This window comes from Phoenix dactylifera, chromosome 10 (assembly GCF_051530095.1).
Source record: "Phoenix dactylifera cultivar Ajwa chromosome 10, Ajwa_hap1_PhDact_Kaust_v1.1, whole genome shotgun sequence".
Classification (NCBI taxonomy): domain Eukaryota; kingdom Viridiplantae; phylum Streptophyta; class Magnoliopsida; order Arecales; family Arecaceae; genus Phoenix; species Phoenix dactylifera.
Window position 1 is genome coordinate 19,871,077 of NC_143199.1, and position 144,179 is coordinate 20,015,255.

The 144,179-nt window shown below is 39.6% G+C and overlaps 5 protein-coding genes, 1 long non-coding RNA gene, 1 other non-coding gene and 1 pseudogene across 9 annotated transcripts; 4 read left to right on the forward strand and 4 right to left on the reverse strand.

Moving 5' to 3' along the window:
• Nucleotides 1-15,900: 15,900 nt before the first annotated feature.
• Nucleotides 15,901-16,009, reverse strand: LOC148702507 (small nucleolar RNA R71). Its single transcript, XR_015969208.2, has one exon. It is a non-coding gene; the product is annotated as a small nucleolar RNA R71 (small nucleolar RNA).
• Nucleotides 16,010-31,858: 15,849 nt separating this feature from the next.
• LOC149752725 (uncharacterized) lies at nt 31,859-33,983 on the reverse strand. Its single transcript, XM_089925704.1, has 3 exons — nt 32,894-33,983; nt 32,311-32,449; nt 31,859-32,213 (listed from the first exon to the last, which is right to left on the reverse strand). Exons 1-3 carry the CDS (start codon nt 33,981-33,983, stop codon nt 31,859-31,861), a joined length of 1,584 nt encoding a protein of 527 aa, XP_089781830.1.
• Nucleotides 33,984-42,500: 8,517 nt separating this feature from the next.
• On the forward strand, nt 42,501-43,435 carry LOC149752726 (ribosome-inactivating protein charybdin-like; annotated as a pseudogene).
• Nucleotides 43,436-43,573: 138 nt separating this feature from the next.
• Nucleotides 43,574-62,231, forward strand: LOC149752727 (ribosome-inactivating protein charybdin-like; the record flags this gene model as incomplete). Its single annotated transcript, XM_089925705.1, has 2 exons — nt 43,574-44,205; nt 61,870-62,231. Coding segments are annotated over exons 1-2 (483 nt in total), but the record flags the coding sequence as incomplete, so codon positions are not given.
• A 140-nt stretch (nt 62,232-62,371) lies between these two features.
• On the reverse strand, nt 62,372-70,237 carry LOC149752728 (uncharacterized). The gene is made up of 3 exons (XR_016396638.1): nt 69,930-70,237; nt 64,395-64,427; nt 62,372-64,268 (listed from the first exon to the last, which is right to left on the reverse strand). It is a non-coding gene; the product is annotated as an uncharacterized LOC149752728 (long non-coding RNA).
• A 3,126-nt stretch (nt 70,238-73,363) lies between these two features.
• Nucleotides 73,364-79,933, reverse strand: EMB3006 (embryo defective 3006). 2 transcript variants are annotated; one of them, XM_039118672.3, is made up of 9 exons: nt 79,835-79,933; nt 78,808-78,952; nt 77,925-77,993; nt 77,503-77,532; nt 76,235-76,267; nt 75,701-75,771; nt 75,308-75,389; nt 73,690-73,779; nt 73,364-73,597 (listed from the first exon to the last, which is right to left on the reverse strand). In XM_039118672.3, exons 1-9 carry the CDS (start codon nt 79,906-79,908, stop codon nt 73,553-73,555), a joined length of 639 nt encoding a protein of 212 aa, XP_038974600.2. In that variant the 5' UTR covers nt 79,909-79,933; the 3' UTR covers nt 73,364-73,552. The 2 variants fall into 2 exon arrangements, with proteins under 2 accessions (XP_038974600.2, XP_088561605.2); XM_088705479.2 differs by lacking the exon at nt 77,503-77,532.
• Nucleotides 79,934-84,005: 4,072 nt separating this feature from the next.
• Nucleotides 84,006-88,590, forward strand: LOC103696810 (E3 ubiquitin-protein ligase SINAT2-like). Of its 2 annotated transcripts, none has more exons than XM_039133807.3 (4): nt 84,006-84,285; nt 85,476-85,913; nt 87,322-87,708; nt 88,105-88,590. In XM_039133807.3, exons 2-4 carry the CDS (start codon nt 85,701-85,703, stop codon nt 88,423-88,425), a joined length of 921 nt encoding a protein of 306 aa, XP_038989735.3. In that variant the 5' UTR covers nt 84,006-84,285; nt 85,476-85,700; the 3' UTR covers nt 88,426-88,590. The 2 variants fall into 2 exon arrangements, with proteins under 2 accessions (XP_038989735.3, XP_088561603.2); XM_088705477.2 differs by having other exon boundaries at nt 84,080-84,446.
• A 50,798-nt stretch (nt 88,591-139,388) lies between these two features.
• Nucleotides 139,389-139,701, forward strand: LOC148702290 (uncharacterized). Its single transcript, XM_088705329.2, has 2 exons — nt 139,389-139,479; nt 139,556-139,701. The coding sequence occupies exons 1-2, from the start codon at nt 139,389-139,391 to the stop codon at nt 139,699-139,701; spliced, it is 237 nt and encodes a 78-aa protein (XP_088561455.1).
• The last annotated feature ends 4,478 nt before the right edge of the window (nt 139,702-144,179 follow it).

Genomic DNA, 144,179 nt, shown 5'->3' on the forward strand with positions numbered 1-144,179 from the left:
GATGTTGAAGGGAAGGGTAGCCACTGGGCAAAATACACGGACTTCATTAAGGGCCTGCGCGGTCGACTAGGAGTGAAATCTTCACACAATCGCCCCGTCCTTCCTCCTCAGGAGAATCCACCCAGGAGATGGTTCGACATCAAACTAAAATCCAGCTCCAGCAATCATGCGATCATGCTAAGGATCCGGCGGGACAACCCATACCTGGACGACTACTGTTGCTGGAAATTAGATCCGGAGGACCGCTCGGCTGAGAAGGAGGAGCTCCGGTGGGCGGCGTGTTGGCGGATGGCGTTCTTCAGGGACCTGCAAGAAGCCGGTGGCCGGGGTTTCCGGCGCCGGCCCTCCGAAACTTAAGTCAAAGGGGGCCTAGTTTGGAGAAGGCGATGAGTGTATCGCCAATAATAGAAATCCAGGGAGGGGATCCCTCTTCAAGAGGAAGGAGTTTCCCTTTTATAGGAAGGGTGCAGGATTACCTGAGACGTAACTGGACGAAGTAGGTGATAGTCAATTTTAAAGACCACGCAATAGCACGTATCTGGTAGGATAGTGATTACGGGTATCGATCCACAGGGATTGAGGTATAGTTGTTTTTCTTAAAAAAAAAATATTTAAAATGATGAATTTGTGAAGACTATTAAACTAAACAATTCAATTAAAAAAAAATGTAATTAAAGGGATATCAGTTTAGGAGAACCTAGGGCAAGGAATTCACCACTAACATCGGAACAAGGGTTATTTATATTTTAATTTATTCTTGGATTAACATGCAAATTGGCTACAAGCCTAATAAGCATTTGAATAAAAATTCACAAAAGTAATTTGGGCATAATCCATCTTCAGTAGGCATGAAATGTCTACCCTAATCTAAGGTGGCAGCACATCGCATCTTTCCTAAGCATGGACTATCTTATATTTACTTAGTGATCATAAAGAACAGTTGTACGAACATCATATTTAAAATCACAGAAATTAAATATGATTCAAAAGAAGATATCCATTAAAAACAATAAGTTCATACAACCCCAAGAATATAAAATAAAATATAAAACCCATATCCCTGTATTAGGGCTACATCCAGCCCTAGAGAGGAGATCAGTCTTCCATGGAGTTGGAGACGGCAGCAGCACAGCAGTGGGCTCCCATCTCTCCCTCTTTCTTTATTTTTTTTCTTTGGGAAATCATTCCCAGAATGACCAAAACTCCTCTCTCCCTTCTCTGTTTCTGTGGGAACTCCCTCTTCTTCTCCCGGTGGGACTTGCCTCCGAGAGGAGATGATGGGAGAAGCCTCCCCCCCCCCGGTGGGGGGAGAAGGAATGGGATCAGCCCCCTCCCCTCGTGGGGAAGAGGAGGAATGAGTCCCAGAGAAGAGAACTCCCTTCCTTTTATAGCCTCTGTTAGCATCCGGAGGATAAGCTTCCCGAGTGAAAAGATGAGGATGGAGGAACGGCTTCTGTTCCACGGCAGCGAGCGACGCGTAGAAGATTTAATCCGAGCGTTGGGATTATAGTCTGGGAACTGATTTCGTTGAAGTTAGCTTCATCCTTGAGTTGGTATGCTGTTGGGATTTGATTCCGAAGCAGAGGAAGGTGAGCTGGTAGTTGATCCAGAAGTCTGTTGCTTGATCTTCGGCTGCAGGGGGGTGACGAGGATGTTGAAGAAACAGGATGGGGGGAATCCAGAAGCAAGGAATCACGGAAAAGATGGGCGCAGGCGCGAGGGATTCGGAAGAGATGAAGCTGGGAGATGATGTGGAACAGGGGATGACACGCGGATGGATCTGTGATGAAGAAACGATGGGAAGACGACACGGATGCTAGGGGAAGTTTGGATGTGAGCGTGGGAAGGATGAGGATGGGTTTGTTAGAGATGTTATCCTGGCTGGCAGCAGGATATCCGGATGAAGAGGGTGGCTGGGAAGGACATGGAGGAGACGCAGCTCTATCGTGGAACAGGGGAGTTGGGATGTGATCTGGACTTGGTTCGGAAGAAGGATACGGCTGGGATTTGAGTTTATCCCACGGGCGTTCGGAAGAAATGGGGTGCTGATCCGAACGGGAGAAGATCACGGTTGGGAGAAAGATGCGGGATGAAGTTAGATCAACGTGGATGTGATTCCGAGGGAAGTTGCTTGATCTGCGGCCATGGGATGGACTACGTGGAAGAAGCTCGCGGATGGCTGAAACAAACCTAAAGAAGCAGAGACGTGGATGCTGGATTCAAGCTTACGACTGTGATGAAGATGCGTGAAACAGAGGAGCTGAAACATATGTGGAGAAAGCCCACAAAGTTGAGAGGATTTCGGCTGATAGCTAGGAGGTTTGGGATGCAACGTTGACTATGCTCACGGCTGCGGATGAATTCTGTTCATGGGATAAGGATGAACGTGATACAGGGGAGAGATTGGATTTAATTGGGAGGAGATCTTTGGATGGAACGAGAGGAAATCTAGTAGTTCGGAAGAACAATGACGTGGATGGGAATTTGGTCGTGGGGAGCATGGAGTTTGGATCATTTGAGTAGGGGGGAGATGCTGGGAAATAATCTGGAAGGGGCCTTGAATCACGGATAGTTGTTACCTTTGTTTCGGAACAGGGGAAGGCTAGCATGGGAGGTTTGTTGACGTGGATACGATGGGAAGAGGATAACCTTGTTCTCAGAGTTGATCTGATCCGCCGTTGGGAGTGATCCGGAAGAGGCCAACGCGGAGGCCATGCACACGTGAGCGTTGTCCGTGGAGCGGGATTTGAGACTTCACATGGGATCAACCGCGGATGCTGGAGAATGGGAAAATGTTGGAAATGATATTGTTTTGCTGGGAACGATGCAGAGCATTTTGGAAGGGATAAAGCTGAAATTCTTTAGGATCCGTGCAACTATAGATGGTATACTTTGAGATCTGAAAGACAAATAATTGAGGGGATTTTATCGTTTTTGAGATTAAAATAGGGGAATTGGATCATGTGGAAAAGAGTCGGGTGACTGAATCAGAGAGTCTTGATTTGCGGGGTGCATGTGGTTTAGGTCCAGGAATAATCCCTAATGAACTTGACTCAACCTGCATATATTAGACTCAATCAGTAGATAAGTAAAACTTGAATTACCTTTAATAATTTATTCAAATGCAATGATGAAGGTAACACATTTTTTAGTTAAATTCATAAAATATATGAATTAAAATAATGATAAGTGCTATGAATAAGATATTAATTTATGCATTATTTAGCACTTATCAGTAGGTTACCGTCATGATTGGTCGTGACCATGCGCATTAATGGGTTGCCGTGGATGACCGATCGGGACGGAGTGGCGCATTAATGGGTCGCCGTAGATGACTGAACGAGATAGAGCGAGTCAGCGAGTTGCCGTAGGTGGCCTGAGATTTGGAGTAAGCTGGCGGTCCATGGAGACCATGCGCATTTAATCGTTGTCAGTCATCCGAGCGGAGATTGCGGGATTAAGTCTCGGGTGAGGAGAGGAGGAACTTGATTCTCGGCGGGGTGGAGGAGTTTGCCTTGCCCTATGATCAGGCTCTTTTTGGACCGAGGGCCGATCGGATCTTGTTTGGCCGAGACCAGGGCCGTTGGGCCATATGCTCCGAGGTCAGGCGCCTCGAGGTCGGGCGCCCTGGAGGTCGGGCGCCTCGAGGTCGGGCGCCCTGGGGGGCGGGCGCCTTGAGGTCGGGCGCCTTGAGGGTGCTATCGCCGTTGAGAGTGCTGTCGCCGCGCCTTCTGTCACATGCCGGCAACGTACCCACGTGTTTTGGGCATTCCATTTTTCCCCCAACACTACCCCCGACTTCTGAGTTCGAGTCGCTAGTGAGCTCGGGTGAAGGAAGTAATTGTCTTAATCGGTTGGTGGGACCAAGTAGCCTTGAATTGTTTCGCCGCTCCGCATTCTCCGGGGAGGGCACGACGTGATGCCCTTTCGCTTTTCGAGTTTGCTCCGGGCCGCGGGCTCACGATAGGGCTTCTGGATCCGATGAGACGCCGCTTCGATTCTTCATTTAAAGCGTTGATTCGGGTTGATACGCTGCTTTGGTTCCCGAGGCCGACATGTGGCGTAATCCTGGAAAGCGGGATCCGGCTCTGTCAATCTGGGTCATCGGATGGGCCTATATAAACCCTTATTCTGGCCCTAAGGGCTCTCGTTTGGCCGCCACTGTTGTTGCTTCTTCTTCTGCTTTCTTCCCCCTTGTTCTTCGATCTTCATTTAGTTTCTTTCGACGGTGCTCCAAGGCGTTTTCCGGCGATCATCTTGACTTTCCACCTTTGGGTCGTCGGCACTTTCAGCGGAAATCTCAGTAGGTGCTTCCCCCTCGCTTGCTCGGAGGTTTTTGTCCTCTTTTCTTCTTTTTTTTGAGATGGGTCGTGGCCCGGACGAACTCAGATCCACTTTGGGCGAGGAGGAGTTGGAAATGATCGGCGAGTGGTTTTTCTCTCGGTGCGGGTTTCGTCTTGAACCCGCAGGGTCGGAGGATCGGGTGACGAGGCCTCCCCCAGGTCGGATCAGGGTGTACGTAGAGACACTCTGGGCCGGCCTGCGATTTTCCTTGCATGGGTTCGTGAACAAGCTCCTGGCGACATATCAGCTTGTCCTGGCGCAGCTCTTTCCGAACGCATGGAGGACCATCGTCGGTTTTCTGTCCCTCTGCTTCGCGCACGGGATACCGACCTCGATAATTGTCCTCCGTCGGTGCTTCTTGTTGAAGTCCAATCCGGCGGATGGGGAGTGGTTTTATCTTGCCCTTCGGGGCAGTAGGTCACTCTTTCGGGGTGCTCCTTCATCCATTCATAGGTGGAAGGAGAGGTTTTTCTTTCTTTCCTCCGAGCACACGTGGGGATTCGACCCCAGGTGGGGGCAGGCCCGGCTCAAGGCCGCCAACAAGCTCCCCAGACTTTCAGAGAGCGAGCAGAAGACCCTCGATGCTCTTTACGGCCTCGAGGAGAACATTCTTCTGAACGACCTCGTGAGCGAGGTGGCTTTTGTGAATGTTGGCTTGAGCTCGGTGCGCCCTCAGGGTAAGAGCGGTTATGTGGCTCTGTTCCGTCGTTTTTTGTCTTAATTGTTTTACTTTTTTTCTTTCTCTCTCTTTCTTTTATCCTTACATTCGGGCTCTTTCTTTCAGACCTTGCCAGAATGGTGACCAGTAATGCTGCCCTGCCTGCCCGCTACAGGAAGAGGGCAGCTGAGGCTGGCGGGGCTCCACCCGAGCCAAGGAAGAAGGCAAGGCCTGCTCCGACAGCTGCTCCCCCCGAAGTGAGGGCCCCTAGGGTTGGGACTTCCGACCTCGCCCGGAGGGAGGCTCCGCCCGCCGGGCACGCGGGCTCGAGCTCTGCGAGGGCTCCCGCAATTCCTACTTGCCCGGCCCCTATTTCTCAGTGGCCGAGTCGTCAAGTCGTCCACCTGCGGCGCTTGGGCACTGAGACTGGCAGCGGTCTCGGGGTTCCGAGCTCGGCGAGATCCATCCCTCCGAGCTCTTCGGGGGCCGAGACCTGCCAGGAGAGAAGGCCCTATTGCCCAGAGTGGGTCGTCTACGAGGGCGACTCGGCCCTCTACGATGGCCAGGTCGCGCGTCAGGTATTCCGCGTCACGCTGCTTCCGGCCTATCGGGCTGAGTTCGAGGCTGCATACTTCGGCAGCCTCGTCGATGGAACCTACTTGTGGAGTGATTGATTAAAATCCTATTTAATTTTGATGAGCTCAAAGCATTTGAGTATATCTTATGATTACTAATGAATTCAATCTAGTATTTCAGTGAAAATCTTATAAATTTATGGTTAAGTGCATCTGGTTTTGGTTCAAGATATTTTGGATAAGTTAAGAAGTCAAGATGAACCAAAGTCTGAGACTCGAGTCGACTCCGGGATATTACGAGTCGACTCCAAGCATATCAGAAGCACTGGCACAGGCTCGAGTCGACTTCAGAACATTACGAGTCGACTCCAACTGAGAACAGACAGACGAGCAGAAAGATACAACTCAAAACCTGTCAGCGAGTCGACTCCTGAAGAGCGCGAGTCGACTCCGATGCTAGCCGAGTCGACTCCAGAGCAGTATGAGTCGACTCCAGGGAGTTACAGACAAAAAGTCAGAGAGCAGTTTTCGGACCCTGAGAGCCGAGTCGACTCTTGAGGAACGCGAGTCGACTCCGATGGTTGGCAGGTCGACTCCAAAGAAAGCGAGAGTCGACTCTCAGTGTATACAAGGCAAAAGTCAGAGACCAACTTTCGGGCACTGAGAGGCGAGTCGACTCCCGCAAAGCCCGAGTCGACTCCGAGACAGCGCGACCCCAAAAAGACAGAAGACAGTATTGTTGTCTCTGAGATGCGAGTCGACTCCAAGACAGTTCGAGTCGACTCCAAGGCAGCGCTACTCCAAAAAGACAGAAGACTGTTTTTCGGATACTGAGAGCCGAGTCGACTCCGGAACAGTTCGAGTCGACTCCAAGACTGGACGAGCCAAAAGACAGAAGATCAGGAGTTCGGGCTCTGAGCGCCGAGTCGACTCCCAGAATTTCCGAGTCGACTCGAGTGAGCCAAGTTGAAGAATAGCTCTATGGATTCCATGGGATGAGCCGACTCCAAAAGTGCAAGGTCAGCTCCAGATTTTGGGGAGTCGACTCCGGGTTAAGTCGAGTCGACTCCCAGTCGAGAAGCTCACTTTAATTCAAATCCGGAATAGTTGCCGAGCCGACTCCAGAAAAGCATGAGTCGACTCCTACTACAGTCGAGTCGACTCCAGATCGCGCGAGTCGACTCCGACCCCAACGGACATATTGTCAGGATGTGCAGAATGTGCAGAACGGCTAGTAAAGTGTGTCTAACGGCTAGTTTCCATGGGGAATGGCTTAAATAGCCACAGAGGACTGTAGCAAAGTAGAGAAGTAACATTCCACTCAAAGAAAACAAGAATCCTTCATCTGCAAACTGATTTCAACGGAAAAGAAGGAAGAGGCCCATTAACTCTAGTCAACCAACTCTTCCCAGCATTAAAGAAGTCTCCTCCTGCCTTCAAGTCTTCCAGACATTCAAGAGGAGACCCAAAGTTCAAGAAGCCCTTCTCTACTTCATCTCAAACGTGTTTGAGGGCTCTTAACTTTTCTCTTATATATATCGCTGTATATCTGCTTTTTAGAAGCTCTATTTTTCTGTTTGTCTTTGTTCTTTCCATTTGGTTCTTACTTGATTCAATCAGGGGATTGAATCAAGGGTATATAGGTTTGTTGGTGAGCCTAGGTTGAAACCAACGGTGTAAGGGTTCGATTGTGATCCCGGAAAAACAATCGGGCGGTTCAAGTCGGTGAGCCTGGGAAAACCGACCGAGTTCGTTGTGACCTCGTAAAACAACAAGTTGGGTTGTGAGCTTGTAAAACAACCGGCTGTAATCCGAGGGGTCATAGTGAATTCCCAAGTGAGGCTTGGGGAGTGGACGTAGGAGTAAGGGTTAGCTCCGAACCACTATAAAATCATTGTGTTTGTGATTGCATTTGTCTCTCTCACTTTCATTTCGTTCACTGCACATAGCATCTAATTAATCAACTTGCAAAAAGGATTAATTAGTATCTCACAAACCATTTAATTGTAAAAATTATTTTAAAACCTAATTCACCCCCCTTCTTGGGTTGTCTATCTGGGCAACTAGTGGTATCAGAGCCTGAACTCTTTTTACCCAAAGAGTAAAGATCAAAATGACAACCCCATTTGGATCTTCCCACATTGAGGGCCAGTCTACCCAAAGACCCCCATTCTTTAATGGATCCGACTACTCATATTGGAAGGCTAGGATGAGAATATTTATCCAAGCCCAAGACTATGAGATGTGGACCATTATATTAAATGGACCATACATCCCATCCATCTATGTAGAGGGTGTCACTGTACCCAAACTTGAAAAAGATTGGGATGACAATGACTTTAGGAAGGCACAACTCAATGCCAAAGCAATGAATGTGCTTTACTGTGCATTAGATAGAAATAAATTCAATAGAGTCTCTACTTGCAATTCTGCAAAAGAGATTTGGGATAGACTTGAAGTGACCCATGAGGGCACGAATCAAGTCAAAGAATCCAAAATAAATATATTAGTTCATAAGTATGAGTTATTTAAGATGGATTCTAATGAAACAATCACTTGCATGTTCACTAGGTTTACTGACATTGTCAATGGCCTAAAAAGCCTTGGCAAAAATTATACTAACAGTGAACTTGTCAGGAAGATTCTTCGCTGTCTACCAAGGTCATGGGAAGCCAAGGTGACGGCAATCCAAGAAGCCAAAGACTTGAACAAGCTTCCACTTGAGGAACTTCTTGGATCCCTAATGACGCACGAGCTCACAATGAAACAACACAGCGAAGAAGAGTCTTCTCACAAGAAAAAGGTAATAGCATTAAAATCTGTTTCTACTAACAAAGACTTATCTTGCAGTAGTAGCAGTGAAGAAGAAGACAATGAGGGAGATGATGATGAGGCTCTCCTTGTAAGGAAATTCAGAAGACTCATCAACCGGAAGAAGTCCTCACATCAAAGAAGAGGCCCCTCAAGTTCCTATCACAAGGATAAAGGTAAGAAAAGAGAAAATGAGGGGATTGGATGTTATGAGTGTAAGAAGCCAGGGCACTTCAGAGCTGAGTGTCCTTTACTGAAGAAGGGGAGCAAGTACAAGAAGAAGAAAGTCCTCGTCTCCACCCTATCGGACTCCGACACATCATCATCATCATCGGATGAAGAACAAGAAGAAAAGGCCAATCTGTGTTTTATGGCTAACGACAATGAGGTAACATCCGCAACACATTTAGATTTTACTTTCGATGAACTATATGATGCCTTCAATGAATTAATGGACGAGTACAAGACAATAAACCTTAAAAACAAAGAATTAAAACTAACTAACCAAACTCACCTCCGGAAGTATGATACATTAGTTAAAGAAAAAGATATTATTATCAAAGAAAATTCAGAACTTAAGACAAGCAATCAAATCTTAATTCAAAAGAATAATACCTTAACTAAAGATAACGAAAGGCTGAACAAAGAAATAGTAGAACTTAAAAATAATAAACATATCTTAAAAGAGAGTCTCACAAAAGAATTAAATAATATGAAAATAGAAAAATAAAAATTGACACTCGAACTTGAAAAGTACAAGCCTATTGTAGAAAAATTTACATATAGCTTAGAAAAATTAGAGATGATACTTAATAGTCAACGAGCTGTATTCAATAGAGCAGGTTTAGGGTATAAACCTAAAAATAAGCAAAAACTCCTTAGTAACTTCTTTGTTAAAGCAAGGGAAAGTAAAACTAAGAAAATAACATGTTTTTGTTGTGGAACATTAGGACATAAAGCAAATGTATGTGATTATAGAAAAGGTAAAACTAAAAGAAAAATTAAAAGAATTTGGGTTCCAAAAGGAACCAACATTACTAACCATGAAGGACCCAAGAAAACTTGGGTACCTAAATGTATATGATTTGCTTGTGTAGGAGTGTCTTGCAGCCAAGGTCGACAAAAATTGTTGGTACTTGGATAGTGGCTGCTCAAGACACATGACGGGTGACAAGGATCAATTCTTCACCCTTGAAGCTAAGAAGGGAGGTGCTGTGACTTTTGGAGACAATAACCAAGGTCACATCATTGGTATAGGTAAAGTACAAATTATCCCTTCAACCTTTATTGATAATGTTCGATATGTTGATGGTCTTAAGCATAATCTACTAAGCATTAGTCAATTGTGTGATAGAGGTTATGATGTTATGTTCAAACCATCACTATGCATCATAACAAACTCAAATGACAATAGTTTAGTTTTTAAAGGAATAAGACGTGGGAATGTGTATGTTGTAGACTTTGAGGATCTTGCCAAACATAACCCATGTTTAGTTGTTAATGAAACTAAGGATAATGATGCTAGTTGGTTATGGCACCGTAAGTTAGGTCATGCAAGCATGGACACAATATCTAAACTAGTTAAAAGAGATTCCGTGATAGGTTTGCCAAAACTAAAGTTTGAAAAGAATAAAATATGTGAAGCTTGTCAATATGGCAAACAATCAAGGAACTCCTTTAAATCCATAAAGTGTGTCTCTACCTCTAGACCTCTAGAACTACTACACATGGATCTATTCGGACCAACTAGAACCACAAGTCTAGGTGGAAATAAATTTGGTCTAGTTATTGTAGATGATTTTTCTAGATACACTTGGGTCATGTTCTTAGCTCATAAAGATCAAGCATTTTCAGTTTTTAAGAAATTTCATAAGGAAGTAACCAATGCTAGAGATACTTCAGTCATAGCTATTAGAAGTGATCATGGAACCGAATTTGAAAATTATTTATTTGATGAGTTTTGTAGTAAAAAGGGGATAACTCATAATTTTTCTGCACCTAGGACACCACAACAAAATGGAGTTGTGGAAAGGAAAAATAGAACTCTAGAGAAAATGGCTAGAACCATGTTATGTGAAAGTAACCTCCCTAAGTACTTTTGGGGAGAAGCCATCAATACCTCATGTCATATATTAAATAGAGTTTTATTGAGACCCATTATAAAGAAAACACCTTATGAACTTTGGAAAAACAGAAAACCAAAGGTAAATTATTTTCATGTCTTTGGATGTAGGTGTTTTGTTCATAATAATGGAAAAGATAATCTAGAAAAATTTGACTCTAAATCTGATGAGGGTATATTCTTAGGGTACTCTACAACTAGTAAAGCCTATAGAGTCTTTAATAAAAGAACCCTAGTTATAGAAGAATCCATACATGTTGTTTTTGATGATTCTAGTGATACCTCTTCTAGTAAGAGAGTTAATCTTGATGATGATGCTGAAATTTTTGAAGAAAAGATAGATGAGATGACGTTACAAGATGATAATCAAAAATTAATTGGAGATGCATCATCAAGCCAAGAGACTATTGTGGATCATGGGCTGACTAAGGCATGGAGGTTTGCTCACGGGCATCCTAAGGAATTAATTTTAGATGATCCATCTCAACCTGTTAGGACTAGAGCATCTCTTAGGAACTTAAATAATCATCTAGCTTTTGTCTCACATTTTGAGCCCAAACACATAGAAAAAGCTGAAAAAGATGTAAATTGGATAAATGCAATGCAAGAAGAATTAAACCAATTTACTAGAAACAAGGTATGGAATCTAGTTGAACGACCTTCTGAATATTCAATTATAGGCACCAAATGGATATATAAAAACAAACTTGATGAAAATGGAATTGTAATAAGGAATAAGGCTAGACTAGTAGCAAAGGGGTATAATCAAGAAGAAGGTATAGATTTTGATGAAACCTTTGCTCCTGTAGCTAGACTAGAGGCAATTAGATTATTATTAGCATTTGCATGCTCCAAGGAATGGATGTAAAGAGTGCATTTTTGAATGGGTATATTCATGAGGAGGTGTATGTAGAACAACCTCCTGGTTTTGAAAATCATCAATACCCTAATCATGTGTATAAACTGAACAAAGCTCTTTATGGTTTGAAACAAGCACCTAGAGCATGGTATGAAAGGCTTAGCAAATTCTTACTAGAACATGAGTTCTCTAAGAAAAATGTAGATACAACATTGTTTCTAAAGAAGAAAAACAAAGATATGTTAGTAGTGCAGATTTATGTTGATGATATTATTTTCGGTGCTACTAACAATCGCCTCTGCGAAAAGTTTGCTGACTTGATGCAGGGTGAGTTTGAAATGAGCATGATGGGAGAGCTGAACTATTTCCTCGGGCTTCAAATCAAACAATCAAAAGAAGGGATCTTCATCAATCAAGCTAAATACATCAAGGAGATGCTTAAGAAGTTTGATATGGAGGGAAATAAGTCAATCAGCACACCCATGAGCTCATCATGCAAACTAGACCAAGATGAATCAGGTAAATCTGTAGATCAAAAGATGTATAGAGGTATGATAGGATCTTTATTGTATCTCACTGCAAGTAGACCTGATATCATGTTTAGTGTATGCATGTGTGCTAGATATCAGTCTAATCCTAAGGAATCTCATCTAATTGCAGTAAAAAGAATCTTTAAATACCTAATAGGAACAAAAAGTATAGGTTTATGGTATTCTAAAGAATCTAGTCTGAACTTAATAGGATACACAGATTCAGACTTTGCTGGTTGTAAACTTGATAGAAAAAGCACCAGCGGGTCATGTCAATTCCTAGGAGAAAACTTAATTTCATGGTTTAGCAAGAAACAAAACTCGGTTGCATTATCTACTGCTGAAGCTGAATATGTAGCTGCCGGGAGTTGTTGTGCTCAAATCATGTGGATTAAACAACAACTTGAAGACTATGGCATTAAGCAAGACAAAATTTCCATTAATTGTGATAATACAAGTGCAATTAATCTAACCAAAAATCCAATTCAGCATGCAAGAACTAAACATATTGAGATAAGACATCACTTCATAAGAGATCATGTTCTGAATGGTGATGTGACATGATGAGAGCACAAAAGTGCGATTTACACATCACTTAAATTAATATTATTGCTAATAAATAATGATAAAAGTGTTGCATTAATATTATATTTTTGTGGTGCACAGGTTATTGTAAATCAAGAGTTTAAATGCGCATTTTGTATAGTTTGGGATAAGGCATGGCTCCAAGCCTGATGATGTTAGGAGCATAATTGAACCTGGTCAAGCATACTTGCACCGGAGCTACACATGTCTACATACCACAGCTTCTAGAGCACATTGGGGATCAAAATAAAGAAAGATCACGTGTAGTTGGGGAAATATTCCAAGTATTGGTTGGCTATCCCACACAACTCCAGCGCCCCCCCTGCAGCCTTCCACGATCCTCTCGCAACGGATTTCCCAGCCGTCCATCTTCTCCACCGCGACCCCGTCCGCATCACCAGCTCCTCTCAGATCTCCACGATCAGTTCCTTCGTCCATCAGCGTCCCAGCCGTCCGCCTCCTCCGTTCTTCCGCGAAGCACGCGCGATTCTCCCGCACCCAAACGTCCGCCTGAGCCTGTGAAGCCGCCTCCTCCATCCCGCAGCCGGCTCTTCAGCCTTTCCGTTCGCATGCAAACCTCTGCCATCAGCTCTCATCTGCAAGCAATCTTCGGGATTCCCAGCATCCCGTGAAGCGATCAACTTCCGTGAGCACCATCTACGCCTCCCAGCTCTTCTTCCGGCCGTGATCAGTTCACGCGTCCCAGCATCCCGTGAATCTTCCCAGCGGACATCCGGAAGAGATCGTGAAGCTTCCCAGCACACTGCCTCCTCCACAGCGTCCGCGGCTTCATTTCTCCGCAATATCCCAGCCGAGATCAGCGTCCGCTCCTCCCACAGATCCCCGCGTCCACGCTCCTTCCTTCCAGGCATCTTCCAGATCTGTGACTCACCCGTCCGAGCTTCATTTCCAGCTCATCTTCGCCCGCGATCACCTCCCAGCCTCACGCGCCTAAGATTCAGCCTCCTCCAGCGCATTCCCAAGATCCATAGAGAGGGAGAGTTGAGTATAAGAGGAGTCGGCTGAGAAGGGAAAAAGGGGAGGCTGATTCGTGGGAAGAAGAAAAGAAAACAGGGGAAGCAGCCATTCAAAGAAAAAAAAGGAAAAAGAGAAACAGGGTATGCCCTGTTTCTGAAAAGAAAAGAAAAGAAAAACAAAAGGGGAGGTGATTTTTGTAATGGAAAGCTAATTTCTTTGGCAAAAGGGTGATGGATGAACCCTTGTCATGTTGCTTTCATCAAGTACATTCTAAACCTTTATTCTAATTGTTTTATATCCATTGGTATGTTTTGGATTCTTGCATATTTATTTATTAGATAGATCTTGTATGGTTTATATTTATTGATGCATGGATTGTTTCGATTTTTGATTTGTCGTAGACGTAACCGGCACGATAAATACTTAAATGTTGAATTTATGTTTTCAAAGTATATATCCCATGCTTAGAACTATTCTATCTAATTAATCCTTAATCAAGAATCGCAAAATTTAATTGTTGAAAGTAACATTGTCAAGAGGGAATCCAGATCCCTAGCCTTCTCTATATTCTTGAACGTTGTTTAATTATCTATTATTCTCTGCTTTTAATTTCTGAAGATCCACTAAAAATTACATCTAAAAATTACGCTAATAATCTATAGATCGTTCCCTGAGGAATCGACCTCGGACTTCCGAGTTATACTACTTGTGCGATTCTCCTGCACTTGGGAGAACAGTTTTACTTTTGCACCAAGTTTTTGGCGCCGTTGCCGGGGAACGGCTGAGTTATTAGTATAATTTTAGATTTAATTTTTACCTTAGTAGTTAGTATTTTTCTTTTGAAAAAAAAAATTACTACTATTTTTAATTCACTACACAGTCTGCATCAAACTCTGATATCATAGAAATTAGCCGTCTGATTGGACTCAAATTTGGTCAGCTGGTGCAAGACATATTTTTCAATAATCTGAACGGTCTGATTAATATTCTGAGACTTTTAAGACCATTAGATTAATACGAAACCTTGCTGCTTTCTGCTTTGAATTTTCTGCATCTAATTTTTTTTAGAATAAGAAATTTATTGTTATCATCTCTTATTAACCCTTGTTGATAATTGAAAATTGAAAAAAAAAAATAACTTTAAGAAAAGATCAAGTGTGATCATTCAAAATTAAAAAAAAGAAGGAAAACCTAAAATTTTAAATTTCAAATTTCAAATTTCAAATTTCAGACTTCAACTCATAAAATTTAAAAAAATAAATAAATAATTTGCTTGATCACCTATTCAATGAAATTTAATGCCATGTCATAAAACATTAAAAAAAAAAATCTCTTGATTGTTGCATATAGTATAAGGCATCAGCATAAAATATTCTAAGGGCTGAACCCATTTAAAAAGATAAGGTCGGGATTTCATCACTCGTCCTTAGCCCAAAAATCACCCCAGTGCATAAATATCCCAAGCTTAACTAAAATCAACTAGACGTTGGCCCCTAAGGACATTCGAGCTCAATAGGACGAAGACCACCGAAAGTTGCACCAATTTTGCTCTGTGGCTTAGTTGATGTCTAGGCAAGCTTTGTCCCTATAAGGGAGACAGTTCATCTGTTCGAGGCAAGTGGGTTTTAAGTGGGACCTTTGCGAACACATCGTGACCCCTCCACTTACCTGGGAGCTTACCTGGTCAACTAGGTTCATTAGACCGGATTGGAGGCTTAGGTGTCCTCTTCAAACCAGTTAGGAGCTGTCTAGAAATTTAAGAAAAATATTAGAAATTGAGGTGTAATGTTTTGTTGCATGTTTGATTGTGAATAGGATTTTTTGTTTTAGGATGTCGTTTTAGAGTATCTTTAGTTGGTACTTATATTTATTTATTTTTTTTAAAAAAAAAGAAAAAAAAAAGAGGGAAATATTTTGCATGCTAAAGTGGAATAGGGACGACACCGGTCGATTAAGTCGTACAACTTTAGATCATCCCTTAGGACATACTTCTGAAATTCCTTCGCAATATCTCACACCTTGTGAGATGGCTGATCTAAATGAAGATGCGGGGAGTCACCACAATCGAGAACGAGAACCCCATGTTATGACTCTAAGACAATACCTACAACCGGCTAGGACTAGTCAGCCTTCATGCATAATTTTTCCTGATAATGTAGGACATTTTGACATCAAACCAGGGATAATCCAATTGCTGCCCAAGTTTCACGGGTTAGAGTCCGAGAGTCCGTATCTTCATTTGAAAGATTTTGAAGAATTGAGCATTACATTTAGAGTGCCGAACGTCACCGAGGATGTCCTCAAGTTGACATTGTTCCCTTTCTCTCTAAAGGATAAGGCCAAAACATGGCTAAACTCGTTGCGACCTAGATCAATAAGAACTTGGCAAGATATGCAGAGAGAATTTTTAAAGAAGTTCTTTCCCACACAAAGGACCAACTTTTTAAAAAGACATATTAGCAATTTCCAACAAAAAGATAATGAAACATTTTATGAATGTTGGGAAAGATTTAAAGACCTTCTTCTCTCATGCCCTCATCACGGATTCGAAACTTGGAGAACCATTAGCTTCTTTTATGAAGGTTTATCTTCACAGTTAAAACAATTTGTAGAGACCATGTGCAATGGTAGATTTTTAGAAAAACACCCTGATGAGGCATGGGAGTATTTGGATTCCCTTGCTGAGACTGCCCAACTTTGGGATAACGGGGATAGAAACAACAAGTCTTTGCCTAAGCCTACTAGCTCTGTACAGGGAGGCCTTTACAACCTCAGAACTGAGGATGATCTTCATGCTAAAATGGCAGCCCTCACTAGGAAGGTAGAAGAAATTGAGCTTAGGAAGATTGAGCCTGTCAAGACTATAGAACTTAGAAATGAGTGTTGTGGTATCTGCGATATGTCGGGTCATACTACTACAGATTGTCCCACCATACCGGCATTCAAAGAAGTCTTGCACGATCAAGCAAATGCTATGAACTCCTACCAAAAGCCTTATAACGATCCATACTCGAATACCTATAACCCTGGTTGGAAGAATCATCCAAACTTTAGGTGGAGAAATGATCATCCTCAACAGTCACACCATTCAGCTCCTTCACCTGCACATCCTACTTTTGCATCACCACCCTCTCAAAAGCCAAATATCGAGGATACCTTGCAATCCATACAAACTTTTCTACAAGGTCAAGCTAATATCAATGCTCAAAATACTCGAAATTTTGAAGACATAAGGAACCAATTGTCAATGTTGACTACCGTCCTAAGTACCCAAGAGAAGGGTAAGCTTCCAGCTCAACCCCAACCTAACCCACAAATGCACGGTAGTAATAATACGGCTCCTTCTAGTTCGCATACAGAGCATGCAAAGAGCATCATGACTTTGCGTAATGGGAAAGTCATTGATCAAACCGTCCCATTGAGACCGCAGGTCACTTCTGATTCTGATGCTCCCAAAGTTGATGAAAGGGACAAAGAAGAAGTTGAGGTCCCAACTTCTACTAAGAAAGTTGAATGTCCTTTTCCTCCACCTTTTCCACAACGGTTAAAGCCGTTGCACAAGCTCGAACCTAATTCTGAAATTCTTGAGCTTTTTAAGCAAGTAAAAATCAACATACCTCTTCTTGATGCAATAAAACAAGTACCTTCATATGCCAAATTTTTGAAGGACTTGTGTACTGTCAAGCGTCGATTAAATGTTAAGAAGAAGGCATTTTTAACTGAAAATGTGAGTGCTATTTTGCAGCACAACATTCTCCCTAAATATAAAGATCCAAGTTGCCCAACCATCTCATGCATCATAGGCGACTTTAGGATAGAGCGAGCATTGTTAGATTTAGGGGCGAGTGTGAATTTGTTGCCATATTCTGTATATGAGCAACTTGGTTTAGGTGAGTTGAAGCCAACCTCCGTCACTTTGCAATTAGCTGACCGGTCAGTTAAAATTCCAAGGGGGATTGTCGAGGATGTATTAGTTCAAGTAAACAAGTTCTACTTTCCTGTCGATTTTATCGTATTGGACACACATCCGGCTTCGAACTCACAGTCTCAGATTCCGGTCATTTTAGGACGTCCATTCCTTGCGACTTCTAATGCATTAATTAATTGTAGGAATGGCGTCATGAAGCTTTCTTTTGGTAACATGACCTTAGAACTGAACATTTTTAATGTGTGCAAACAACCTAATGATCCCGAAGAGAGTAAGGAGGTTGATTGGGTTGAAACTATCGCGGAGGAATATTTGTTAGCTGAAGTATTTAACGATCTATCCGGCGATAGTTTAATTGATTGGTGTTCTAATGGCACCAATAAAGATGATTTGTTGGTCAAACCTAGTATGAATTTTTCGAACGCCATGATGATCAATGGGTGGAGACCAAAAGTAGAAAAATTTGAACAATTGTCGCCTCGAGAGGTGAAAATAGTACCATCCCATGAGCAAGCACCCAAGCTCGAATTGAAACCCTTACCAAAGGAACTTAAGTATACTTTTCTTGGACCCGAAGATACTTTTCCTGTAATCATCTCGTCTGGACTTGATCATACCCAAGAAAGAAAATTAATTGATGTTTTAAAGAATCATAAAGGAGCCTTAGGGTGGTCTATTGCCGATTTGAAGGGAATTAGCCCCTTAATTTGCACGCACCGGATATATTTGGAGGACAATGCCAAAACCACAAGGCAAATGCAACGAAGGTTAAATCCTACGATGAGAGATGTGGTTAAGGCAGAAGTCCTCAAGTTGCTTGATGTGGGTATTATTCACCCAATTTCCGATAGCAAGTGGGTAAGCCCTACTCAAGTTGTTCCTAAGAAGTCGGGTTTGACGGTAGTAGAAAATGAACAAGGTGAACTAGTTCCAACTCGTATCCTGACGAGTTGGCGTATGTGTGTTGACTACCGAAAGCTTAATTTGGTCACACGAAAGGATCACTTTCCTCTACCCTTCCTAGACCAAGTATTGGAGAGAGTTGCAGGACATGCTTTCTATTGTTTTCTTGATGGCTATTCGGGATATTATCAAATTGAAATTGCACCAGAAGATCAAGAGAAGACTACCTTCACTTGTCCTTTTGGCACATTTGCTTTCCGACGAATGCCATTCGGGTTGTGTAATGCACCTGCAACATTCCAAAGATGCATGCTCAGCATCTTTGAAGACATGAACGAGAATTTTTTGGAAGTGTTCATGGACGATTTCTCCATTTTTGGCGACTCATTTGATGATTGCCTGTCACATTTACAAGCAGTCTTAGCTCGATGTATAGAAAAGAATTTGATACTGAATTGGGAGAAATGTCACTTCATGGTGCCAAAGGGAATTGTCCTAGGATACATTGTTTCATCGAAAGGAATGGAAGTAGATAGAGCTAAGACTGATTTAATTGCTAAGCTACCTGCACCCAAGACGGTTAGAGATGTTAGATCATTTTTGGGTCACGCCGGATTTTATAGGAGATTCATCAAGGACTTTAGTGTCATATCTCGACCATTATGTAACCTCCTATCCCTTGATACACCGTTCAATTGGACTGAAACCTGTCAGGAGGCATTTGAAAAGTTGAAGTCTATGCTTAGCCCTGCACCCATCGTGCGACCACCCGATTGGTCATTACCGTTTGAGATTATGTGCGACGCTAGCGACTATGCGATAGGAGCTGTCCTAGGACAACGCAAGGATAATAAGCCATATGTTATTTACTATGCAAGCAAAACCTTAAACGATGCTCAAATGAATTACACCACCACCGAGAAGGAATTGCTTGCAGTAGTATTTGCCTTAGATAAATTTCGCTCTTATATCCTTGGTGCTCCTATTGTTATCTTCACGGACCATGCGGCACTAAAATATTTGTTGGATAAGAAAGAGGCCAAACCACGCTTAATACGATGGATACTTCTACTCCAAGAATTTGACATCACTATCAAAGATAAAAAAGGAGTAGAGAATGTGGTTGCTGACCATTTATCACGATTAGTTTTTCATGATTCAGTGCCACAGTTTTCCATCAAGGACTCATTCCCTGAAGAGCAGTTGTTTGCACTTTCTAGTATACCATGGTATGCAGATATTGTAAATTTTCTTGTTACAAGCCGGATGCCGGAGCATTGGGGGTCGACAGATAGAAAAATTTTCTTGCGCGAGGTAAAGAATTATTACTATGACGAACCCTATTTGTTTAAATATTGCAATGATCAAATCTTTAGACGATGCATACCGGATCATGATATACAAAGCGTACTTTCTTTCTGCCACACTGATGCTTGCGGTGGACACTTTGCCTCTAAGAAAACTGTTGCAAAGGTCTTGCAATGTGGTTTCTATTGGCCTACTATGTTCAAAGATGCCCATGAGTTCTGCAGAACATGTGATCCATGTCAACGTATTGGAAGTCTAACTCGTAGGCAAATGATGCCTCTTCAACCCATTACTATTATCGAAATTTTCGATTGTTGGGGCATCGATTTTATGGGCCCATTCTCACCATCTTTTGGATATGAGTATATTTTAGTCGGTGTCGAATATGTGTCCAAATGGGTAGAAGCTGTTGCTTGTAAGACCAATGATCACAAACCTGTCCTGAAGTTTTTAAAAGAAAATATTTTTTCACGATTTGGGATGCCTAAAATCATAATTAGTGACGGTGGAAAACACTTTTGTAATAAGCCTTTCGAAACCTTATTGAAAAAATATGGTGTCACCCATAGAATTGCTACCCCATATCATCCGCAAACCAGTGGCCAGGTAGAGTTAGCCAATCGAGAGATCAAGCGTATTTTAGAGAAAACGGTGAACCCATCACGAAAAGATTGGTCCTTGAAACTATCAGATGCATTATGGGCTTACCGTACTGCATACAAAACCATTCTTGGCATGTCTCCCTACCGGCTAGTCCACGGAAAAGCGTGTCATTTGCCCGTAGAAATAGAACATAAATCGTATTGGGCAATTAGAAAATTGAATTTTGATTTACAAGATGCCGGTCTAGCTAGAAAATTGCAATTGAACGAGCTTAATGAGATCCGCAGAGATGCTTATGACAATGCTAAAATTTGCAAAGAACGAATGAAGATCTTACATGATAAATCAATTTTAAAAAAATCTTTTGAACCTTTGCAAAAAGTTCTTTTATATGATTCCCGCTTACATCTGTTTCCTGGTAAGTTGCGATCGAGATGGACAGGTCCTTACATTATAAAAGCTGTTTTTCCACATGGGGCTGTTGAGATTGAGAATCCACGGGATGGTAGAATTTTTAAGGTAAATGGACACAGACTTAAACCTTTTCTTGAGAATTTTGCAGATGAAGAAGACTCCTTTTTCTTGGGGGAGCCTTCTTATGACTGAACATGAAGGCAAAGGTATGTGTATATTAGTTAGGATTATTTTTCTAGTTTTGTAAGTTTTATTTTCTGGATATCAACAGCTCAAGATATTCCTCTTCTCTCCAATATTATTTTCTCTACTGTCTTTCATTATAATTTTCTTGTATCTATTACATTGAGGACAATGCAATGTTTAAGTTGGGGGGAGGGAAGTATTTTGCAACAAAAAAAAAAAAAAAAATGTTTTTGCATTCTTTTCTAAGCAAATGCACATGTATTTTCATATTGAGTTTGTGCAACTATTAAGGCAAGGAATACATGCGTACTATGACTGATTAGAGACCTATTATTAGATCCCCGCACATGTATTTAATGATTATAGGAAGGCCTCAGGAGTTCACATTTGTTTAATACATTTTTATTAAGCCATATCTGAAAAAGAAGTACGAGTATCCTTGTCCGTACTATAAGGTTCTTGATTTGGTTTTCACATAAAGATAGAGGTTGAATACCCCGGCTAGATCATCTAAATGCCTTATGTTCCGATCTTGGTTGACCTATAGTCACGTTGCAGTCACATTATATTGTTCAGTTTACCTTCTCTATTTTGAAAAAAAAATTTAAAATAAATAAATAAATAAATAAATGAGGAGATGACAAGTCTAACCTCGTGGCGTAGTTTGGTTCGAGTAATTAAGCCCGAGGGGTGTTTTCACCTAATGCCTTGAGCCAACTGGATCAAGAGTCATTGGCCGAAAACTCGCTACATGGACCTTGCTAGAGCCTAAGGGGGTTGGACTATTGTAATCATCATATGTGTTAAAAAAAAAAAAAAGGGCATAAATAGGGTTGGTCGGGCTGAACCCAGTGACATGTGGTAATGGCTGGTTTGACTCCATTGTATTGGACCTTTGTGTACTTTGGATATTTAGTTGGGATTGATAGCTCTTTCTTTACATACGAACCATTCTTGACGAATGTAGACAACATGTGATATTCTGAAAATTTGATAGATCAGGTTCTAATAAACTGTAGTAAACACTTGCGAACTTGAGTAGTGCACCTAAAATTCAAGCGGTACCATGTTGTGGTGGAGGTATTAGTACTCTAAGAAAGTCATTCTGTTTATGCATACTACACTTTAGTATTCCCCTTGCTTTGATAGTTGCCAAGCTTGAGAAAAATATATATCACATATGTATTGACTTAGATTTCATTGTATATCATTTTATGAATGATGTTTGTGGGTAACATCTCTGCAAATCCTCACGAGACAACACTCGTCCACTAGGGTAACCTAGGGGTTTAACGGCTTGTTGCACGTGCTAAGTGCAATCGTGACGCCCTACGAAAGTGGGTACGTATCTTAGTTTTGTATCTTTAGCTTCAATAAAAAGTCATAGTTTAAACCACACCTTTTGCACTCTCATTTTTTTCATTTGTCCGTTAATTGCTAAGAGACTAACAATAAGCTAGTTGGGGGGTGTGATGAGAGCACAAAAGTGCGATTTACACATCACTTAAATTAATATTATTGCTAATAAATAATGATAAAAGTGTTGCATTAATATTATATTTTTGTGGTGCACAGGTTATTGTAAATCAAGAGTTTAAATGCGCATTTTGTATAGTTTGGGATAAGGCATGGCTCCAAGCCTGATGATGTTAGGAGCATAATTGAACCTGGTCAAGCATACTTGCACCGGAGCTACACATGTCTATATACCACAGCTTCTAGAGCACATTGGGGATCAAAATAAAGAAAGATCACGTGTAGTTGGGGAAATATTCCAAGTATTGGTTGGCTATCCCACACAACTCCAGCGCCCCCCCTGCAGCCTTCCACGATCCTCTCGCAACGGATTTCCCAGCCGTCCATCTTCTCCACCGCGACCCCGTCCGCATCACCAGCTCCTCTCAGATCTCCACGATCAGTTCCTTCGTCCATCAGCGTCCCAGCCGTCCGCCTCCTCCGTTCTTCCGCGAAGCACACGCGATTCTCCCGCACCCAAACGTCCGCCTGAGCCTGTGAAGCCGCCTCCTCCATCCCGCAGCCGGCTCTTCAGCCTTTCCGTTCGCATGCAAACCTCTGCCATCAGCTCTCATCTGCGAGCAATCTTCGGGATTCCCAGCATCCCGTGAAGCGATCAACTTCCGTGAGCACCATCTACGCCTCCCAGCTCTTCTTCCGGCCGTGATCAGTTCACGCGTCCCAGCATCCCGTGAATCTTCCCAGCGGACATCCGGAAGAGATCGTGAAGCTTCCCAGCACACTGCCTCCTCCACAGCGTCCGCGGCTTCATTTCTCCGCAATATCCCAGCCGAGATCAGCGTCCGCTCCTCCCACAGATCCCCGCGTCCACGCTCCTTCCTTCCAGGCATCTTCCAGATCTGTGACTCACCCGTCCGAGCTTCATTTCCAGCTCATCTTCGCCCGCGATCACCTCCCAGCCTCACGCGCCTAAGATTCAGCCTCCTCCAGCGCATTCCCAAGATCCATAGAGAGGGAGAGTTGAGTATAAGAGGAGTCGGCTGAGAAGGGAAAAAGGGGAGGCTGATTCGTGGGAAGAAGAAAAGAAAACAGGGGAAGCAGCCATTCAAAGAAAAAAAAGGAAAAAGAGAAACAGGGTATGCCCTGTTTCTGAAAAGAAAAGAAAAGAAAAACAAAAGGGGAGGTGATTTTTGTAATGGAAAGCTAATTTCTTTGGCAAAAGGGTGATGGATGAACCCTTGTCATGTTGCTTTCATCAAGTACATTCTAAACCTTTATTCTAATTGTTTTATATCCATTGGTATGTTTTGGATTCTTGCATATTTATTTATTAGATAGATCTTGTATGGTTTATATTTATTGATGCATGGATTGTTTCGATTTTTGATTTGTCGTAGACGTAACCGGCACGATAAATACTTAAATGTTGAATTTATGTTTTCAAAGTATATATCCCATGCTTAGAACTATTCTATCTAATTAATCCTTAATCAAGAATCGCAAAATTTAATTGTTGAAAGTAACATTGTCAAGAGGGAATCCAGATCCCTAGCCTTCTCTATATTCTTGAACGTTGTTTAATTATCTATTATTCTCTGCTTTTAATTTCTGAAGATCCACTAAAAATTACATCTAAAAATTACGCTAATAATCTATAGATCGTTCCCTGAGGAATCGACCTCGGACTTCCGAGTTATACTACTTGTGCGATTCTCCTGCACTTGGGAGAACAGTTTTACTTTTGCACCATGACACTCCAATTTGTTTGCACTAATGATCAATTAGCTGATATCTTCACAAAACCTTTGAGTGAAGAGAGATTTAGTGTGCTTAGGAGAGAATTAGGAGTGATTGATCCATCCTAGTGATGTTCTCCACTAGTCCATTGATTTTGATGATTAGGTGGTGTTGAATTTAGAGTCTCTCATCGATGATTATCAAGTCAGATCATAAACTTAGTGCTTATCCCTTGTTTGGCACCAAAGTAGCATGATTTTTAAGTGCGTGCCAGAGTTCGAGTCGACTCGGATACGTTTCAGAGTCGGCTCATAAGGAGGAGTCGACTCGCACATAGACGGGAGTCGACTCGAGGAAGATGAAGCATAAGGGGAGTCGACTCGCACATAGGCGAGAGTCGACTCGAGGTCGATGACAGCATTAGGGGAGTCGACTCGCGCATATTTTGGAGTCGACTCGAGGTCGAGTCGACTCGCGACTCAGTGGAGTCGACTCGAGGTCGGGATCCGGGTTTTTTAACCCTAATCCAAGCGTTTAATCAACACTTCTATTCACCGCCGCCACTATTCATAAACCCTAGAGCCGTCTCCTACGTCGTCTTCGACCGTCCTTAGGGCTTTTCCGTCGACCCTCTTCCGTCCCTTAGGGTTCATTCCTCTTCCCTAGGTCTAGAATGCCTCGAAAAACCGTTGTCCCAAGCCGGAAGAGGCCCCAACCCGCGACCGGTGCCGAGCGACGGTCCAAGGCTCAGAACGATCCCGTGAGGCCACAACCTCCGGCTCGTTCTCCGCCGAGGCCCGTTCCCTCACGTCCGTGCGCCGGGAAGGTGGTCTCCACCGGGAGATATGTCAACTTTGACTATCTCTCCCGGGAGGGCTTCACCATAGGAGAGAGGTTGCGGGCCCAGGGTTTAGAGTTCTTTTGTTCCTTAGATCTCCCCACATACCCTGGTCTAGTTAGGGAGTTTTATGGTACTGTGCATAGGGGCAATGGGGGTATAGAGGGAACCGTAGCGGGTGTCCCACTATTTATTTCGAAGGATATCATTGCTCAAATCCTCCATCTTCCCCAAGTAGGGGTATCACCTACTCATCCTGAGGATAGGACTGAGGCCCTTACGGCCATTTTAGGGAGTCCACCCCAATCCCCATTAGATGAGGTGTCCGCCAGCTCACTGTCAGTTGAGATGCGGCTCCTCCTGAGCATCATCTCTAGGACCCTTTTTTCTAAGACCGGCCGATTTGATTTTGTGTCTGAGAGGGACCTAACCCTCATGTACCACATTCTCCAGGACACCCCTATCAACTTCCCCAAGATGATCTATAGATACCTATGTGAGCCACTAGATAGACCTAGGCTCACCCTTCCTTATGGGATGCTGTACACCCTGATCTTTAGGGAGTCCGAGATCCCTATTCCTGAGAGGGAACCCTCTCGCGCATTGCGATGGACAGATCGCATGGGTGAGGGAACCCTACACAGGATGGGGTTTCATAAGGTAGAGGGAACATGGGTTAGGAAACCATCTTCCTCCACACCTACTACCAGACATTCCCCCAGTCCTGACCCAGATTCAGATTATCCTTCCTTTCCCTCCACCTCAGCTCCCACCACCTCAGCCGGACCCTCCTCCTCAGCTCCACCCACTCAGCAGATGGAGGTTCGGATTTCTCCTGAGCAGCTCCGGGAGTTGCGGCAGGAGATTGTCAGAGATCTTCGGGACGATCTTCTAAGGGAGCTCAGAGGTCCACCCACTGCCCCCTCTTCTGCGTTGGTTCCCTCCCTATCAGCCGTGACTAAGATGACGGCTCATCTGAGAGAGGAGATCTTCAACGTCGGGAGCCTGATCCAAGCCCAGTTCTCCAACATGAGCGATGTCACAAGCAACACACGGAAGATGCGAGATGACATCCGACATGATATGGGCACCACTAGTCAGGGGGCCGAGCGCTTGGCGAATGTCCTGATCGCCAAGCTGGACACACTTCAGGAGACTCTGACCGAGCTCTCCACGACACACAGCAGGGCCACCTCGGCCATTATCACACAGTTAGGGCACGTCACCGATGCGGTCACCGTACTCATGGAACATCAGTCCAGACTGCCCAAGGGAGCCGCATCCTCCTCGAGGAAGCCCTAGCTTATTTTGTTTACTTTGACATGTATTTACTGCTTTACTTATTATATTCACAAATGTACTTACATATACATCAATACAATGAGTAGACAAATTTCTTCAAAATTGTGCAAATTGATCTCCGCTTGCTTGTGTGTTCTGCTTACTTCCTTTTTGATGCAATGACAAAAAGGGGAAGAAATATATTTAATAGATATGTAAAAGGAAAAAGGAATCAATGAAAATCAATAAAAAGAAAAACTTTTAAAACACACAATAATTTGTTCTAAGTGGATTTGATACCTCGAGGCTCATTATCTCTCTGTTGGGGCTCCTAATGGAGTAATCTTCAGAATCTATTCAAGGGATATTCGGAGATTAGTTGAATCCTACTCAAGAACAAATTAACAGATTTTCCCTCTAAAAACCAAAAATTTAAGTTCAAAAGCTTCAATGCATTAAAAGAAAATTCAGAGAATCAAAACAAAGTTGAATGCATATGTTGAGGGGGAGAATCTGAATTTTTAAGAGAGCAAAATTATTAAAGACATATAAGCCAAACAATTGATTGCATGACATGAAGGCTTATATAATTCCAAATGAAAGGGGGAGCTTTAACTCCAAAATTTATTGTTTCACACCTTTCAAGTTTGGATAAATTAAATAACCAGACACTTGAATTCATTTATAGATTTTTTTTCCGTATTTGTTGTGCAATTCACTTTACATATACTCAATGTTTTGTCATCATCAAAAAGGGGGAGATTGTGGAGTGATTGATTAAAACCCTATTTGATTTTGATGAGCTCAAAGCATTTGAGTATATCTTATGATTACTAATGAATTCAATCTAGTGTTTTAGTGACAATCTAATAAATTTATGGTTAAGTGCATCTGGTTTTGGTTCAAGATATTTTGGATAAGTTAAGAAGTCAAGATGAACCAAAGTCTGAGACTCGAGTCGACTCCGGGATATTACGAGTCGACTCCAAGCGTATCAGAAGCACTGGCACAGGCTCGAGTCGACTCCGGAATATTACGAGTCGACTTCGACTGAGAACAGACAGACGAGCAGAAAGATACAACTCAAAACCTGTCAGCGAGTCGACTCCTGAAGAGCGCGAGTCGACTCCGATGCTAGCCGAGTCGACTCCAGAGCAGTATGAGTCGACTCCAGGGAGTTACAGACAAAAAGTCAGAGAGCAGTTTTCGGACCCTGAGAGCCGAGTCGACTCCTGAGGAACACGAGTCGACTCCGATGGTTGGCAGGTCGACTCCAAAGAAAGCGAGAGTCGACTCTCAGTGTTATACAAGGCAAAAGTCAGAGACCAACTTTCGGGCACTGAGAGGCGAGTCGACTCCCGCAAAGCCCGAGTCGACTCCGAGACAGCGCGACCCCAAAAAGACAGAAGACAGTATTGTTGTCTCTGAGACGCGAGTCGACTCCAAGACAGTTCGAGTCGACTCCAAGGCAGCGCTACTCCAAAAAGACAGAAGACTGTTTTTCGGATACTGAGAGCCGAGTCGACTCCGGAACAGTTCGAGTCGACTCCAAGACTGGACGAGCCAAAAGACAGAAGATCGGGAGTTCGGGCTCTGAGCGCCGAGTCGACTCCCAGAATTTCCGAGTCGACTCGAGTGAGCCAAGTTGAAGAATAGCTCTATGGATTCCATGGGATGAGCCGACTCCAAAAGTGCAAGGTCAGCTCCAGATTTTGGGGAGTCGACTCTGGGTTAAGTCGAGTCGACTCCCAGTCGAGAAGCTCACTTTAATTCAAATCCGGAACAGTTGCCGAGCCGACTCCAGAAAAGCATGAGTCGACTCCTGCTACAGCCGAGTCGACTCCAGATCGCGCGAGTCGACTCCGACCCCAACGGACATATTGTCAGGATGTGCAGAATGTGCAGAACGGCTAGTAAAGTGTGTCTAACGGCTAGTTTCCGTGGGAAATGGCTTAAATAGCCACAGAGGACTGTAGCAAAGTAGAGAAGTAACATTCCACTCAAAGAAAACAAGAATCCTTCATCTGCAAACTGATTTCAACGGAAAAGAAGGAAGAGGCCCATTAACTCCAGTCAACCAACTCTTTCCAGCATTAAAGAAGTCTCCTCCTGCCTTCAAGTCTTCCAGACATTCAAGAGGAGACCCAAAGTTCAAGAAGCCCTTCTCTACTTCATCTCAAACGTGTTTGAGGGCTCTTAACTTTTCTCTTATATATATCGCTGTATATCTGCTTTTTAGAAGCTCTATTTTTCTGTTTGTCTTTGTTCTTTCCATTTGGTTCTTACTTGATTCAATCAGGGGATTGAATCAAGGGTATATAGGTTTGTTGGTGAGCCTAGGTTGAAACCAACGGTGTAAGGGTTCGATTGTGATCCCGGAAAACAATCGGGCGGTTCTAGTCGGTGAGCCTGGAAAAACCGACCGAGTTCGTTGTGACCTCATAAAACAACAAGTTGGGTTGTGAGCTTGTAAAACAACCGGCTGTAATCCGAGGAGTTATAGTGAATTCTCAAGTGAGGCTTGGGGAGTGGACGTAGGAGCAAGGGTTAGCTCCGAACCACTATAAAATCATTGTGTTTGTGATTGCATTTGTCTCTCTCACTTTCATTTCGTTCACTGCACATAGCATCTAATTAATCAACTTGCAAAAAGGATTAATTAGTATCTCACAAACCATTTAATTGTAAAAATTATTTTAAAACCCAATTCACCCCCCCTCTTGGGTTGTCTATCTGAGCAACACTACTGCTTCGCTGTTCGGGTAAGTTAGCCTCTTACCGTAATTTCCATATCTTTTGGACTCCTATCCTTGGCTTACTCCTTTCTTCTCTGTTTGCAGCACCTTCATGAGATCGACATGTTGATCTCCGTGGCGGCTGATTATCAGGATAAGGCTCGAAGGAGCCAAAGGGCGCTGGAGGATGCTGAGAAAAGGGTTGGCGAGGCCGAGGCCTCGCATAGGGAGGCCATGCGCGGATGGAAGCTGCCGAAGCCGAGCGGCGGTTGGCAGTCGAGAAGCTCGAGGAGGAGAAGGCCGAGCATTCTCTGGCCAGGTCGGAGCTTCGCGCCTCTGAGGCGCGCCTCGTCGAAGCTCGTTCCGCGATCACCGGCTTTCGGCACGAGGCGGGGGCCTACCGCACGAGGATCGGGCAACTGGAGGCCCGAGAACAAAGGGCATTGGAGCAAGCCCAGAACGTGGTGCAACTCTTCCGAGAGTCGGAGGAGTTCCGCGACTTATTGGAAGAGGAGGCTGTGGACGGGCTCATCCGCGGCTTCGAGGAATTTCGGAGGTAGATGCAGCAGATCTGCCCTCAGTACGACCTCAGCGGTCTTCTGCCCGGGATGGGGATCATCGAGGAGGAGACGAGCCCGGGAGTTTGGAGGATGGCGGCGTGACCAGCGGTGCGCCTGCGAGTGCTGAGGTCGAGGAGGAAACTGTCGAGGCCGAGGCCGAAGCGGTCGAGTAAACCACTCAGGAGGTTCCCGCTCAGGAAGCTTCCCCTAGGGGACCATATGAAGCCGCTCCTGAGGTCGCGGGCGAGGCCCCGTCTGAGACAATCGCTGAGGCCCGTGGAGGCGGGGCGACTGAGGACCCCGTGGCAGCTCCTATTGATCTTGCTGTGTTCGTCGTGGGCGACCCGGAGGCCGATGCCGAGGCCATCGCTGCTCCCGGGATGCCCTAGGCCTTGGTTTTTCCTCCTTTTCTTTTTCATTTTGTAAATAAGGTCGGCCCTTGCTGCCACTGTTCGGCCAGATGGGTCGGCCTCAAGCTCAGATTTCGTACTTGGCCTTCGGGCTTTTATTCAATGAAAATTGTTTCCTTCAAATCTCATTTGTATTTGCTCTCATTTGCATAAGTCTTTGTCTTGTCTGCTTGGATTGAACTTCTGTTCGACGAACTTTCACCAAGTCTTCGGGCTCGGTTTTCAGAAAAATTTGCCAAGTCCCTGGGCTCGGGACCCGTCAGAGTCCGCCGGGTGCTTAGGCTTTAGATTCCCAGAAAATTTTGCTAAGTCCTTGGTCTCGGCCTCTAGAAGAATTTGTTCGGCCTTCGAACTCAGGCTTTGTAGGAACCCCGTTAATCCTTTAGTCTTGATTTCTGGAGAGATTTCACTGAGTCTTTGGGCTCGATCTCCAGAAGAACTTATCAAATCCCTGAGCTCGGACTCAATAGTGCAGACCGAGTTCGAGCTGTCGCCGGAGCTACATGCTCCTTAATCTCGGACTTTGCCGAGGTAGGGTCAGGCGGAACTTGAAGTTGAGTTCAGTACCAGTGCGATTAGGTATTTCCGAGCCTGGCCGGGACATCCTTAGGCAGAGTTCAAGGTCATCGTAACAAACCGCTCCGAACTAGGTTGAAGTGTCCAAACCGGGACTGGCCTCCGTGCCGAGGTGGAGGGTCATGCGCGAGGCCGGGAGAGCTCGGGCTCACGGCTGGCTGAGCGAGACATCGCGACCTTGGTCGGGGGATCCTGAGCTTAGTCGAGGCTTTGTCGGAGGTATACATAAGAAGGGGACCTTGTTTGATGACCGTTTTGTAATATAAACAGGTAAGCACCAAGACGTAAATGCCGAGTAGGGTATACCTTTCGCGCAGTTGGAGCTGAGCGTTCTCGGGTCGAACTAAGCGACTCCACTCTGAGGCCGACCGCAGCGGCGTTCTATGGTCGATCCGGCAAGGCGCCCTCATTCAGATCGGAGTGTGTTGCCGTAAAAGATGCCGAGCAGCACCGAGTAACGTCGGAGTGTCATGAAGATGTCGCGGGGATGTCGTCGCGAGGTCGAGGGAGACCTGGCTCGCGGTCAACTCGACGTTGTTCGGTGGTGCTTCCCGAGGTCGAGGGAGCTTAGGCTCGCTATCGACTTAACGGGGCATCCCGAGGTCGAGGGAGCTTGGGCTCGCTGTCGACTTAACGGGGCATTCCGACCTTAGTCGGAAGATCGTGCACGAGGCCTAGCGAGCTTGGGCTCGCTGTCGACCCTGCTACGCTTTTCGAGGTCGAGGAAGCTTGGGCTCGCTGTCGACACAGCGGGGCATCCCGATCATAGTCGGGGGATCGTGTACGAGTCCGAGGGAGCTTGGGCTTGCTGTCGACCCTGCTACGCTTTCCGAGGTCGAGGGAGCTTGGGCTCGCTGTCGACACAGCGGAGCATCCCGACCTTAGTCGGAGGATCGTGCACGAGACCGAGGGAGCTTGGGCTCGCTGTCGACCCCGCGACGCTTTCCGAGGTCGAGGGAGCTTGGGCTCGCTGTCGACACAACGGGGCATCCCGACCTTAGTCGGGGGATCGTGCACGAGGCCGAGAGAGCTTGGGCTCACTGTCGACCCCGCAATGCTTCCCGAGGCCAAGGGAGCTTGGGCTCGCTGTCGACTCAGCGGGGCATTCCGATCTTGATCGGAATTTTTGATGGAGATCGAGACCGAGCTCGACATCAACGTAGCAAGGCATCCCAGACTTGGCTGGGGCATCCAAGCTTGGTTCGGCATCCGAGCTTGGTCGGGCATCTTGAAGTTCACAAGCGTCCCAATATCAGGAAGAGTATGGAATAATTAAGGGAGAGCTTTGAATAAATTAACATAAGAAGGGAACGAGAATTGTGTTTCCAATTATCGAGGACCCCTGGGGGCTCTACTGATAGTACATCCGAAGGTTTTCAGAATTCCAGCTTCGTGGAATGAGGGTCCCTTCGAGAGACTCCAATTTGTACGCTCCGGGCCGCTAGACGCGAGCAATCCGATATGGCCCTTCCCAGTTCGGGGCGAGCTTCCCCTGCTTGGTAGGCTGGGAAGCTTCGGCTCTCCTGAGGATGAGATCTCCCACATTGAAAAGCTTGGCCTTTACTCTGAAGTTGTAGTACTGTGCCGCTTTTTGTTGATACCTCGCCATGCGAACTCGGGCGGTCTCCCTTGTCTCCTCAACGAGGTTCAAGTTGCCCTTGAGCTGAGATGATTTGGAGGCTGCGTTATAGTGCTCCACTCTTGGTGAGGGGAGTCCGACTTCCAGAGGGATGACAGCTTCCATTCCGTACGCCAGGTTGAAGGGGGTCTCACCGGTGGGAAGTCGAAATGTAGTCCTGTAAGCCCAGAGAACATTGTAGAGATCTTCGACACATTGCCCTTTGATCGGTCGAGCCTAGCCTTGAGCCCCTGAAGAATGGTGCGGTTCGTCACCTCGATTTTCCCATTTGTCTGCGGATGGGCGACCGAGGTGAAGCGGTGGTCGATGCGGAGCTCGAAGTAGAATTCTCTGAAACGGGCGTTGTCGAATTGACGGCCGTTATCAGATATAAATATGCGGGGGAGTCCAAATCTGCAAAAATTGACTTCCAGACAAAGTTCCGCATCTTCTGCTCGGAGATCTGGGCCACTGGTTCGGCTTCGACCCATTTGGTGAAGTAGTCGATGGAGACGACCAGAAATTTTCTCTGCCCGGTGGCCAGGAAAAATGACCCCAGGATGTCAATCCTCCATTGGGCGAATGGCCAGGAGGTACTGATCGAGGTCAGAGGGGCCGAGGGCCGACGATGAATGTTGGCGTTCTGCTGACACCGATCGCACCTTCGGACGAAGTCCGATGCATCCTTTTGAAGTGTGGGCTAGTAGTATCCTTGGCGCAGGATTTTGTGGGCCAGTGCTCGGCCTCCCAAGTGGTTCTCGCATATCCTTTCATGAACCTCTCGCATAGCATAATCCGCCTCTAACGGGCGGAGGCATCTGAGAAGGGGAGAGGTGAACGACCTGCGATAGAGCTTACCTTCATATAGTATATATCGGGAGGCTTGATGCCTGATTCGGCGGGCCTCGAGCTCATCATTGGGGAGGACTTCATTCTGCAGATAGCTGACGAGCTCATCCATCCAGCTCGGCTCGGTCTCGATGCAGAGGGTCGGCTCGGGCTCCTCTGTGCTGGGCATTTGGAGGTATTCGAGCACTGTCGTCTTAGGGAGCTCTCTCATGCGGGAAGTCGCCAACTTCGATAGTTGGTCGGCCCTTAGGTTCTCTATTCTGGAAATATGCTGGATGTTGAAGGAGCCCAAGATGGACATGAGGTCTCGCACCTTTTGGAGATATCTCTGCATCAACGGCTCTCTTACTTCAAAGTCTTCCAAAATCTGGCTCACGACCAGTTGGGAGTCACTGAAGACCTTCAGGTCCTCCACTTCCAGCTCCTTTGCCACTTTGAGCCCGGCAATGAGTGCCTCGTACTCTGCTTCATTGTTCGAGGCAGGGAACTCAAAGCGTAGAGCCTGCTCCGCAACTACACCATCTGGGCTAGTGAGAATGAGGCTTGCTCCGCTACCCCCCGAGGTTGAGGAGCCGTCCACATATAGAACCCATGGTTGCCTTGGGGTCTCCTCCACTGACATGAGTGGGAGCTCGGGATCGTCCGGCAAAGTGCACTCCACAATAAAGTCAGCGAGCACTTGGGCTTTGATCGCCAGCCTTAGATGGTATTCAAGGTCGAACTTTTCGAGCTCGACTGCCCACTTCGCAATCCTCCCGACGTGATCCGACCGTTGCAGAATTTGCTTCATAGGTTGGTCGGTCAGTATGGCCACAGTGTGGGCCTGAAAGTAGGGTTGGAGCCTCCGAGCCGAGATGACCAGGGCAAAGATTATTTTCTCCAGTTTGGAATATCGGGTCTCGGCATCGCTCAGCACCCGGCTGGTATAATACACCGATCTCTGAAGCTTGTTCTCTTCTCGGACCAGGACCGAGCTTACTGCGACCGGAGAGATGACCAGGTACAAATAGAGGAGCTCACCCTGCTGGGACTTTGTGAGTAATGGAGGGGAAGCAAGAAGGCGCCTGAGCTCTTCAAAAGCTTGCTGACATTCCTCCATCCATAGAAAGTTCTTCGGCTGCTTGAGGACTTTGAAGAATAGGAGGCACCGCTCGGCCGACCTGGAACAAATCTTTCTAGAGCTGCGACCCGCCTAGTGAGCCATTGTACCTCCTTGACTGTCTTTGGTGGCACCATCTCTTGTAGCGCTTAGATCTTCTCAGGGTTCGCTTTGATTCCACGCTGGGTTGCTACGAAGCCAAGAAATTTGCCCGAGGTGACCCCGAATGCGCACTTGGCAGGATTGAGCTTCATTTGGTACTTCCTAAGGGTGGAGAATGCCTCGTTGAGGTCAGCTACGTGGTGCTCTGCTGTTCGACTCTTCACCAGCATGTCGTCCACATAAACTTTCATGTTCCGACCTATTTGATTTTTAAAGATCTGGCTGACCAGCCTTTGATATGTTGCTCCGGCATTCTTCAACCCGAACAGCATCACTTTGTAGCAATAAAGACCCTTGTCTGTGATGAAGGTTGTCTTCTTCTCATCTTCTGGTGCCATTCGGATTTGATTATATCCTGAGAAGGCATCCATGAAGATCAATAACTGATGTCCCAAGATGGAGTCCACGAGCTGGTCGATGCTGGAGAGAGGAAAGCTATCCTTTGGGTAGGCTCTGTTCAAGTCGGTGTAGTCCACGCACATGCGCCACTTTCCGTTAGCTTTCTTCATGAGGACTACATTGGTGAGCCAATCTGGATAGGAGACCTCTCGGATGAAGCAGGCCTCGAGAAGTTTGTCCACTTTCTCGGCCGCTACTCGTTTTCGTTTCGGCGCGGAGCTCCGCTTCTTCTGTCTCACAGGTTTGCAGGTCGGTTTCACCTGGAGTCGGTGAACCATGACCTCGGGATCTATCCCCGGCATGTCTGCGGGAGACCAGGTGAAGACGTTCATATTGGACCGAAGGAACTCGATCAGGTAGCCTCTTTCACGAGAGCTCAGGCCGGAGCCGACCTGTACGGTTAGCTCTGGGCAATTTTCTTTTAAGGGGGTCTGGGTAAGAAACTCACCAGGTTCTACCCATTCTTTTCGAGGGGCGTCCTGCACTTCCAGGTTTTCAATGGGCAGCGTCTGATCTAACGTTTAGGTTGGCGCCTCGGCTGATTGTTCCGCTTGGCTCGGTGCTCCGGCCAGTCGCTTTGCTTTGTGAGTCGCCATATAGCATTGCTCAGCTATTGACTGGTCCCCACGAACCTCGCCTACTCCTCGGTCGGTGGGAAACCGCATGAGCAGGTGGTAGGTCGAGACCACAGCTCGGAGGGCGTTAAGCCCTGGTCATCCAAGAATGGCGTTGTAGGCCGAGGGAAGGCGGACCATAAGGAAATCCGTCCTCACGGTGCTTTCTCGAGGGACGAGCCCGACCGTGACAAGAAGGCTGATCTCACCCTCAACCGGGACTGAATCTCCAGTGAATCCAACCAGTGGGGCATTCATTCTTCGGAGCTGGCTTTCCGTCATCCCCATTTTTGGAAGGCATCGTAGTACAAAATATTTGCCGAGCTTCCATTATCAACTAAGACGCGCTTTACATCAAATTTATTTATAATCATGGAGATGACCACAACGTCATCATGAGGAGTCTCAACTCCTTCTAAGTCCTTGTCCAAAAATGAGATGGTTTCGGAGGTGCGCGGGCGCTTCGGAGGGGTTCTTCCTCCGGTCGGTTCTTCAGCCGAGCTTCCTTCGGCCGAACTTCCTCCGATGGTGTTGATGGTGCCGGCGATGGGCTTGTTGTCATTTGGATTCTTAGATGGTGCGGTATTTTCTACCAGCCTTCTTTCCTCGCGCCGGTTTGGCACAAACTGGTTGAGTACTCCACGGCGAATAAGCGCCTCGATCTCATCTCGGAACCAGAAGCACTCCTCCATGTCGTGGCCGTGGTCCTGGTGGAAGCGGCAATATTTTCTGGGGTTGCGCCGAGCTCCCGTCTCCCGCATCGGGGGTGGAGGTCGGAGGTAGTCTCGTCCTTCTATCTTCATGAGAATCTCTGCCCGGGGTGTATTGAGGAGAGTGTAATTTTCATACTTCCTCGGGGGCGCCCGAGGCCGAGGCAGGGACCTCGGCCGGGGTTGCGGCCGCTGTCGAGGCGGACTCCTCAGCCGAGGAAAGTTCTTGTCTCGGTGAGGAGACTGGCTTCTCAGACGGCCGCGTTCCTTCCGTTGCTTCTTCTGCTTCTTTGGGGCCTGCTCGGCCATACTCCGCCTAGAGGTGATGGCCTCCTCGGTCTTCGCGTACTTTCGAGCTCGGGCCAGCATCTTAGTGAAGTCGGCAGGGAAGTTCTTTTCGATAGAGAAGAAAAACCTATAGGACCGAGCTTCAGTCTTTAGTGCTGACATGGCTATCGACTGGTCGAGCTCGCGGACTTCCCAGGTTGTGGCGGTGAAGCCGTTTCCCGCCCTGGGGGATTGCCATAGTAGTCTGCTCCGATACGGATTGGTCCGGGGCTGACTCAGCTTCCGAGTGCTACGGCCTTTTGTCTAGGCTCTTCCCTAGTTGTTCTCTCCGGAGAGACGCTCGGGTTGAGCCTTGGTAGCAGCACCGTTCTTTATTGTTGGCTCTCGAGGAGCCATGAAAATTTTGACCTTGGGGTGCCGGTCCGTCTGGAGGAAGCACTGACTGGACCTGAACTTGTGGAGGCGGCATAGAGGGGGCCTCCACATGTTGCAGGCCTTGGACCACTGCGGCCAAGGCTTGAACTTGTTGCACCAGGATGTTGAACTGTTTCGGCTAGACTTGGGGGATTGAGTCCGCCGGAGGTCTCAGTGGTGAGTTCTGGACAGAGTGCCCAGGGCTTGGTGCGGGACGCCGGAAGGCATTGGAGGCTCCTTTGCTTCTTAGCTTCATGACCGCAACTCGGGCCCTTCCTCTAGCGCCAACTGTTGCTAGAAATTGGACCTAGGGGCGACCGCTTGGCTGAGAAGGAGGAGCACCGGTGCGCGGCGTGTTGGCGGGTGGCATTCTCCAGGGACCTGCAAGAAGCCGGTGGCCGGGGTTTCCGGTGCCGACCTTCCGAAGCTTAAGTCAAAGAGGGCCTAGTTTGGAAAAGGCGATGAGTGTATCGCCAATAATAGAAATCCAGGGAGGGGATCCCTCTTCAAGAGGAAGGAGTTTTCCTTTTATAGGAAGGGTACAGGATTACCTGAGATGTGACTGGACGAAGTAGGTTACCATCATGATTGGTCGTGACCATGCGCATTAATGGGTTACCGTGGATGACCGATCGGGATGGAGTGGCGCATTAAGGGGTCACCATAGGTGACCGAACGAGACAGAGCGAGTCAGCGATTAGCCGTAGGTGGTCTGAGATTTGGAGTAAGCTGGCGGTCCGTGGAGACCATGCGCATTTAATCGCTGTCAGTCATCCGAGCGGAGATTGCGGGATTAAGTCCTGGGTGAGGAGAGGAGGAACTTGATTCTCGGCGGGGTGGAGGAGTTTTCCTTGCCCTCTGATCAGGCTCTTTTTGGACCGAGGGCCGATCGGACCTTGTTTGGCCGAGACCAGGGCCGTTGGGCCACATGCTCTGAGGTCGGGCGCCCTGGGGGTCGAGCGCCTCGAGGTCGGGCGCCTCGAGGTCGGGCTCCCTAGGGGTCGGGAGCCTCGAGATCGGGCACCCCCTGAGGGTCGGCACCTCGAGGTCGGGCGCCTTGGGGGTCGGGCGTCTCGAGGTCGGGCGCCTTGAGGTCGAGCGCCTTAAAGTCGGGCGCTTTGAGGTCGAGCACCTTAAAGTCGGGCGCCTTGAGGTCGAGCACCTTTGAGGGTGCTGTCACTGTTGAGGGTGCTGTCGCCGGACCTTCTGTCATGTGCCGGCAACGTACCCACGTGTTTTGGGCATTCCATTTTTCCCCCAACAGCTACCAAATGGAGAATCCTAACCAGTGGTTAGAGTTCGGGGATTCTTCTCACGACATCTAATTCCCGGATCCGCCTTCCTGGGCTTCGATGGTGGCTACCCTGATTTGCAACGTCTTGCCACAGCGACAAGGAAGAACATATCCCTTGGATCGAAGGAACTCAAGAAAACTGTTGACAAGCTCGCTACCTCCACGAGTAGCAAGGAAAGGGCGCACCATTGACTGTGGTGATCCAGATGATGTGCGAATCGATTAGATTCGTTCGTATCTCCGAACACTTTGCCACCCAATTCCCCGAAAGTTCGGGACCCCCTGAATGGATGCTAGCATTAGAGAACGGCTGGGAAGACCTCTCTGCCGCGTTGCTGCGCGCCGATGCCCATCCCGAGAGTCCCTTCCGCCTTCCGCAACCCAACGCTATGGAAAGAGCGACGGTTGAGCAAGCGGCCGCGGCCCTTGGCATCTTGGAGGATCCCTCCCGCTTGCACTTAATGATTCAGTGCATGGCCGCCACCTCGAACGGGGATCAAGGCCGACCACTGGCGGACGTCTTCTGGGTGCGCGTCGACAACATCGGCGGAGCGGACCCGGCCACCTCTACGGCACGATCGTAGTTACCGACGAGCTGGGTTTGCAATACCTCTACAATCGCACAAGCGGCGAATCCGAATCCATCCGCCCGGGCGAGCTTGCTCTGCTCATCGGCCGGCCCATCTCGAGCCATCTCGGCCTATGGGAGCTTCACCATCGATGTGGCTCTCATGGATCGGGATGCTGCCTTACTAGAAACCCGGTTTAATATGTATACAGAGGTCTTAAGGACTTCCATCCACAACGATATGGGTAACAAAGAATTACTCAACATACTCCTAACCATATCCATAAGTGTACGATTACGCCTTTCAGCTACTTCATTCTGCTATGGCGTTTCTGGCATAGTGTATTGAGCACATATGCCATGCTTTTCTAAGACTTTAGCAAATGGGCCAGGATGTTTTCCTGTTTCATCATAGCTATCATAATATTCACCACCTTTATCAGACCTGATAATTTTCACCTTTCTATCTAATTGTCTTTTAACCTCAGTAATGTATACCTCTAGGACATCCACTATCTGAGATTTTTCATGCAACAGATAGACATAACCATAACGTGAAAAATCATCAATAAAGGTGATAAAATACTTCTCTCCACCAAATGATGGGGAGTCAAAAGGCCCACAAATGTCTATATGGATAATTTCAAGAAGTTCTTCACTTCTTGTGGCAATTTTCTTTGTGTGTGTAGTTTGCTTTTTTTTAATACAATCCACACACATATCGAGATCAGTAAAGTCTAAGTTTGACAAAATCTCATCCTTCACTAATCTCTCTAACCTTTCTTTGGATATATGACCCAATCTTTTATGCCACAAGTTAGAAGATCTTTCATTTATTAGGTTTCATTTAATTCCAATATTACGATGCAAGGTCAAAAGAGTTTTAGCAAAATGGTTATCAAGATTTATTTTATATAAGCCATCACACAAGACACCAGAATCAAGAAAAACATTGTCTTTGAAAAGACGCAAACTACCATTCCCAATTTTAAAGAAATATCCTTCAACATCAAGTTTAGAAACAGAAATTAAATTTCTAGAAATAAAAGTAACATAAAGAGTCTGAAGCAAATCTAAATGACAACCAGTATTTAAAAACAAATGATATGTTCCAACAGCAGTTACAGAAACTCTAACTCCATTTTCCAAAACTATAAAACTCTCATTTGGATCTTGCATCTGAGTTGTAAGGAATCCCTACATCGTATTTGAAACATGAACATTAGAACCTGAGTCAAACCACCAAGTATTAGAAGGAACTTCAGTAAAGTTTGATTCAAAACATACATAGGCCAAAGGCTCACCTTTCTTTTCAAACCATGCCTTGCGTTTATGGCAGTCCTTCTGATAGTGTCCCAATTTCTTGCAAAAATGATATCTATCTTTGTTTTGTTTCTTCTTATGAACCTCGGTATCATGATGATGCTCTTTACCCTTGGATGGTCCACTCTTCATGCCCTTTCTTGGCTTCTTCCATTTCTTCTTGGCTTCATGACTTACAAGATAAACAGAATGATGTCCTTGTTGCTTAAGTCTTGTCTCCTCTTGAACAATCATACTGGTCAATTCATTCACATTCTACTTATCCCTAATAGTGTTATAGTGAATTTGAAATGATCCAAATTGAGGAGGCAAGGAGTTCTAAATAAATTGAACTAAAATGGATTCATTCACATCCATCCCAAGAGCCTTCAACTTAGCAGCTATATTTGTCATTTCAAGGATATGCTCATGCATCCCACAAGTACCATCAAATTTCATGGTGGTAAGCTTAGCCATTAATGTCTCAGCTAGAGACTTATCAGTAGATCGAAAACGTTCTTACATAGTTTTCAACAATGCTTGAGCACTGTCATATTCAGGAAGCGTTGACTTGATGTTGTTCGCTATACTCATCCGTATAAATATAATACTTAGTCTATTCGATCTTTTCCAAGTCTTATAAAAAGACCTTTTCTTCCGAGCTGCTCATATCAGTAATGTCAGCCGGTTTCTCAGATCAGAGTACTAAATCAAGATCCAGAACACTTAGGTGAAACTGGACTTGTTCATTCCACTCTGAGAAATTAGTTCCATTAAAGATCGAAATAGATAAAGCTTGCGAATGAAGCGAAAAAGGAATAGATACTGCAATAAGAAAACCGACAATAAGAAAATGCTTACAGCATTAATACTTTGAGTTAGCAATAATAATGAATAACATAAACAGTGTTACCATAATACACCTTTGGGTAGTAATTATGAAACACTAAATTACTATTATGGTGATTCCCAATTCACCTAGGAATAATTAATGATTTAGGTCCAAAATTCAAATAGGTATGTTACCTTTGAGCATCCAATACCTATTAAATTAAGGATACTCATTAATTATCCTAACTCAGCAAATCAATCATTTGAAAGTGGTGCACCTTTGGGACAATCCATAATGTCTCATGATTGAAAAACTGTAAGTCATAATTTGCAAAGTCACTATCTTAATACCTGGAATTAGAGTATTTAATGACTTGATGTCTATTAAATATTCTAGTTGGGTTACTTTTGCAACTACCAAACTATTTCATAATATAGACATCAAATTGAAATAATGACATTGCACGTAATTGACAATTCATAATATGACAAATTAAAATAAAACTTCTATTTAATATTCTACTAATCTACACAATCAGTATATGTGTCATATCATGCTATCAAGTATACTAAAATGTAAAATAAATGACTGAAAAATTTTATCACATCACCCCACAAGGATCTCTGCATAAATAATATATTTTACAGCGACTAAATTAAAATATTTTGAGAACCTCTGCATAAATAATATGTTTTATAGGGACTAAATTAAAATATTTTGAGGACCTCGACATAAATAATATGTTTTACAGGGACTAAATTAAAATAATTTTGATTCTTATAGCCCTGAAAGGATGTCAGCATAAATAAAATATTTACAGGGGCTTAACAGAAATATTTTCTTCTTTTAATAGCCCTGGAAGGACCTCACCATAAATAAAATATTTCACATGGGCTTAACAGAAACATTTTCTTCTTTTAACAGGCCAGGAAGTACCTTAGCATAAATAAAATATTTCACAGGGGCTTAACAGAAACATTTTCTTCTTTTAACAGCCCTGCAAGGACTGTCTGCATAAATAAAATGTTTTAGAGGGGCTTAAATAAAAATTCTCCTTTTATTGGCCAAATGAATTTGGGTTTTGGGTCGAAACCCAAAAATCCGAACTTGTTATGCCCTTTTTAATGCAGACGGATTATCGATTCTTGGTTTGGGTCGAAACCCAAAATCCGAACCCGTTATGTCATAAATTTATATTTTTTTTTAAATAGGAAGGGAAGACGGGTCGGCCCAGCCCGTCTTCTTCCTTTTTTAGCGGCGGGCTGGGTTCGGTGGCTAGGGTTCCACCGAACCCAGCCCGCCTGCCCCACAATCGCCAGGCGGCGGGCGCGCCACCTGCCCCCGGTGGACTCGCCGCCCAATGGCGGGCCCACCGCCGCTCGCATGCCACCAGGGGCAACACCGGCGGGCTGGGGTTCCGCCGAACCTAGCCCGTCGACCTTTAGGAGAGGCGGGCGGCGATCATGCCGCCGGACGAAGCACCGCCCGACGAGGCCACCCGGACGATCCTGCTGCCGGACGAAACGCCTCCTGGCGGCGTCACCCAAGCAGTCGCGCCACCTGCAGGAACTCGGGTGAGTTTTTCTTCTATTTTTTTTTTAAACGGGTGGGAGTGAGGTCATGGCTGGCGGCAACGCCGGATCCTTTGTTGGCTCTCGGCGCCATATGCCAGCCAGATCCGGCATTGGAACGGTCCGTTTCCTATGACTTGCTGATGGCAATAAAAGATAAAAAAAAGATTGGCTTTTGTGACTTGCTGATGGCGACCTGCATCTGCCCTGGAATAATACGAGAGAAAAGTCACGTGCCATACACCTGGAAAAAAATAAAAAAAGGTGCATTTGGCTATTATAAAGGGGGCTTCAGCTTCGCCTCCTCGCCGTAAGAGGTAATCAAATTGCCATCAATCCAAATAGCAATAGCAGTGGAAGTTAATGGCGGAATTCACCACGGAGTTCGATGTTGAAGGGAAGGGTAGCCACTGGGCAAAATACACTGACTTCATTGAGGGCCTGCGCCATCGACTACGAGAGAGATCTTCACACAATCGCCCCGTTCTTCCTCCTCAAGAGAATCCACCCAGGAGATGGTTCGACCTCAAACTGCTATCCAGCTCCAGCAATCATGCGATCACGCTAAGGATCCGGCGGGACAACCTGTACCTGGACGGCTACCAAATGGAGAATCCTAACCAGTGGTTAGAGTTCGGGGATCCTTCTCCACAACATCTAATTCCCGGATCCTCCTTCCTGGGCTTCGATGGTGGCTACCCTGACTTGCAACGTGTTGCCGCATAGACGAGGAAGAACATATCCCTTGGCACGGAGGAACTCAAGAAAGCTGTTAACAAGCTCGCTACATCCACGAGTAGCAAGGAAAGGGCGCACCATTTGATTGTGGTGATCCAGATGATGTGCGAATCGATTAGATTCGATCGTATCTCCAAACACCTTGCCACCCAATTCCCCGGAAGTTCGGGACCCCCTGAATGGATGCTGGCACTAGAGAACGGCTGGGGAGACCTCTCTGACGCGTTGCTGGACGCCGATGCCGATCCCGAGCGTCCCTTTCCCTTTCCGCAACCCAATGCTATGGAAATAGCGACGGCAGAGCAGGCGGCCGCCGCCCTTGGCATCTTGCTGGATACCTCCCCCTTGCACCTAGTTATCCAGCGCACGAAAAAGGCTCGGGAGAAAAGAGAAAGAGAAAGAGAGAGAGAAAGGGAAGAAGAATTTTCGTCGCAGAGACGTAGTAATTTGGATTGAACTATCCAAAATACTAGACTCAAAGCCCATACTTTATTGGTTAACCGATATGATGTGGCATTTTTGAAGATGCAATATTTCAAAAACATCAAATTTCTACAAAATCGAAACCAACGTTTTTTTTCCAAGCTGCAAGGAATCTATGTTGTGGGCGACTGTAATAGATATTTGTTTAAAGTTGTCAATTATTTTATTTTTTAATATTTATGGATGTATCTATCTTAAATTGGTTCAATATATTTATTTTTAAAAAAAAGTTTGGCTGTGATGTGACTTGCTGATGGCGATAAAAGATAAAAAAAAGATTGGCTGTGATATTATGTGACTTGCTGATGACGACCTGTATCTGCCCTGGAATAATACGACAGAAAAGTCACATGCGCACGCACCTAGAAAAAAATAAAAAATAATTAAAAAAAGGGCTTTTGACTATCAATAAAGGAGCTTCAGCTTCGTCTCCACGCCTGAAGAGGTAATCAAATTGTCATCAATCCAAACAGCAATAGCAGTGGAAGTTAATGGCGGAATCACCAAGGAGTTCGATGTTGAAGGGAAGGGTAGCAAGTGGGCAACATACAGGATTTTCATTGGGGGCCTGCGCAGTGAACTTGGAGTGAGATTTTCACACAATCGCCCCGTCCTTCCTCCTCAGAGAATCCACCCAGGAGATGGTTCGACGTCAAACTGGCATCTAGCTCTAATGCGATCACGCTAAGGATCTGGCGGGACAACCTGTACCTGGACGGCTACCAAATGGAGAATCCTAACCAGTGGTTAGAGTTCGGGGATCCTTCTCCACAACATCTAATTCCCGGATCCACCTTTTTGGGCTTCAATGGTGGCTACCCTTGTCACGCCCCAAGCCCGGAGCGCGGCAGACGCCGCACGCCCGCACGGCGGGCTGCATAGGCGTACAAGGCAACAGATCATATCAAAGCAATCACAAATGTTTAAAGATAACATAAATATTTAAGTGGTTCAAACGCAGTCTTACAAAATTTCAAAATAGCATATGTCAATATAATTCAAATGTCCAAACTAATCTAACTAAAATGCCAATAATTGAATAAATCATCGGAAAATCTAACGCACTCCCCAAACCCGTGTGATCAAGCATCTGGATCTAAAAAACAAAGAAAATAAAATAATGAGCTACACTAGCCCAGTAAGCAACAAAATATCCCAAAGTGGGGTCAGAGCATATCAGATCAAAATACAGGATAATGACTGGAATAAATCATAAATAACATCATTTTACTGTTTTCAAAACTTATTATCATTTTTTCAAAAACTCTGATACCAGAATCTCAACATAATAAGCTACGGCCACGTAACCCAGTGGCATAGGTTGCACAAGGTGCCAAATCCACAATTTTTATCCACCGATGGCAGCCAGTATTGCACAAAAGTGCCAAATCCACTATATTTACCCACCGATGGCAGCCGGTGTCCAAATCCACTATTCTAATCACCGATGGCGCGATGTCGAAACTGATTCCTCACAGATTACAAGTCGACAGGTCCAACGTATAATCCCCATTGGCGGGGCCAGAACAGAACAGAACAGATCATAGCCATGCTAAGAATGCATATATACAAAAATAGATTTCATAAATTGTCCAGTCATATTTTACGGATTTCAGAACATATAACATGATTTTCAAATGAAATTTAACATGCCTGACCCATTTTACTAAATACAAAACATATGTCGAAATTTAATCCACTAATAATTATTTTACCAAATAATTTCGAAAATGCACTTTGAAGCATTAAGTTACTTACCTCTTCTCGCTTAATTCCTACTTCAGATAGGCAGATCATGTTCACCTGTTTAAATTTAATTAATTCCTTGTTAATTTCAGAACTAAGCAAAATCCAGAAATAATACTACTGGGCACGGCCCAACAGGGCCTAGAGTTGGTCCATAATGAACATGGCCCGATAGGGCCCACATCGGACACGGCCCAGTGGGCCCGCATAGACCCGGCCCAATAGGGCCCCTAAGGTTAGCTTCTAATTGGTTCATCTATGAAATAAAATTTTATTTCAGGGACCAATATCTAATTACATAGCACCATTCCGTAATAAAAATCGAGAAAAAGGACCTTTATGTAATAAATCTTTCTTATAGGGATCAAATACAAATTACAGAAGATCCTTTTGTGAAATAACATAATGCCAAGGGCTTTTTTGCAAAATTTTCCTAAGGGACCAATATCTAGCCCAAATGCGCTCGGGTTCGGGTTCGGGTTCGGCTTCGAGTTCGGAGTTGAACTGGGTTTCGAGTTCGGGTTTCGGGTCGGAACTGGGTTTCGGGTTTTGGGTTTCGGATTTCAAATAGGCCGTGATTGGCCGCGGTTTGACCAGAGGGGGGGTGCCGCGGGATGCCTGCGGCGCCCTGCCCCAATTGTTCCCGGAGGAGCCGGAGAGGATCGCCATCACGATCCTCTGTCCGGTTCCTCCCCTATTAGGATCGGGGCTGAAGTCCGCTGGGGCTGCCGACTTCAACCCCGTATCTCACATTCTCTCCCCCTTAAAAAAAATTCGTCCTCGAAATTTGAGAGATCTAGGCCTTTCAAATTTAAAAATACTCAGCCCATTGAGTAATATAAATCTAAGATCTCATTCTCCTTGATCAAAATCAGTGTGATAGATAGTTTTGGATCAACTATCAAAATTTCTAAAACTTGCAAGATTAACACTAGAAAAGTGACTGACTAAAATCTCAGATTGAAATTATCATCTTGATGCATGTTCACTCAAGATCGGATCAGGATCGATTCACAACACGATTGCTTAAAATTAGTTGTGTTTGGGATAGAACTTGAAATGAAGTAAATTTCATACACTTATCATGGTAGTGTGCTGATCCCTCAAAGGATAATAACCAACCTTAGAGTCAAATCATTATATTGCTAAGAATATGATTCACAAAATGAACATGTACTGATGATCATTAGATAGCAACGATTTATCTCAAAAATGATTTGCATCAAATCACAAAAGCAAGTCTGGAAAGGCAAAGTATTGATACTATGATTCAATATGCTACAAAGCTTTTAACTTAAACTTATAAATCATAAGATGGGAGCAATTAATGCATAGTTTATTTAGATACTTAACAAAATAGACTGTATTTAATCAATAATCAACCAATCTTGGTCATAATATACTCAATTTTTTTCTTAGCATACCCTAAAATAGCAAAGTCTATCCGAGAGATAACATAATCATATCATGATTTACCTGAGAATCAATAGTATTCACCTTCCCTTATTAACAAAATCTTTCATTATTGAATAATATAGTGTTTCATCATAACATGTTACCAAAACACAGTCAATATTTTTGACCAGTTTAAATTGATTCAGTCCATCATACTTTCGCTGCACAACTCTGATCAATATTCTCCAAAATTTATTAATGATCCTAGATCATCAACATTTTTTTTTAATAATAACCAAGCAAAATTTTATCCTTGTTTCCCAAGTACACTAGGTCATGATTAACCCTTGAAATGGTTGTCGTATTTATACCATCATATGATCTGTTGCCCAGTAGATACAACCCAAGAGGGGGGGTGAATTGGGTCTTTTAAAACTTTTATGCTACTTCTAAAACTTTTTGATTAACTATGCTAAGTTGTATAGATGCACAGTGAAAGTTAAACTTAGCAAGGGTTTGATGTATAGACTGCGACTTGATTAAATATGCTTGCAACTAAAGGATGTGCGGATAAGAATTAAGCAAGCAATTTATCTAAGTAAGTAAGTGTGTTAGTTAGACAATAACTAGAGGCATTACAAACACAAAGGACATATAGTGGTTCGGTGCACCCCAGCACCTACATCCACTCCCCAAGACCTCTTGGGAATTTCACTATAATCCTACCGATTACAGCCGGTTGTTTTACAAGCTCACAACCCAACTTGTTGTTTTACGAGCGCACAACGAACTCGGTCGGTTTTCCCAGGCTCACCGACTAGAACCAACCCCGATTGTTTTCCCGGGCTCACAATCAAACCCTTACACGTTGGTTTTACCCTCGGCTCACCAACAAACCTATCTCCGTTGGTTTTCCCCTTTGGCTCACCAACAAACCTATCTCCGTTGGTTTTCCCTTTGGCTCACCAACAAACCTTACACCGTTGGTTTTCCCTTTGGCTCACCAACAAACCTTTAACCCCTTGATTCAATCCCTTGATTGAATCAAGTTACAAGATATTAAAACAAAGAATAAAAACAAATCAAAGCTTCTTAAACAAGCAGATATGACAATATAAACAAATAGAGTAAAGAGAAGCCCTCAAACGAGTTTTGAAGATGGAGGAGCTCGGCTTCTTCTTTACTTGATCCTCCTCTGATTTGGCATGAAGTAGAGGATCCCCGAGGCAGCACGCGGATGGAGAGGAAGCTTTCGGATTCACTTGGATGCTCTTCTTCTCTCTATTTCGTTTTGGATGGCCCTTTTGTGCTTGTGGGAGATTTCCTTTGTAATCTCTTTGAGATCTCTTTCCTAGATGATCTCTCCCACTTCCATGCCTTCTCCCCTAGCTCTCCTCTTGTTTTTATAGCTTTAGATGGCGTGGAAACAAGAATCTAGCCGTTAGAGACAAAAATAGAGCCGTTGGACACAGTCTGCACTTCCTGACAATATTACCGTTGGGATCGGAGTCGACTCGCGCGATCAGGAGTCGACTCGCCTGTTGCAGGAGTCGACTCGTGCTTTACTGGAGACGACTCGGCCACTGTTCCAAATTTGAATTATGGTGCATCCTCGACTGGGAGTCGACTCGTCTTAACCCGGAGTCGACTCGCCAACTTCTGGAGCTGACTTGGCAATTTCGGAGTCGGCTCATCCACTGAAGTCCGTGGATCCAATTTTGAATTTTGTCCTCTCGAGTCGACTCGACTGTCCTGGGAGTCGACTCGAATCTCAGACCCCGAACTCCCGATCCTCTGTCTTTTGGCTCGTCCAGTCTTGGAGTCGACTCGAACTTCCTTGGAGTCGACTCGGCTCTCAGTTTGTGAAACACAACCTTCTGCCATCTTGGTGTAGCGCTGCCTTGGAGTCGACTCGAGCTGTCTGGGAGTCGACTCGAATCTCAGAGGCAGTAACTTGGTTTTCTGTCTGTTGATGGTCGCGGAGTCTCGGAGTCGACTCGTGCAATGCGGGAGTCGACTCGAATCTCAGAGTCCCAAAAATGCTCTCTGACTTTTTCCTTGTGTTCCGCTGAGAGTCGACTCTTGCTTTCTTCGGAGTCGACCTACCAACCATCGGAGTCGACTCGCGTTCCACTGGAGTCGACTCGAATCTCAGACCCGAAAACTGCTCTCTGACTTTTCTGCCTGTGACTCCTAGGAGTCGACTCATACTTCTCCGGAGTCGACTCGGTAAACATTGGAGTCGACTCGAATTCCTCAGGAGTCGACTCGAAGACTATTCTTTTGAATTTTTTCCTTTGATTTTACTCCTCCAATTTGAATCCTTTGAACTTTAAGCTTGGGCCAATAAATTGTAGCTTTCTTCCAACTTGAGAGCTTTGGAGGCCTTCTTGTGTTCTCCCAACTTGCTATGCAAAATAAATATTTTTCTCCTTGCAACATAAACATTAGTATCTATACTTCAAGGTTTTGTGATCATCAAAATCAATCTATGAATCAATCTTTCGGTCATCAATCTCCCCCTTTTTGATGATGACAAAACTTGGAGTATATGCAATATAAAAGATATTGATTTCTAGAAGTAATACATAGCTAAGTTGCATGAAGTAGAAAACATATATATGTAAAAACATACTTCATGATAATGCTTTAGATTTAATCAGCTTAACACAATTAACATATTTTAAATTTTAAGCTGATTTGTATTCAATTCAAAGTAATAAAGCATTATTAGTATATATAGCATATACTTAGATATTTCTCCCCCTTTTTGACAACATCAAAAAGATAGTGAAACATTAAGCACAAAGATCAGAGCAGAACACATCGAGTGTGAATTCAAGAGGTTTTCTAATTTGATACCACAGATAGTTTTCTAATCAAGTGTAGGTGGAATCTTTCTTAGGTTAATTCAAGACATGAGTGGAAATCTAACCTCTTCAATAAGTATGAAAGCTTGTTCATTTAAGACCTTTTGCCCAATCTATTAAGTATTTTGAGAGCAATTTAATTAAGTTTCAGAGTAAAAGATCAAAACTTATATATGTGAAAGACATATCATCATGTTGGATCATTAATTCTTCTATGACTTCAAAGTTCTTCTATGATAATAAGAGCATTGGAGCACAAATACCAAAATATGAAATCATGCAATTTTTGATACATCTTAGAGCTCTTTTAAAGACTTTCTTTTATTTCTTTAGAGAGTAAGCACAATTTGATACATAAAAATATGAATTGGCACACAATTTAAGTTCTAAAGATCAAGTCAATTAGGACTTATTAGTGAATATCAAAATAGGTTTTCTAAAAGATGCTCAAGAAAATTTTACACGTTATTCTCCCCCTTTTTCATTAAGTTAGAGGCTCTTTAAGCTCAACTTGCAATTTGGTTCATGATTTATGCATAAGATATACTAACCAAATAACACGCCTCAAGGTGTATCATAAAGATTTTTAGATTAAATTTCAGATGATACATATTAGAGAGTATTAGGATCATTTTTCATTTTGTATTCTTCCTCTCTCCTTTAGTTATAGATATACGCGATTAAGTTCCGTGAGACCTCTCCTTCTGAAATTTTCTTTCTCCCCCTCTATTGATCATTCCATTTAAGAGTTTAGAATTTGAAGATAATGTTCAATAAAATTGTCAATCTCAAAAATATATTTTCTATAAGTTTCAGCTCATTTTCATAAGACTCAAGGTTTGAGATAAGACAGCCTTTATAGAACTCATCTCAAGGTATAAACTCATTATATAATTAAAGCAAGTCGTGCAATATAAGGAGGATCATTAAAAACAATCCATAAAAAAGATACTGAATATCTGAAGCTCCCCCTCAAAAGATGCATTCTTCTTTAATCATTCTTTTCTATTGTTGAATTTCAGATTTTAATGATAAACGTGAATAAGACTGAAATTCTATGATATCGAGAATGTAGAGTAATCTAGTATTATTCAAAATTTGTGGCAATTACTCTTTCTAATCCTTCAAGAACAAGTTATGCTTTCTCTTAATCTTAGAGAAAATGTATAGAAATATTAAACAGAAAATGATTCATTTTAAGCTCAGTTTCTTTCAAAAGCATTTACATTTTCTTTCTCATAGAATCATTTGAGTGAGCTGAAATATTTCTAGCTTTAAGATCATTCACTCTATATATATTCTGATGGAAGTCTTGAAGAATGTAGGAGAGAAAAACATATAGATGATCATTGAGGTATATAGATTTATAGAACTCAATTACTTAATCACAGTTTTTCAGCAATGTATACATGAAACACAATAAATCCCTTTTTAATATCAAAATAAAATTATATATTTAGAAATTTTTATTTGCAATCAAGATCATCGAAAGACACATCATTTGGACCAATATTGGTACACTGTAAGGATAAGAAATGATATGTTTCAGATGCGTATCGGGTCAAACAATCAAGGCATCAGAATTATTCTATTTTTCTTAAACTGTAGTTTTTATATAGGAATCATATTGAGTTTAAAAATCAGATTCTGAATTTTATAAAGATTTTCAATAGAGGCTTTTAAATCATGATTTGAGATATGTATCTTTCACATTGAAGCTCATCTTAAATCATTATGATTGAAGACACATATTTCACACATATAAGAGGATATTCAGAATATTTGTATTTATGTTTAGCACATTATATACCAAAGTTAAGAAAGTTGAAGGATAGAACAAACTCAGTTCATTTTGCCTAAATAGAAATATCCTTCTCTTCTCCTTTTTACAAATTTATTCACCTTTCAGATTTTAACGATGATTGTGAATGACAAATCTGAAATTTCTTTTTAATAAAAAAAAATTTTATATAGTATTCCAAATATTCAATCAAATTATCCAAGCATGAAGCATTGTAAAACATTGAGAACCCATAATTTAAAACATCATGCCACATGCAAAATATATTATGTGTTAAGTCATGCATTAAAATATTAAGAACAAGCATGTCAAGGATCAAAATCAATTCTTTTCAAATAAACTCCCCTTATTTAAACATTATCTTGCACTGATTTCATCCTTAAAGTGTGTTTTCAAGTGATTAAAAATTTGACTTGATTATTCTTATATATTTTCATTTACTTTGTCTTTCATTTTTATTTTCTTATGCTCTATACTCTATTTGCTCCCTATCCGGTGGAGTTGGGAAGGGGCACGAGGTACTACCACTAGCCTCCCTCTTGTGCCGTCCCTAATATGCCCTACACCGAATAGTTGGGTCAAATAGTGCCGGGTACTACCACTAGCCTCCCCATTGGCACCATCCCTATGATGAGCAATATAGAAAGGTTAAAATGTTCACTTCTAACTTTCCCTGTTTGAGTGTAATTAGTTACAGATTTTATCTCTTCCAAACGTCTCACAAATGTTCCGAGTATACTATGTTTGTTTTGCTTTTCCTTAAGATTGGAGTATTTGCCTTTACTCAGATTTTTCATCTCTTGAACAATGTCCATTTTCTTTTCTTTATCTCTCTCCCTTTTTGTCATTCTCAAGTAATTTACATGAAAGAGTAGAATAAAGAGATAATCTTATGTATCATATAGATGTATATTATGCTAACAACATTTTCATTGTGCTCAAGGATTCATAACTTCTCACAAGTTATTTTACATCAAAATTTTAAGCATATACTTGTGTATTTCATGGTTATGACATAGGCAAAGATATATTTTAGTTTGGGCAAACCATGAAATAATTTCTAAAAGTATAAGTCAGTCAATACACATATAGACATGATATCAAAAATTAATAATTAAAGACCTTAATCATGCCATAATAAGATTTAAGTTATTGACTTTGCTCAATTAATTTGTGAGAAAGGTGTCTAAAATTACCTATTCATTATATGTTCTTCAAGCCAAACTAGATTTCTTATGTGTGAACTTTTGGCTGAAGAAGATCCTCTCTCTTGTTTGCATGTGAATGTTTAGTGTATCTTACATGAAGATATCCTTCAAGTTGAAATTTCTCATTTTTCTTTCTTGAAGGAAGGTCATTAGTTTCTTTAAGATACAAAGCATTCATCCAACATATATATATTTTTTTTTTTTTAACTAGATGACTCAATATAAGATATGACAATAGTTGCATGTTGAGTCACTTTACTCAAGAGATTCCCTAAATATAAGCAAGCACATATCACTTGAACTAAAGAGATAGTTTCATTAAATCAGATGGTTCAAGGACAAGCATGTGAGGCAATAGGTAGATTTATCAAGGTCAAATCAATTTCTTATTTTCAAAATCAATTTAGTTTAGATTTTATTCAATAAGGCACGCTAGCTAAGTTTTAATCAACTTATCTTAAACAGTTGTTTCTATCACAATTCAGATTATGATTTATTTGTTTATCAATAAAATATGATTCATTAAAGTTAGATTGATGTCTTGCACAAGGTCACATAATGAGCATACAACCTGGTCTACTAGCTGTATGATAAAATAATTATTCTATCATGCTTCAATACAGCTTTAAACAATAGATCTATTTTGCTCATTCTTTTCAAATTCTACAAGATGGGGTCATAGACATACCTTCTTCATGCCAATCTTCTATGAGAGTTTTCTTGTGGACTAACATTGGTCAATGAAGATCCCCTTTCCTGTTTGTCTTAATTTGGAGTTTGAGAGAAGATGTTAATTCATTCATCATACATATTTCAAACTCACCTTGCAATATAACTCTTCATTAGTAGAACCAGAAATGATGTCATTAATGTACACTTTGAGCAAGTGAGGTGTCACACATTTTTTGATGCAAAGAATTATCACTATTACCTTCTATCAAAAAGGTTATTTAAGCTTTTATATCATGCTCTTGATGCTTGTATCAAATCATATATTGCTTTATCATATTTGTAATGAGTGTTTTCAAATATGGTGGTTATTTAACATATATCTTTTTTAATAAAGTAAGCACATAGGAGTCCATTCTACACACTCATTTGATGGACTATAAAGCTCATAAAGCAAGCAAATGATGATGGTGATCTTTACTTCTAATCATGCAAAAATTTCATCAAGATCTATTTCATCTTTTCTTGATTTAGTCTTTTAGTAGTCATCACTTTTTCTTCATTAAGAGCATATCTGAAAAATTCAATTTTGTTATAATTATTAACAAGTTTTCAGATTGTTATATGTAAAAGATTAACCATATATAATTTGATCTTAGTATCTTGACAGTAAATCATTAGTCTCATAGAGAATAAGACGACTTGATATTTTTGCAACTAAAATCTTTTCATTGAATATTCTATATACATTGCTTGATGAATGATATCCAAGGATAGACATATCTCTATCAGATTTGGCATTATTTTTCATAAGAACATATCAAGCATAACATGTACGACTGAAAAATATGAAAGATATGCAATGGTTCATTTTCCATTTTTCAGAAGATCAAAAGGAGTTTTCATCAAAAATAGATCTAATAGAAATCATATATATGACAAGCAGTGATGATAGCTTTTTAAAAATCATTTAAGTAGATGACTATCATACACAGTTGTCTTTTTCATTTCTTCAAGAATTCTATTACCCCTATTTTACTTAAGATGTCCTTGGTGCTGAAATAGTTAATTTCTGCATAAACTTTATCAGGATTTTGGTTTTCAACACTGTGCCATGATACTCTTTATCTTCACAGTTAGGAAACCTTTATCATTTGAAACACTTTTACAAGATTCAGCAAATACAGAAAATATTTTCAAGTTTATTTTCCAAGAACAAATCCAATGTAAGCTTTTGAAAACTTAGAGATGGAAACAACATCTTTAGATTTAGAAATGATTTTTGGTTGTTTCCTTAGTTAGCATGCATAGCAAAACTTTGACCTTTAAGAAGATAATTTAAGTAAGCCAATGGCAAGGTCTTTTGAGATTAAGTATATACTAGCATGAGTTGATTTTGTATGCTAAAGATGGTTTCTTTAATCTTGGTATTCATAGTGCATATATTTAAAAACATACCAAGTACACATTATCATATCTATGATCAATAAACAATAATGCCATGGATAAAAACTCTCAATCAAGCATATAGAGAATTCATAGAATTATTCTTAATAAATTAATCATTTTGCAACTTATCCAATAGTGAGTAAAGTACACTATGAAGTGATTTGATCATATTTCCAAAAGTATTTTCTATATCACAAAATTGATCACTATTAGCAATTCATATCAAATACTAAGCAAAAATAATGATGAGATGCAAGGATTACTGATTTTTGTTAATAACTTTTCATAAGTATATTTTAAGTTTCTTTTGTTCCATGGGTATCTTGGTACACCTATGTGTACATCCTCATTTTCTCATTTTGGGTACCCAAGCTTGCTTGAGTCCTTGAGAGTTAGGACATATGGTTCCTTTTGGAACCCATATCTGTTTAATAGTAATAACTTTACCATTTGATTTAATTATACTAGAACGATAGGTAAAGTTGTTATTCCCATCCTTTTCATTTTTGAAATAACTTATCTTATTTAATGGTTTGCTTGATGAATTGATAACCTTTTTCTCTAGAGATTTATTGTTAAGTAAAGGAATCAAGCCAAGTTTTGATTTATCACAAGCAACATATTGGCTTTCAAACATCATTTTTAATCGTTCTGAACTTACGGTGAATTTGTTAATAAAAGATTTTAATTGATTAATTTCTTTACTTAAGTTTTGATTTTCTTTAATTAAGCTATGATTTTTCTGAATCAATTCTTCTGAAAATGACCTTAAACTTTTATTTTCAGAATTTAGTTTGTCTTGTATTTCAGTAATAGAATTTCTTTCTTTTGAAATTTCCAAATTTAGCTTTTTAAGATTTTTATTTTTCCTAGCTAATTTTCTACATTCACTATACAAATCATGAAAAGCATTTAAAAGTTCATCATAAGAATATTTTTCATGAAAGTCATTTGGTGTAAGATTAGATTCAGATTCTACTTTATCTTCTTGTACCACAAGACATAAGTTAGTTACCTCTTGTAGTTCATTGTTGCTCCTAACTTTCAATTCCTTGTCTGACTTTCTCTTGGTCAAGGCTTTCTTGCGCTTTACCTCTTTCTTCCTTTCTTCTTGCTTCCTCTTCTTCTTTGTCTTTAGGAAGCTGATTTGCCTCGGAGTCGACTCGGACCTTATTGGAGTCGACTCGACTAACTTGGGAGTCGACTCTGAGCTTCTTGGAGTCGACTCGACTGAGGGAGATTCATCACCCTTTTCTGCAGTCTCATTGTTAGTATATAATTGAAGCATATGAGAGCTAATCTGAGATTTATCATAAATATTTTCTAAAGTATCCCAGATCTCCTTAGCAGATAAGCATGCAGAAATTTCATTAAACTTTGTTTCTTGAATAGCACAATATAATATGTTCATAGCATTAGCATTTAATTGTGCTAAGTCCTTCTCATTAATATGAGAGAGTGTGTGAAGGTCATTTATTATGATTTTCCATAGATAATAGTTTTGTGATTGAATGAAAATGCGCATGCGTATTTTCCAATGTGGGTAGTTTATACCATTAAACAGTGGAGGTGTATCAATTGATTGTCCTTCTCCTAGAAAACTATCTATTTGAGTTGTCATGATCTTTGGCTCTAGTCGGTTAAGACTACAAATAATATTTGAGCACCTGCTCTGATACCACTTGTTGCCCAGTAGATACAACCCAAGAGGGGGGGTGAATTGGGTCTTTTAAAACTTTTATGCTACTTCTAAAACTTTTTGATTAACTATGCTAAGTTGTATAGATGCACAGTGAAAGTTAAACTTAGCAAGGGTTTGATGTATAGACTGCGACTTGATTAAATATGCTTGCAACTAAAGGATGTGCGGATAAGAATTAAGCAAGCAATTTATCTAAGTAAGTAAGTGTGTTAGTTAGACAATAACTAGAGGCATTACAAACACAAAGGACATATAGTGGTTCGGTGTACCCCAGCACCTACATCCACTCCCCAAGACCTCTTGGGAATTTCACTATAATCCTACCGATTACAGCCGGTTGTTTTACAAGCTCACAACCCAACTTGTTGTTTTACGAGCGCACAACGAACTCGGTCGGTTTTCCCAGGCTCACCGACTAGAACCAACCCCGATTGTTTTCCCGGGCTCACAATCAAACCCTTACACGTTGGTTTTACCCTCGGCTCACCAACAAACCTATCTCCGTTGGTTTTCCCCTTTGGCTCACCAACAAACCTATCTCCGTTGGTTTTCCCTTTGGCTCACCAACAAACCTTACACCGTTGGTTTTCCCTTTGGCTCACCAACAAACCTTTAACCCCTTGATTCAATCCCTTGATTGAATCAAGTTACAAGATATTAAAACAAAGAATAAAAACAAATCAAAGCTTCTTAAACAAGCAGATATGACAATATAAACAAATAGAGTAAAGAGAAGCCCTCAAACGAGTTTTGAAGATGGAGGAGCTCGGCTTCTTCTTTACTTGATCCTCCTCTGATTTGGCATGAAGTAGAGGATCCCCGAGGCAGCACGCGGATGGAGAGGAAGCTTTCGGATTCACTTGGATGCTCTTCTTCTCTCTATTTCGTTTTGGATGGCCCTTTTGTGCTTGTGGGAGATTTCCTTTGTAATCTCTTTGAGATCTCTTTCCTAGATGATCTCTCCCACTTCCATGCCTTCTCCCCTAGCTCTCCTCTTGTTTTTATAGCTTTAGATGGCGTGGAAACAAGAATCTAGCCGTTAGAGACAAAAATAGAGCCGTTGGACACAGTCTGCACTTCCTGACAATATTACCGTTGGGATCGGAGTCGACTCGCGCGATCAGGAGTCGACTCGCCTGTTGCAGGAGTCGACTCGTGCTTTACTGGAGACGACTCGGCCACTGTTCCAAATTTGAATTATGGTGCATCCTCGACTGGGAGTCGACTCGTCTTAACCCGGAGTCGACTCGCCAACTTCTGGAGCTGACTTGGCAATTTCGGAGTCGGCTCATCCACTGAAGTCCGTGGATCCAATTTTGAATTTTGTCCTCTCGAGTCGACTCGACTGTCCTGGGAGTCGACTCGAATCTCAGACCCCGAACTCCCGATCCTCTGTCTTTTGGCTCGTCCAGTCTTGGAGTCGACTCGAACTTCCTTGGAGTCGACTCGGCTCTCAGTTTGTGAAACACAACCTTCTGCCATCTTGGTGTAGCGCTGCCTTGGAGTCGACTCGAGCTGTCTGGGAGTCGACTCGAATCTCAGAGGCAGTAACTTGGTTTTCTGTCTGTTGATGGTCGCGGAGTCTCGGAGTCGACTCGTGCAATGCGGGAGTCGACTCGAATCTCAGAGTCCCAAAAATGCTCTCTGACTTTTTCCTTGTGTTCCGCTGAGAGTCGACTCTTGCTTTCTTCGGAGTCGACCTACCAACCATCGGAGTCGACTCGCGTTCCACTGGAGTCGACTCGAATCTCAGACCCGAAAACTGCTCTCTGACTTTTCTGCCTGTGACTCCTAGGAGTCGACTCATACTTCTCCGGAGTCGACTCGGTAAACATTGGAGTCGACTCGAATTCCTCAGGAGTCGACTCGAAGACTATTCTTTTGAATTTTTTCCTTTGATTTTACTCCTCCAATTTGAATCCTTTGAACTTTAAGCTTGGGCCAATAAATTGTAGCTTTCTTCCAACTTGAGAGCTTTGGAGGCCTTCTTGTGTTCTCCCAACTTGCTATGCAAAATAAATATTTTTCTCCTTGCAACATAAACATTAGTATCTATACTTCAAGGTTTTGTGATCATCAAAATCAATCTATGAATCAATCTTTCGGTCATCATGATCAAGTAATCATATTCTAGATCCAAATTTGAACTAAGCCAATCTAGTTTCCCTTGACAATTCCATTATACAAGTTGATATTTATTCTAAGCTTCGATAATTAAAAGATTCTAGATTAACTTACTCAGGAGCCTACTCAATCATCCCGAATCTTTTCTTTTAGGCTAAACTTATTTGGGCCTCTTATGAAATCCCACTTGCATTTCTCATATGGTGATACAAAATCCATAATCAACTCATGGCCTTGATTTATAAATATTTAACTCATAAGAATCTAATAATTTAGTTCAAAGATTTACAAGAAACTCCACCAAGATAAAAGCTCTAAGATTTTAGATTGAGATCAATTCCTCAAATAAGTAAAATATTTTTATATGCAGTACTGCAAACATTTCGAGATCTTGTAAATCTACTAGACTTAGAGAATCTACTAATAACACAATGATATCCATATCGATCAAAATCAAAAATACTATACTTTCCAACAATTTTTTTTTCTTAACAAGGAAAAGCATTAAGAACTTTTCCAAATCAAACAAATCCTATTTGCGACCAATCCAAAAACATTTTAATCCACCAGTATTCTCAAGTTTTACTAATTGACTTTCCATCAAAATATCAATCTTAATTGTTTCAAGTCTCAAGTAGAGCCAAATAAGAATTCTTAAGTCTCATCCCCAAGTATATTTTTCTTCTATATACGAGTTCCATGCATGATCCACATACAGATTTCAATGAATATTTTCTAGTCCAAGCTTTAAACATCTTTTTATAAATGAATCTTAATTTGCCACCAAAATAATTAACTTCAACTAGAAGTAATATCCACAGTGCCTGATATCAAGTTAAACTTCCAAAATAATTACATTGCACGATAATATCCCATGATTAATATTCCTTCACTTAATTTAGTAAAAATCTAATTAATCATAACTTGAAATACAAATTGCTCTACCAAGAAAACTCTCAGAATAGCTTATTCACACTTCGATTACGACCATAATTAGATTGCATTCTAATTTTAGCATTTCAAAATTACTGATAAAATAACATAAATTTATTAATAGCAAAAGCAAATAAATACCCTTGTCTAATGGCCTATTGTCTACCCATCTCTCAAACTTTCCGATGAATCCTAAAGATGCTAAAACTTAAGCTCCATCAGACTATATCAAATACAATCCCTAGGAATCTGAAACCTGAGCTCTGATACCACCAAATCTGTCACGCCCCGAGCTCGGAGCGCGGCAGACGTCGCACGCCCGCACGGTGGGCCGCACAGGTGTGCAAGGCAGCAGATCATATCAAAGCAATCACAGATGTTTAAAGATGACATAAATATTTAAATTGTTCAAAGGCAGTCTTACAAAATTTCAAAATAGCATATGCCAATATAATTTAAATGTCCAAACTAATCTAACTAAAATGCCAATAACTGAATAAATCATCAAAAAATCTAACGCACTCTCCAAACCCGTGCGATCAAGCCTCTGGATCTAAACAACAGAGGAAATAAAATAATGAACTACACTAGCCCAATAAGCAACAAAATACCCCAAAGTGGGGTCAGAGCATATCAGATCAAAATACAGGATAATGACTGGAATAAATCATAAATAACATCGTTTTACTGTTTTCAAAACTTATTATCATTTTTTCAAAAACTCCGATACCAGAATCTCAACATAATAGGCTACGGCCATGTAACCCAGTGGCATGGGTTGCACAATGTGCCAAATCCACTATTTTTATCCACCGATGGCAGCTAGTGTTGCACAAAAGTGTCAAATCCACTATATTTACCCACCGATGGCAGCCGGTATTCAAATCCACTATTCTAATCACCGGTGGCGCGGTGTCGAAATCGGTTCCTCACAGATTACAAGTCGACAGGTCCAACGTATAATCCCCACTGGTGGGGCCAGAACAGAACAGAAGAGATCATAGCCATGCAGAGAATGCATATATATAAAAATAGATTTCATAAATTGTCCAATCATTTTATACGGATTTCAGAGCATATAACATGATTTTCAAATGAAATTTAACATGTTTGACCCATTTTACTGAATACAAAACATATGTCGAAATTTAATCCACTAATAATTATTTTATCAAATAATTTTGAAAATGCACTTAATTTGAAGCATTAAGTTACTTACCTCTTCTCGCTTAATCCCTACTTCAGATAGGCAGATCAGGTTCACCTATTTAAATTTAATTAATTCCTTGTTAATTTCAGAACTAAGCAAAATCCAGAAATAATACTACTGGGCACGGCCCAACAGGGCCTAGAGTTGGTCCATAATGAACATGGCCCGATAGGGCCCACATCGGACACGGCCCAGTGGGCCCGCATAGACCCAGCCCAATAGGGCCCCCAAGGTTAGCTTCTAATTGGTTCATCTATGAAATAAAATTTCATTTCAGGGACCAATATCTAATTACATAGCACCATTCCGTAATAAAAATCGAGAAAAAGGACCTTTATGTAATAAATCTTTCTTATAGGGATCAAATACAAATTACAGAAGATCCTTTTGTGAAATAACATACTACCAAGGGCTTTTCTGCAAAATTTTTCTTTACTGGCCAAATGGGCTCGGGTTCGGGTTCGAAGTTGAACTGGGTTTCAGGTTCGGGTTTCGGGTCTAAACTGGGTTTTGGGTTTCGGATTTCGGATTCGGGTTTCAAATTGGCCCAAGTTGGGCCCATATAGGGTATAGCCCAACTGGGCCTAACCGGGCTGGACTGGGCCCAAGTTGGGCCTGAAATGGATAGGGCCCAACGGGCCCAATTTGGCCTGTGATGGGCCTCCTCCTTCCCCAAACCCCCCACGGACAGCGGAAGAAGGAGAGACAGAAGAGAAAGAGGGCCGGCGAGGTGGCCGGCCTGGGTGGCCGGAGGCTACCCCTCGGTTGATGGCCAGCCAGCCGTTGCGGTGGCTGATGGGGAGGAGAAGCAACCGAGATGATCTCGGTTTGTGGGGCCAAAACAGAGGAGAAAAAAATCAATTCTTTTGGCAATAGATCGAAGACGAGGAGGGAAGCTTACCGGCGCTCGACGGAGGTGGCAGATCTCGGCCAAGGAAGGCTCGATCCGGTGTCAAGCGGCGACGGCGGCGGCACTTTCCGAAGGGGAAGTAGATCCAGAAACAGGGAAAGGCCGCGAGGGGATTCGGACGGTGCTCAGCCGAGAGAGCACGTCGGTCACTCGGGAGGCAAGAACAGAGGAAGGAGAGAGAGAGGAGAGAGAGGAGAGGAAGGAGAGGGGCTCGGTGGTGATCTGGGAAGGAAAAGAGAGGTTTTTATCATCCCCTCGTAACGACTCTCCGCCGCGAAAATCGTCGCGGCCGTGATTGGCCGCGGTTTGACCGGAGGGGGTGCCACGGGATGCCCGCGGCGCCTTGCCCCAATTGTTTCCAGAGGAGCCGGAGAGGATCGCCATCGCGATCCTCTGTTCGGTTCCTCCCATATTAGAATTGGGGCTGAAGTCGGCTGGGGCTGCCGACTTCAGCCCCGTATCCCACAACCCTGATTTGCAACGTGTTGCCGTAGAGACGAGGAAGGACATATCCCTTGGCACGGAGGAACTCAAGAAAGCTGTTAAGAAGCTCGCTACCTCCACGAGTAGCAAGGAAAAGGCGCACCATTTGATTGTGTTGATCCAGATGATGTGCGAATCGATTAGATTCGATCGTATCTCCGAACACCTTGCCACCCAATTCCTCGGAAGTTCGGGACCCCCTGAATGGATGCTGGCATTAGAGAACGGCTGGGGAGACCTCTCTGCCGCGTTGCTGCGCGCTGATGCCCATCCCGAGCGTCCCTTCCGCCTTCCGCAACCCAATGCTATGGGAATAAAGACGGCTGAGCAGGCGGCCGCCGCCCTGGGCATCTTGCTGGATCCCTCCCGCTTGCACCTAATGATTCAGCGCATGGCCGCCGCCTCGAACGGGGATCAAGGCCGACCACTGGCGGAGGTCTTCTGGGTGCGCGTCGACAACATCGGCGGAGCGGACCCGGGCCACCTCTACGGCACGATTGCAGTCACCGACGGGCTGGGTTTGCAATACCTCTACAATCGCACAAGCGGCGAATCCGAATCCATCCGCCCGGGCGAGCATGCTCTCTGCTCACCGGCCCATCTCGAGCCATGTTGGCCTATGGGAGCTTCACCATCGATGTGGCTCTCATGGATCGGGATGCTGCAGTCAGCCGCGGGCAGATCTGGTGGAACGTTTACGACACCACCAATAGGTATAACGAGCCCTTATCCCACAAGGTTGATGGCGAGCATGGTTCGGTGACGGTGAACTACGTGGTGCTGAGTGATGCGGCGGAAGCCGCTGTGGAGGTTACGCTCGTAGATGGAGACACGGGCAACCGCGCCAAAGTTTATGGACGGCTTAGCGCTCGCAATGGCATAGGGTCGAGCGAGCTCTTCCGGAAGGGGTCGAGCGAGCACGCGGATGTACGTCGTGGGCAGCTCATCCCGCTGTCGAGATCCGTAGTAGCTGTGCCGTTGAGCTCGTCCCTCGTAGTCGAGGCGGATCTACACGACAGCGATGCTTCTTCTGATGATGAGATTGCCAAGGGCACCGCAGAGTTCCGTCCTCAGCAGACGGGCACGTCTGAGAAGAACATCAAAGGCAAGCACGGTGAGATCCGTGTGAAGGTCACTTGGAATCGAGATATCTAAAGCCATGCGCTGCTACTGATAGAATGAGTAGTCTTGTGTTGGACTTGGATCCGATCGTGTTGTGGTATTTCCATGTTACGTTCCTACTTGTCTGTGCTACTTCCTAAGCGTGATTATGTGTGTTATCTAGTTGTCTGTACTACTTCCTAATCGTGACTCTGTATGTTACCTGGAAGGAGAAAGGCTGAGCTGCTGGGGATGATGAGGCATATTTGCAAATAACAACTTTTGGGGGTAAATATGTGATAAAACATTTTTTTTTTTTTTTGGTTAAAACATATTTTGAAAAGTACGTAGTTTCCTTTTTTTCAGTCTTTCTTTGAGTGCATGCCATGCATTCCTGCACCATTAGAACCTTCCATCAAAAATTAGAAAATATAAAAAAGGAAAAGAACTTCAGGACCAATCATGCTTGCATGTAATCATGCATTGGAAACTTTTAGACCAATTACAGTTTGCATGTATGTACTTCTATATGACCTGGTAGCCTAGCCAGCTGCTCTCATGCATTCTATGATATTTGTCACCAGTACATAGCATGTGGAATTCAAACATCTTGCTGGTCACATCTCAAGCAGCTTCAGTTTTTCCTTAATTATTTCATCATTCCTTTCGATTGCTCAAGGTTAATTTTAGTTATGAGAAATCTGCAACTCAGCAAGAGCAACAGGAGTTCTGATCACAACTGAAGTCAAAAATTGTAAGCTCCTCATTCCTAATGGGGCTTATTGAGTTGCTGATGCAACTTAATCATAAGTATCCTTCATCTTTCATCAGATCATTTCTACCAAATGAAACTAGTGCTACAGGTGAAAAATGCTTAAACAGAGCACTAAGAACCTTAAAAATGAGAATCAAAAGATTTTTTTTTTTTTTTTGATGAATGTCCACCTAATTTAACTGTCGTTCATATATGCACATCCAACGTACCTATTAATTTGTAAGGATAACCTATCCATTTACTCCCCAACATACACTACAGACCGACAGCCATGAGCATAGCAGTTGAAGCAACAACGACTAACAAGTAAAATCACTTCCAACATTCAACTGCATGAGCAAAAAGAGAAGGAACTTACCTCACACATATAAACTACTAGAGTATGTTTTAGCAAGAAAATCCTAGTGTGGATTGAAGTTCAGTGAGAGATGAACAAAAGGGACCAAGAACCTGATTTAGTTATGACATTTATAGACTCAAATTTTCCCGCAAAATAAGTCATAAACTCCTATGAAATGACTGAGATGACTTCACCTGCATTGGCATGCAAATAATAAGAAAGGTTAAACAAACAACCAACTGTTTTGAAAATTACTAACAGAGCATTATGTTCAGTACTATATTCAAAAAAGAGAAGGCATGATATCTGATAAACAGCACCTCTGTTTCATGACATATAGACTCAAACTCCTCCTGCAATATACAAAGAAACAATTCAAATGATCTACACGGAGGAAAAAAAAAATAGAACAAAACAGATTTCTATAAGAGAAACTAGATAACTAGAACATTAGGGCAATTGATTCGATGTTATAAAACTCCAAGACAACAAATGAATGCTTGTGAGGGATTAAGACAGCAAATTAAGAAAATTTAATAGGACATCAGCAAATAAGCCTTAAGGCAACTTGCTAAACGACAGAATTCCATCATCTAAAAACTATAAACACACACATTTCAATCCAAAATGTAAATAAGAAAAATTTCCATGAAGAAGTTACATAAAATCAAAGGTCAAACAGTGGGATAGCTTTAATACTTTGATGTATGCAAATCTAGGTTCTCTAGAGAAATATGATTAAAATTTAAAATGCAAAGCACGCTTTAGGGGACAATAAAGCAGAAATAAAGGGTAGGTTTCCACAGAAGGATAAGAGATTTTTGTTACAAGGCTGAAACAGTATTTGGCAGTTCCATATTCCATCAGAATTCAGTGGTTCATAGCCACGGTTGGTCATGCACAAGTGCAAACAAAGAGGTCAAGATGGAGAAAGCAGACAGAGGAGGGGCAGTTAAGCAGAAACAGAGGGGAAGAATAGAGGTGATCAGAAGAACTCAGAATTGAAGAAGTAAAATAAGGGGAGAAATGGAAATATTAGAGAGGCTGAGTAAAGTAACAAGGACAGAGAAAAGAACTGAAACAGACAAAGAAGAAAACAATACAGTTTAATCATGCAGAACAAGGTCCTCTCAAATTGCATTGATTTTCGTCTTTCCATTATAGAATCCTCTGTATCAATACTACCTATTAATCATCTAGGAATTGCTCTATCAATTGGGTGAATTTTACAACTTTTGAGAACCAAGACAAATAAAAGTTTCAGTACAACATATCAATCATTTCATGTATAACTGAATTTGAACACTAATAAAATCATGAGAACATCTTTTCGTTTTTCTTTGAGACAAAATCTGTGTACAGTGTTAATAGGAAACAAACCCATATTACAATAGAACTAGGACATAATGTCACTGAATTAGTCATGTAAACTGCCATAGACATTTGTATATTTACTAATGTAGCTTATATATGTGTCTGGGATACTTATACTGCATCAAAAATATTTCTCTATGATGCAGAAGCATGAGCACGAGTCATGATGAACGTACATTGAGTTTGGATCCTTGCTTGGGTGTGCCCGAATAACAGTGGATCCAAGATTTTCAGCAGCTAGTTACATTGGGTTCGAGTGTTTCAACGCCCAATTATATTAAGTCTTTTTTGTTTGTTTCGGCGTATTGAGTCATATGGAGATTGAGTCCTTTAGTTTGGTTATGTTGAGTCAATTGGAGTTGGGGTCCCAACGCCATGAAATCACATTGAGGTCCATGGCGTTGAGGAGTCCTTGAGTGATTAGGAGTTGTCTCTTTGGTCCATGTAGTGTTTGGGAAAGAGTCCTAATTGATTTGGACTCTCTTCCATGCATCATGAGGAGTCTTAGATTATTTAAGAGTCTTAGTTGGTTTAGTTGATTTCGTCAGCTAATTTCGTCAGCTGATTTCGTCAGTTGATTTCGTCAGCTAATTTCGTCAGTTGATTTCGTCAGTTGATTTCGTCAAATGATTAATTTGATTTAAAAGAGTCCATGTTTAGTTAGAGTCCTAAAATTTTGGTTGTAAGAGTCCTTATTTTTTCAACCTCTTACTCTAGATAAAGAGAATGTTAAAGAATAAAATAGAAAATTACTTTTGGTTTTCAATTGCTCTTGAGATTGAGAGGCGTGAGGCTTCTTCTTCCTTCTTTGGTGAGATTCCAAAGGTTCCTTCCTTCCTCGGTGAGACGCCGGAAAATCATTGGATTTTGGATAGAGGTGAGACTCTTCTATTCATCCCATAGTTATCTTGTTACCATCAAAATCGCAGCACCTTCTATTGATCCTTCTTCCATCCGCCCACCTTCTTCACGCAATAACTCTAATCTCTTAAACGCCCAATCATCACAAAGTCTTTTAGGTTTTAGATCTAAATCGCAGGCCTAATCCCTTCCTCCCACGTCCTAATCTAAATTAGCCTGGGGTCCAACCAATTTCAACCATCATCCACAAAAATCCAGCAGCACCCACCCCCGACTGCGTTAATTGGTATTAGAGCAACCATCCCACCTCCATTCTGCGTCACTCTAAGTGCATACCAAAGTGCCCATCCAACTGCCAGGAGGAATGCACAAATGACCAGCACTCTAGTAGACATAACAAAGATTCTTGCACAGTTTTCTAGGGGTTTATTAAAATAGGTATCAATAATCTCATTATCCTGTTACAACAAACCACCAGAGTTACAACAGAATGATAGCCGTTGTTTTCCCTTTCCAGCTTTTGATGGATTCTTCTGGGATATAATACTGCTATGGCATCTGGCTATAGCTATCCTAACATAAAAATAGCATGTAGTAACAGCAAATTAACAGTGATATTTGATAAAATCATGGTTCAAATATTCGAATGGCATTTTCATTTATTATAAAATTATTGATACAAAATGAAAATTTTCCAAAATAGTGAAAGGATTAAAGAAAATGATACTACCTAAGAAATAGCCACTACTTACAATCCAATCATGTATGTATATATATGTGTGTGTTTGTGTGTGTCTACACACACACACACACACACACACACACACACACGTATGTATGTATAACTTAATGGGGTACCTCCATGCTATGACATCTACTACAATTCTAAACCACAGTCTCAGCAGATTCTAATGCAATTAGTGTGAGATCCGGCCTAGACTGGGCTGTATTGGATTGAAGTCGGCAAGCCCAACCGACTTCAGCCTATGATTCAAAGCAAGAAGAAGGGATCGAAACAGAGGATGCAATCGCAATCCTCTGCTTCTCCTCCTCTTCGGTTGAGCAGATAAGCCACAGTAACCATCGCTGCTGTGGACTCCGCGGGAATGTTCGAACGACCACTGGCTATTGGGTTGCACTCAACCGCCGCTGGGATCGCGGGCGGGTACAATGACATCAAGCCTATCCTTCCATCTGAAATCCTTTTAATTCCCCTCATCTTCTATGATTGATCCACCGATGAGACTCTCTTCCTTTCTTCCTCACCTCCGGCAACCATCGTGTCACCAAATTCGAGCTCTACCATCCCAAAATCCTTTCCATTTCTCTCTAGTTCTCCGACAACCCTATTTTTTTTCTTCTCCTTGTTTCGAGCATCGCCGCCACAAGACCGCCAGACCGAGCTATCCTCGACTGAGATCCACCATCGCTGCCACTCGCTAGTGAGTTTCCCTTCCTTCTTTCTTCGCTATTCTTCTTTTTATTGACCTATCTCCCATGTTTCGAGTGAGAATGTCCTTAGCTTCTCCCTTCTCACTGGACGCCGCAACTACCACCATTGCTGTCATCGGCTGGCCGTCGACCACCTAGGCCTGGCGCCACTCTTCCCCGGCCTTTTCTCTTCTCTCTCCTCTCTTCTTTCTTTTCTGTCTCTTCCTTCTCATCATCTTCTTGTTCTTCTTAGTTTTCATTTTTCTTCCCATTCTAGTTTTCTTTATTTATTTATTAATTCCTATTCACACACGCGCGCGCACACACACATATATATAATCATGTTCTTCTTTCCTAGTTGATAATTTCTCCTTTCTAGCCCATGGACCTGATGCAATCACAGACAACCGAACCCAGACCCCTGATGAACCCAGACTAAGATTCTCTCTCTTCTTCCTCTTTCTCTCTCTAGAAAGGCAAAGGGATCCTCATGTAAGCCTTGCTTTCTTTGTTGCTCAGATCCAAGTTGACCCCAAGATGGAGGCCTTGAACCGTCTGATACTCGGTCGGTAAACCGACCCATTACCTCAGTCCTATCCGGATCTTTTTGAAATTTGGTCACTATTGATCTTCATTGAGTTACCTAAATCATATTTGAATCTGAATAATTGAGTTCACCTTGCTCGGACCAACCTGGGCAGTCGAGCACTTCTACTTGACCAATCTGACTTAAGGGCATGAGGTCGTACCCACAATAGTATTTTAATTTTTAACTTTACTTAGCTTCTAAGATAATGATGAAATTAATTATATTTTAATGATAGTAAAACAGGTGAATCTAACCCACCTATTTAAAGTAGAATTTTGAAGTAAGAAGAGGTAAGTAACCTAATGCTTCAAAGTGTGCTTTTCAAATTTTGGTAAAATGATAATTAGTTTATTAAATATGATTATGATATCTATTTTATACTATGTCAAATGGGTCGGGCATGTTATTGTTGCAATAGTATTTTTTTTTAAATATGTTATGTGTTATGTTATAAAATTTAGAAAATATAATTGAATAAATTATAAAATTTGTTTCATATATGTGTATTCTCGGCATAGCTATAATCTAGCCCCGCCAATAGAAATTATTCATTGGCCCTGTCGACTTATAATATAAGAAACTAGTTTCGACATCGAGCCACCGATGATTAGAATAGTGGTATTTGGCACTTTGTGCATTCTATATATGACCTATGCCATTAGGTTAGATGGCATAGCCTGATATAGGATCTCTAGTATCTATTTATAAAAATAATAATAAATTTCTAAAGAGATACATGTGTTATTCAAAAATTGATTTATTCTCAGTCAGTATCATGCTTTTTAACTATTTATTTATTTCGCATGCTTAGACCCCACTTTGTGATTTTATGTTGCTTATTGGGCTAGTGTAGCTTATTATTTCTTCCTCTATTTTTCAGATCCTAAATCATGATTACTCGAGACTTAGGAGAGAGCACTAGATCTTCTAAAGATATCCACAATTATTGAAGTTCTAGTTTAGACTATTTAGACTAGTTTAGTTAAAACATCTTATTTGATTTGAATATTTTGACCTATGTCACTTTGGAGTAATTGATTTATGAGAATGATTTGTTTTAGATCATGATTAATTTAATTTTCAAAGAATCGAAGAATTATTATTGCTTTGAGATTATGATACTTGTATGGTCCACCATGCAGATATGTGGCGTCTGTTACGCTCTAGGTTCAGGGCGTGACAATTAGGTAATAAACTTGTATAACCATCAAGCTGCTGGCTTTGCAACTACTTTTCTGTTTTATTTTCTACACAGCATAATCAGCCTAAGAATAATAAAAATGTTGGAAACAAAAATAGGATGTTACAATTCATGATACAATGTAGCTAAGTGATGAACCTAACTAATTGATGGGTACCCTCTTCAATGGAAGATTTTTGAACTCTAATCTATGGGAATCTCTATTTCTTTGTTTTTTTTTTTCTGTTGGTCTTTTTTGTTTTGAGCGGACAGTTTAGAAACCCTAAGTTCTTCATCTTTTTTATAGAGTTCACGTTAACAGACGTGGAGTTCAAATAGAAGCCATATGAAAGACATTCGTTTAAATAAATCCTAAGCCAGTAAAGAAGAAGAATAAGAAGGTGGGAAAAAAAAAGGCACCTTTGTGGATCCAAATAGCACGATGCCGAAGAGATCGGCAGTGCGTGTCGATCCAGCTATGGCGGCGGATCTAGGATCGAGCGCAGGCGATACTTGGTCATGATCGAGAGGGCCGAGAGGTGGCGGGGAGGCAAGGGAGTGGAGGGCTCAGAGGAATTGGGAGGAGGAGGGGATGGCGTGGACTGGGGAGGAGGGTGGGAGGAGACGTGATAGGTTTAGGATTTGGATCGAGTAAGGAGACGGGAAGCCATCATCGTCACCTCTCTCGGTGTTCCCAGTAGGACACAGAATAAACCTAACAGATGGGTGCCAATGCCATACATGGAAAAATTATAAGGTTGAGCCGGTCTAGCAACTCGGCTATAGACCGAGCCGATAAAATTCCACTATAACAGCAGAGATTTCCACCAAATAAAATAATTGAAAATTAAAAAAAAACAATTGAGGGAGTTACAGACGAGGGCGGCGACAGGAGGCATGCTTTGGGAGGTGGAGGAAAAGGCGTTGGAAATCTGATTCAAAGTTACACCTAGATGGTGTTTATTTGACTTGGTCTTAGTTAGTTGCTTACGTGTCATGTTAGTGGACCATGTTTGTTGAGTAATGGGCAAGTTTATTGTTAGTGGGGGCATATCTAAGTTAGTGGTCAGTTATTTAGTTTTTTCACGTTGTCCAGGATGTCTATTAGTGTCCATGATGTCTACTAGTGGGTAAAATTAGTTATCTTGTAAGCCTATTTATAGGCCTATTATGTTTAATGAATAGGGTGTGTGCAATTCAAGTTTTTTTTTTTAACCTTAAAATTCTTCCCTTTCTACCTGAGTGACCAATCCACAACAAAAAGGTGTGCCACTCCTCAAGGGGGTCGTGGAGGGTGTTGAAGTTGTGAGTCCAGAGGAGGCGTGGGCCAGTGAACGAGTCGTCGAAGAGGAAAAGGGAGGAGGGTAGCAGAGAAGGAGCGAATGTAGACATGCGAATGGAAGAGGGCAACGAGGGGAGTTGGGACCCTTGGGGAGGGGGCCGCGACCGAAGAGGCGTTCACGAAGCAACGGCGAGGAGGCGGTCGAAGACACGGTGTTCACATCCACGACGTCAAAGAGGCAATGCCGAGGAGTGGGATGGGATTGGGATAAGGCCATAAGGCAAGGGCAAGGGAAAGGACGACTCCTCATGCGCTACTCTTTTTTGTCAATGTGGCAGAGTTTTATTGGCCTAATCTACAGCCGGGCTGGTAGACAGGAATAGGTTCTACCTAATAATTTTTCCATATATGATAGATTTACTCCGCAATCACAGTTTCTTAATGACATGCCATTGAATAGAAAATCTTCGTAGCGAGGATTTCTTAAAAACTCAAATTGATGGGATACTACAATTTGTAAGTAACAAAAAAAAAATCATATGTTAAACTCAGATTTGATTGGATCTGACTTGGACGATTGAATTTAACCGTAACGATCTAAGCTGTTGATATTTCTACTTTCTTTAAATTTCTTACGCCCAAAAATATTGCAATTTGAAGACCTCTAATTTATGCATCAGGATGTCAAAAAATAGATAGATTAAATAGCATGAAATAATGAATATTTTTGAACTATTTGATGCATAGATAAAGGGTCTTTAAATTATATGATTTTTGTTATATAATTAGTTTAATGATAGCATATCACATTCAATGGGTTAGATCGTTGATGTTGGACCATATCATTTGATCAGAACTAACGATTCAACTTCATATTTGGTCTGACCAAATATAATTATTGTTTGAGTATCTATATATGTATGCATCTGTGTGTGTAATCGGATCATGGTTATTGCGAGCTTGATAATTGCCGAAGTAGAGAGTCTTAATTCGCTAAACAAAACTTAGGTCAAGGATGCTATTCCTTGGATGTTGAAGGCCTAGAAAAATAAAACAAAGCAGCAACCAATATTTCACAATTTAACATATATATTAATTAGGGAGAAAAGAAGAGGAACATATTCTGTCCTAAAAGTTTTTTTATTTATATTAAAAAATTGAACCTCTCCCCTCCCTCCCATCCCCAAGAACAAAATAAAAATAAAAAAAACAATTATGTTGCCCAAGCTCTAATCAGAGGTAATCCACACTCTCTCTCTCTCTTATATTTCAAGTCTCATCATCAAGCCAATTTGTTCTTTTTTAGTGCCCTCATACATTGACGGCTAAAAAATAAGCATTCCAATATCTTGCGTTTTCTAGTTTAGGACTTTTAAATCCAAAGGTCTCAATTACCTCAATGGGTATTGAGACACAGATGAATCGAGATTATGATAAATAGAGAAATTTGGAGCAAAGGAAGATTTTCCAAGATGTCAGCTAATATTTTAGAATCAAGATTTTGCTATCTATGCTGACATGGTAAATTTGAGATTAAATATTAATTTCTAGATTTTTTTACTTAAAAATTAATTACAGAAATATACAAAGATTGATATCACTTGATATGAATAATTGTATCGGTCAATTTATGGACTTTATCAGTTTATATTGACCGAGATAGTAGACCATGATTTTCTTATATGCTGCCTAAAACCAATACAAATTAGGGTCTTGGCCAGCATAAAAACCCTGGCTCTAGCCTGTGTTGTTGCCCTATCGGCAATGCACCAATAATACACCCTTATTTTTTCCCCTTAATGCAGGAGTATGTTCACCGGCCTATACAACCGTCACGGACCTGGAAACAGAGTTTGCAATAAAATCATCAAGGACCAAAGAACTAACCACGCAACATGCATAGCCTTTCTGCTCCTCTTAACTTCATATTGATGAACATGAATGCATCAACTTGTAAGGTCACAAAACTCTGGGTTCAGATTTCATCTAGGGAGTATAAATTTACCTCCTGCAACCAAGATTTAGTGCTTGTTGGCCTCCTGGGAATTGTTGATCAGTGCACCTTTCATATTTTAGATTTGCATCTTTCTTTCAGATGAGTAGATCAGCTGAGCTTTCAGATAAATGAGCTACCCATCTATCAGAAAATGGAACTGGTTCTTCCCCGAGATGGGCTCCTGACTTCAAAGTTTGAGGAGTTGGAATTATCTCAAAGGCGTACATGCTCGTCTCTCCAAGCTTTTGGCAAATTCAATTGTGGTACCCATCCGCTACGATGCCTCAAATTTCAAGAGCTTTCAATGCTTGTCTAACCCCATCCACAGAAATAAAAGATGTTCAGGTTGGCCATCTTCAAATTGCTGAAGTAAATGGAACATTTGACGAAGATAACAAAATTCTTATTTTTCTACAAAAGTAATGGACTATCCATGATGGTTCTTGGCTCCTATCAGGTGAAAAGGTTTTTTCCTACATATAAAATGGACATAAGCCTTTAGTCTCCACTCTAAATTACATGCAAGTACCAAAGACATCACCTTACACCTTGCCCATAATTTTGCCCCACTACTAATACTCGCAAATATTTTGTTTTATGGTGAAAATAGAATTCCATAGAAGAATTTAGCACCAGTTTTCTCATGGCTTAAGCTTGTTTTAGCACTTACATGGAAGTCTATCAAATATAACGGGGAGATACTATAATAACTAAGTACATCAAATACAACAGGAAGATACTATAACAACGAAGGCTGGGAGCAGTTCAATTGCTAGTATACCGTTCATAGTTCTCATTCCAGCTTCTCAACTGCAAAATATACACGAGAAGCAAAACAGACACGATAAGCAAGATAAATCTTATTATTAGTAATGAAATGAAAGAAAAGGTTGTCAGGATACCTTCTCAACGGCATCTGCAGTGACTGGGAAGTTCCGCCTCTCCTTGAGGGATTTAATGCGAGCCTTCATATTATCATTTTGTTCTTCAGCCTGAACCAAAAGTGACAAGTGTCAATAGTAACAAACCTAATGCAGCATGCATACAGTCCTGTCAAATATAGTATATGAATCAGTTATGTTGCCAATACCTGCCATGGCATTTATTCACTTTTAGATGAGCATGTAGAATCCTAAAACAGCCTGCAGGTTAGGTATTGATCTACGCCTTTATAGCGAGTCATAAATTTTCAAAGGTTCTTTTATAGTTAAAATAGACCACCCAAGTGATGAAGTTTAAATTTATCAAGCATTAGGATATTGTTATAAATGTTTATATATGTAGCAGCAACTGTCACCATATAATTGATTTTATAGTGAAGATATTCGTAGGCAGGTTGCTAATCTTGTAGTTAGTTCATGACATCATTGCTTTGGGCACTTTTACAACCCTCTTGCCCAGAATCAATCATCCATGTTTCCATCAGCGCTTAACACTGGCTAACATACAAACACCAGAACTGTTTTTAGTACATTAGGAATTGAAGAGAAGAAGTTAAAGATGTTTGGACTGTCCATCATTTGAATCGGTGAAGTGAATAAATGGGGCATTTAACATGCACAGTATGCAAGTTCTTGTTTTCCCTTGCCTAGCCAAAAGAAAAATAAAAAAGAAATCGAGACAAAGTTGTGAACATAAATATTCTTCTTGATACCTGTATATTCTTAGTCTTAAAAGAAGGCATTATTACTACTGCACGTGTATGTACTAATACTAGAAACACCAAGCATTACTTTACTGATTGAACCCAGTGAATGAATAGAAAGAACACGTTCTATGCCATCTGAAACAACACCCAACGAATAAGGAGCTGCTGAAGGAGGTACTCCAGCATGACAATATAAAACTAAGATCACTAAATCTACTAATAGCTTGTGTGATGTCACTTGTGCAGGGAAAAACAATGGTTTTCCTACTAAATAAGTTGCTGTTCCAGTAGATCATCATCATTCTGTTCTACCAAGAACCTCTGCACACTAACATTATCCATTCCAATTTTAAGATTGTAATACTTCGAATTTTGCTTTCAAATATAATTATTATAGTATGCTTTGAGATACAACATAGAGGCATAGGTACAATAAAAGATTTCCACCTTGCTCGCTGCAAAGAAGAAATTAAATTAATTGAAGCTCATTAGTCATAAGCAGATTTCAAATCTCAAGGAACAGCATTATACGATGGCTGGCTGGTATAGTAGGATCTTCAAAATGGGGTGATACTGGGGCGGCATGCGTTGATATGTATTTGCATAAATGAGGGGAAAAAGTATACCAAATGTTATGGAATTGATACACCTCAATATGGGCCATATGAGGCAATACGGGCATGGTTTTCCTAATGGTGACATGTATCAGCCCCATTGCACTGACTAGTCCCTGACAGGGCTGGTAGACACAAGATTTCAATCCTTGGTCATTAAGACATTGGTGATTCTTAAGTCCATTAAAAATATATTTATTGTTTGAAAGGAAATAACAATTTTATCAAAAGGTACAGGGGTTCTATCAGTAAAGTTACCCTTTGTAACAGACTTGTCAAATGTTGAATTTCATCCTTCTTTGCTTTTGTTATCTTCTCTCCGATATCTTCTATGTTCGTCCTGCTTTTCGGTCATTCAATCATCAATAAGGCCAGTTATGCAGATCATTATTGACAGCTACTCCAACAGATAAAGCATGATCATTGATATGAAAAGCTTACAAAGACATACATTTACAACATAGATGTGTGTGTGTAGATATATGATACTGAAAAACAGGTCTCATCAATCAATATAACTCTAGACCACAAGACAGGTATAAATGGTATATCATCTCAATTTTCTACAATTATTAACTTCAAGCGGTATGGTTCCAAGCAAATATCAGTTTTTCCATCCCTTCAAAAATAAAAAATAAAACAAGTACTTACTTGTCTGAAGATAAAATGTCAAGATGATGCTCTTCCGCTAGTTGCTCTACCATGTCAAGAGTCGTACCTACCTGTGACAAATCAAACTTGTATAACTAATCCTTTTCTAAATTAGAATATATTCCTTAAAATATTTAATTTCGTACAAAATATTTACAATTGCATTTTGATTGTTGCATACACATACACAGATTTTATATATATATATATATATATATATATATATATATATATATATATATATATATATATATATATGTTTTAGCAAGAAAATCCTAGTGTGGATTGAAGTTCAGTGAGAGAAGAACAAAAGGGACCAAGAACCTGATTTAGTTATGACATTTATAGACTCAAATTTTCCTGCAAAATAAGTCATAAACTCCTATGAAATGACCTAGATGACTTCACATGTGTGGGCATGCAAATAATAAGAAAGGTTAAACTAACAACCAACTGTTTTGCAAATTACTAACAGAGCATTATGTTCAGTACTATATTCAAAAAAGAAAAGGCATGGTATATGATAAACAGCACCTCTGTTTCATGGCATATAGACTCAAACTCCTCCTGCAAAATACAAAGAAACAATTCAAATGATCTACACGGAGGACATAAAATAGAACAAAATTGCAAATTTTCACAACAATAGGTGGAAATAAAAAAACTGAAACCAGTATACGAATATATGAGCAGAAACTAATTCCATGTCTCACTACACCAATGTTTAATTATTATTCCATAAAAATCAGGCCAAAAGTGTTTGCTAATCATTGCAGTTCAAGTATAGCACACCTACATTCAGGACTTGCCGATTCAAAGTAGGTTCAGCGTGACAGATTCCTACTGCATTAAATTAAACATATCAAATCAAATCTTTTTTACTTTTTAAAACTTTCCGTTGAAGATGCCAACAAATCAACAGACTCGGCAACCAACACTATCAGGTGAGATCTTCCTTTTCTTTCCAGAAGTAGGAATGGAGAGAAAGCCTGGCCCAAATAAGGGTGAGGCAATATTACCTGGACACTTCAACATCTAAGTTTTTTGCCACGTCTGGACACTCAAACACCCAGACATCCAGACACTTCACGACACTCCTTCACATTTCAAATGAGTGAACCATAATGACATCATGGTTACATATCAACTTTTGATATTATATCCAAAAGTTTTCAAGTCTAACACAACATTCAGCGAAAAATGATTTATGGATTCTAAGAAATTACAAAGCAATTGATCCAACATCTTATACATTATATGCATATAGCCATACATATTTAGGACATATATATATATATATATATAATACCAACCAGCAGTGTCCAATCTATTGAAAGATCCCGTATCCAACACTTTAGGATACTTGGACACATGACACCCGTGTCACATGTCCAGGTAACATTAGGGTGAAGGCAGGATTGGGGCTAGATCATCGGTATCCAACATCCAATGATTTTACCAACTCAACCAGTGCACTTAAAGGTTTGCTCAGGTTATTTAGAAGGACACATATAATTTCCATGTCCAACAGCGCTAAAATTATCTAATTTTAACCATTACATACAACAGAATGCTACTATCATAACATATGTCAATCTCTATAACTTACCCAATGATGTGCATGGAAATTAAATCACAGCAGATACGAAGCTATTGATAAAAGGACCGTCATCAAGTCAAGCTACCGTGGGTGCACACATCATATTTCATAAGGAAACAAAGAAGTTTACTTAGATAATACATGCAAGGAAGGTATCACTGCATAAAGAAGCATGAAATGGTTAAGAACATGTAATACATACCTCTATATTTTCATGCAACGATTTGATGACCTGAAAGTAAGACAGCAAAGGGATAGAATACTAGCTTAGCAGCCATTATGTCAGACAAGTACACACAAGCACACTCTTGCACAGAAATAAACAAGACCTTTACCAGAAAACTGAAAACAAATATAGCAATGAATTCACTTCAAAACATCTCTGGCAAAAAGTGCAAATACATGAAGGCATCAACTACCAAATTACTGAATAAAAACAAAATGAAATGAAATTTAAGGTTTCAAAAAGCTGGATTCAAGAAATCATTGCCATATCTTGCATCTATGCTTCTGTTTCTAGTTAAAATTCTAACTCAAATCTATGACATACTCCTGACTCAAGAGGTAGTCTAAAATATGCTCTTCACATATGCAAGGTCAGAAAGATAAGGATAAAATTGTCACCTGAATACACATGCGATATAGGCTATCTCTTTCAGCATCTGTAAATGTTGAAAATGCTTTGTGCACATCCTACAGATTCATAATACACAAATAAATCATCCTTGTTGTTAGGATAAAGGCTCAACATATTAATGACATAGCCTAGAATCAATACCCTGAAATTAAAAGGGCAAAAATGCATCTACACAACTAAAGGACTAATAGTAGACCCAATTCAGACAATATGCTTCATTTTGTTGAAGTTGATTGATTAAAATAGGGATTTACTCAGACAATATGTTTCTTTCAGCATCTGCAAACAAGACAATGTAACCATAATAACTCTTCATAATGGTGGTTAGATTTGTTCTATATCAATCAGTTTGCTTTGCTGATAGGAGATAAGTTATAATGAGAAGGTCATTGCTGAAGTTGCAAATGTTTATAGTTGTTGAAGGTGTTGATGATTCGAAGATAGAGGGTGCTACATTCTCTTGGTGTACATTAGTTTATAATCTAGAATGACAGCTTAACTTTTTCCATCCCTGGAAAGGTGATTATCTCCTACATCAGATAATTCGAGTGTGCCCATATTTAGAAGTATGTGTCAAGACTATGTGTGGATCTATTATGACATAACGAATTTGTAAGCTCTACTTGATGATATCTCAGCACCCAATGTTCCCAATGGCAGCAACACATCCAAACTCTGTGCTTCTTATAAAGGTCTGATTTTGAAAACACATCTTCCATCAAATGACAAAACAAAGCCAATATTTATCCACAGACATATAATTTAACTAGCATGGATAATAAAACAATAAGACTAGGCGGGAAAAAAGGAAAAGAACAGATTTTGATGCATTGAAAGTTTTAAGGCAGGGAAGAGAAATGGCACAATTACCTCTTTGGAGAATGCTGTGAGTAGAGATCGAATCCCGAGTTTAAAGGACTTCTTGAGATTCAAATCCCTCGAACTCATGGGCAGACTGGTTTGATGGGCCATTGGGGGAGTGAAGCTACGACTCCAGCAACGAATCTTAAAAACCCTAAAAGCGCCAGAAAAAATGGCATCAGAGAAGGGCCACAAGGAGCTAAACCAAGAATTAGAACTCTCTGAAACCGCAATTCCAGAGTTTCAATTCTGCAGTTTCGGGTTTGGGATCTGGTGAGGCTTTTTTATCTTTCTTCTCATAAAATTTAGATGGAATGGCATCACCAAAGGGGGCAAAGCGAGTACCCAAATGGGTTTGTGAACACCAACAAAAGTGATGAGCATTAAATTATCAAAAAAAAGAGCCAGAGCATATAGGAATCATAGATATGAAATTAAATCAAATTATAGACAAACCATATACGAGATGCCAAAAAAGTTTAGCTTTTGAAAAATCGCACATTCTTGTCAGCTAAACAAAACCACCATCAAACAAGAAAATACCAATTTAGAGAAAATTGAATAACAAAACTCTCAAATCACAGGCAGCTAGATATGCAAATGATATTTAACAGTGAAAAAAATGGTGACATATCCAAGAGAGATGACAAAACGTGCAACAAAGGAACATTCAACCAACTATGGTTTAATAATAATAAGATATTTCATTTTCTTATTTGTATTTCTTCAGTCACCAAAAATGTTTATCAAATCAAAATCTGGCACAAAAAAGAGAAAGGAAAAAAGCAAAACATTCCCGAAAATAACCAAGCATCAAAATTTCCTGCAACTAGGGCCGGATTAGAAATGGGTGTCGCGTCAAGGTTCCTTTATTAAGGTCCAGCAAGAGAAAACGTGAGGGTTAGGGTTAGGGCTACACCACGAGAGTGGGATTAAGGTTAGGATTAGTGTTCCGGCGTGAGAAGGGTTGTTCGAATGGGGTTCTGGTTGCTCTCGGCCGGTAGGGGAAGGGAGAGAAGAAGAGAAGGGAACTCACCCGGAAGCGCGGATTGGAGCGTCGGGGACGAGATCCCGTTTCGAATGAGAGCCCGCCCAAATGAAGGCGTTCATTTAACGTAATACTAGTGTTCGTCGGGGTGTTACATGACTAAATTTTCCTAACGGGTAGCAATCGGGTCGGACGTGGGTTAGGTCAAAAATCCATCACCTATTTATTAAATTTATCAAAATTTTAAATTTGAATCTAATTTATTTATTAAATAGATATTCTGATATGACCTATATAACTTATTTATTAAATACATTAAATGAGTTAAAAAATGTTATACAAGTTTTAAACGGGTTAAATTGATTTAAATAGATTAAATAGGTCAAGCGGGTCGGATTAAATAGGTCAGAAACATGTTAATTAATCAGGTTTCAAACAGATTAAATAGATTTTAAATAGATTAAATGGGTCGGATTATGAATAGATCAAAATAGATTAAACAGGTTAAAGATTTAAATCTGAATCAACCTATTTAATAAACAGGTTTAGATAGGTTGACCCATTTACGATTTAAATCCATTTATGTCAAACCTAAATCTGCTTAAAGTAAATTGTTTGTGGGCATATAGATGGGTTAGGTCATAAATTGTCACTCCTAGTTTTACTTAAAAATTCAAATATTATGTCTATCCCGTTGCTACTTGCATGTTGACGTATAAGTCCTTATCTTGTGTATATATTAGAAAAATTTACTAAGCCAGTTACCGAGCCGGATTGACACCGCAAGCCTGACTCAAATCCCACTCAGTTTTTCTTCAGGTCATGATTTTAGACTCGAACGCAACACACTAGTTAATTGTTAGATCCATGAGAAATTTTTGAGATCCATGGGATCATTGGGACTAATTGAAACCCAACACAGTGCATTCAGATCCAAACAAGATAGAATCTAGATTCAGAATCAATAGAAGATAAAAATACAACATATTATTAATTATACATGCAGAAAGAAAATTAACAATTGCATGCATAACTACTAAAATAATATTAATGTGAGTTCTGATGCTAATATCCTTGACCAAAATATGACTAACCTTCACCTACAGACAAAGAGAGTAGATACCTAATCTACAAACTTAAATAGGATAGCCGAGTAAATGATGGAAAGCTTAGGTAACTTAACTTCATGAATTATTTGAAGGGAGTTGGATCAAGCTGGGCCAATTTTTCTAACATTAGACCAATTTTAGACCTAGTTAATATATGGGTAGGGTCAGGTCAAGTAGAAAAAAATGTGATCCAAATCCAAATGTTTTTTTTCAAATGAGTCATCTCCCTGACATGATCCATGTGTACAAAAAAATAGTTTGGGTTGGGCTAGACCATGACCAATCAGAGCTAGGTAGGGTCATGAGTTTTATATATGGATTTATCTATGTATATATGTATGTGTATGTGTGCATATATTTTAAGAACTAGAGAGGTGGGAAGCTTGACCAAATTTGAGGTGAGAAGGGCATTCAAATCTAGGTCCTGGATACCAAGCCCCCATGACTTTACAAACTCGAGTCAGCTCACAAGTTGACTAGTCCTACTTGGAGCCCCACAATTTTTACCAACATTATAAGTATTATCTGAGCATAAGGTTTTTACATAACCCCTTATCAAATGTAAATATTATATATAAATTTATATCTGGTAACACTACAAAAAACTAACATAAATAAACTTTCACAAAAACCACTTTAGTTATAACATAAGTAATGTAACGTATTAGGTTACATAGGACATTACATATAAGTCTATATATTTATTTTTGATAAGAATATACAAATTTACAGTGTCTCAATTAAAACAATATAAGATAATAATTAGCTGAGAAAGTCACCCCAAGGCTGTGTGCATGCTTTAAATACAAATTTGGAATAAAAATAGTTTTCATTGGATATTCATAGTAGATAAAGTATCAATACCATATTCATATCACATAGATATTATATATTAACATAACATATTCTATAAGGTAATACTTATAACAATATACAATTTTTGCAGGTAATCCACAAGCATAGTATGATAACTTTAGGGCCTACAACACATGACACAGATTCATCTCTGTAGCAGACCTAAATTGCATCTAAGCATAACAAGATATCTTTTTTCTTTTTCTTAATTGTAATTTGGAGTAGGGCTATAAAAGACTTATCATAGAGGTTGTATATATGAGCCATGAATAAAAATGAATTATTAAGCTTAGATTTAGACCTCATTAATCCACTGGTGATAACACAAGGGCATGCTTTAATTAAAAAAAAAAAAAAAAACTTGTAGATAAATAGCAACAAAATTGAGATACAGTATCCTTTTGAAAAAATAATAATAAAATAAAATATCAAAACGAGAAGGAAATTTTATCCTATTTTAACAATGTGGCATCAAATAGTACATAAACTAGAAGCATGCAACTTTGAAGTTTAAAAGTAGAGATGAATATTAGTGGAGTTCGGTAGATGCATACGAAAGAGGGAACAAGGAAAGCTTTTTGATTGTAAATTTTTTTTGAATAAAATGAAAATTGGAATAAACTATCTATTTTTTGAAATGACAAAAATGCCTTTGACTTGTTAGAGAATATTTTTTATGAAAATACTAATATTTTAAGTGATGTCAATATTATAAAATATCATAAATTATTTACATATATTATAACAATAAACTGATACGACATATTTTACATGATTAATATTAATATTGTACATCATATATTATAATCTTTTTATATTATAGTATATTATATTGTTTAATAAACGTTATAAAAACAAAATGTATTGTATAATGATATCTTTTTTATTACATTACTAATACTTTTAATATTATAATAGGGTGCAATAATAATATTACTAAATGGTTTGTCCAGAGTACTTTCGTCCACCAGGGAATCATAAGAAACAAGAGTTATATTATTTGTTCTTTACATCGAAGTAGCTGAAGAGCTCCTCTTGCCCTCCATCACCGGCCATTCTCCATCAAAACAAAAGGATTAAAAAAAGAAAAGATTTAGTGCTTTCCTTGGTGACAGAAGCCAAACATAGTACAATTTGCTATATAAATAGATTTAAAGGTCTAGGTGTGGATGAGCCGAGTTAAGCATTGGCTTGAGTTCGATTTGAAATTTAGCCAGCTATTTTTAGGGCCAAACCCAACCCAAACATTTTCAAGCCAGTTCAAAAGCTTGAAATTGGCATGGCCTGGTTTCAGCCCTACATAACAGTGAAGATAGGGGTTTGGAAGGTTAATAAAAGATGGTCAATTTTTGACATCTCAATATTTCCATTATAATTAACAAAAATAGACCATATCCTTTTGGAATTTAGAAAGTGCCACCACTCTTCCACTGTAGAATAATATGCCTATAAAGGGCTAATATGTACACTTGTATTCACCACTAACTTGTATGTCTAATTGATCTTTAGTTAGGCAAAACAAACCATTTACAAAATTTGCCTTAGATAAGAAAAGGGGGATCACTTTGTAGCTTCTACTTAACTTAGAACTCTCTTATCTTTGCATAATTTTATGCAAGCTATATTTGATAATTTTAAAATCATTTTTTTTATATCTAGTTTTAAAGTTTTAAAATTTAGTAGTTGAGAATTTTTGGAAGGCCTCTGGTTTGGAATAAGAAAAGTGATCAAAAATGGAAAAGATGTGAGATGGTAAGAAAATAAAATTGTGAATTTAAAAGATTCTACACAAAGTAGAAATTTATAATTTCATAATTTAAACTTTTATTTTTTTTTATATCCAGATACTATTGACCAAATAAAAATAAAATTTTAACATTGAAAAACATATAATACAATAAAATATTATAATTTTGTTTATGTCTAAAGATATCTTAAAAACAAAAAATAATATTTATTTTTATTATAAAAAAAAGGAAGACAGTAAGTGTTTATAAAAAAAATTATTTTTTACAAATAGCCCTACACCACTAATCATAACCATCCATTTCTGTAGCATGCATCAAGAGGCGTGCTTGAGAAATAAGACTTATGGGAATGAGCTGCTGAAGTGCACGGCTGCTTGGCGCGTTCTCATCGTCGGCGATTTTGTCCAAATCTCCAATTTGTCAACACCATGCGGTCATCCTTTTTTTTATTATTAATTTATTTCTTATTAAAAATATTAAAATATTTAAAATAATAAATAAAAAATTGTACGGGATCCATCGAAGCTCCCTCGCGGCTTCCATTGCCAGGGCTAGAAATGGACAGCCGGGGCGGACGCGGAGGAGATAATGATGCCTTCCGGATCACAACCCTAGAATTTTCCAGCCGACACACTCTTCCTGCGGTTCCCCCGGACCCGGTCCCTTGGATCTTCTTCTCGTCCTCTACTCTATCCCTTCACGATTCTCTTCGATTTCCGTGCTCTTTGCTTTGATTTTGTTTGGCGCTGGCTGATTCGAGTTCGGCTGATCCAATTTCGACTGAAAGGTTCGATCTTTCTCTCCCTTTTTATCTTTTCTCTCGTGTTTCCCCTTTTTGTAGGGTTATTTTGGTTGATATGAGCCGAATCCTCCTCCTAAGAAGTGAAGGGTGTCATGACCAATAATCCAATCGGATCTCTTTCTGGCTTGCAAAGGTTTCTGTGGCTGGTGCGGAGCAGCGCATTTGTCTATCTAATTTTGAGATTGCTCTTTTATTTTTTGATAATTTTTGTGAGTAACTAGCGTTTGTTTAGTTTTCTATTGTTTGAAAGGATCAAGCTGGCAACTTGAATTAGAATCTGGTTCTAATTGGCGAATAAATTTGTGTCCCTTCATTCTTGTCAGATGGATTGTAATAAATCTAAGAGTTTACTCTTCTCTGATCATCAAATATACTTATCTTACTTCTGAAATGAAGCATTAAAATGGTTAATTTCACTGGATTTTGGTAGGATTTTAGCTTGAAATGTTTAACTGTTTCGAGCAGCTTTGACTGTTTTGTTGGTTGTGCTGTTAAACTTTTTTCGTGAGTGCTCATCTGTTCTCTCACATCATTGGATTCAGTTGGATACTAGAAGTGGTTTTGTTGGATTTTTCGGATGCAAACTTGAAATTTGGAGCATCTTTGACCGTTTTATTGGTTTGCCGTTGGAATTTTTTTCGTAAGTGGTCATCTTTTCTCTCACATCATTGGATTCAGTTTCAAACGTGGCTGATTGTTTTAACCTCCACTGTTTGCAAGTATGGCTTGTTGACCTTAGTCTTTCTAGTGGATGTACTGTTTCATGGTCTAATTCTCTTTTCTTTCTCTTCTTGTTGGTGTGAATCTCTGATTCCTTGTCGTAAACTGTTCTTGGAGGATCAAGTACTTATGGGATGAGTCATGGTAAAAGTAATAACTAAATAGACAACTCCAACAATCTTATCTTAGAATTTTCACCTCCTCATAATTGCTTTTTCTTTTTATTGCTGAACTTTTTTTGGAAAGGTTTACTGGTCTAATAGTTCGTCTGTTTTAACTGAGCACTCTGTATTAGTAGGTGGACTGTTTAACTTGCAGACTTTGTGCTTGTCCTTTGTGATATCTTAAGCAATACAAGTATTATACTGTGAAATGGAAAGTACATTTTAAGAAGTAGAAATAGATAGCTTTGCAGAAACTTTCCAATACTGAAAACAATCTCTTGCAATTTTCAGGTTGTTTCATGATGAGGTTCCTGCAAGTTTAAGCATCTTGGATGAGTGATGTATGGCTCTGCTGCATGTTTGCCTCAACACCGGACTAATTAAGATTTGTTAAAGATTAATGGAACATTAGCAACTTTTAGGAATATGATGTGTAGGGGGAATCCTGGAAAAAAGGTTGTGCTTTGAATATAAGTTATTGCTTGTCAGGAAAGTTGGTTCAAAGAATAAGTTTCCATGGCTCCTGGAAGCAGCATTTGCATGGAAATTCCTGATTCCCAAGTCACAGATGACGAACTTGCCAGTGCTAGCTTTAAACTTGATGGTATCCTGCCTCCTAAGTCTTCCACTGTTTCTGGTATTAAAGCAGGCTCATCCTCGACTAGTGGTGTTTACGAGCTTCTAGAATGCCCGGTCTGTGCAAACTCTATGTACCCTCCCATTCACCAGGTTTTCTTCTTCTACTGCTATATGACCAGCATCTACTGTCTCTATATCTGAACTTATATATAAAAGCTGATCCTCACAAAGCACCAGAATAAATTTGTCTTCTCCAATGCACACTTTGTTTCTTTTTCAGAGAGGATCCTATTTTTCCTACTATATGATCACTCTCAAACACCTTTTCATTGTTTTATAAATCTCTTAGGTTGCTGATTGTAGCCTCTCAGTGCTTGCTGTTTCCTTTTCATGTATAGTATTTTAGGTTAGTTTATGGTATGCAATATGAAACTGTATATATAAATATCACAAGTTAAAAGCATTCTGGATAGTTGTATTGAAATACTGGCTTCTATGTTATGAGATTTAACATCAGCATGTGGGCGGCTAGTGGACCACATAGTGCCTAGCCGGATACAGATGCTGAGGCAAATTGAATTAAACAGTTATCTGGTAATGAAGTTTTAGTTTATAAATAAAACAATTAAAAAGAGAGAGAAAAATCAGCAAAGATGCAGAGAAAATAAGCAGCATCAACAATTAAGGACTAAGTAGTAATAGGAGCAAGAAGAAGGGGAGGCTTCCAGCAAGAGAAGGAGCAGCAATGATGGATGCAGGAAGAGGATGAAGAGGAGAAGCAGTGACAGCAGTAGTAGGAAGAGGAAGAGGAAGAGGAAAGGAAGGGAATGGGGGCAAGCCCCTTGACCATAGCCTGTTGGAGTCACCATCAAGAGCACCTTCTGTTCCACTCTCCTCTTCTCTCCTTTCCTATCCCTTGCATGCTTTGGACTTCCGGGATGAACCAAGGTTTGCAATACTAATGCGTACTACTTGTAATGGGTATGCTAGGCATACCGTGCCATACCGAACTGATTCCTTGGTATGAAGGGTGTAATGACTGTCAATACACTGAGCCGACCCCCGATATGTCCCAACATGGTCCAATATGGAATCCAGCACTGAGATTGCGAACCTTGGCATGAACAAAACTGTAACTTGTTTGGAACTTCAGTTCTGCAATTTAGCTAGCATGTTTTATGTTAATGGCAGTCATTGACATTTATAAATAGAATACGCATCATGATGTGCATGTATGCATGAGTGCCTACATTTCTTGTTCCCTAATTGTCTAACTGATGTAACCCTCCTTTTTCTGGTTCATCCCGTGTTGTGACAACAAGGCATCAATTCTTTACTTTAGACAAATTTTGAGATGCTTGGGAGTTTAGGCGTGGCTTCTACCCCAAATTCTGTTGCGCTAGTAAGACAATGTATTGCGAGCTGAGCAACTGGCCGATCTTTTTGATGCATGCTTGGCTTTTTTCCCCTTTCCAGATAACTAATTTAAATCTTTATCGTCATACATAGGAGGCATTGAACTTACAAGGAAAATGTTTCTGCCATTTTTATTTTGCAGTGTCCAAATGGTCACACTCTCTGCTCAAGTTGCAAGCCTAGAGTACATAATCACTGCCCTACCTGTCGCCAAGAACTGGGTAATATCAGATGTTTAGCTCTTGAGAAGGTTGCAGAGTCACTCGAGCTTCCTTGTAAATATCAGGACCTAGGATGCTCTGAAATACATCCATACTATACTAAATTGAAACATGAGCAGCTATGCAGGTTCAGGCCCTACAGTTGCCCCTATGCAGGTTCTGAATGCCTGGTCATAGGTGATATTCCAATGCTTGTGGCCCATCTGAAAAATGATCATAAGGTGGATATGCATGAAGGCTGCACGTTCAACCACCGTTATGTGAAATCTAACCCCCACGAGGTTGAAAATGCAACATGGATGCTCACTGTAAGCCCTTTCCTCATTTTATTACTATTAGTTATTGTTATTGACTCCGTATTCTTTTAAAGTTTTATTATCTTTTTTTGAAAGTGGGATAAAATAGTTAGCCTTCGATGTCATGTTTGTCATCTATATACTTCTCAAATAACATTTACTTCCACATGCTTATCACATTGAACATGTTTGAGATTAACAGAACAGCACCAACTTTATCTCATGTGAATATTAGTTATTGCCTGCAAATATAAGATATTTTTGTCAAGTTCCTTCATAGTTTCAGTACTAAAAATAACTTATGTGAAGTGAAAAATATCATGCATTTGGTATAATTCTGTCTTTAACAATCATTCCAGTCTGGTCCATTTATATTGTTTCTGTTTCTCTTGCAAAAATTTCCTGCAGGTCTTCAGTTGTTTTGGACAGTACTTCTGTCTTCACTTTGAGGCCTTCCTCTTGGGATTGGCTCCAGTTTACATGGCGTTCTTAAGATTTATGGGTGAAGACAGCGAAGCAAAGAACTTCAGTTACAGTCTGGAAGTGGGTGGCAATGGCCGAAAACTGATATGGCAGGGAGTGCCGAGGAGTATCAGGGACTGCCACAGGAAGGTTCGAGATAGCTATGATGGATTGATCGTCCACCGAAACATGGCCCTGTTCTTCTCAGGTGGCAACAGGCAGGAGCTGAAACTGCGAGTGACTGGTCGAATTTGGAAAGAGCAATGATTTTAACCATCTTCTGTGCTTCTATTTCCTATCTGACCCCTGTTGATCAACTGAGTGCAACAATAGGACTTGGGCTAGCTGATAAATCATGTCGAGTCTGTATGCTTTGATATACATTTTGTACCTTGCGAAGGCATAAATCAATGTGGCTTCTGTTTATGTTCACTTAATCTTCTTTGATTCCAGATAAGTGGAAGTTCTTAGTCTTCTTTACTTAAGATAAGAGGAAGCATGTGGTGAAAGCTGCCACAATGTCTTGTTGCCATCCTTTTGTACAAGTCATGTTCCACTATGAACAATGAAGATATAGGTATGCTGAGTTGAACATGAGCTTTAGATTTGGTAGTTGTATGTATGGACAATTTGGTGTTGTTGGCAGTCACTAAAGTCACCATCTCTGCTGAAGCCTTAGACGCCTCAGACATGCAATCTGCAAATCTAAGAGAATGTGAAAGGAAATATGAAGAAAGCGAGATGATTCCAAGTGTTATGAGCATCACCATTCAGAATTTTCAAAACTCTATTTTCTTTTGGATTTAGGTGATCGCATCAACATTCAGTATCATCAAAGCTTTCTTTTTGGTCTTTTAGGATACACTGTAAGGTACTACTACATCTATTAAATTTGGTTGCATGGTAAAGATCATGTTTCTAAGGTCTCAATTTTGTACGTGAAGTATTATACAATCATATAAAATGATTTAGATCAGTATTTCTGATAGATTTGTGTAGATCTTGATTGAGGAATATGTAGATCTAGGATTTTTTAATGTGTGTTTCATGGTTTAATGCGATCTCTATTTTAGCTGTTTATGGACTTGATCAACCACCTAATAAGTTGCTAACCATTTATTGACTGACAATATATGTAATGTGTCATAAGGTGTCGAGAGAAACAAGAGGAGGACCAAATGGCAGGAAGAAGAGTGGGAGGTCTTCCCTGAACAACACACAAACTACTTTCAATATAAATCTGCCCATCTTTGTTTGGCTATTTCACATTACCCCTTCATAGTTTTATAAAGCCCAAATCAAGCATTTAATTTCCTTGTGACCACACTAATCAGTATTCTAGGGTGGCCATCTGAGGACATACATCTTTGGTTCATCAGCTACATATTCGAAGGTGAAAAACCATCTGCTCAGCCACATTTCCCTTGCCTTGTTTCATTTAAGGTTGTCATGGCATATGTCTTGTCTTCATGATACTCCTGCATGTTCCCACCTTTCCTTGATTCAAATGGTCGAACATCAAACCGACAAATAGGAAGCTGCAGCATCATAGGGCCTTAGCCGAATCATGTACTCTGTCTATAGTTTTGCTCAGTATTATTTAGAGAATTCTCCATGCAATAACCATAAATTTTCTTTCATATAAAGATTTTTTTTCCTTCTTAATTTTGCCAGAATGTTATTTCTTTCTGAGTTTGCGTCTTTCCACTTGGTGAATTAAAACTTATTTCTGTGAAAACCCGTATCTGCTGAAATTTCTCTCATCAGTGAGCCTTGCACTTATAATGTTTACAGATTGTTCAAATCGACAAGATGTACTGAAATATTATGAGAACTTATGAGTGCTTTGATTGCCTGTTATCTTGCAGCTCTAACTCGGGCTGCATTTTACCATTTATTGATTTTTTACTTTAAACCTTTTCTTTTGAATTTTTCCTGCACATGTATTTTTATGTGCTCTGGACTCTTCTCTTAAATTTGGAAAGTGAAAATCCTGACTCTTGGGGAAAATAATGCTAATTTACTTTGAGATCTGTTTTCAAAATCAAGTACCTAAAGACGCCCTGATACATTTATGTGATATATATTGTTGATCATCGCCTTTGGAATGCTTGCAGTAAAATTTTCATTCCTCATGTGATCACGAGAAAAATCTTTGCCCTCTAATGCTATCAAACTCTCTCACAGCTTATGAAGCCTCTTATTTCTGCTGCTTTGCTTTCTCTTGCCAAGGGAAGAAATCTGTGACCCTCTGCCTGCCCCAAAACGACAACGCTTTTGTCTTTTTTTTTAAAAAAAAACTTTTTGCCTGCTCGCAATCACTTACTAACCTCCCTAAAGAATACTGCATGGGCATCGAAACTCTTTTGCTAAAGACTTGCAACTTGAAAACAATTGATGTTACTTCCAGCATAAATTTGTAGAAACTGTGTTGAGCCATTTTTTTTCAGCACTCAGAACACATTGCAGAAAAGATTAGTACTTGTGTTTGTCTGATGCAAAACTATTTGCAATTTCTTTGGACTTGCAATAGTTTTAGTTGTGGCTTTTGTGTGCTAATAATGCTATACCGAAATCTTCATTAATCTTTGTTGGATGTGTGGTTCCTATAAATTACAAATATTATATAAGCATAATAATTTCAAAAAATTAATAATAAGAAAATTGCATAATTAAATGGAAAAGAAGGCGCATACTTAGATCAAGATATATAAAAATATTTTCTTAAGAAAGAAATTTGGCCTCTCATGCAAGTCTACGGTGAGATCGTTTTTAAGGTACAACGTACCCAACTTAGCCCAGCCCTCCTATCACATGGCTTTACCTAATCAACTCCTTCAATTGCCTAAGAAGGACTTAGGAAGGTAAAAATAGCAAAGAGTGAAAAATTGGGTGAAAAAGGAATGGAAGAGAGCATACTGGGCCCTCTCTCGTTGATGTGATGTGCCCAAGACTCAGGACTTGGAGCCTTTTTATAAGCTTCTGTCCAAGCAACTGACGAAGAGACCCGCCTTAACGAAAATCTCAATAGAGATCTTAATAGACTGGTAGCGTTGGCGCCTTGTAAAGGCCCGCCAGCACTTGTGCGTTAAGAGTAAAGCTTACATTATATGCGCAGGTCAGCCAAAAGATAGTGGATTTAAATTTTAAATTCAAATTCGAAATTAAAGCCAGCATGATGCTTACATTACAATTCAAAAGTCAAATATCTATTTACACTTGATCTGTAATGTTTACATTATAGTTTGAAATTAAATTTTAGTTTTTAAATTTAAATTCAAATCAGACGGGATGTATAGCAAAATATCATGTATGGTCGCAGGCAACTGCAAGCATGCCACAACTTGCCATGCCACATGCACTTGCATGGCATGGCTGGCCGAGCATGCATGTGCGTGATCATCAACCCACATTCTCTGAAGTCTAACTCGGGCTTGGAAGAACCAGAAATCAATAAATGCTTGCATACTTATATTTATTTATCTAATAAAAAATTATTAAGAATGGATTTCAAAAATTTGAATCATTTCAAAAAAAAATAATTTTAATGGAAATAATTAAAATTCCATTTAAAAAATTGAATCTTTTATAGTAGAAAATTAAAAATTTCAAAGAAGATCTAAATTTTTAAAATTAACAAAATTATAAAGAAGAGGATCTAGACAATTTATACTGTGCAATGGGTGAGATAGCCCATGGACTTAAACCTCACTTCATGTAGATTATATCTATTTGAAGGAACTATAGTAGATTTGGTCTTGGCTAGGTATTTTGACTCATACTTCTACATGTTATGCATATAGTACGGATCAATTGGGTCTTAATACAACTAGTGTATATCAAAGGCTTTACTTAGGATTAGCTTAAACCACTACTTGAGGCCTACACAATGGTTCTAACATAAGTGAGTCATCCAAAGATATTTATGATCTAATATCTTGCAAACATTCTACCTTGGACCAATTAAGAGTATAACTTAGTTTTTTAATTTTACTTTTTCAATGGTATGAGCACTTATCATAAAGATGGGAGGAGATATTCTATGAGATATATACTCAGTCACAGTCCCTCAATTAGCTTTGTTCCTATCATATTAAACTTTTTTAATGAAATCTCCAATCATAGAGGTTGGATATCTGCTGTTGAGGATCAAATAGTGAGCTTGAGTTGTATCCCCCTAGATTTTTGGACTCTGCTTCTAGATAAACCTAGCCATTAAGATTAATTTAAATTTTGAGTATATTTACTTAATCTCTTTACACTATAAACAATATCAGATATTGTCCTATTTGTTACATATAGGAGAGATCCAATGGTTTGAGAATACATATTCGATCAAAAAGTTCATCTAAATTCTTGTTAAGGTGGACATTAGGAATATCATAGAGAGTAGAAACTACTTTTTGATCAAAGTGACCAAATTTTTCAATCATCTTTTCAATAGAATGAGCAAGGAAAAGAGCTATCCTTTCAGAGGATTTGATGAGTTTCATCCTTAGAATTACATCAATTTCACCTAAATCCTTCATATCAAATTTGTTTGATAGAAGAGATTTGATCTCATATATGATTTTAAGAGATGTTCTAAGATTAGAATATCATTGACGTATGCAAAGGATTATACAATCATCATCAATAACTTTGAAATAGATATACTTATAAAATGAAACCAAAGGATGCGATAGTTTTATCAAACTTTTAATGCTATTGTTTAGGAAACTATTTTAGACTATATAGGGACTAAACAAGTTCACACATCTTGTTTTCTTGTCCCTTGACAACAAATCCTCCAGGTTGTTCTATGTAAATCTCTTTTTGTAGATTTCTATTTAAGAATGCAATCTTCACATTCATTTAGTGAATATTCAACTTATTGATGGAAGCAATGGCAAGAAGGGTTCTAAGTGTTGTAATTCTATTTGTAAGAGAATAGATATCAAAGAAGTTTAGGCCTTTATTTTGGTTATAACCCTTAGCCATATATTAGTCTAGCCATATTTTTCTATGGATCCATTAGGCCTAAGTTTTTCCCCAAGTACCCATTTATAGTTTAATAGTTTACTTCCTTAGGTAGGTTAGTTAGGATTTAAGTTTGGTTTTGAATTTTTGAGTTGAGCTTAGAGTTGATGGTTTTCTTCCAAAAGATAGTGTCTAGTGAAGTCATCGCATCTACATAGGTGGAAGCTTCACCCTCAACAATAAAAGAGAAGAATCCTTCACCAAAGTCTTTTTCTTTCCTTGTCCTTGTGCCTCTTCTAAGTTGAGAAGGCCCATTATTAGGTTTATACCTTTTCTTCTTTTTTGATTCATAAGGAATCTAATCCAATAGGGCTAAGAGTAGAGGATGCTTCAAATGAAATTTGATTTAGGACTAGGTTTCTAAAGCAAAGATATTTTCAAAATAAGTAGCATCTCTAGCCTTAATAAGAGTATTTTTAGAGATGTTACTTAACTCTGAATTTATCACTAAAAATCTGTTGGTGTTACTATCTAAGGAATATCTTACAAAGATTGCATCTACAGTTTTTGATCCTATTTTGTTTCTCTTAGTTTCAGATATATCTACCTTAGCTAGGCATCCACACACTTTGAGATATTCTAATCTTTGAGTTCTACCTTTCCAAGGTTCAAAAAGGATTTTACTAATATCATTAAAAGGTATCCTATTTAGGATATAGTAGACTGTTAATAGGGCTTCCCCTCACAAATTCTTCAATGCTTCTAAACAAATTAACATTGAGTTGATCATGTCCACTAGGGTTTAGTTGTTCCACTGCATCATTGGATTGAGAAGAATAGGGAGGAGTAACCTGATGAATAATTCCATATTCTTGGTAGAATAGAGTCATCTTATTTGAGGCAATTTTTTTAGCTCATTCAAGTCTTTGAAGAGTTTTCAATTTGGACTTTAATTTCAACTTTAAAGATTTTGATTCTACTTAGAACTTCATCCTTGGATTTGATCAAATATGTGTAACAATACCCGTAGAAGTCATTTATGAATATTGCAAAATAATGATGACCTCCTCGAGTCGATGATTTGGTGGGAATCATGCACATGAATATGAGCAAGATTAAGTAGATTTGAGCTTCTATCAATTGATTTAAAAGGTTTCTGGGTACTTTTGGCTTGAACACAGGTTTTACATTGGAACATTTTATTAAGATGCACTTTAGAGATCAAAGTTCACATCATAAAGCCTACTATGCTAAATATTGGAAGATTCAAGGTTAAGAACAATAGAGGGATCTTTGTTAGAATTTTTGAGAATTATACTTAATTTGAATAAGCCTTCAGATATAAATGAAGGTCCAACACAAATATGTAGATTAGCTCCAAAATCAAGCCACCAATTATAAGATGAGTGAAAGCGGTTTACAAAGGGTTTTAGAGCATTCGACCTCAAAGAAGGTCCAACAACATTTTTGACCATGCTAACTTGAGATTTGGATGGCAGTCCTTCACCACATGATTGGTCCACCCACATACGAATTAGAAGGTTTCCTTCTTCTTTGGCTTCTAGTTTGGTTGGAACTGGCTAGGTTGCTTCTATTTTTTATGAGATTTAGAGGAAACGATACGATTCGATTGATTTAGGAAGTTCTTTTTGAATTTCTTCCCTCGAGATTTGAATCATGCCTGATTGGATTCAATTAGGTTGATTTGAGTTTAGATTGATCTAGAAATACTGTAGCTAAAATCAAACATAAATTAGTGAGCCGGTATGTCACCTAGCTTAGCCATCTTTTAAAGAATAAACCATTAAACTTTTCAGGTTTAATGGCACTATGATCATCAAAAGAAGCTCTTTACAGAGTTTTGGTTGTTTAATTGGTTTTGCATATACAAGTTTTCAGGGGTTTAGTCTTATATGTACAAGTGTTTGATTAGTGGCACTACAGAAAAATGGGCCTTTCCCGATGCATTTTTTCCAACGCTAGAAAGAAGCACCGGGAAAAAAGGAAACCACGCCAAAATGTGTCGACGCTTCATTTAAGCGTTGGTAATTCTCAGGAATAGACGATGCTTATTAGCGTCGTCATACTCTGAGGACTCAGACGACGCTTATAAGCATCGTTATAAATCAAATTCACAACAAAACCACAGCGGCCGCTCTCCTCCTCCTCATTTTGCATCCCGATCAAGCCCTAGCTCATCTCCTCCTCTTCGACGATGAGCGACCGACGTCCCTTGTCCTCTCTGGCGCCGAGCGACGTCCGATGCCAAGCTCCTCTCCTCCTCCCTCCTCTTCGGCGCCGAGCGACCGTCCGCATCCTCCTCTCCTCCTCCCTCCTCGCCGACGACGAGTGACCGACCCTTGTCCTCTTCGGCGCTGAGCGATGTCCGATGCCAAGCTCCTCTCCTGCTCCCTCCTCTCCGGCGCCGAGCGACCGTCCGCATCCTCCTCTCCTCCTCCCTCCTCTGCGGCGCCGACCGGCCGACCCCATCTCCCTCCGCCTGAGAAAGAGGTAAATTCTTCTTTCATGCAAAAGATACAAACCTTATCCTAGGCCGAGATGTGATAGATTTTAAGCCATTTCTTCGATGAAACAGCATGATTAAACTTGAAGCTAATATACAGCATGATTAAACTTGTACCATGGACTGCTGGAATCCATCAATGCAATTTAGGATCATAATATCACAAATACCTTCTCTTGTAAACCTAGGATCATCCAAAGATGCCGATCTTAAATGTAATCATCAAACTGAGATGTGGGAGAGAGAAGTCTGCCGTGGTGATGAATGACTGCTCATAAGAATTAGTAACCGGGACAAATGCCTCCCCAACATTTGGAGTTCTCTGAAGTGGTCAAATGGAATTGGACAAGAAATAAACTCTCGGGCAAATGCAAGGGAGCTGTAAAACAGAGGCATTAGTAGCTGAAAGTCTGCATGTCAGAATAACTCTACTTTCTAATATGGCAAAATGAGACTGTTTTCATCTTGATCCACTAATGGACTAATTTCCCATCCATATTTCTGTAACTTGGGAAAAACCTACAAGATGTGTATCTAATGTAGATGTGTTTGTGCAAAATAAAAACTTTAGACCTGCCCAATTGTCTGAGACATGAATAGTCAGTAGATGATCAGTAGACTCAGGCATGCTCGGAGATCACCCTAAAAAAATGAATATTTTGGAAGTATAGTGGCATACTACACGAAGACACTAAGCTATTGAATAAATTGCCTTCATATATAAGGAGTGCCCCAAAGGCCTAAAATGGTGCATTAAGGGGAGATATGATGGTGAGATTTGGTAGCTGTGCAAAGCGATTAGAAGGGTTTTGGAAGCCTTCAATTTCTAAGGTTTAAAAGGAGGAACCATGCTAATCTCTTTCTATCCATTTTCTGAAAGTGATACTTTTCTATTTCTCTTTGTTTTTTTTAAAAAAAAATAGAGAGGAACTATTTTTTGAAACTCTTTGAAACTATTTTTAACTATTCTATCATATAGCATGTATCAAGATAACTAGCTTACCAATATACTTTTTGTTGTAGATGGATGATAATGGGAGGGAGCCTAGTAAGGTAAAGTTTTATAAGATGACTCACACCCACCGAGATGGCAGTTTTATTCGGAAGAGTCAAGAGATATAGTTGTATGTATTCATCTTTGAATCTTTCAACGATATTATTATTAGTTCTATTATAGCCATACATTAATATGATTTTTTCTTTTGAGAGATATAGGATAGGGCAACAACTCTTATTTTAGAGCGTGTCGGGGAGTCATCATCATCCGACGCGATCAGTCATGTCGAAGCTCAGGTGCTCACCAAATTATTGGGCCCAGAGCATTATGGTCGAGTGAGGGGTTATGGCGTTGGAGTTACCCCCACTCAGTTGTCTGTAGTGGGCATGTATACAAGAAATGCTGGAGAAGGTAGTAGCAATGCAGAAGTTAGTAGACTTCGGACAACAATTGAAGATATGAAGGATCGCCATCAGGCAGAGTTGGCGGAGCTGAAGCAGAACCAACAAACTTTGCGGTCTCAGCTTGAACATTTTTCATCTATGTTACAATGATTTCTCTTTCCTCAGGTAAATAACTATATGTTTTTGATGACTTTACATAATTATCACTTATTTTCATGAGTTAATGATTTTCATATTCTAACTTCTAAAGTTTTTCTTTTTTTTTTTGTAGATTCTTGATACTTCAACAGCTTGTAGAGATGATGATGGTGCTAAATCTGGTCCCTGATATTTTTTAGACTATTATCTAAGGAGTTTTATATGTATCTTTCTTACATCTTTCAAAATACATTGTAATTCTAAACTTATTATGTAAATTTCATCATATATGATAATATGAATATTTTGAATGATCTGAATGTTTGTCTTGATGTAAATGTAATGCAGGTTCATATTGCTATAATATGTTTCTTAATATGCATTGTTTTTTCTAATTTGTTTTTTTTAAAAATAATCCACTCTCGATGCTTTAAAGCGTCGTTAAAAAACTCCTTTGGCACGGGCTGGCATGCTTTTGCCAACACTTATAAAGCGTCGGTAAAAAGATTTATTTTAGGCGATGCTTACAAAGCGTCGGTAAAAACCTTTCTCCGATGCATATAAGCATAGTTTATGCCAACGCGTTGTTGCGTCGGTAAAACCATCGGTAAAGCCATAGTTTTTTCGATGCTTTCTCTTAGTGTCGGCAAAAACTTTTCCTACTCAAGTATCGCCGACGCTTTTGCGACGCTTTCTTTAGCGTCGGCTGGATTTTTACCGAAGCTAATAAGCATCGGTAAAGGCTATAAAAAATACCGGGAAAAACTATTTTTTTTGTAGTGTGGCCTCCAATAATACTACTCTAGGTTTTTGAAATTCAAAGTTTAAATAGAGTGAGTGCACTAATAAAGAGCAGATAACAACAATAATATAAAGTAAATATGAACTAAGGATGAGACCAATTATTGTAGCAATTATAGGCTTCAAATTTGAATGTAATATTTAAAACATAATATATTTTATTTGTGGGGTTTTTTCCAAATTTTGAATTCAAGTTGAAAGTGCTTTTCAAATTTTGAATTAAATATGAAAATTAAGGAGAGTTCAGTATTTTTTTCGAAAACAATTTTCCATGTTTCTAACTTCTACATGGTTATCAGTGCAGTAAAAATAATTTATTTTAGATTTGATGTTACTGTTTTAGATTTTTTTAAACTATTTTCAAAGCAATAAAAAATGATTTTTATTTTAAGATAATTTAATAACTTCTGCATTATTTTCCTACTATATCCCGGAGTGTCCTAAAGAAACTTGTTTTTTGATCGATTTGCCAAAGAAGTTACAGAACAAGTCTAATGACAAAGAGTAGATAGGTGTACGTGTGTCCTACCAACATGTTGCCCAGTAGATACAACCCAAGAGGGGGGGTGAATTGGGTCTTTCAAAACTTTTATGCTACTTCTAAAACTTTTTGATTAACTATGCTAAGTTGTATAGATGCACAGTGAAAGTTAAACTTAGCAAGGGTTTGATGTATAGACTTCGACTTGATTAAATATGCTTGCAACTAAAGGATGTGCGGATAAGAATTAAGCAAGCAATTTATCTAAGTAAGTAAGTGTGTTAGTTAGACAATAACTAGAGGCATTACAAACACAAAGGACATATAGTGGTTCGGTGCACCCCAGCACCTACATCCACTCCCCAAGACCTCTTGGGAATTTCACTATAATCCTACCGATTACAGCCGGTTGTTTTACAAGCTCACAACCCAACTTGTTGTTTTACGAGCGCACAACGAACTCGGTCGGTTTTTCCAGGCTCACCGACTAGAACCACTCCGATTGTTTTTCCGGGATCACAATCGAACCCTACTCGTTGGTTTTACCCTCGGCTCACCAACAAACCTAACACAGTTGGTTTTCCCTTTGGCTCACCAACAAACCTTACACAGTTGGTTTTCCCTTTGGCTCACCAACAAACCTTGCACAGTTGGTTTTCCCTTTGGCTCACCAACAAACCTTAACCCCTTGATTCAATCCCTTGATTGAATCAAGTTACAAGATATTAAAACAAGGTATAAAACAAAACAAAGCTTCTTAAACAAGCAAATATGACAATATAAACAAATAGAGTAAAGAGAAGCCCTCAAACGAGTTTTGAAGATGAAGGAGCTCGGCTTCTTCTTTACTTGACCCTCTTCTGATTTGGCACGAAGTAGAGGATCACCGAGGCAGCACACGGATGGAGAGGAAGCTTTGGGATTCACTTGGATGCTCTTCTTCTCTCTATTTTCCTTTGAATGGCCCTTTTGTGCTTATGGGAGATTTTCCTTGTAATCTCCTTCAAATCTCTTCCCTAAATATTTTCTCCCACTTCCATGCCTTCTCCCCTAGCTCTCTTCTTGTTTTTATAGCTTTAGATGGCGTGGAAACAAGAATATAGCCGTTAGAGACAAGAAAAAGAGCCGTTGGACACAGTCTGCGTTTCCTGACAATGTTACCGTTGGGATCGGAGTCGACTCGCGCGATCAGGAGTCGACTCGCCTGTTGCAGGAGTCGGCTCGTGCTTTACTGGAGACGACTCGGCTACTGTTCCAAATTTGAATTAAAGTGCATGCCTTGACTGGGAGTCGACTCGACTTAACCCGGAGTCGACTCGCCAACATCTGGAGCTGACTTGGCATCTTCGGAGTCGGCTCATCCCATGAATCCAGAGGACATACTTTCTGATTTTCTTCCTCGAGTCGACTCGGATTCTCTTGGAGTCGACTCGGCTCTCAGAGCCCGAAAACTGATCCTCTGCATTTTTGGGGTCGCGCTGCCTTGGAGTCGACTCGAACTGTCTGGGAGTCGACTCGAATCTCAGAGGCAGTAACTTGGTTTTCTGTCTGTTGATGGTCGCGGAGTCTCGGAGTCGACTCGTGCAATGCGGGAGTCGACTCGAATCTCAGAGTCCCAAAAATGCTCTCTGACTTTTTCCTTGTGTTCCGCTGAGAGTCGACTCTTGCTTTCTTTGGAGTCGACCTACCAACCATCGGAGTCGACTCGCGTTCCACTGGAGTCGACTCGAATCTCAGACCCGAAAACTGCTCTCTGACTTTTCTGCCTGTGACTCCTAGGAGTCGACTCATACTTCTCCGGAGTCGACTCATACTTCTCCGGAGTCGACTCGAATTCCACTGGAGTCGACTCGAAGACTGTTCTTTTGAATTTTTCTTTTGATTTTACTCCTCCAATTTGAATCCTTTGAACTTTAAACTTTGGGCCAATAAATTGTAGCTTTCTTCCAACTTGAGAGCTTTGGAGGCCTTCTTGTGTTCTCCCAACTTGCTATGTTCCTTGCAAAATAAATATCTTTCTCCTTGCAACATAAGCATTAGTATCTATACTTCAAGGTTTTGTGATCATCAAAATCAATTTATGAATCAATCTTTGGGTCATCAATCTCCCCCTTTTTGATGATGACAAAACTTGGAGTATATGCAATATAAAAGATATTGATTTCTAGAAGTAATACATAGCTAAGTTGCATGAAGTAGAAAACATATATATTTAAAAACATACTTCATGATAATGCTTTAGATTTAATCAGCTTAACACAATCAACATATTTAAATTTTAAGCTGATTTGTATTCAATTCAAAGTAATAAAGCATTCTGAGTATATAGCATATACTTAGATATTTCTCCCCCTTTTTGACAACATCAAAAAGATAGTGAAACATTAAGTACACAGATCAGAGCAGAACACATCGAGTGTGAATTCAAGAGGTTTTTTTAATTTGATACCACAGATAGTTTTCTAATCAAGTGTAGGTGGAATCTTCCTTAGGTTAATTCAAGAAGTACCACAAATGATAGTCAAGGAAAAATATGAGTGGAAATCTAACCTCTCTTCACTAAGTATGAAAGCTTGTTCATTTAAGACCTTTTGCCCAATCTATTAAGTATTTTATCAACATGAGAGCAATTTAATTAATTTTCAGAGTAAAAGATCAAAACTTATATATTTGGAAAAACATATCATCATGTTGGATCATTAATTCTTAATGACTTCAAAGTTCTTTTATGATAATAAGAGCATTGGGGGCACAAATACTAAAATATGAGTTTATGCAATTTTTGATACATCTTTGAGCTCTTTTAAAGACTTTCTTTTATTCCTTTAGAAAATAAGCACAATTTGATACATAAAATAATGAATTGGCACAAAATAGAAGTTCTAAAGAGCAAGCCAATTAAAACTCATTAGTGAGGTTCAAAATAGATTTTCTAAGAGATACTCAAGAAAATTTAATACATTGTTCTCCCCCTGTTTTATTAAATTAGAGGCTCTTAAGATTTGTAATTTGGTTCATGAGTGATGCATAAGATATACTAACCAAATAACACGCCTCAAGGTGTATCATAAAGATTTTCAGATTTAAATTTCAGATGATACATATTGGAGAGTATTAGGATCACTTTTCATTTAGTATTCTTTCCCTCTCCTATAGATTCATGTAATTAAGTTCCATAAGACCTCTCCTTCTGAAATTTTCTTTCTCCCCCTCAATTGATCATTCCATTTAAGAGTTTAGAATCCTAAGATAATGTTCAACAAAATTGTCAATCTCAAAAATATATTTTCTATAAGTTTCAGCTTATTTTCATAAGACTCAAGGTTTGAGATAAGACAACCTTTATAGAACTCATCTCAAGGTAATTAAAGCATGTCTTGCAATATAAGGAGGTTCATCAAAATCAATCCATAAAGTTCAAAGCATGCATCAAAATAAAGTGTCTTTGGGATAGGATACTGAATATCTAAAGCTCCCCCTCAAAAGATGCATTCTTCTTTAATCATTTTAAATTGTTGAATTTCAGATTATAGTGATAAACGTGAATAACACTGAAATTCTATGACATCGAGAATGTAGAGTAATCTAGTATTATTCAAAATTTGTAGCAATTACTCTTTCTAATCCTTTAAGAACAAGGTATGCTTCCTCTTCAACTTTGAGAAAATGTACTGAAATATTAATCAAAAATGATTCATTTGAAGCTCAGTTTCTTTCAAAACCATTTACATTTTCTTTCTTTTAGACTCATTTGAGTGAGGTGAAATATTTCTAGGCTTTAAGATCATTCACTATATTAATGGAAGTCTTTTATAATGTAGGAGGGAAAAACATATAGATGATCATTGAGGTATATATTTTATAAACTTCAATTTCTTAATCACAGTTTTTCAGCTATGTACACATGAAGCTCAATAAAATTTTAAATATTAAAATAAAGTCATATATTTAAAAATATTTGCTTGTAATCAAGATCATTGAAAGACACACCATTTAGACCAATATGAGTACACTTTGAAGATAAGAAATGATATGTTTCGGAAGTGTATCGGAGCGATCAAAATAAATTCTGTTTTTCTTACATTAACATTTTATTTAGTAATCATATGGAGTTTAAACTTTTATACAAAATCATATTCTGAATTTCATAAAGATTTTCAATAGAGGCTTTTTAAGTCATAGTTTGAGATATGTATCTTTCACATTGTGGCTCATCTTAAATTATTACAAAATAAGGATATTTTAACAAGTATTAGAACATTATGTATCAAAGTTAGGCAATTAGAAAGATAGATCAAAATCAATTTATTTTTCCTAAATAGAGATACTCTTCTCTTCTCCTTTCTACAATTTTATTCGACTTTCAGATTTTAGAGATGATTATGAATGACAAATCTGAAATTTCTTTTCAATAGAACCAAACAAAAGATGTTATGTAGCAATTCAAACATTCAAACAAATTGTCCAAGGATGAAGCATTACAAAACATTGAGAATCAATAAATCAAGACATCATACCATATGCAAAATATACCATGTGTTAAGTCATGCATTAAAATACTAAGTACAAGAATGTCAAGGATCAAAATCAATTCTTTTCAAATAAACTCCCCCTATTTATATATAATCTTGCACTGAGTTCATCCTTAAAGTATGTTTTCAAGTGTTTAAAAAATTGACTTGATTCTTCTTATATACTTTTATTAACTTTGTCTTTCATTTTTACTTTCTTATGCTCTATACTCTATTTGCTCCCTATCCGGTGGAGTTGGGAAGGGGCACGAGGTACTACCACTAGCCTCCCTCTTGTGCCGTCCCTAATATGCCCTACACCGAATAGTTGGGTCAAATAGTGCCGGGTACTACCACTAGCCTCCCCATTGGCACCATCCCTATGATGAGCAATATAGAAAGGTTAAAATATTCACTCCAAACTCTCCCTGTTTGAGTGTAATTAATTATAGATTTTATCCCTTCCAAATGTGCCGAATATATTATGCTTGTTTTGCTTTTCCTTAAGATTGAAGTACTTGCCTTTACTCAGATTTTTCATCTCTTGAACAATGTCCATTTTCTTTTCTTTATCTCTCTCTCTTTTTGTCATTCTCAAGTAATTTACATGAAAGAGTAGAATAAAGAGATAATCTTATGTATCATATAGATGTATATTATGCAAACAACATTTTCATTGTGCTCAAGGATTCATAACTTCTCACAAGTTATTTTACATCAAAATTTTAAGCATATACTTGTGTATTTCATGGTTATGATATAGGCAAAGATATATTTTAGTTTGGGCAAACCATGAAATAATTTCTAAAAGTATAAGTCAGTCACTACACATATAGACATGATATCAAAAATTAATAATTAAAGAATTTAATCATGCCATAATAAGGTTTAAGTTACTGACTTTGCTCAACTAATTTGTGAGAAAGGTATCTAAATTACCTATTCATTATATGTTCTTCAAGCCAAACTAGATTTCTTATGTGTGAACTTTTGGCTGAAGAAGATCCTCTCTCTTGTTTGCATGTGAATCTTTAGTGTATCTTACATGAAGATATCCTTCAAGTTGAAATTTCTCATTTTTCTTTCTTGAAGGAAGGTCATTAGTTTCTTTAAGATACAAAGCATTCATCCAACATATATATTTTTAACTAGATGACTCAATATAAGATATGACAATAGTTGCATGTTGAGTCACTTTACTCAAGAGATTGCCTAAATATAAGCAAGCACATATCACTTGAACTAAAGAGATAGATTCATTAACCAAGATAGTTCAAGGACAAGCATGTGAGGCAATAGACAGATTTATCAAGGTCAAATCAATTTAGTTTAGATTCTATTTGCTTAAGATAATTATCAATAAGATGTGTTAACTAAGTTTTAATCAACTTATCTTAAGCGTTTGTTTCTATCAAAATTCAGATTATGACGTATTTGTTATCAATAAAATATGATTAATTAAAGTTAGATTGAAGTCTTGCACAAGGTCACATAATGAGCATACAATCTGGTCTACTAGCTGTATGATAAAATAATTATTCTATCATGCTTTAATACAGCTTTAAACAATAGATCTACTTTGCTCATCCTTTACAATTTCTACAAGATGGGGTCATAGATATACCTTCTTCACGCCAATCTTCCATAAGAGTTTTCTTGTGGGCTAACGTTGGTCAATGAAGATCCCCTTTCCTGTTTGTCTTAATTGGAGTTTGAGAGAAGATGTTAATTCATTCATCATATTTCAAATTCACTTTGCAATATAACTATTCATATAAATTTTCATTGGTAGAACAAAAATGATGCCATCAATGTGTGCTATGAGCAAGCAAGATATCATAGATTCTTCTTTTTGATGCATAGATTTATCACTATTACTTTCTATCAACAAGGTTACCTAAGCTTTTATATATCAAGCTTTTGATGCTTGTTTTAAATCACATATTGCTTTATCATATATGTAATGTGTAATTTTTAAATATGGTGGTTATCTAACATATATAAAGTAAGCACATAGAAGTCCATTCTACACACTCATTTGATAGGATATAACGTTTATAAAGCAAACAAATGATAAAGGTGATTTTTACTTCTAATCATGCAAGAATCTTATCAAGATCTATTTCATCTTTTCTTGATTTAATCTTCTAGTAGTCATCATTAAGTGTATATCTGAAAAATCCAATTTGGTTCTAATTAACAAGTTTTTCAGATTGTTATATGTAAAAGATTTAACCATATAATTTGATTTTAGTATTTTGATAATAGATCATTAGTCTCATAAAGAATAAAATGAATTGATACTTCTACAACTAGAATTTTTCATGAATGTTCTATATGCATTGCTTGATGAATGATATCCAAGGATAGAAATATCTTTATTAGATTTGGCATTATTTTTCAAGAGAACATATCAAGCATAACATGTACGACTGAAAAATATGAAAGATATGCAATGGTTCATTTTCCATTTTTCAGAAGATCAAAAGGAGTTTTCATCAAAAATAGATCTAATAGAAATCATATGTATGACAAGCAGTGATGATAGTTTTTTTTTAAAAAAAAATCATTTAAGTAGATGACTATCATACACAATTGTCTTTTTCATTTCTTCAAGAATTCTATTAATCCTATTTTACTTAAGGTGTCCTTGGTGCTGAAAATATTATTTTTCTGTGCACAACTTAACACAAAATTGGTTTTTAATCACTATGCCATGATACTTCTTTTACTTTCATAGTTTGCAAACCTTTTTCATTTGATCCCTTTCACAAGATTTAGCAAATGTAGAAAATACTTTAATTTTACTTGCCAAAAACAAATCCAATGTAAGCTTGTGAAAACTTAGTGATGGAAACAACATCTCTAGATTTAGAAATTATTTTTGTTTGTTTCCTTAGTTAGCATGCATAGTAAAACTTTGACCTTTAAGAGGATAATCTAAGTAATCCTATGGCAAGGTCTTTTGAGATTAAGTACATACTAGCATGAGCTGATTTCATATGCCAAATATGGTTTCTTTAATCTTGGTATTCATAGTGCATATATTCAAAAGCATACCAAGTACACATTATCATATCTATGATCAATAAACAATAATGCCATAGATAAAAACTTTCAATCAAGCATATAGAGAATTCATAGAGTTATTCTTAATAAGTTGATTAATCATTTAGCACCTTATCCACTAGTGAGTAAAATGAAATGATTTGATTATATTTCCAAAAGTATTTTCTATATACAAAATTGATCACTACTAGCAAATCATATCAAATACTAAAGCACAAATAATGATGAGATGCAAGAATTACTGATTTCATTATTATTTTTTTTGTTAATAACTTTTTAAGTTTCTTTATGTTCCATGGGTACCTTGGTACACCTATGTGTACATCCTCATTTTCTCATTTTGGGTACCCAAGCTTGCTTGAGTCCTTGAGAGTTAGGACATATGGTTCCTTTTGGAACCCATGTCTGTTTAATAGTAATAACTTTACCATTTGATTTAATTATACTAGAACGATAGGTAAAGTTGTTATTCCCATCCTTTTTATTTTTGAAATAAATTATCTTATTTAATGGTTTGCTTGGTAAATTGATAACCTTTTTCTCTAGAGATTTATGGCTAAGTGAAGGAGTCAAGCTAAATTTTGATTTATCAAAATCAGCATGTTGGCTTTCAAACATCATTTTTAATCTTTCTAAGCTTACGGTGAATTTGTTAATGCAAGATTTTAATTGATTAATTTCTTCGCTTAAGTTTTGATTTTCTTTAATTAAGCTATGATTTTTCTGAATCAATTCTTCTGAAAATGACCTTAAGCATTCATTTTCAGAATTTAGTTTCTCTTGTATTTCATCATTAGAATTTCTTTCTTTTGAAATTTTCAGATTTAGTTTCTTAAGATTTTTATTCTTTACAGCTAATTTTCTACATTCACCATACAAATCATGAAAAGCATTTAATAATTCATCATAAGAAAATTCTTCTTGAAAATTATTTGATGTAAGAGTAGATTCAGTTTTTACCTTGTCTTCTTGTGCCATAAAGCACAAGTCAGTTACCTCTTGTAGTTTCTTGGAGCTAATATCATCATTGTCGCTCCTAACTTTTATTTTCTGGCTTGACTCTTTCTTGGTCAAGGCTTTCTTCCTTTTTATCTCTTTCTTCCTTTCTTCTTGCTTCCTTTTCTTCTTTGTCTTTAGGAAGCTGATTTGCCTCGGAGTCGACTCGGACCTTATTGGAGTCGACTCGGTGAACTTGAGAGTCGACTCTGAGATACTTGGAGTCGACTCGACTGAGGGAGATTCAACACCCTTTTCTGCAGTCTCATTGTTAGTATATATTTGAAGCACATGTGAGCTAGTCTGAGATTTATCATAAATATTTTCTAAAGTATCCCAGATCTCCTTAGCAGATAAGCATGCAGAAATTTCATTAAACTTCGTTTCTTGAATAGCACAATATAACATGTTCATAGCATTAGCGTTCAATTGTGCTAAGTCCTTTTCATTAATAGTTTGTGAGAGTGTGTGAAGGTCATTTGTTATGATTTTCCATAAATAATAGTTTTGTGATTGAATAAAGATGCGCATGCGTATTTTCCAATGTGTATAGTTTATGCCATTAAATAGTGGAGGTGTATTAATTGATTGTCCTTCTCCTAGAAAACTATCTATTTGAGTTGTCATGATCTTTGGCTCTTGATCGTGAGATCAATGATTAAACTTAGAGCACCTGCTCTGATACCACTTGTTGCCCAGTAGATACAACCCAAGAGGGGGGGTGAATTGGGTCTTTCAAAACTTTTATGCTACTTCTAAAACTTTTTGATTAACTATGCTAAGTTGTATAGATGCACAGTGAAAGTTAAACTTAGCAAGGGTTTGATGTATAGACTTCGACTTGATTAAATATGCTTGCAACTAAAGGATGTGCGGATAAGAATTAAGCAAGCAATTTATCTAAGTAAGTAAGTGTGTTAGTTAGACAATAACTAGAGGCATTACAAACACAAAGGACATATAGTGGTTCGGTGCACCCCAGCACCTACATCCACTCCCCAAGACCTCTTGGGAATTTCACTATAATCCTACCGATTACAGCCGGTTGTTTTACAAGCTCACAACCCAACTTGTTGTTTTACGAGCGCACAACGAACTCGGTCGGTTTTTCCAGGCTCACCGACTAGAACCACTCCGATTGTTTTTCCGGGATCACAATCGAACCCTACTCGTTGGTTTTACCCTCGGCTCACCAACAAACCTAACACAGTTGGTTTTCCCTTTGGCTCACCAACAAACCTTACACAGTTGGTTTTCCCTTTGGCTCACCAACAAACCTTGCACAGTTGGTTTTCCCTTTGGCTCACCAACAAACCTTAACCCCTTGATTCAATCCCTTGATTGAATCAAGTTACAAGATATTAAAACAAGGTATAAAACAAAACAAAGCTTCTTAAACAAGCAAATATGACAATATAAACAAATAGAGTAAAGAGAAGCCCTCAAACGAGTTTTGAAGATGAAGGAGCTCGGCTTCTTCTTTACTTGACCCTCTTCTGATTTGGCACGAAGTAGAGGATCACCGAGGCAGCACACGGATGGAGAGGAAGCTTTGGGATTCACTTGGATGCTCTTCTTCTCTCTATTTTCCTTTGAATGGCCCTTTTGTGCTTATGGGAGATTTTCCTTGTAATCTCCTTCAAATCTCTTCCCTAAATATTTTCTCCCACTTCCATGCCTTCTCCCCTAGCTCTCTTCTTGTTTTTATAGCTTTAGATGGCGTGGAAACAAGAATATAGCCGTTAGAGACAAGAAAAAGAGCCGTTGGACACAGTCTGCGTTTCCTGACAATGTTACCGTTGGGATCGGAGTCGACTCGCGCGATCAGGAGTCGACTCGCCTGTTGCAGGAGTCGGCTCGTGCTTTACTGGAGACGACTCGGCTACTGTTCCAAATTTGAATTAAAGTGCATGCCTTGACTGGGAGTCGACTCGACTTAACCCGGAGTCGACTCGCCAACATCTGGAGCTGACTTGGCATCTTCGGAGTCGGCTCATCCCATGAATCCAGAGGACATACTTTCTGATTTTCTTCCTCGAGTCGACTCGGATTCTCTTGGAGTCGACTCGGCTCTCAGAGCCCGAAAACTGATCCTCTGCATTTTTGGGGTCGCGCTGCCTTGGAGTCGACTCGAACTGTCTGGGAGTCGACTCGAATCTCAGAGGCAGTAACTTGGTTTTCTGTCTGTTGATGGTCGCGGAGTCTCGGAGTCGACTCGTGCAATGCGGGAGTCGACTCGAATCTCAGAGTCCCAAAAATGCTCTCTGACTTTTTCCTTGTGTTCCGCTGAGAGTCGACTCTTGCTTTCTTTGGAGTCGACCTACCAACCATCGGAGTCGACTCGCGTTCCACTGGAGTCGACTCGAATCTCAGACCCGAAAACTGCTCTCTGACTTTTCTGCCTGTGACTCCTAGGAGTCGACTCATACTTCTCCGGAGTCGACTCATACTTCTCCGGAGTCGACTCGAATTCCACTGGAGTCGACTCGAAGACTGTTCTTTTGAATTTTTCTTTTGATTTTACTCCTCCAATTTGAATCCTTTGAACTTTAAACTTTGGGCCAATAAATTGTAGCTTTCTTCCAACTTGAGAGCTTTGGAGGCCTTCTTGTGTTCTCCCAACTTGCTATGTTCCTTGCAAAATAAATATCTTTCTCCTTGCAACATAAGCATTAGTATCTATACTTCAAGGTTTTGTGATCATCAAAATCAATTTATGAATCAATCTTTGGGTCATCACAACATTAGCATAGCTAAAAAGAATATGATTGAAGAAAGGATACAAGAGTAGCATGAATGCAGGTGCTTTACCTTCAAGGACTTTTACTACCATCTCATTGATGTTCGAAGAAAATAAACTTGGATAGGGATAAGAGTTTAGCCTAGGATAAGGGAGGAGAAATCTATGCTAATACTACTCATAAAGTAGAGTTCTACTAGTAAATAAAGTATAGGGTAAAGTAAAGTTAGAGCAAAGATAAGTAAAGATAAAATAAAATTGATTAGTATGCCGAAGGTCGAAAGATTTCTTATAGAATACAATTTTACTTATTTATACACAATACATTAATTTTAAAATAATTGTTGATCCCTGCCCACCTCATCATGATCCTCAGTGATTTTGGAGGTTTTCTCCCACGGTCTCATATGTAATATAATCATGAGCTAGATCACAATCCAACATCCTTTGGCCTGTGACTCGCACCTGTGCATTGTAGTTGATCATAGCCAGATCCCGATCCTTGGCCAATTTATCAATATTATAGTCGGATTTTGCCTCTTCAGCCTATGTCTCCATACTTTGTGGGATTTATCATTGTTGAATCCTATTAAATTCAGCACGGTTCATATGATATTCATCTGCTTTGACTCCATCTAACTTTATCCACTGGCATTTGCTCATGGCTGTAAGCTAAGTTATTGAGATGAGGTGTAAACATGCACAAAGTAGAGAAAGGAAAAGAAAAAAAAATAAAAAAAAAAGGGAGGCTGCTATTGTAATGGGAGGCTAATCCCTTTGGTTAAGGGTGATGGGAGAACCCTTGACTAATTACTCTCTTGAAGTAAACTCTGAACCTTGGTTTTAATTGAGTACATCTTTTCATATGTTCTGATTCTCTCTTATTTATTTTTTTAGATAGATTCATCATGTTTTATATTTATTGATGCATGGATTGCTCTGATATTTGATTTGTCGTAGACATAATTGACACGATGAATGCTTAAACATTGAGTTCATGTATTCAAACGATATATTTCATGATTAGAACTATTTTATTTATTTGATCCTTGATCGAGAATCGCCGACTTTATTTGTTGAAAGTAATATTATCAAGGGGGATTCCGGATCCCTAACCATCTCTATCTTATTGAACTTTGTTTATTCACCTATTATTCTCTGCTTAAAAATGCTTTCTTTTTTTATAACGAATCCTTATTTTGACCCCTATCGAATCACGCCAAAATATGGTTATCCAATAAAAAAAGGCTTCGCGGGCGTTATGAAATATCTAGGTCGTTAGGCGGTTATACCTGCATGCCATAGCTTATGAGTCGACGGTTGTTCTGGGTACATTTTTATAGGTATATAAAAAGGTTCATGTTGTGGGTTTGGAGGAATGGGAAAAAATAAACCTCGTTTTTCTCATCGGAAAAAGAAAGAGTGGAAATCCTTACTCTAGGTATCTATGTATGAAATGTCAATTCTCAAATGAAGCATTCTTCATCGAAATGTGAACTTCTTCTTTCCGGTTATCGGTGAAGTAGGTCCAATGCCTACTTTTTGGCAGGGTTGCATTCGAATATGAAATTTCCTCCCAGACCTAGTAAACTAACTAGCCCATGAAATGGAATAACCCCGTGGATCGAATGAAATAAATTTATTATAGTATATTTATTATAATAAATTTATTATAGTATATTTATTGTACGACCAACCAATTACTTGAAATGAAATGAAAGATTCGAACAAAAAAAACTTTTAAATACAGAAATTTTGGGTTCAATGTGAAAATTTTTATGGAAAAAATTATCAAAAATTTTTTAGGTAAAAAATCAAATAAAAAAAAATTCGATTTTAAATATTTCTATTTATTTACGGCGACGAAGAATAAAACTATCACTATATTTTTTGTTCTATGGAAGCGGGCGGGCTGCTTTTTAGAAGTTCGGCCCGGTTTTCTATTTTTGACGAAAATCAGGATCCGAAGCGGTGGCTGCTACAAGAATGGAATATTCCAAAGCATTCGCTTCTGGAAGAATTTGAACTAATTGTGCAACAGTCGAGCGTTTTACCCGAGGCTTTCCCAGGGCGGCTGGGCTAGGGTGGGCCTCTTTCTCTTCCTTAGTATGCCCCCTCGGCCCTTTCCTTCTGCCAAAAGTATTGGAAGCTTGAATGGAAAATTTAAATATTTTATTGAGATATTTTGCATAGATTTTAATTTTGAATTTTATCATTGAAATCTAATCTTATTTTTCTACATAGATTTTAGAGAAACAATCATTTGGATTTTATCTGAAAAATCTGATCAAAATTTTCCTCACAATTTTCGGAGCAGCAAGGAATACAAATTTATTTAGAAATCTGAACTAATTTTTCCGTACATGTTTCAATGCAACGAGTAATAGGATTTAATATTAGGATTTAAACTAGTTTCTGGACATATTTTAAAGCAGCAAGTGAAGGGATTTAGTTTTTGCAGAGTTATTAAAGCAGAAAATAATAGAACTTTATTTGATAGATTAGTTTTCTGCACATATTTTGAAGTTACAAATAATAAAATTTTATTTGAAAAACTAGTTTTCTGCACAGAGTTTAAAGAAACAAAATTTTCTTTTGAAAAATAGTTTCATAAAAGTTGTACAACTTTTTATAAAATAAAATAATTATATTTAATACTACACAATCAAAATAAGATCTACTATGTTGTTCTAGTATGCAAATACGGGTAAAGCATGCTAGCTATGTGTGCACGTAGGCATACCACAGTCTATCATGATAAGCGCATGGGACAACTAGCCAAGCCGAGCGAGCGCACATTTGCATATGTGGTCATCAACTGATTTTTTTTAAAATCGAATTTGAGCTTGGAAGAACCAAACATCGATAAATGCAAGCATACTTGCATTCATTTATTCAATATTATACTATTAAGATAGGACTTTCAAATTTAAATCATTTCAAAGAGAAAATAGTTATAATGGACATAATTAAAATTTTATTTAAAATTTTGATTTTGTTATAATAGAAAATTAAAGATTAGCAATGATTTTTTTGATTAATTAAATTATTATTGTTAGCCATTACAACCAGAAATCGTTATGATAGATAAGTGCCAAAATAGCAATATAATGGATATTTTTAACTTTAAATAATATTACTTCTTCAATTTGATGACATTATTATTATGATGGGGACATCAGAGCCCTTCATCCAGATGATCCTGAGCCCCCGGATTGAGTCAAACTCGTTTATTTGCATATTTATTTTATTTATTTTATTTCTGGGTTCATTTGCATTTTAGGGCTTATTTGTGTTATTTGTGAGCTTATTAGGAGTTATTTTTTTGTAAGGTGGTTTTATGTTAATTGTGTTTATTTGGCCCTATATATAGGGGACTATTTTCATGATTAGGGTTTTAATGAAGAATTAAGAATTTCTTTCCCCCACGTTTTCCTCTCCTTTCTTCCTCCTCCCTTCTCCTTCTTCTCTTCTTCTTCCTCCTTCTCTTCTCCTTCTTCATTTCCTCTTTCATCTCACAAAAGTACATCATCACCACCGCAGTCATCCTTCCCGAATCTGGTTCGGCATCAACTTGGTATCAGAGCAAGGCTGGTTTTGCCCATGTTGCCAAAGCCCGATCCATTTATTGGAGCAACAGAACATCTTGCCCTGTCAGACTTCCTGCCATACGAGAAAGGTTCCGATCCTTTCTCTGCGGCTACTCTGCCCCTTCCACCCATCACCGCGCCCGAGGCCACCACCACCCCGCATCGCACCGCCTCCCGGCCGTCCAACTCTGCCGACGAGCACCCCACCGAGCCGCCCACGTCTGCCACCGGCCGCCTGCGCTGGGTCCGCAGAGGAGACTGCCGCCGTGGAAACAACCTGTGGTCAGCCATCGTCTGTCGCCAAAAGTCCACAGCCGCCACCAGCCGGAGCTCGTGACCTGCCGCTGCCTGTGATCGCCGACCCGCCCCACGACCGCCGCCACAGAGATCGGCGTATCCTCCCGAACCCATCGGGAGGTTGAAGAAAGGATAAACGGGTAAGGCCTAAACCTGTTAACCCACGATTCGGTAGCCCGGATTTGCCACAAAAAAAAAGCAGTGCACGTGAGTTGCACGTGCGGGTCGTATGGGTATCGGGTCGGGTCAAACCCGATAACCCGAATCGTAACGGATCCGAGTTAAAAAAAAGGCAAAAAGAAAAAACTTGACCTGTCGTCTTCCTCCTCCGCGGCCGTCCGCAACGCCGTGCCGCCGTTCGGGAATGCTGTCCTTCCGTCGCCGAGCGCTGTCGCCTCCGATCTCCTCCTCCATCGGCCGCCACCCTTAAGTCCCGCCGTCGTCGTCCTCGTCTCGCCTCCCTTCGGCCGCCACCTCTTCCGACGCCGACGAAGCTCCTTCAGGCCGTCGCCGACCACCGCTGCATCATCGGAGATGCCTGCGTCCGCGTCCCGGCGCTGCCGACCCGCCTCCGCCGGATCCCATCTCCCCTGCCAAAGTGCATCTCTCCAGGATTTCAGTCGAAACCCTTTCACTGCCCCCTTCCATCCGCCATCGGCCTCACAGCCCCATCAGCCGAGCCGGGCCCTCAGGGGCCAAAGAACGCGACTCATTCCCGCGCCCAGTCCACAGGCCGCGCCCACGCCCACACTCGATCCAAGGCCCACTGCATCACCTGCGGCCCAACCGACTATAGGGCCCGCCCACTGCTTCAAAGGCCAATTCACAAGCCTCCTTCATTTACAGGCCTGCCAGCCACACCACACAGCACACCCCATAGTTGGCAGGTCCTTCAGGCCCACAAGCTGCTTCGACCAGCTAATTCGTGCCTTCGACAAGCCAATTAAAGCCAATTGAAGGATCCATCAGCTACAACCCACTCCTGATCATCGCCCACAAGCAAAGAACACTGGTCGCCTACTTCACGACAGGTAATAAGGTTTCTAGTTTTCTTGGGCTTGTTCATTTAATTATGTTCTAGTTCTCTTGGATGATAGCCACATTTTGAAACTTATATTGATGTCAAAATTCAGAACATTAAACCTTTCATTTCCGAACCCGTCCTATTACCCATTAAATCTTGATATTAAATTAGCACACTTTTGTAACAGGACGTTTCTCAACATTCTTCGATCAGGTTGATTTAGGATCAAAACAACTGGACTACTTGATTGCAATCTAATTTCTTAAATTGAATAATCTTAATCCTTAATTCTGAATAACCGAAGTAAAAATCAGCAATATTTAAACTTTAAGTTATTCTTGTGAAGACTTGTTGATCTCTGAAATCATAATAGATTGCATTAGTAGGTTGTCCTGCATCAAATCTGGTCCTGTATCATACTTATAAAGGTTCATTAGTGACACTGCATTTCACATCATCACCCAGTGTCATCATTGCAAGCCAACCTGTAGTGATATGGAGCACTATCTTAATCAACCTAAAACCTCTGTAGCTACCATGAATTCCAACATTTTGAGATCTCTCCTAGAACAGATCGTTGCCATGCGGGCTGGATACAAGGAATTCACACAAGAGATCCGTGAGCTCATGCAAAATTCTAGGATCCCTACACCACCAACCCCTATTGCAGCCCAACCTAAAATTGGTTTGGTTGCACCACCTGTAATCCTTCCCCATTTTCTTGGGCACCAAACCCAATACTTAAGGTGTCAATAATTCGACCACATAGCATCCCAATGTTCCATTAGGACCTACTTGATTACTGAACCAGAAGTTAGGAGCCAAGAGGTCGAATATGTCGAAGAAGTCTATGAACCAAATATAGAAGACTATGAAGAAGACTTTGAAGACGAACCTATAGAATTAGATTTTGTCCAAAATGATTCCCAAAGGAAGACTATTGATCCAAGTACAACCAAGCCACTTCACATCACTACTGTGGAAGAGGTAGTGACAGATATTGAGAGCCAGTCACCTGAATTGGCACTTGTAGCTAAAGATACTCATGTGGAGTCCAATCTTGAACATTCCCCTATAGTAGTTTTCCTTCTAGAGGAGTTTAATGACATAATCTCTGATGATCTTCTGGATGCACTTTCTCCGATGCGTGATATCCAACACGCAATTGATCTAGTTCCTGGAGTATTTCTGCCCAACCTTCCACACCATAGGCTCAGCCCAAATGCATATACTAGGACTTGGGATTTAATATTATCGACAGTTGAGTTTGCATGTAATAGTTTGGTTAACAAGTCCATAGGTATGAGTCCATTCGAAGTGGTGCATGATTACAAACCTAGGCAACCTATAGACCTATTTTTCATGTCTCATCAGTATAGAGTCTTTGAGTCTGCACAATCAATTGCATCACATCCACATTCATTGCATCAAGAAGTCAGCAAATGTACTCACTTTAATAACTTAAAATATAAATCCCTTGCTGATTTACACAGACGTTATAAAGAGTTAAGTGAAAAAGATTACGTCATAATAAGAATTAGGCTTGAACGATTTTCTTCAGATACGTTTAAAAAATTGCAAATTTGTAGTGCAGAACCGTTCAAAATCTTAAAGAAAATCAGTTCGAATGCATATGTTGTGGATCTTCCTGATGACTATGTGATTAGTGCGACATTTAATATTGAAGATTTAGTCCCATACAAAAAGACAATATTCATGCCTTCTAACCCCTTTATTGATATACCTACCCATGTTGGACACCCTGATCTATTACCTGCTGTTGAGCCACCACCTCCCAAATTTCATGCACGCAGAGAATAAATAGAACATATATTGGATGAGCAGGTTATTTCAACCAGGAACGGTGGTTACCAACGTTACCTTATTCGGTGGAAAGGTTGACCAAAGTCTGATGTGACGTGTATTTCCAGAGCACAGTTGCAGCGCCTTGACCCCGATCTTCTGGAGCAGTACGACAGCCGGTCAGACCTGTACTCGACGGGGTCGAGTTTTTCTTACCCGGGAGGAGTTGATGGGGATATCAGAACCCTTCATCCAGATGATCCTGAGCCTCCGGATTGAATCAGACCCGTTTATTTGCATATTTATTTTATTTATTTTATTTCTGGGTTCATTTGCATTTTAGGACTTATTTGTGTTATTTGTGGGCTTATTAGGAGTTATTTTTGTGTAAGAGGGTTTTATGTTAACTGTATTTATTTGGCCCTATATATAGGGGACTATTTTTATGATTAGGATTTTAATGAAGAATTAAGAATTTCTTTTCCCCATATTTTTCTCTCCTTTCTTCCTCCTCCCTTCTCCTTCTTCTCTCCTTCTTCCTCCTCTTCTCCTTCTTCATTTTCTCTTTCATCTCACAAAAGTACATCATCACTACCGCAGTCATCCTTTCCGGATCTGGTTCGGCATCATATTATCTAGAGAATATAAACAATTAACTATCCGTATGTGTTTTCCAATTGTAATCCAAGTTTACTTCCTCCCCTATATTTAATTGCTCAAGAATAATTGTAGGATAAATGTTCAACCAAAAAATTAATTTACTATATTGGATGCGGAAATCATTTCATTAAATTTAATTATATATATATATATATATATATATATATATATATATATATATATATATATATATATATATATATATATATATATATATATATATATATATATTCACCTATTTTAATTGATGCAATCTGCTTGCCATCCAACTAGTTCCATAAAGTTGAGTGACTAGTCTTTCCCCTCTTTACTGAAAAAAGTGATAAGAAAAAGGAAGGGCTCCTATTTCTGAGTGACTAAATTCTAAACAAAATAGAAGATTGGAAATATCCATCACTCTCTCTCTCTCTCTCTCTCTCTCTCTCTCTCTCCTATTGAGAAAATCACATGCATCATGCATGAAATAATTTATTAAAAATGATTTATGTCTTATTAGAATTACAGTTTAAACTTCATTTCAGAAACTTATGCTAGTTAATTAGTTTAAATATACTTAGAAGTAATGAGTAAAGACAAATATGTACTAAAACTAGCGGTTTAGGCCCAATATAATCATGCCATATGGTTTGAGGGGTTTGGTCTTTGGTTTAATATCTAAGTTAGTGTAATTCATTTTAGGATTGTTTTATAAAATACCAATCTCCTAATTAAGCCATGTAAAGTACTAGTATGAAGAAAGAATTCAATACCAAGGTTGAATATCTTAATTTTTTTTTCATATGCTAAATTTTTTTTTCCTGAAACAGGCGTATCATGCAATGCGGATACGAATACACCCAGTAGAATCGGCAAACAAAAGGTCCCGGATTACACCAGACATCTCGTCCTCTCAAACCCATAGAATGCCTCCTGAGTGGTGCGCTACAAATGCCGCCACTCAGTCCGTGGCCCCATTAGCCTCACGATATACATGCATAGCTTGAAATGTGACAGCCTCCCTCACCATCAACCAAATATCATGGAGCAAGGGATGAACTCCTCCATCATTGTATGGGCTCCTCCGGACCCAGCTGATCGCCATGGCCGAATCTCCCTTTAAGAGGATGGAAGTCGCCTGCAGTACATGTCACGCATAACGCAATCTCATCTAAGCCGTCCGTAACTCTGCGTCTGGATCCGAGGTATCGAAGAGTTGACACCCCCCGCTGCCATCACACTCGAAGTCGGGCCCCTCATGACAAAACCAACCCCTTATGCTAAACTTTTTCAGTGATATTGATTTTACACGCAATGCCAAAAAGGTAATATTTGATTATAGAAAAAAATTTAAAGGGATAAGTTAGATCAGAGTGGGATTTCTTGGTTGGAAACTCCTTAATTCATTCCCAAATCATTTATAATCAGGATGAGAAGGATAGATCCATCCCCTTAAGTTTTTACATCCAACCAATTGACTTGATTAAGCATTATTTTTTGGATGTAAATTTCGAAAAAATGAGAAGTGAAAACTAAATAAGCCATGAAGGGAGTTTAGAGATGGGCAATCCAAATAAAGTGAAAAACTGAGTTTAAAAATTTAAAGTGGATAAGAACTTTTTGTTGGTTTTATTGACAACGAATTACATGACCATTCTAATCATCCATGCTGGGCCTTGACTAACTCGAGTCATGACTCATGTCACAACTAGTATTTTAAAGGATGAGAGCTATGTTTGAGAATTTGTCCCAAACTTGAGCTCACTGATGATTGGATTGGTTGAAACAGTCAAATTTGGACTCTGACCTAGATCTAACAGTTGAAAATTTTGTTGGACTTCTGCATCGGGAGAACAATAGCTATACACTTGCTGATTTCTAGGGAGTTCTAAGGGAGAACTGAGAAATCGAGAGGAGGAATAGAGGGGTAAATTTTCAATTTTTTTGTTTGCAAAACCAGAAAATGCATGTATGTTCTTGCAAATAGTAAAATGGGTTGGTTATTTTTGCAAAATCTTCTTTTGAATAGAGATGGCAATAGGTTGGGTTAAGTCGTATTGGAGTTGGATTGGGTAAATCTGAGTTGGGTTAAAAATTTCTCAATGCATTCCTTATAATCAGGTTGAGAACATCCTCCAGATTTTTTACATCCAATTACTTGATCTGATTAAGCTTTATACAAGAATGAAACCCGCTGGATAGGCAGGGAGATAATGGAATGGAAAAGATAAATTGTTTAATAGAATAATGAAATGTTTGTAGTAGAACAAATAAATGTTTGCTTATGTCAATATATCTGATCATTTTTTATCTGATATAGAAGATTCCTATTTCTTCTCTTTTGAAGTTGAGCTGTTGGTTTTATTTTGGTTAGAGCTTGAAGCAAGTACATCATGTGATTATTTCAACCAACAAAAAAATAGAGAGAAAAATATCAATAATATTTATATGCTTTAAAGGATTAAGTCGAGAAATATTATAGTTGTAACCTTTTGTTAGGTTGATCATACTAAATAATAAGTCATCGACTTTCAATGGGCCGGATCAATTTGAAATATGCCACATACAACTCATTTAGACCTTGTGGATGAAGAGAGGTTGTTCATTAAGTATATTAAAATGAAGATGTAGTGCTCCAGCTATGTTAAGAAATTCTTCTAGCTTTATTAGTTTGCCCTCCTATCATACAGGCATGAAGCACTATATAATATTATCCATTATTAGGAAACACTACTTAATTAAGAGATATCATGGTTATACTACCTCTTGAGTATAGATCGTACAGTTCCTTCACAAATTCACCCATGAGGATTTTAGCACTTTTATCAAAAAGGTTAAAGCAAGTACTCTCTAGTATGATCACATATTTTAATACGTACAAGTGTTCAGCATTTTTACCAAAGCTAGTGTTCAAGTATGGCCAACTGCATGTTGCAGTTTCAAGAGCAACACCAAGAATAAGAATATTGAAATTTGTTTAGTTTGGACGTCCGATTAATTAACTCCTCTTATATTAGAGTGATTCCATATCTTCAAACTTTGGATTTAATACATAACAAATTGTTGTTGGAGCACGGAGGGTCATGTTGTTAACCTTTATTCTCCTTGTTTTAACAGTTCAAATCACATTCAATGTAAATAAAATTTAGTAGTCAAGGACATGGAGAGTGTGGATAGATGGTATACATCATGTACAATAATCGATTATGAGTAGTTTAAATAACATATTTTAATTTTGTATATCACATAATTCCTGCGGAAACACAACAACTTGCCTTAAGTTCACAAAAACACCTAGCCCTTGCTCCTCGCCATAGCAACCTAGTTTTCAGGCTTCAGACGCTTGTCGTTCCAATCTAATTTATACTAACAATACTTCAACTATTCCCATTATAACAATAAATGAATAATTGGAGGAACACTCATCTCTTAAAATCCCCATTAATAATGAAAATAAGGTGATACTAACCCTCCAGTGGCTCCCAAAAGAGCAGTGTCCGACCCTTTGGCAATAGTAAATGTTTCCTCAGGCAGTAAGATCCCAATCTCATTGATCGCCATGACACCAATTGGCATTTAAATATGGGAAGAAATAGAGACTAGGGTTTTTCTCGCATGATTTAGATAACATTTGGAAAACATAAATATGTTTTTTGCATGATTTTTACATGTTATTTTTTTTTTCAAATTCAGATAACATTTAAAAAATAGAAATGGTTTTTTGCATGGTTTTCTTTTTTTTTTTATGAAATCCAAAGTGATCGGCTTTCCATTCATAATTTTTTACAAATATTTTTTTGCCTACTGTTTATAGTTTAGATTTAGATAAATTTTAATTAACTTAACAGAAATAAGAATACACTTTTTCCTTTTTCAGTTTTCCTGAATTTTTTTTAGAGGAACTTCTATGATTTTTCTTTTAATTTTTTGAGATTTCAAAAGGAGGTAGAGTTTTCTCTCAACTATTTATTTAATAGGTATATAGATTTTTAGATACAAAATTTTAAAAATCAAAACTAAAAGAAAAAGGACATAAAGTGGAGCTCTAGAATTGGGCAATCTTAACAAAATGAGAGTTGAAGAAATTAATACTAAGGATAGGAAGAATTTTTCAAACTTGTGGAATGCTTCTCCCCCAATTAGGGAAGATTTGTGCTTCCAAAATTCTAAATTATAAGGATAAAGGAACCTTCTTTTTGGTGGAATCTATTATCTCAAAATTAGAGAAATTGCCAGAAGGATCAGGAGAGATGGTTACAACTAGGAATCATAGGCTATCCAAATGAATAGAAAAGATAGGCATCCAAATAGGATGTGAAGTGTATAAGAAAACATGACCAATTATAAATATATTTTACTCCACATTTTATATTCTCAACCATGAACTACAAAGCTATTCTTATCATCTAAGCTAAGCCTTAAGTAATTCATCACTAAAGGTGCAATTACTAATATTTTAGAGGCTGAGAGCCAAAGGTTGCAATGGCTCAAGTCAACTTGGATTGTATTTGGGTTAGCATGAGTCTGGCACAAAAAATTCTTAATCCATTCTTAAATTTTTTATGATTGAGTTACACAGAATTGAGCTAATTATATCCATGAGTTGGTTAGTTCCTGACCAAGTTATCCAAGATGACCCATTGGGTCTGGGAGACAAACTTAAAATCCCCACGAGGTGTCTTAATGTTACTATGGAATGACACCTTGCTGTCCTACCACCATCTTGGTCTAGTGTCTCTGGAGCTACTCTGTGTCTCTCTCCCCATCTTCATTTCTTTACTTTTTCTTTATTTTTTTGTTTTCTTTATCTTCTTTTCTTTTTCTTTTTCTTCCTTCCTTCCTTCGTTTCTTGTTTTTTTTCTTCCTTTTCCTCTTTCCTTCTTTCCTTCATTTCTTTTTTTTTGTTTTCTTTATCTTCTTTTCTTTTTCTTTTCTTCCTTCCTTCCTTCGTTTCTTGTTTTTTTTCTTCCTTTTCCTCTTTCCTTCTTTCCTTCATTTCTTTCTTTTTCTTCTCATTTCCTTTTTTTTAATTTCCTTTCTCCCCTTCTCTCTTTCTTTCCTTTTCTTCTCCCTTCTTTTATTTTTATTTTTTTCTTCTTTCCTTCCTTCCTTTCTTTTTTTTTTTCTCTTTTTCTTTCCTTCCTTACCTTCCTCTTTCTTCTTCTTTTCTCTTCTTTCCTTGCATGAATGGGTTTCAAACTCATGCCTCAGTTCTTATTTTCTCATGAAAATGAGATGGAATGGCTAGGATGCCCCCCTCTCAATGAAATTTAAATCCATGTATAAAGTCACCCATTTATAATTGGATAATCTTGAGTTGACTAGAAATGGACCCAACTTTTAAAAACTCTATCAAATTCCATTTACGGAGAGCAAGATCATGTAGGTTGATTAGTGTAGATTTAGAACCAAACTTGAACCCATGATTAATTGGGTTCATTTTAAGCAATCAAGTTTGGACTTTGACCTGGTCCAAATCATGATATGATCAAGTAGTGGGCACAAATCTTTATCTAGATTTAAGCTAGACTCGATCCTTAATCACCCTTTGTAATATATAGCTATCATCTTTTCGACATTCTTGACATTTCTTCCAAGGGAGCATCAGAGAAATTGTGGGCGAGGAAAAGGGGGAGAGGTAAATTCTAGATTTTTACCCTTTTCTTTGTATGTTAAATTTATCGATCTAGGGTTAGATTTCTGTTGCCCAGATAGACAACCCAAGAGGGGGGGGGGTGAATTGGGTTTTTAAATTAACTTAGCTAATTAAAACTTTGTGGATGATTAACTAAATACTATAGCCAGTTATTTAATTAAAGCTAAGTGCTGTGAGTAATGTGTGGGGAAGAAGATGAGAGACAATGCACTACAAACACAAAGTTTTATAGTGGTTCGGAGCTAACCCTTGCTCCTACGTCCACTCCCCAAGTCTCACTTGGGAATTTCACTATAACTCCCTTGGATTACAGCCGGTTGTTTTGCAAGCTCACAACCGAACTTGTTGTTTTACGAGCTCACAATGAACTCGGTCGGTTTTCCCAGGCTCACCGACTAGAACCAACCCCGATTGTTTTCCCGGGCTCACAATCAAACCCTTACACTCGTTGGTTTTAAACCGGCTCACCAACCAACCTTAATCCCCTTGATTCAATCCCCCGATTGAATCAAGTAAATACACGAGATAGAAGAAAACAGAAGATAGCTTCTCAAAAAGCAGATTTAAAACAATATAATCGTAAAGGAGTTAGAAGCCCTCAAACGCTTTTAAGATGGTGAAGAGGTGTGGCTTCTGGAACTCCGGTCTCCTCTTGAAAGAGTGATCGACTTGAAAGCAGGAGGAGGAAGCTTTGAATGCTGGGAAGATGTTGGTGGAGCAGTAAATGCAGATCTTCCCTTTTTCTCGTTGAAGAGCACTTAGAGAGCTTGAAGACTTGAATGCTAGGAGTGGAACGTGTGTTCTCTACCTTGCTACAGTCTTCTGTGGCTATTTAAGCCAACCCCCACGGAAACTAGCCGTTACTCTGCTTTTTCTGGCCGTTCTGCACACTCTGCGCAGCCTGACAATGTGACCGTTGGTGGGTTGGAGTCGACTCGCGCGATCAGGAGTCGACTCGGCTGTAGCAGGAGTCGACTCGAGCTTTTCCGGAGTCGACTCGGCAACTGTTCCCAGTTTGAATTAAAGTTGCCGTCTTGACTGGGAGTCGACTCGTCTTGACCCGGAGTCGACTCGCCAACTTCTGGCGCTGACCTGGCAATTTTGGAGTCGGCTCATCCTCTGTAGTCCGTGGATCCAAATTTGAATTTTGTCCACTCGAGTCGACTCGACTGTCCTGGGAGTCGACTCGAATCTCAGAGCCCGAACTCCCGATTCTCTGTCTTTTGGCTCATCCAGTCTTGGAGTCGACTCGAACTTCCTTGGAGTCGACTCGGCTCTCAGTTTCCGAAAGTTGGTCTTCTGCCTTTTGACGTGAAGCTTGTCTTGGAGTCGACTCGAGCTGTCTGGGAGTCGACTCGAATCTCAGAGGCAGTAACATGGTCTTCTGTCTGTCGATGGTCGCACAGTCTCGGAGTCGACTCGCGTACTGCGGGAGTCGACTCGAATCTCAGAGTCCATAAAACGCTCTCTGACTTTTTCTTTGTGTACCGCTGGGAGTCGACTCGCGTTCCACTGGAGTCGACTCGAATCTCAGAGTCCATAAAACGCTCTCTGACTTTTTCTGTGTGTACCGCTGGGAGTCGACTCGCATTCCACTGGAGTCGACTCGAATCTCAGACCTGAAAAACTGCTCTTCTGTCCTTCTGTCTGTTTTCAGTCGGAGTCGACTCGTACTGATCAGGAGTCGACTCGAGCTCGTGCCAGTGACCTTGATACGCTTGGAGTCGACTCGTGATACTCGGGAGTCGACTCGAGTCTCAGACATTGGTTCATGCAGACTTCTTAACTTATCCAAAATACTATGAACCAAGTCTAGAAACACTTGGACAGGATTTTCACTGAAACACTCAATTGAATTCATTAGTAATCACAAGATATACTCAATTGCTTTGAGCTCATCAAAATCAAATGGGGTTTTAATCAATCACTCCACAATCTCCCCCTTTTTGATGATGACAAAACTTTGAGTATATGTAAAATGAATTGCTCATAAAACAATGAAGTAAAATCCATAAATGAATTCAAATGTCTGATAATTTAATTTATCCAAGTTTGAAGGGAGTGAAACATTAAATTTCGGAGTTAAAGCTCCCCCTTTCATTTGGAATTATATAAGCCTTCATATTATGCAATCAATTGTTTGGCTTATATGTCATTAATGTTTTAGCTTGATTAAAATTCAGATTCTCCCCCTCAACATATGCATTCAACTATATTTTGATTTTCTGAATTTCCTCTTCATGCTTTGAAGTTTTTTTGAACTGAATTTTATCTTTAGAGGAAAAATCTGTCAATTTGTTCTTGAGTAGGATTCAGCTAATCTCCGAATATTCCTTGAATAGATTCTGGAGATTACTCCATTAGGAGCCCCAAAAGAGAGATAATGAGCCTCGAGGTACCGAATCCACTTAGAACAAATTTATGTGTGTTTTTAAGAGTTTATCGTTTTATTTATTTCCATTGATTTCTTTTACATATTTTTTTAATATTTCTCCCCTTTTACATATTTTATACTTACACATTTCTCCCCCTTTTTGTCATCATACCAAAAAGGAGGTAATCACACACAATCAATGGCACAAATGGCACAGTCAATCATCAAATGGCACAGAAATGAAGATAAGATGTCTACTCATTGTATTGATATGAAGGTGAATACATTTGAGCATACAATAGGTAAAGCAAGAACAATACAAAAGAAGACAAAACACAACTCAAAATCATCTATGACCTCCTCGAGGATGTGGCTCCCCCTCTCGAGGATACATCTCCTCCTCTGGAGGATGTAGCTCCCCCTCTCGAGGATACATCTCCTCCTCTGGAGGATGTAGCTCCTCCTCTCGAGGATGTGACTCCTCCTCTCAATCGGCTCTGCTCCATGAGGAGGGCGACTGCCTCTGTAACATGGCCCAGCTGCGTGATAATAGACGTGGTGGCTCTGCTATGTGTAGTGGAGAGCTCAGTCACCGACGTCTGAAGCCCAGTCACCGAGGTCTGAAGTGCATCCAGCTTGTCGATGAGCACATTCGACAAGCGCTCGGCCCCCTCGGTGGTGGTGTGCATGTCACGGCGGATGTCATCCCGCATCCTCCTCGTGGTGCTCGTGACCTCGCTCATGCTGTGGAACTGGGCCTGCACCAGGGTCCTAATGTTGTAGATCTCCTGCCGCACCTCAGCCGTCATGTCTGTCACGGCTGTCAAGGATGGGACCAATGCTGAGGATGGAGTGGGTGCAGGAGTGGGAGCTGGCACGGAACCTCGGAGCTCCCGGAGCAGCTCGTCCCTCAAATCTCGGACGATCTCCTGCCGCAGCTCCCGGAGCTGCTCTGGATCAATACGGACCTCCATAGATGGTGGAGCTGAGGAGGAAGGTCCGGCAGAGGTGGTAGGAGCAGGAGGAGTGGATGGAAGGTCTGGATGGTCTGGGAACTCTGGGTAGTCAGAATCTGGCTCTGGACTGGGTGATGGTCTGGTGGTCTGAGCGGTGAGAGTGGACTTCCTAACCCAGATCCCTTCTCTCTTCCGAAATCCCATCCTGTGCATGGTCCCCGTACCCAAGCGATCAGTCCATCGCAAGGCACGAGAGGGTTCCTTCTCAGGAATGAAAATTTCGTACTGCCTAAAGAGAAGAGTGAATATCATTCCGTATGGGAGGGAGAGCCTAGGTCTATCCAGGGGCTCACACATATACCTATAAATGAGCTTGGGGAAGTTGACCGGGGTGTCCTGAAGAATGTAAGACATAATAGCTAGGTCCCTCTCATTCACAAAATCAAATCTTCCTGTCTTAGGGAAGATGGACCTGGACAAAATGCTCAAAAAGATTCTCACTTCAATAGGAAGTGAGCTAGCAGATACCTCATCTAGGGGAGACTGAGGTGGATGCCCTAAGACGATCGTAAGGGCCTCAAATCTATCCTCAGGATGTGCAGGAGCCACCCCTACTAATGAAAGGTGGAGGATATGGGCAATGAGGTCCTCTGTGACACGCAATGGGACACCTAATACCGTGCCCTCAATACCTCCATCTCCCCGATGGACGGTACTGTAGAACTCTTGAACTAGGCCAGGATAGGTGGGAAGGTCCAAGGTGAGGAAGTACTCTAGACCCTGGGCTCTAAGCCTATCGCCTATGGTGAATCCTTCCCGGGAGAGATAGTCGAAAGTGACATACCTCCCGGAGGTGACGGCCTTCCCGGCCAACGGCCTAACATGAACCACCCTAGGCGGGGAACGATCCGGAGGAGGTTGCCTCGCGGGATCGTGCCGCGCCTTGAAGCGCCGCTCGGGACCGGCCACGGGACGGGACCTCTTTCTAACAACTCCCTTGCGAGGCATCCTGACCTAAACGAGATGAAAACCTAGAGAACGAAGAAGGATCGATAGAGGAAGCTCGGGACTGACCTGAAAAGACCTAGGAACGGACGGAAACTCAATGTCCGGCGAAGAATCGACGGGAAAAGGGCTTGGAGACGATCGAGGATGACCTAGGAGTCGGCTCTAGGGCTTTGTGAACAGTGGCGGCTTGAGAAAAAGTGTTTGCGAAACGACAAACCTAGGGTTAAAAAGTCGGATCCCGACTGCGAGTCGACTCCCCTGAGTCGCGAGTCGACTCGACCTCGAGTCGACTCCAGAAAATGCGCGAGTCGACTCTCCTTATGCGCCTGTAGACTTCGAGTCGACTCCCGACAATGTGCGAGTCGACTCCCCCTCAGCTGCCAACTTTGCGAGTCGACTCCCCCAAATGCGCGAGTCGACTCCCCCTTAGGAGCCGGCTCTGAAACTTACTCGAGTCGTCTCTAACCTTGGCACGCACTTAAAAATCATGCTATAACCGTGCCAAATGAGGGAAAATCACCTAGTTGGGATCTGATTTGATGATCATTGAATAGAAACTCTATTTTAACCTCATTTTAACCATCAAAATCAATTAATCTAGTGGAAACTCCCACTAGGATGGGTCAATCACTCCTAATCCCCTCCTAAGTACACTGAACCTCTCTTCACTTAGGGGTTTTGTGAAAATATCTGCTAATTGATCATCAGTACAAACAAATTGGAGAGTCACATCACCATTCAATACATGATCTCTTATGAAGTGATGTCTTATCTCAATGTGTTTAGTTCTTGAGTGTTGAATTGGATTTTTAGTTAGGTTTATGGCACTTGTATTATCACAATTAATGGGGATTTTATCTTGTTTAATGCCATAATCTTCTAATTGTTGTTTAATCCACAAGATTTGAGCACAACAACTCCCGGCTGCAACATATTCAGCTTCTGCAGTGGATAATGCAACCGAGTTTTGTTTCTTGCTAAACCATGAGATTAGATTTTCTCCTAGAAATTGACAAGACCCGCTGGTACTTTTTCTATCAAGTTTACATCCAGCGAAGTCTGAATCTGTGTACCCTATTAAGTTTAGGCTAGATTCTTTAGAGTACCACAGCCCTATGTTCTTAGTTCCTATTAAGTATTTAAAGATTCTCTTAACTGCAGCTAGGTGTGATTCTTTAGGATTAGCCTGATATCTAGCACACATGCACACACTAAACATAATATCAGGCCTACTTGCAGTAAGATACAGTAAAGAACCTATCATACCTCTATAAAGTTTTTGATCTACAGATTTACCTGATTCATCTTGGTCTAACTTACATGATGAGCTCATGGGGGTGCTGATTGACTTGTTTCCCTCCATATCGAACTTCTTGAGCATCTCCTTGATATATTTGGCTTGATTGATGAAGATGCCTCCTTCAGATTGTTTGATTTGAAGCCCGAGGAAGTAGTTCAGCTCTTCCATCATGCTCATCTCAAACTCACTCTGCATCAAATCAGCAAATTCCTCGCAGAGGTGATTGTTAGTAGCACCGAAAATGATATCATCAACATAAATCTGTACTAATAACATATCCTTATTTTTCTTTTTCAGAAATAATGTTGTATCTACATTTTCCCTAGAGAATCCATGTTCTAATAGAAATTTACTAAGTCTCTCATACCATGCTCTAGGTGCTTGTTTTAGACCATAAAGTGCTTTGTTCAGTTTATACACATGATTGGGGTATTGATGATTTTCAAAACCAGGAGGTTGTTCCACATATACCTCCTCATTAATAAACCCATTTAGAAAAGCACTTTTTACATCCATTTGATATAGCTTGAAGTCCTTAGAGCATGCATATGCTAATAATAGTCTAATAGCCTCAAGTCTAGCTACGGGAGCAAAGGTTTCATCAAAGTCTATACCTTCTTCTTGATTATAACCCTTTGCTACTAGTCTAGCCTTATTCCTTATAACAATTCCATTTTCATCTAGCTTATTTTTATATATCCATTTTGTACCTATAATTGGATATTCAGAAGGTCTCTCTACTAGATCCCACACTTTGTTTCTAGTAAATTGGTTTAGTTCTTCTTGCATTGCATTTATCCAATTTACATCATTTTCGGCTTCTTCTATATGTTTGGGCTCAAAGTGTGAAACAAAAGCTAGATGGTTATTCAAATTTCTAAGGGATGCTCTAGTCCTAACGGGTTGGGATGGATCATCTAGAATTAGTTCCTTAGGATGCCCATGAGCATACGTCCAAGCTTTAGTTAGTCCATGATCCACTATAGGCTCTTGGTTTGATGATTCTCCTTCAATCAACTTTTGATTATCATCTTGTAATCCCATCTCATCTATCTTTTCTTCAAGTATTTCAATATCATCATCAAAATTAACCTTCTTACTAGATGAGATGTCACTAGAGTCATCAAAAACAACATGTATAGATTCTTCTATAACTAGGGTTCTTTTATTAAAGATTCTATAGGCTTTACTAGTTGTAGAATAACCTAGGAATATTCCTTCATCAGATTTTGGATCAAATTTCCCTAGATTATCTTTCCCATTATTATGTACAAAACACCTACATCCGAAAACATGAAAATAGTTAACCTTTGGTTTTCTGTTTTTCCACAGTTCATATGGTGTTTTCTTTATGATGGGTCTTAATAGAATTCTATTTAATACATGGCAAGAAGTATTAATGGCTTCTCCCCAAAAGTACTTAGGGAGGTTACTTTCACATAACATCGTTCTAGCCATTTCCTCTAGGGTTCTATTTTTCCTTTCCACAACTCCATTTTGTTGTGGTGTCCTAGGTGCTGAGAAATTATGGGTTATCCCCTTTTTACTATAAAATTCATCAAATAATTGATTTCGAATTCGGTACCATGGTCACTTCTAATAGCTATAACTGAGGACTCTCTAGCATTTGTTACTTCCTTATGGAACTTCTTAAACATAGAAAATGCTTGATCCTTATGCGCTAGAAACATGACCCATGTGTACCTAGAGTAATCATCTACTATGACTAGACCATATTTATTTCCACCTAGGCTTGTTGTTCTAGTTGGACCAAATAGGTCCATGTGTAATAATTCTAGAGGCCTAGAGGTAGAGACACATTTTATGGGTTTAAAAGAATTCCTAGATTGTTTGCCAAATTGACATGCTTCACAGATTTTGTTCTTTTCAAATTTTAACTTTGGCAAACCTATCACGGAATCTCTTTTAACTAATTTAGTTATTGTGTCCATGCTTGCATGACCTAACTTACGGTGCCATAACCAACCAGCATTATTATCTTTAGTTTCATTAACAACTAAACATTGGTTATGTTTTGCAAGGTCTTCTAGGTCTACCACATATACATTTCCACGTCTAATCCCTTTAAAAACTAAACTATTATCATTAGTATTTGTTATAATGCACAGTGATGGTTTAAACATAACATCATATCCTTTGTCACATAATTGACTAATGCTTAACAAGTTATGCTTAAGACCATCAACATATCTAACATTATCTATAAAAGTAGAAGGGGTGATTTGAACTTTACCAATACCAATGATGTGACCTTGGTTGTTGTCTCCAAACGTCACAGCACCTCCCTTCTTAGCTTCAAGGGTGAAAAATTGGTCTTTATCACCCGTCATGTGCCTTGAGCAGCCACTATCCAAATACCAGCAATTTTTGTTGACCTTGGCTGCAAGACACTCCTACACAAGCAAATCATGTCATCTTAGGTACCCAAGTTTTCTTGGGTCCTTCATGGTTAGTCAAGTTGGTTCCTTTTGGAACCCATACCCTTTTAATTTTTCTTTTAGTTTTACTTTTCCTAAAATTACATACATTTGCTTTATGGCCTACTGTACCACAACAAAAGCAGGTTATTTTCTTAGTTTTTGTTTCCCCAGCTTTAACAAAGAAGTTACTAAGAAGTTTTTGCTTATTCCTTGGTTTATATCCTAAACCGGCTTTATTAAACACTGCACGTTGACTATTTAGTATCATGTTTAATTTTTCAGAACTATAGGTAAATCTTTCAACTAAGGATTTGTATTTGTTAAGTTCTAAAAATTCCTTAGTTAGTTTTTCATTTTCTTTAGTTAAGGTGTTGGTCTTTTGAGTTAAAAGTTGGTTGCTTGTTTTAAGTTCTATATTTTCTTTGGTGATTAAATCCTTATCCTTAACTAATTTATCGTATTTATGTAGGTATGATTGATTAGTTATTTTCAGTTCTTTATTCTTAAGATTTATAGCCTTATATTCTACCATTAATTCATTAAATGCATCATAAAGTTCATCAAATGAAAAATCATAGTGCGTATCGGAAGTTACCTCATTTTCGTTGGCCATGAAACAAAAATTGGCCTTCTCTTCTTGTTCTTCATCCGATGATGAAGATGATGCGTCGGAGTCCGATAGGGTGGTGACAAGGGCTTTCTTCTTCTTCTTGTACTTGCTGCTCTTCTTTAGTAAGGGACACTCAGCTCGGATGTGTCCCGGCTTTTTGCACTCATAGCAGCCGGTCCCCTCACTTTCCCTTTCCTTACCTTTGTCCTTGCGGTAGGAATTTGAGGGGCCTCTCCTTTGATGATAGGACTTCTTGTGGTTGATGAATTTCTTGAACTTGCGCACAAGAAGAGCCTCACCACCATCTTCCTCATCTTCTTCTTCTTCACTGCTGCTGCTGCAAGACAAGTCCTTGTTAGAAGAAGTAGATTTTAAAGCTATTACCTTTTTCTTATGGGAGGACTCTTCCTCGTTGTGTTGTTTCATGGTAAGCTCATGCGTCATAAGGGATCCAAGGAGCTCTTCAAGTGGAAGCTTGTTCAAGTCTTTAGCTTCTTGGATTGCCGTCACTTTAGCTTCCCACGACCTTGGTAGACACCGAAGGATTTTTCTGACAAGTTCACTGTTAGTATAGTTCTTGCCAAGGCTTTTTAGGCCATTGACAATATCAGTAAACCTAGTGAACATGCATGTAATTGTTTCGTTAGAGTCCATTTTAAATAGTTCATATTTATGAACCAAAATATTTATTTTGGACTCTTTCACTTGATTCGTGCCCTCATGGGTCACTTCAAGTCTGTCCCAAATCTCTTTTACAGAATTGCAAGTAGAGACCCTATTGAATTCATTACGGTCTAAGGCACAATAGAAGACATTCATTGCTTTAGAGTTTAATTGTGCCTTCCTCATGTCATGTTCAACCCAGTCCATTTCAAGTTTAGGTACCTTAACACCATCTACGTATATGGATGGGATGTATGGCCCATTTACTACAATGGACCACATCTCATAGTCTTGGGCTTGGATGAATATTCTCATCCTAGCCTTCCAGTATGAGTAGTCAGATCCATTGAAGAAAGGGGGTCTTTGGGTGGACTGACCCTCAATGTGAGAAGATCCAAATGGGGTTGTCATTTTGATCTTTTAACTCTTGAGTGGAAGAGTTTTTGGCTCTGATACCACTTGTTGCCCAGATAGACAATCCAAGAGGGGGGGGTGAATTGGGTTTTTAAATTAACTTAGCTAATTAAAACTTTGTGGATGATTAACTAAATACTATAGCCAGTTATTTAATTAAAGCTAAGTGCTGTGAGTAATGTGTGGGGAAGAAGATGAGAGACAATGCACTACAAACACAAAGTTTTATAGTGGTTCGGAGCTAACCCTTGCTCCTACGTCCACTCCCCAAGTCTCACTTGGGAATTTCACTATAACCCCCTTGGATTACAGCCGGTTGTTTTGCAAGCTCACAACCGAACTTGTTGTTTTACGAGCTCACAACGAACTCGGTCGGTTTTTCCAGGCTCACCGACTAGAACCAACCCCGATTGTTTTTCCGGGCTCACAATCAAACCCTTACACTCGTTGGTTTTAAACCGGCTCACCAACCAACCTTAATCCCCTTGATTCAATCCTCCGATTGAATCAAGTAAATACACGAGATAGAAGAAAACAGAAGATAACTTCTCAAAAAGCAGATTTAAAACAATATAATCGTAAAGGAGTTAGAAGCCCTCAAACGCTTTTAAGATGGTGAAGAGGTGTGGCTTCTGGAACTCCGGTCTCCTCTTGAAAGAGTGATCGACTTGAAAGCAGGAGGAGGAAGCTTTGAATGCTGGGAAGATGTTGGTGGAGCAGTAAATGCAGATCTTCCCTTTTTCTCGTTGAAGAGCACTTAGAGAGCTTGAAGACTTGAATGCTAGGAGTGGAACGTGTGTTCTCTACCTTGCTACAGTCTTCTGTGGCTATTTAAGCCAACCCCCACGGAAACTAGCCGTTACTCTGCTTTTTCTGGCCGTTCTGCACACTCTGCGCAGCCTGACAATGTGACCGTTGGTGGGTTGGAGTCGACTCGCGCGATCAGGAGTCGACTCGGCTGTAGCAGGAGTCCACTCGAGCTTTTCCGGAGTCGACTCGGCAACTGTTCCCAGTTTGAATTAAAGTTGCCGTCTTGACTGGGAGTCGACTCGTCTTGACCCGGAGTCGACTCGCCAACTTCTGGCGCTGACCTGGCAATTTTGGAGTCGGCTCATCCTCTGTAGTCCGTGGATCCAAATTTGAATTTTGTCCACTCGAGTCGACTCGACTGTCCTGGGAGTCGACTCGAATCTCAGAGCCCGAACTTCCGATTCTCTGTCTTTTGGCTCATCCAGTCTTGGAGTCGACTCGAACTTCCTTGGAGTCGACTCGGCTCTCAGTTTCCGAAAGTTGGTCTTCTGCCTTTTGACGTGAAGCTTGTCTTGGAGTCGACTCGAGCTGTCTGGGAGTCGACTCGAATCTCAGAGGCAGTAACATGGTCTTCTGTCTGTCGATGGTCGCACAGTCTCGGAGTCGACTCGCGTACTGCGGAAGTCGACTCGAATCTCAGAGTCCATAAAACGCTCTCTGACTTTTTCTTTGTGTACCGCTGGGAGTCGACTCGCGTTCCACTGGAGTCGACTCGAATCTCAGAGTCCATAAAATGCTCTCTGACTTTTTCTGTGTGTACCGCTGGGAGTCGACTCGCATTCCACTGGAGTCGACTCGAATCTCAGACCTGAAAAACTGCTCTTCTGTCCTTCTGTCTGTTTTCAGTCGGAGTCGACTCGTACTGATCAGGAGTCGACTCGAGCTCGTGCCAGTGACCTTGATACGCTTGGAGTCGACTCGTGATACTCGGGAGTCGACTCGAGTCTCAGACATTGGTTCATGCAGACTTCTTAACTTATCCAAAATACTATGAACCAAGTCTAGAAACACTTGGACAGGATTTTCACTGAAACACTCAATTGAATTCATTAGTAATCACAAGATATACTCAATTGCTTTGAGCTCATCAAAATCAAATGGGGTTTTAATCAATCACTCCACAATTTCACACCAATCAGACTTTATTTTGTTTGGATTTGATCTTTCATTTTTGGAGATACCTTAGGGTTTGAATCTTTTCTTTGGGCATCTCATAGGGTTTTTAGTAAGTTAGGTCGTCTCCTCTAAATCTAGGATTCTCATTTCTTGATTTAGTTTGATCTATCATCATCTTTGTACCTTTTTTTGATTCAATTTCTATGGATTTTTTGCTGTTTTTGTTAAGAATTATGGCATATTTTTTGTAAATTAATGGTTCGATTGGGTTCAAGCACCATTTATGTCCATTTGATGCTATCAAATACAATGGAGAAAGAACCATTTGTGGTGGAGTACCATATAAGATCATTTATTTTTTAAATAATTTTGTCGGTTATTGAGAAGAGTTGTATGTGATTAGATCGATCATTACCATGAAATGTAATCCCTCAATCTTTGTCTTGTGATCAGTCTATTAGAAGATGTTTCGATGTATATTGGTGAATAATATTAACATAAGCCACTGAGGTGGGAGCGTGGCTTTACAACCAAGTGATTCCGAGTTCGAAACGCACGGATGTCGATTAAATTGTAGAGATCGGATGATCCTTGCTCGGTCATGGGGTCTGGAAGGGCGTATCGCTCTACTGGTAGCCTTGGTGGTGCCAGATGTGACGTACTCACACGTGGTATTCGTGCCGGAGCCCAGAGGGATAACCAAGCCGGGCCCACGTGTGGGAAGGGTATGAGTAAAACTGGCCGGCGTGCCCAACACAAGGTCATTTCTGCCTGCATCGAACATTCTTCTAGCGGGGTAGGGGCCCAGTGGGGGCTTCTACGCGAGGGTGGGCTTGTCCCTTCCTCCCCTCTTCCCTTTTTTTTCAGCAAAAAAAAAAAAATATTAACATAAGGTGGGCCTGAGCATGACCTAAGATTGTCTAAGACTATCTAGGTTAAGATGACAAGTTCTTGTGTTAAGTTTAGCCAAGGAAAACCTTCTTGGAATTTTATAGTCACACTTTGGGTCCAAAGAAAGTTATGTCAATTGTTGAGTTGGAAACTTTGATAAGTGTTGAGGGATATATTTGATTAGTCCAGTGATTGTTTACAATTAAATGACTAAACAATCATGATAGTAAAGTAAGCATTTTGTCATAGTATATTTATTTGGTTAGCTTGATATCAAGGTATAGCAAATAGCATACATACTTTTCTTAATTCTAATCATTTACGCAATCATGAAGTTCTAAATTGGATTGAGTTGCCACTCTCTAGGGTACTAATGATTTGTTTACCTGATTTCAAGATGGGCCAACCACCTCAACCCTTTTTGCAATATTCACTTCAACATATGACATGAGAATTTGAGAATCTATAAAGTTAATTTGCACGGTTAATAACTGGCATAACATAGTCATTGGTTGTGATAAGGCTAAGTGGATCTTTTCTGTTTGATTTGAAATTATTCTGATTAGTGATTTAATTGCATGCTTTAGACCAGTTCTTAAACAAGCAGAGCCAGAAAGTTGATCATCTTACAAGGCCGTTAACATTTCTTGTGAGGCTTATACAAGTGGCAGCAAATATATCTTGTAGAGCTACCAAAATCCAAAATTGCATTTATTAGTTAAACGAATACAGGCTATTGTATTCTAATAGCTTTTGCCATGTGGACCTCCATCTATTTTACCAAGTTCTTCTTTTATTGATTGTCTAGGTAACAAGGTTTGCTAATTGGACCTATGCCTATTCTTCGCTAAGTTCCTCTTTGATTGATTGCCTAAGCAACAAGATTTTGCTTATTAGTAAAAAGGATTTTGAATTTAATAAATGAGACCTAGGAGTGGCTTTTAGCCCTTAGGAGATAAAAGGTTTTACTAATTAATATGCCTAAAGGGTAATATGAGGATGTAAACATTATACAAGGATAACCTACAATGTAACATCTTGCATATGTAATTTTATAATGGATGGTCTATTCATCTGAGGTACATAGTTAATTTAAATTTCTATTATTTTATTATTGGGTAGCAAAGAGATAGTTGAAGAAACTAATACTAAGGATAGGAAGAACTTTAGAAAATGGTGGAATGCTTCTTAAGATTGGTGCTCCCAAAACTCTAAATTTTAGGATAAGGAAACCTCCTTTCTACTAGAATCCATTATCTTGAAATTAGGGGAGTTATAAGAGAAATAGGAGAGCTTTCCAACTATTAACCAATGTAGTTGCTAATTTTTGGACTATTTGAGATGATTATAACTATGAATCATAGGCTATCTAATGAATAGAAAATATAGGCACCCAAATAGGATATGAAGTATATAAGAAAACATGATAAATTTAAAATATATTTTACTTCACTTTTTATATCATAATTTTTTTTGGTTTTATCAACCACGAATTATAAAGCCATTCTAATCACCTAAGCTAACCTATAAGTAACTCATAACACAAGGTGCAATTACTATTGTTTTAGATGCTAAGAGCTAATGGGCGGGTCAAATTGGGTTGTGATCAATTTATCCCAAGTTTGGTTCAAAAAAATTTTAATCCATACTCGAATATTTTATAATTGGGTTATTTTCCTGTCGTTGTCTTGATTGAGAATTGTGGTAACTATCCTCTATCTCTCTCCTCATTTTTTTTCTTTATTTCTTTCTTTTGTTGTTTGTTTTCTTTTTTCTTGCTTTACTTTTTCCTTCTTTCCTTTTTTTTTTCCTTCTTTCTTTCTTTCTTTCTTTCTTTCCTTTTTTTTTGTTTCTTTCTTTTCCTTCCTCCTTCTTTCTATCCTTTTTTTTTTCTTCTCCCTTCATTTCTTTCTTTCCTTTATATTCTTCTTTCTTGACCTTTTTTTCTTCTTTCCTTCCTTTTTTTTTTCCTCTTCTTTTTCCTTCGCTCTTTTCTTTTCTTCTTCTTTCCATCTTTTCTTTTTTTACTCTTTTCTTCTTCTTTCTTTTATTTCCTTCTTTTCTTCTTTCCTTCTTTTACGTTTCTTTTTCTTCTTTCCTTACGACAAGTTTCGAACACCTGCCTCATCCTCATTCATATTTTCTCACAAGAATTGGATTGGATGCCCAAGATTTCATCAACTCTCTAAGATTTAAAGGTATCTAAAATCACCCATTTATAATTGGATTAATTATAAGTTCATCCGAAATGGATCCAACTTTAAAAATATCTATTAAATCTCATTTATTCGAGGCAGGTTCATGCAGGTTGATTGGTCCATGTTTAGGCCCAAACTCGAACCCATAATTAATTTCCAAGTAGATTCCAATGCCTAAAGAGCATATCCATCGAAACAAATATGTTGAGGATTCATTTTAAGCAATGAAATTCAGACACAACCTATTATAATCCCTTGTAATATTATAGCTATCTACCTACTGATTTGATATTTCTTCCAAGGGTAATCGAGAGCAAGAAAAAGAGAGAGAGGTAAATTTCCAGACTTTCACCATTTTTTAGTTGTATGTTAAATTTATTGATCTAGGTTTATATTTCATGCCCGATCTAATTCTTTTTGTTTGACTTGCTCGTGGATTATCAAAGATCTTAGGGTTTGAATTTTTCTTTGGGCATCTCGGTAGGGTTTTTAGTAAGTTGGGTTGTCTCTTCTTAATTTAAGGATTCTAGTTTCTCGACTCAATTTGATCTGTCATTATCTTTTATACCTTTTTCCTTCAAATCCTAAAGTAATCTTAAATCTTAATACTAGATTTATGTGGTTTTTTTGGTGTTTTTGTTAAGGATGGTATGGTATATTTCTATAAATTAATGGCTCCTTTTGGTTCACCATGCAAGATCATGATTTTTAATTAGTTTTGTTGATTATTAAGAAGAGTTAAATGAGATTTGATCAATCCAACCATGAAACGTAGTCCTTCAATGTTTGTCTTGTGATCAATCCATTAGAAGATGCTTCGATGTGTATCATTAGCAAAATAATAGTAACATAGGGTGGGCCTGAGCAGGACCCAGGACTGTCTAAGAGTGGCTAGATTGCTATGATAATTAGGTTTAGCCAAGAAAAACCTTCTGGAAATTTTACAGTTTCACTTCAGGTCCAAAGAAAAGTATACCAATTTTATGCCAATATAGAGAAATTTAGGGTTTTGATCTTGCCCAGGGAATGTACATCTTGCTATTGAAGTCGAGTTGGTGGGATGCATTCTTTTCTTTTTGGCATGCTTATGCTCTATAAATATATCAGGTATTCAAATTTGGGTGGTTTAATCCACCCTTTTCATAAAAAAAAAAAAACAAAACAAAAAACTTATGCCCGCTATATCTAGAACAAGTCCATTAACTTGTACAGGTATAGATTGTGACTTTCTTTACTTACAGACCTTTCACCTATGACTCTTTGGGCCATTTGGATGATAAAAGTGCTCAAAGTGCCCAAAGACACGGGTGGTGGCCGGTGGTACCTTGTCCAAGAATTAGCATGACCTCCTATAGTAGCTTGTTATTTGCTCATAAATGTCAAAAAATATTTGATTGGACCCTGTCCAATGTCGCTCTCTCCCTCTCTCTGAAAAAATAAAAAAGAGAGTAGAGAAATTAACTTTTTGAGCAAGTTCCTTCTAATTTTATTTTCATATCAGTGGTTTGCTTTCTGTCTTTCCTATATCTATTGTTTAGGTAGTTGTTTCGGCCAATTTTCTTGTGTTGCATCTGACATCATAATCAGAAACTATTACAAGCATAGGAATAAGATCTTTAACGTCATAGCTAGCTTAACAATCATTCATAAAAGTGGAGCTCAAACCCTACAATTCAACCTTCTTGTTTTAGTTGTAAAATATCTATCACTTAGTTTTCTCTCCCTTTTAATATGTATAGTTTCATTCTCGTTTTTTCTTATCCTTTTCAAGTTCTCTCAACATCTTCATTATTTGGGACTTCTCTTGGTGGTGCAGTTTGAACATGGCAACCAAAAACATAGCAGCTGTGGCCACAGCCTTTGCAATTGCATATGTATCAGACACCTTAATCACTGAGAAGAAGATATTTGGATGTCAGTGGGTGTATCTGTTGATTAGTTGTTGTCAAAATTCCAGTTCTAGCTTGGCCATCTTGTTTCTTGAAAGCAGGTACCACCCCGAAAACTACCTCAAATAAGGAATGGTGGGAAGCAACTGACAAGCAGTTTCAGGCATGGCCGCGCACGGCTGGACCCCCGGTTGTCATGAATCCCATCAGACGCCAAAATTTTATTGTGAAGTCATCCGAATCTTGAGGTGAACTTAACTTGATCAAGCTTTCATCTACTAGTTCTCTTACTACGATATTCCAAACTATTATGTATGTTGTTCGATTAACTCACCTACCACCCTTAATGATCAGGTATCATAAAGATCTTGAGAAGTGCTGCTCATACTTTGATGGTGATATGTTGTTCTTCAGACCAACAGATTTCTTTGTCCATGATTTTCTAAATATGGGGTTTTGTACTAAGAAATTCTATGAAATTGTAAGAACTTGGAGTTCTTGATGACGCTTAATTACCAATAAGCAAACACTTTTAGCAAGGCCTGAAGAATATTAATATTTCGCTGCGCGCACGTTAAGATTTTGGTTTATGTTCATATTGAATTAATAACACTAAGAACATGGATGGCTTATATTGCGACATCAAGCTGACAACCTCACTGAGGCTTTGTTCGAAAATTATGTAGAAGGGATGGGTCTGTCCATGCATATAAGAGATGTCGATTTGGCTGGAGATCTTTCAGGTAGGTGCTTAAACTATGCCGAATTATGCTACCTTTTTTCATGAATCATCATTGATTACTGGTTTCATGGTTTTAGTAAACTTTTGATTTTGCTGGAACCTCGAGCATCTGCTTATAATTTTGTAACTTACCTCGGCATGCCATCTATAAGCAATCAGATGGCTTTTTAAACATCAATGTTTTTGTAGAGTTCAGGCTTTCTCAGAGATGGCACATAGGATTATCACGTCCATGTATCTTATGCTTCTAGATCTAGTGGAGATGATAACATGAGCCCGATAGGCTTTATTGACAGCTTCATCTCAAGCAAAACTTACAGTAGCAGGAAATTATAGGAGTATTATTGTAATGGTGGTGGATAGAGCAACGGATGCATCAGTACGAAGGAATGATTTGATATATATAGAAGAAAAAAGAGATGGAGGGAGACCGAGAATCATACAGAATGAAGTAGTAAGTAGAAACTTAATATCTCTTCATCTTTCAGAAAGTGTGATCCTAAATAAAGGGGAATAAAGGAAAATGATTCATGTAGCCAACTCCCACTAGTTTGGGACTAAACTAGGTTAAGTTGAGTTGATGATAGTGAGGTTGAAGCATTGTAATTCTGCAGTTGATCAAATGATATGAGCCTGCTGCTTGAGTGGCATGACCTTCAAGAGTCTGTCTCTCGCTAGGGATTGGGTTGGCAACTATTTCATCAGTATTCTTGCCATAATAATTTTTAAACCAAATAGGGTGAAGTCTCGATCAAAGGGTAAAGGCCAGCCTCGTACTCAAGTTACTGATACCAATCCTCGATTTTACAAATCTAAAGAATTATCACACTTTGCGATAAGGATCTTGTAATTAGTTATACACATCTTATTTCGTGCATAGTAATGAGATCCACCTGATCCTAGCTTATAATTGTGGTACCAAAATCTCATTATGTAAAACAACACTTAACAACCATTTGCATGTGTGGTTCTGGTCGGGCTTTCCTTCGGTATCTAATAATCTTGCTCTTGCTCGCCGCTGGCGCATCTCTCTTAACTATTGCTCATTTTTTCCGAACTAATCTTTTTAGAAGGGACAATTCTACATATTTTTCTTAGATATTGATCTCAATTTTCTAACTATAAAAAAGCTATTTTAAATAGTAATATATGGAATTTAGAAAATTAGATTCATTTATTGCTATTGTGTTGGCTATAACTGTTGTTGTAATGTATATGTGTATTGGTAATATTAGGTGCTTGATATTGATACAAGCTAAATCTCAGTGGAGATAGAAAACCTTGACCAGAGCAAAACAAGCAAAACTAGGCTATTACAATGAAGAGCTAAGAGGTTGAATCATAACTTAAGCATCAAGCCATTCATAGTAGGTTGTTTCTTAAACTATTTTGACATAAATGACACATTACTCTAACAATTTTACCAGTAAATATATAAAATAACTAGCGTTACAGGTGAGCATCTATTAATCATTCGATTCTTTTTCTTCTCATCCATCCATTCCTATGGTATGGAACATAAACCAAAGTTAAGCTGGCAAACAAATAGGTTGATGGCATGGACCCAAGAGTTTGAATTTACTTTTTTGAGTAATCTTTTGAATTCTATCTTGAAGGCACCCTAAACATTCGAACTCCATGCGGTGGACACCGCTTCTATTTGCAAATTACAAGGAAGTCAATGTAGGATAGGAGTTGTATCTTTCACATGATAGAAGGATTTGCCTTTCTTAGCATGAATCCACCATTGGATCACCTACTGCACAAATCTCAAAGCACTCCGAATTCATTCATCACTTGCATAGATCTCAAAGCAACTGGTGAGTAATCTAATGGTGGATACAAGTAATGGAAAGTTAAACCTTCTTCTTTCACACCAAAGATGTAACTGAGATCCTATCCCACATACATTAATAGGTTGAGGCTGTATTTTTTGCACGAAAGATAGATTGACTATCCTTCACATGAATCCACTGCTAGATCACTCACCGGTGGTTTTGAGATCTACATGGTGGGTGATCCAACGGATTCATTTGAGGGAAGATAAAATCTTCCTTTCATATAGGAGATCCAACCCTTATCCTTTGAGAAAATATACTCTATACTGAGTGTACCATATGGCCACCACATCAATCATTGTCTTCTTTCTACAGGCCAATTATTGGGATGAGTGCATGATGCATAAGGCCCATAACAAGGAGATGCAATGATTGGCATGATGCACATTCATGTTGGTGTGAGTAGGATAGGATATAATTTTTTCTATCCTTAGGGACGGATATGTCTGCAAATTAGTAGTATAAAGCAGAAAAAAAGAAGAGAGAGAAGGCTCCAAATCTCTGCTATCCAGCCCCACTCTCATCCACTCCCAGGTATCGTGTCAAATCCGATCCTCTCCAAATCCATAAATTTCATTTTTTTCAGTCTGGTTAATAATATATACAAATCTCCATTCCATCAATAGCTCCTTCTCTTCTAATATCCATTTATTTTTAAATTTATTGCTCTATGACAGATAGTGAGTACTGAATTCCATTTCTTTTTTTTTTCTTTTTTATAAACAAAAGCCTTGTTAATATCTATGACCTGACCCTATGATTGATTAGAAATGAGTTATGCTCGAGAGAATACGATTTCTCATTCTTTCTTTCTTCCTTTCAACTTGTTTATAAAGTTTTGGGACTAATTTTTTGGAGATTTAGAGCGTCTCGGTGCGGTGGGTTGAGAAATTCCAGATTTTGGAATGGAGATTATCGGGTTTGGTAGGCCTTCATCAGTGTCCTTTAGAAGACTTGTTTGTTTTGTAGAAAGAGAAGGGTGTAGTATAGTCAATGAAAAAATAAAAAAAATACTTCATATTTGGTTGGAGTTTTTTTTAAAAAAATTGCAAAAGTAGCTTTTTTATAAAAATAAAATTTTTATATTTCATAGAAAAAAAATCCATGTTAGAAAGTGTCCTTAATATTTTAGATAAAATGAAGCAAGGCATTTTTCTTTATTGGGGGGTATAACAAATATTTTAAATAATTTTTCTAGAAAAGTAGATGTTCAACTAAATATAAGCCACTATGCAATATACTACTTTCTCATAGTCAACTAAATATTTAAAAACCACCTTTTCATACATCATATACCCAATTATCAGCTTCTTTGGAAAACATTTCAGTGAGAGAAAAATTTTTCCATAACCAAAGGAGTCCAAAAAATTCCAACAGTGCTTAGATGACTTTTGATGGAATTGGGAGAACAAAGCGAACCAACCTAGAATTCTTTATTTATTATTTTTGAATCAAAGATGGTCCGCTCATAAGTGACAGTAATATCATCTGAGCAAATGCTTAATGATCCAGAATATTAAATTCTAATGCAACTCAACCTACATACCTTCTAATCCTAATTCAATTCAATCCAAAGTTTCTTCTTTTTTTTTCAACCGAATTGAAATTTATCTTAAACTAAGTCAGGCTGGGTCAGATTATGGTTGGATTGAATTAAGTCTCCAACATTAATCAAGTGACATAGGTTATATAGGAACATACAGATAGTTGAAAGGTTTGGTGAATTTTTGTTACATTAATATTAATTAGATTGAGGTCCTAACTATTCGTTAATTTCAATATTATACTATAATCATAAAAATCATATAAGAAACTTACATAAAACATAAATACAAATTGAAAGTGTAAATGTGAGTTATTTATTTTATTTATTGATTTATTTATTTATCAAGTTGGGTCAATTTCAAGTTAGGTTAGGGTTAGATTTGAGTTGGTTCAAGCTTAATCTAAACCTAATCAAACTTGTGGCGAGTTGGGTAGATCTAACCCAAGCTGCGCCTCCAGGATTTGCTGATGTACACTTTTTCCCCACTAGTTTGTCTATTATGCCACGTCACTAACATATATGAAATAGTTAAAAAAGCCATGGTTACCAATTTAACAAACGTCTATCATGTAATGCATCGCTTTACCAAGCATAGAAAC

Bases quoted from the DNA above. Each gene is read 5' to 3' on its own strand.
- EMB3006 (XM_039118672.3), bottom strand. From the start codon at position 79,908: ATGAACGCCTTCATTTGGGCGGGCTCTCATTCGAAACGGGATCTCGTC. The intron at 77,533-77,924 runs GTGACAATTTTA...TCTTACTTTCAG, and splicing joins TATATCGCATGTGTATTCAG to GTCATCAAATCGTTGCATGA. The intron at 75,390-75,700 runs GTAAGTACTTGT...ACCGAAAAGCAG, and splicing joins GACATTTTATCTTCAGACAA to GACGAACATAGAAGATATCG.
- LOC149752725 (XM_089925704.1), bottom strand. From the start codon at position 33,983: ATGGAGGAATGTCAGCAAGCTTTTGAAGAGCTCAGGCGCCTTCTTGCT. The intron at 32,450-32,893 runs GTAAGCTCTATC...CAATTTTTGCAG, and splicing joins CCGATATATACTATATGAAG to ATTTGGACTCCCCCGCATAT. The intron at 32,214-32,310 runs GTGACGAACCGC...CTGGGCTTACAG, and splicing joins AGACAAATGGGAAAATCGAG to GACTACATTTCGACTTCCCA.
- LOC103696810 (XM_039133807.3), top strand. From the start codon at position 85,701: ATGGCTCCTGGAAGCAGCATTTGCATGGAAATTCCTGATTCCCAAGTC. The intron at 85,914-87,321 runs GTTTTCTTCTTC...TTTATTTTGCAG, and splicing joins TGTACCCTCCCATTCACCAG to TGTCCAAATGGTCACACTCT. The intron at 87,709-88,104 runs GTAAGCCCTTTC...AATTTCCTGCAG, and splicing joins ATGCAACATGGATGCTCACT to GTCTTCAGTTGTTTTGGACA.
- LOC148702290 (XM_088705329.2), top strand. From the start codon at position 139,389: ATGGCAACCAAAAACATAGCAGCTGTGGCCACAGCCTTTGCAATTGCA. The intron at 139,480-139,555 runs GTCAGTGGGTGT...TCTTGAAAGCAG, and splicing joins TGAGAAGAAGATATTTGGAT to GTACCACCCCGAAAACTACC.